This window comes from Vidua macroura, chromosome 5, assembly GCF_024509145.1.
Source record: "Vidua macroura isolate BioBank_ID:100142 chromosome 5, ASM2450914v1, whole genome shotgun sequence".
NCBI classification, from domain to species: domain Eukaryota; kingdom Metazoa; phylum Chordata; class Aves; order Passeriformes; family Viduidae; genus Vidua; species Vidua macroura.
In genome coordinates this window covers 44673119-44817297 of record NC_071575.1, presented here as the reverse complement: position 1 = coordinate 44817297, position 144179 = coordinate 44673119, and the positions used below count along the sequence as shown (strand labels likewise).

The 144179-nt window shown below is 39.8% G+C and overlaps 2 long non-coding RNA genes across 2 annotated transcripts; both read right to left on the bottom strand.

Annotated features, from left to right (window-relative positions):
• Positions 1-1566: 1566 nt before the first annotated feature.
• On the bottom strand, positions 1567-6675 carry LOC128808116 (uncharacterized). Its single transcript, XR_008437376.1, has 3 exons — positions 6540-6675; positions 2304-2405; positions 1567-1779 (listed from the first exon to the last, which is right to left on the bottom strand). It is a non-coding gene; the product is annotated as an uncharacterized LOC128808116 (long non-coding RNA).
• Positions 6676-33247: 26572 nt separating this feature from the next.
• LOC128808200 (uncharacterized) lies at positions 33248-119521 on the bottom strand. Its single transcript, XR_008437397.1, has 4 exons — positions 119369-119521; positions 61550-61685; positions 50256-50321; positions 33248-33469 (listed from the first exon to the last, which is right to left on the bottom strand). It is a non-coding gene; the product is annotated as an uncharacterized LOC128808200 (long non-coding RNA).
• Between the last annotated feature and the right edge of the window lie 24658 nt (positions 119522-144179).

Genomic DNA, 144179 nt, shown 5'->3' with positions numbered 1-144179 from the left:
TTAAGTATACAGGGACCCCTAAGCTTAGAATAAAGACAGAAATGCAGTTATAGCTGACATGACTAATGTTAGAAAATTATTCTTGAGACTTTCCCTCACTAAAAATTATAAAAACCCCTCAGGCCCTTGAGACAAACACTTTGATGTAGCTTGGAAAATAACAGAAAAGCTGCTCTGAGTGCTGGGCAACCCACCAAAAGTTCATAAGTTAATAAGACTCAAGAAAGCATTACTGTAAGCAGCATTTCTGTTTTGGGCCTTAAATTAAGCATATATTTTCCATAATGAAAGAAATGCATGCCTGGGATGTAAAGAAAATGTGAAGAAGGTTGTGGGAATAGGCCACAGTAGGAAAAAATTCCCTAATATGCCTTGTGCTTCCCTGCATACTAACAACACCACAAACATCAACAATACGATACAAGATGCTGAATTTGTCTTTCAGCAACTGTGGAAGATGTTTATTCTGAGGTTGTGATTTATGGTTATTCTGATGAATAATATGGACCATGGCCTGAGTAGTGCCCTTTGCACACTGAGGGCAAACAATGCATACACAGCTCAAGCCATGTATTTTTCCCCTCAAAAACAGAGTGTTTTCCCCTCTGATCCCAATTAACAGCAATCCTTCCTTGAGAATTTTCTCCTTCTCATGGAAGAAAGGAGTTCATAGACTTCATCTTCTTTTTTTGTTATTTATTTTAGGATTTTGGATTACTCCGTTATTGTACTACTGAATCAATCACACTGTTTAGTGTGGACAGCCTCATAACATCCTGTGCAATGAGGGAAATTATTGTATGAATAGGGAATCAGATGCAGGGCAGGAATTTGTAGTTAGAATGTTAGAAAAGAGTATCTAGAGCATCCTATTTTGAAATTAGATCACTTTTCCTTGCATTGGTTCATCCTACTTAGTTATGGAGAAGATAACAATCTATTAACTCTATGGAAATCTTGCCAGAATTTCTAAAGATCTGTAGAGCATACTTCAGTATGTTCCTGATGATTTAATCTCTGCCTCAGCCAGAAAAACTTGTCAACTAATTTACAACAGAACTGCATTTGAAATTAAATATTTTTTATTGAATTGCCACTAAATCTATGTTTTTCAAAATAATAAATTGTGAGCTTTCTTCTCATTGAATCAGTAGGTAATCAAAGTGTGGAGGTTAAATAATTGTTACTGGCACAACAAGAGACCTCTGCCTGAGCAGTGTAGGCACAAGATAACATTTATACTGAAAGTGAGTTTAGGTTCACCATCAAAGTATCATAACATACTCTAGAAATCCATTTGCTTTTTCAAAATCAAGACTTGAGAAAATTTGTCTGTCTGAGAAAATGCTCGTGAATACATAAGTTACTGTGTGTTTTTTTAAAGTTTGTGTCTTAACCCTGAAAAATGGCAATGAATTATCCAGATGTGTGTAAATAAATAGATCTACATAGTTTTGGGATAGAACACTGCTATGATCTTGCAAGCTGCTTTATTACTTTAAAATTAATTTATTTTCTCAGCTGCTTAATCAAATGCTATTTCTAGCCTTGAAACCAGATAGGGGCTGGTGGAAGTTCACATTTATTTGACAGATCTAGTGTTTGTGGCTTTCTAGATGACAAATTAGTCTGACTTCTGCAGTGCTCTGGCGACTGTAGTGATCCAAATATAGTTTCCTGAATTCACAGGACCTTGTTTTTCTTCATGGTCTTCTTTTTTTGAGTCTTTGAAGACATCTGTCTGTAATCTCTCCTACAGGTGTTCAGCTGCAGTCCCATCTATAGAAAGACCACAGAAGGATTTGCCTTGAGCTGGTCTACATCTTACCCATTCACAGTGTGCTAGAGAGCATCTTTCAGAAGTACACTGACTGATATCTACACCTGATATTTGAATTGGTGTAAACAAGCTCTCAAAGGCGTCAGCAATGCTTTAAGATTCCAGCACTCAGGATGTTATTCTGGCTTTTTACACCACCAGGGACAGCTCTAACATGAAAATGCAAAAGTATTCATGTTATGCAGCCATTCAAAAGGAGTGGTGTAAAAAACAAGGGTGTGATACACATTTGCTTTTGTTTGATATTGGCCAATGTTTTGTCTTGCATCCCAGCCTTCTGACACGTGCAGCTATTCACGTGTGCATAGCACTATGGCTATGGCAAAGATGTCTTCTTCATTAAATTAATCCTGATGTTTATATCTGGCAAAGCTGGAAACCTCTTCCAAATTATATTGCATCATGTGTATTTGAGACTTTTTTCCCTTCACATTGTTCCAACGTTATTTTCATAGTTCAATACCTCAGCTGCAGAAGCAAGTAGAAGCTTGGTTTCCACATGTGTCTGTGTCTGCTGTCTGCAGCCCCAACAGGTGAGTAAAACAAAGAGGGTTCTGTAGGAAATCTGTCATGGAAGTTTATGATTATTTTCATATTTTTTAATATATGACAAAATCTTGGTTATTAAACAGATACATTTTATTTTAATATTTCTAAAACTGAGAATCTTGCTAAATTGAAATGCTTCAGAGATGAAACATGTCTGTTACTTTAACTACTATGAACTATTTTAGGTAAAGTTTTTGTTATCAAGCATTTTCCAGTATTTGATTCCAGTAAAGGAATTTTTTGTAAAGAAACCAACATTTTAAAGCTCATCTGAAAAGATATGTGGGTGTGCTCCCTAAAAAAATAAATCTCCTTGGAAGAAGTATTGATATGTGAAATCTGTTGCTTGGATATATTTATTTATGTTGATTCAAGATTTGCTAGGAATGGAAATGAAATATTTAAAAAATGGTAACTAAATCAAAACCAACATTTTGTCAGAAGTGTGAATTTCTTCTTATCACAAAACAATAATAATGCATTTAAAGTTTGCTCTTCAATGGCTTTACCCCTTGGGGCCAAGAAAACATTTGTCCTGTGGTCTACTGTGTGTCAAGGACAAACAGTTGGAAATGGTTGTCTCGGTCTGCTTGAGCCTGTTTCAGAATAAGAGGGTGAAATCTATGGCTCAGCTACTAGTTCTTTGAACAAAAGAGTAGAGAAAATATTCTTAAACTGAAGTGCTCAGCAGTTGTTATGGTGACACATTAAACTAGTCAATTCTGGCTTGGATCCAAAAAGAGTTAAAGATGTAAGGATAGTGAGCTCCCATTTTGGAGCACTTCAAATCAAGCTTTCTGTGATCTGTAGTGGAGAAATAACCTTACAATAAGGATGGGAATTTTCACAGTAAAGCACAATACAAAGTCTACATTGAAGTCACTCATAGGGTAGGAAATGCCAAATTTAAGATGCTTGTGCAAACTTAGTTCCCTTCCTTTGCTGTGCTCTTTGTATGTTTTCCTTTACAGGATCACACTCACCTCATGTAGCAGTTATGCAAAAATTGTTAAATGAGTAATTGAAGTGCTCCAAGGAAAGACCTCTCTTCCAGTACAGCAAGAAAAGTGCAGGATGGGACCAAACAGTGCCTAAACAGTACAGATAGAGCAATCTCCCTTGCACCCTTTGGAGGAAGTTTCTCTATAGCAGAGCTGCTGAGAGCATAGAAGCACCAGGAGCATCTCTGTGACCGTAAGACGTGTATGTATTTTTGCTAGTAATTTTTCAGCGTAAGGTGCATGAAATAGGAAGTAATGTTGCAGACTGGTGTTTTTATGAGAATACTGATACTGAGAATATCAGTTGCAAGCCTATGTGTGAGCACGTACCACAGGGTTTGCTGGGAACCAAGCTTGTCACAGTGAGCAGTAGTTCCTGGAGTAAGCTATCTCTGAAACTGCACCCATCTTTTGCCTTGGGGAGCATAATCTTTTCACTTGAAAGGTAAACTAACATATGAGCACCATGGATAATCATGACTGTAAGTGATTTGAGGAATCCTCTGCAATCCTGTGAGACCAATTCTTAGTTCTCATTTCTGGTGGTCAGTCTGAATGATTGCCCTGGTGAGTTGGATGTATCTCCTTTGACTGGAAAAATCTGTTATCGTAGAAAATGGACTTCTACACAACTGCAGTCACCTCTAAAAATGTGGTTGTTAAGATCAATGGTAAAATAACTGAGGAATAGTCACACCAAAAACTGTAAGCTGCTTGAGAGCAGCAGTAAGTTGCTCCATGTGCTATGCCATAAACCTTGGGACCACGTTAGTGTCTGATCCCATAGTATTACTTCACTAAGCATCATCCTTGTGAAATTGCCATAGAAGTAAGATGGTGGCTCAGGAGGTGGTGGCAGTGGAGTGTCTTCTGCCATTACTTGTACTGTAACTCCTGGATGAGCAGGAGATTTAAACACTCTCATAGGGCATCCTCATGGTAAAAGCATTTCCATGCAGCAATACATGACTTAAAAAGTGAGAAAATATGAAGTGCAATGCAAAGGGAATCCTTGCAGCTCCTGAGCACAGCAAAGTCTACATAGGGAGGAAATGTATTAGGACTTCAGATCCTAAGGGAATCAGTTCTGGTAATGCAAACTACGCATGGCTTTGGTTTTGTAATTCTGGCAGTTATAATTTAGATCCTAGAATATATTGGGCATAATTTCTGTCTAAAATAGAATATTTTGGGGCAAAAAGAGTATGGTTACATGGTATGTCTGAAAGTTGAACTGCTGTCAAAGAAAGAGGGAGGTTGAAAAAGCAGACATCCCTGCAGCTGCATCCTTGACTTTGACGAATCACAGAATGAGCTGAGTTGGAAGGGACCCACAAGAATCATTGAGTCCAATGAGTCCTGGCCCTCCACAGTACCACTCCCAAAAATCACACCATGTGTCTCAGTGTTGTCCCAATGCTTCTTGGACTCTGTCAGGTTTGGTGCTGTGATTGCTTCCCTGGGGACCCAGGGTACTGCTGACTCAAATTCAACTTTTCCTCGACCAGAACCCCCAGGTCCCTTTCCATGGCATTGCTTCTCAGCCCTCATTCCCCAGTCTGTCCATACATCCAGGGCTGCCCTACCCCAGGTGCAGAATCTGGCATTTCCCCTTGTTAAACTTCATACCTTTGATGATTACCCAGCCCTCTCATTTGTTGGGGTCTCTCTAAACCCTTTGTGGCCATCCTGTGAGCCAGTTGCTCACCCATTCATGATGTGTTAATTCAGCCATGTGCTACACATTTTGTCAGAAGGATCTTGTGAGAGACACTATCAAAAATTTTCTTGAAATCCAAAAAGATTACATCAGCTGGTTTGCCTTGATCAATTAGGTGGGGTACCTTGTCATAAAAGGAAATCAGGCTTGATAAGCAGGACTTTTCCCTCATGAAGCCATGGTGGTTCAAAACTGATAACACTCCAGCCCAAAACATGTTATTTCCTCAGTTAGCTTCATCAAATCCTCTCTTCTGAGGTCATATTAAAACACCTGAGAATGTGTGCCCATGGCTGAGCAGGAATCAGTATTCTCCTCTGTTCATACAGGGCAGGAGAGAAAGAGAATGAACAAAGAACTTGACTGTTGCTCTCTGCTGCAGCTCTCTGAGACCAAAGGGAAGGGACAGGACATGGAAAGGGTCGCAGTAAAGCAAAGGACTCAGCCTGAGATCCAGCATCTGGCAGGAAGCCCAAGTTTCAGATTTGTGAGAAACTGTCTGGGGGAGAGAACTATCTTTACATTAGATGTGAAACAGGAGGGCTGGAGGGAGGTTTGGAGAGGAGCCCAAGAATGAGCACAGCCTGCTGCAGTCAACAGCTCCGGTCAGGCCTCCCTTTTTCCACATGAAACTATTTCTATTGTCATTAAGCCTTAAAAAGTCATTGTGTATCTGGATGTGCACATGTGTCTATGCATGTGCTAGCAAAAGTGACATGTTTAGCTTCATATGTGACAACATATGAAGGCAGCTTTGGCAGATTGAATATAAAAATTAACTTGTTCTGTGCTTTTCTTTTTTTTTTTTTTTAAGGAAGGATAAAACAAAACCAGATTGAGCTTTTACACTTAAAGCCCTAAGAAAATCATAAAAGTGAATTATGGGGTGAGAATTACTCTTTAAAGGAAAGCTTTACACTGGAGTAAACTTGGAACATTTATGCATAAAATATTACATATAATGTTTATGTGTATAAAATCTGCTGAACTGGCCATTTTCTGACTATTATATAAACTTCATGCATTTGAGAAAACAGACTTCCTTTCACAAAAAACAATTTGTTCTAGCTTCTATTATAAAGTAATAATCTCTGAGTATCAACACTTGATGCTATTGTCATAAGCTGTCTCCTCTGTGTGCTGTTTGGTTGAGTAATTTTTCTTTTGTAGATTGAGCATAAAGTGCATTGGTCTTGCAAGCTAAAAGCATGACGTAAACGAGGAGAAGGAAAAAGATGAGGCTGGGAAAAGAGCATGTACTCCAAACAAAGGACATAATTTTGGGGTGCAGAACTCTTCAAAACCACTCTGTGTCCAAGTTTAACTTGGTGAGGGAGTCTGGGTGGGGGCAGATATACAGATAGTAAGTTCCAAAACTTAGTCTTGATATAAGGCAAAGCACAGTGTTTAGAGTCAGCCTTCAAGATACCTCAAAAAAGGAAGTGGTTCAGGGTCCCCAGGGAAGGCAGCAAGCAGCAGCACAGAGCTGGTGACCAGAGCAGCACTGGGAAACTTCCCACAGGAGAGACCCCAGGACAGCCACCTGTGCCCCACCCTCCCCTGCACTCTCCATCAGCCATGGGGTGACACCCCCAGGGATGTCCCAGAGGAGTGGTGAGTGGCAGCAACACACCTCAGTATGACCTTGTGGAGCAGAGGGACCTCCTTGGAGACAGTGGATTGACTTTCCAAAGTAACCGGGCTCTTACAAGCACTGGACACAAAACAAGCAAATAGACCTAAACAGATAAATGTCCTCTACTGTCCCTACTAGGAAGAAATGGCAGAGAGTGAAAGAAAATGCAACAATTATTAATGCTTTCACCCAATAATGCTTAGATATGCTCAGATAACATAATGACAAGGTCTTACAAAAGTCAGTGCAATACAGAATAGCCTGTAAATGCATTTATCTGGGAGCAGTAGGCATTTCTTATCCTATCTATAGAAATGTTTGCTGTTTTTGCAAGTTGTCTAGTATTGATCTACTCCACAGCAAACCATGTGAGTTCTCTTCCTGCAAATCCCCCACTTGGAAGTTATGACTAGTTCTTCCAGAAATTATGACAAAATTATCCAAAAAACAGGTGAAGAACAAAGACAGTTCACAGATTTTTAAACTGTAGAACTGTTAATCTTTTCTTGGTCGAAGCTGGGACAGAAACTAAGCATTTCAGTGCCCTCAGAGAAATCCAGCATATATGATCTTCTCTAATTGCCTGCGAGGGAAAAGCTGTGGTTATGAAGCAATCACTGATCTGATCCCATAGTAGCTTTTCCTAAGTTAAAACACTCTGTTTTCTTCTCCTTTGTTAAGTATTGCATTGTTTTAAAGAGTTTCGAAATGTCTTTTCCACAACAAGCATCAACACTGGATTAACAGAATCAAGGTCTATACCCTGAAATGACAGGAATAAAATAGATGAAAGATTTAATTGAATTGCAGATGTTATGTCTAGAAGAGCAAAATATGAAAGTATTTGAGTAGTTTGCCATCTACACTAAGCAAATATTTTAAAAGCAGAATACGTATGGACCATGCAATTATGCAGAATGCAAACATCTGTGTTGAATGTTTCCAGTGGTATCAGGGAATACACATTTTTCTTAGATTGTAGAACTTAGTGGTATCAGTGAAAATAAAATAAAATATCGAATTATATCACTGAAGTCATCAGAAGAATGCAGAAGAAGCTCATTCTTCTTCCTGAGAGACATCTATAATAAATCATTAGTGGTATATTAAAAAATAGATTACAATCATGGCAATAAGTGCTTTTCCTATTCAAGAAAGGAATAAAAAGGGAAGATATTGAATTATGATCTATATGAATCCAGTTATGTGTGCTTATTCAGTCAAAATAGGAAAACATCAAAATAATCTGTATGATGTTCAGTTCCTTGAACTTCACAGAATTTTAAACATTTGTTGGATAGAAAAAGAGAAGAGAATTTTTGAGTATTTGTAATATAGAAACTATAAAATACATTTTCTAGTTTTCTAACACAAGCAATTACTCTGAACAGTGAGAAGTGATGATTGTGTGGAGTTAGAAATATATTATCAAATTTTAACTTCTCAGGTAGGAAGAAATATAGAGTTGTAGATATTATATTAAACCATTCATCTTATCATTCATTTACATTTCAGCTTGCAGCACAGAAGTCTGAATAACTAAGAAGATTTTAATTAAATCAAAGGACAAAGCATGACAATTTAATGACCTTATATAAAGCCTCATATGTTTCCATTAGCCCCAGGAATTTTCTTGAAAGGAAAACAGTGTGAGTTAGATTTTCCAGTCTATGTGGGCTTGGGCAGCCTGTTCCCAAGAGACAAGATTAAGAATCAGGCTTTGTTCCCTATTGCTTAATTCTGGATCAAATAGATACTGCAATTATATTAATTAGGCAAACATCCCAAATCGATTTTTCAAGTTATCTTCTTTGATCGGCAGTGGTAGAGCCTTGCTTAGGCAGTCACATTTTCCTTGAAAATCAATGTGGCAAGTCTTGGTCTTCTCTGGTTTTGAAAACAAAGCAAATGATTATTCATCCCCTCTTTCCTGTTCACAGCAAAACCATCTCTGTGATTTAATTCTAGCTTGGGCTGATAGCACACCAATCTTCTTGACACGCTAAGAGGGAAAGGTATTTGGATCCCTGCTATGGCTTGGCAGGAGCTATTGATGTGATGCCTGCACTTTGTCAGATGGCTCGGGAAATTCCACAGCCGATACTCAAAGCTCCAGTTCAGGCAGGGATTTCCAATCCCTGATAAGTGTGAAGCTCGCGAGAAGTCAGCCACCCTACACGTTCTGCATCTGGTGGCTGTGTCAAGGCTTTCATGGCATATTCTGGGGTCAGAGCTCCTCTTAAATCCACTTAAATCCAGACAGCGTGAGTGGTGAACTGGTGCACAATTTCACTATCTTTCTCTTATTGAAAAGAAGGTTGAGGCCTCTTACTAAATGTGGTGTAGTAGCTGAAGCTGATGTAGAAAATATGACTGAAATACTTGAATACATGGTTATGTATTGAAATTAATAATATGAAGACGATTCAGAAATCATTGCATAAAATTTATTGATTTGCTCTTCTCTTAAAAAAGTTAAAAAATGCAGAAAACGCTGGTACTTGGGAAACTCTTTGAGAAATACTTTATTTACTTAAGAAAAATTAATTACAAATGAGGACCTTGTGAAGTTTTACTATATTTGAAATAGACCTGAAACCGCTACAATTATTGATTATCCTCTAAGTGGATTGATGATCCTCTAAACTTTTGTTTAAACTAATTGTCTGAGGTTTCATCAGGAGAATGTAGGTTGTGTTGTAGAAAAAAATATTCAATTATCAGCATGTCCTAATAGTAAAGGAATAACTATCTGGGTAAGTTTTAGACTCTTCTCTAATAAAAGACTTTAGAAACATGTTTCATAAATTTTTCTCAGATGTGTTCTCTGTCTGTTAGTTCTTCAGCACGGGAGAAAGTTGGATTCAGAACTTGTTTTCCTAGGGCTTCAGGATTCTAAGGGAAAAGATCAATATTATCTAGAAGTCTATATTGGATGGACATAAACATCATTTATACTATTTAAATCTGTTTATATTTTATGAGTTTATCTCAGACATAAAGACAAGGGTTCACATCCAATGATGTTGATTTGAAGAATACTGCTTTATTCTGTTATTTTATTGGCTTATTTAGACTCCACCATGCATTACTCTATTATTTTATTGGGTTATTCAGACTCTCACAATGAATCATTTTCTTAGCTTAAATAATTCAATCCCATCTGGAGCTGGTCAGAATATTTTCAGTGAAGTGAAATATGTCACTTCATCAAAGCCAAAATATTGTATCAACATATCAGTTTTCACAAACATTTCTTGAGAAAGTTTTTGCCTGGGGTTCTCTTGTCACTTACAGCCAGAGGAGAAAGAACTTAAGCCGAAAAGATCAGGTTTTATATCCAGAAACATACATTTCATAACAATTTCCATTTGCAAAAATGTTTGAGGGGTTTATTTTCATTCCTCTGGATAGTGAAAACAAATTCTGAAACCTTGAAATTTAGAGCAAAAATGGAATCCATGTCCTCTGAACAGCTTTAATTACCTCTGAGCATACAAAATGCTTATTCAGTAGCTCATATTTAGGGGATTTAGGTGTACTAAAAGGCAGAAAATCAGGAAACCATAAGAAATGTGGCTGTATATTGATAGCTGGCTTGTTTTTCCTTGGAATGGAATAGTATTTATTTGCCAAGCAACATGTAAACATCACTGAATCTGACTCTTGCCACAAAGATCCCCACAAAGCGTGCATGATAACACACTCTATCTTTCATTCCAAAGTTCAGTAAAGGGCATAGCAAATCCTTCCCAAATTATGTAGGATACAGATTGGATCCTAAGTGTTTAGAGGAACACTCGAAATACGTTTTCTTTAGCTCATTAAAATTTGTGGAACCTTCAGTTATTGTGTCATGGTTAAAACGTTTTGATTGCTCCAAGGGAAGAAGTCCAAAATTGCTTCTACCAGCTGGAACAGGATGCTCCAGTGCACTGATGAAGCTCCATAGCTGCTCCATTGCATGCTGGAAGAAATGGACACTGTATATGACTGCAGGAATGGGGCAGGTACAGCTGTGACATAAACTGCCTTTGTCTTCCCTGACTAATATTTTATAGATATATTTCTGTAATCTCTTCTTGGCCATTAGAAAACGATTGTGCAGTATATATATTTATTTTAATTAGTTATTATGAAACAGGGCAACACCTGTAGCTGGAACACATATGGTGGTATTTTCAAAATGAAGACAAAATATTGTAACACAAAGAAATGCTGAAGTTCTGCCATAAGCTTGTAAAAAAGAGGGAGTTAAAAAAGACTTTCTGAACTGAACCTTGAGAAAGATAATTTTCTTCAAACATGATGGAACCACACGTTAGTGGAGAAGGCTGAAGTCTGTCTTCCATTCCTCACAAAAATGTTCATAGCAGTATTCATGGCCGCACGTGTACAGCAGTGTATGGGTCCTCTCTACATGTACAGACTGGTGTTACCAGGGGTAGGAGCTCCCCCAGGGAAGGCAGTGCTGAGGCTGAGACCCTCCTTGGCAAGGAGGAGCCTTACCAGAATAACACAACCACTGCACCTGCCCTGTCTTCTTCTCCATGGGTGGGTTATACAAGAAACTTCTAAGAGGCAGCAGAACCAACATGTGAGAAGAGGCTGTTAAGGAAAAGATATTCAACAGAGATTGATTTCAGGAAAGGGAGTACTAATGCTGCAGAAAGCCAGATGTGTGACCACATATACACATGTGAGATTGTTCCTCTTATTCTTTAAGAGTGGAGTAATCCTATGTATCAGTAGAGTTCATACTGCAATACAGGCAGTAATTTTTCTCAAGGGAATTGGTTTAATCAGTTTACAGAAATATTAGAACGTAAACTGTGGTTTTTCAGTAACCATTTTTTCATGAAACGTGTTACTGAATGAATTCTCTGAAAAGAAGGAAAAAAATCCACAACTCTGATTTTTGTCCCCTTGCAGTTCACTTTTAACTCTGAAGGTCCATTTTTCTTAAGCTGTTTTTACAGCAGAATTTCAGATTTTAAGGAGTCTGGAAGACCCCATTTTATCTGTACAGCTAATGGCACTATACTGTGATAAGACCTGAAAGTGAGACCTGAAAAACAGAAAGGAGATGAGATTAAGGACTTTATTTCAGTTGGTACATGGATTAGTTTCAATGGATTTATGGCTGTTGTTCGCAATTATGGAGCCAACTGCACTGATGCCTGTGACAGTGATTTAGTGGTTCCTATTGCCAAACCACATCACTGAGAGCTCTGGTAAGGCTTCAGAAGCCTTAGCAGTGAGTGTGCGCACTGTTGGCAGCCTCAGCCTAAAAGCCAAAGATAAACAGAATAAAAACCAATGTACAGCTTTACCTTCTGGCTCTGTAGAAACCAACAACCTTATATTGTGTTTTTGGCCTATCTTCTTAATATGTAGAAATAAGACCACAGCTGTTATTTTGTCTGAGACTTATAGATCTACTGCTGAGTGGGAGGATAATTCTTGTTTCTTACATATGCCACTGCATTTCTTCTGATTGCTTCTTTTTAAACTAAGTTGCTAAAAATACATTTATTTTCTGATTCAAAGCAAAAGTGAACAATGTTCATGAAACACTCCCAAAGAGGAAAAAAGATAAAATCTTGATGCAGCTGGCAGAATATACAAGATAAAGTGTTTTTTAAAATTAATAATTAAGGAAAATATCCTATTTGATAGAATAATTAAATAAAACCCTTTAATACAGCTGATAGTCAATGACTCAGTGAAAAAGGAAACCTGAATTTTAAATATTAAGGAAAACATCTATCTTTGCCTAGATCTGGACATTATTGGTGCTCTCCATAAATCATCCTCTTTTTAATTTAATATGAGCATCTGTAAGGTCCAGAGATAAATTAATTGCTGCCAGATTTAAATAATACGCTTGGTTTCAGGCATTTCCTGGGGATTAATGACAGGTTAGGGGAAGCCAAGGGCCTAAAGTTCAGCCAGAAACCATTAACCTCAGGTTATCATTAACCTCAGGAAACACCCTATGTCTCAGCTGTGTCTGTTCCTACAGAATGGAAGTGAAAAGAGCAATGCCATGTATTTCTTGTAGGGGCTAACGCCATTCCAGTGGGTACATACAGAGAATTTTAACAGCCCATGTTCTACCTGGTCAAATGACATGAAACAAACGAGTGCAACCACTTGGCTTAACACAGCTCCTCCAAAAGGAAGCGTTTCATGCCCTAAATGATATGTTGCATGGATGACACTTTTGGGGGGAGCCGAAACATAAAAACCTGTAAATCCATGGAAACCAAGGTGTGTGTTAGTGTGGGGTTGGTTGACACTTTGAAGTCAACATTTGGCTTGCAAATGCACCTTGGCTGGGTGTGAGGAGCACATCTTCTGGTCTCTTCATTGCTGTCCTCAGCTGTTGTACAGCAGAATTTGGGTACAGGGTAGCAAGCCTCATGTTTCTTAATTTAAGTAGTACAAAATTGTGTCTGGAGGAAAATTCCAGAGTTCCCAATTGAACTTATTAAGAGCCAAGTTTTGACCTACTTTCAGATTGCAGAGACCTCAAGAGACATAGTATCTGGATATAGAAAATAAGAACAATATTTCTAAGTTATTTTACATTTTTCAGCCTGAAGGTTTCCAAGCATTTTATGAGCATTTATTAATTAACACCCACAACATTCCTGCGAGATATGTGTTAGCCTAACACTGTGCTAGTAATGCCATCAGAGATGACACCAGAGGAAATCTGGGGAGGGAGGAAAAAGATAGCACCACACAGGGACTCTGAGAGGGCTCTGAGAATTCCCATTTCTTCCTCATCTCTGCTGTGAACATGGGGCATATTATGGGCTCTGTATACACAGACAGGGGAATTGGGAGCTGGTACTAATGCTGTATGTGAGAGCTTATAAAAGTATCATAGTAACACTATGAGTTACTGTTCTTATTAAAAAGAAGGGAGCAAATTAAATTAATCTGAGCTAATTTCAAAGCACAGCCAGTGTGTGCCAGAGAGAAAGAAGAAACTTTTGGTGAGCCTGTGGTGTTTTTCAGGTGTTGGTCCAATGAGTATTTTGGCTATGGACCAGTTCAGCTAGACTGTAGCAGCTGCTTGCATGTGCAGTGGGCTTTGGATGCATCTTTCTAAGCACCAAATTCACTTACTTAATGTTAACAAGTTAACATTAACATTAAACACTTGTTTAATGAACAAGTGGGTGTCTAGCTTGAGCTAGACATTTAGGCTTCCTCTATAGTTAATATGATGCCTTTCATAGTTTTAAAATATGTCTAAATACTTCCTGACTCTAGACGTGCCCAGCTTTTCACACCAATTTTAGTGTGGGACTCTGAAAGACCATTTTTTTTTTTTTTAGTAGTACAGCATAGTTGGGGTGAATGTGAGAACAGGAGAAAGCCTGGATATTCTCAGTAAGGGGACAGAAAAATGTCCTGCTGGCTAGCAACTATGTGAGCACTGTTGGTTTGGGGACTGGACAAATAATCTATATTTACTCCCAAGCACATATACACCAGGTTGCCTTAGGCAGCAAAAAGGCCACAAGCTCATGTTGGCTTCATGGAAGGAGATGATGGATGAGTGCAGAGAGATACATTGGGAACAACATTTGTAGCACATATTAATCTTACTGCAACTTAGTATGCTGACAGGGCTGCTCTTTGTTTTCTGGTCTGTTCATCTGGGTTTATTTCAATGTTCATTTTTTATGATAGTTTTACATGCACAAATCTGTAGTATTGTACATAGCTAGACAGTCTTGTATCTGCTTTTCATTATTATGCAACTTCTTTAAATGTTACTAAAGTATTTTTAATATATAAATCTTCATCTAGTTTTTGTTTTTGTAGCCTACATGTAACTTTTTATTTTTGCTCTTTGTCTCCTTATCTTCTTATTACCATATTTTATATGCTTCTGTTGCCAGGCTTCTTCAATTCTGCTAGTGTCAAAACCCACTCCTCCTAACCGGTGACAGTTCTGCAGATAACTGCATCACACTTTTTCATGGATTTCAAGTGTTTAAGAGAAATGATGCAGCTGTCTCTGAAAGCACATCAGGTCAAAACTGTGGCCAAACGGCAGCATCATGACAGGAAAAAAGTGTTCCCTGGAAGCTGGTTACTGAGGAATTTTCTAAACTCCAAATATAGAGCACACAACATGTTTCCAAAAGCTGGCAGAAAACAAATGATTAAACTTAACTAAATATCTCTCCTGTTTTTAGTCCACAGTTGGCTGCAAAGAAATGGCATTAGGCCAGCTGGAGGGCTATGGAGGGCTTGAATCTGACTTCCTTGTGGGCTATCAGGATAAGTTATCTCAGGTTTACTAAAGCTTGTAAATCATATTCCCTATGGTTTTGATTTTAGTAAATCTTGCTCTACTTGAGCTTTACTGAATGGAAGGAGAAGAAATTCACACTGCTTTCTGCTTGTATACAAGGAAGGAATGTGAGAACTCCTAGTTATATCAAACACCATCTCCTCCACCTGACCTTTAGTGCTGTTGGAACTGCTCACTTGTGCAGTCCATCCTGTTTTGCACACCACTCATGCAAGTCTTACAGATACAGGTGTTACTAATACAAGACAAATGTCCTCCTGTATTTCCCAGAGTGGATAATACAGTGCTGGTCTTTGAAGGAGAGAGACTTCTTCTCATCTTCTGGAATCCAGACAAAAGCTCTACTGTGTAAGCAAGGTGGGGAGGCTAAGCAAGAAGGCACAAGAGTAGGGACAGTTAACATTTTAATGGTCTTTGGCCACTTTTTTTCCCAAGCCTTGCACTTGGAGGTGGAGTAATAAATGTGCAGTGACACCATCCCTCAGATGAAGTCACCAGCCCAGTCTGGTCCTATACTTCTCCCTCTTTATTCTTTCTCATACAGAAGATTGTTGATATGCCTGACCTTTCAAAAACCCATGCTCTTGTGGATTGGGTCAGATAATTGCCTTTGGGCTGGAGGAGGGTCATGCCTCTGTGGATGGTGTGTCGTGGAAAGAGTTGGATGTCCTTCATTCCCAGAGCCATGGAAAAATAAATCCCTTCTTGAGCAAATGGACAGCAGAGCTACATCTGAAGCAATATTTGTATGAAAATATAAACCTTTCATTGAAGAGAGACACTTCCAAATCCAGCATCTGATTTTTAAATCAAAAAATGGTTAAAACTTTATGGTTATTTTTTTGAGATGATGATTTAGGAATAATTCTATAATTTCTTATTTTAATTCCTTATACCTAAAATGTACGATTTATGTCTACTTTGTATACACACATATATATTATATACATGCAATATGCATTCCCTCTAAAATAACACTCCCAATCATTATGAATTCCTACAACAGCAATAGCATACAGACATACAGCTAAATTAACATATTAGTGAATTTCAGAGATATTGATTCTCAAAAAGGGAAGATACATTGTCATTCATTTTTACCCAGGTCAAACAAGTTATATAAAACACCAAATATAGATTACAAAACTAACCGGATATAAGTAGTCTAGTATTCCAGGTTCATGCATCCTTATTTCAATTGTCTAGAACTAAAAGCAAAAGGATACACTATATCATTAAAAATAAATGGAGGTTATAATTGCTTAAAAGATTATAGCATAAAATTTGCATGACTGATGTGCTGCAAAATACAAGAGGGATTTGCTATACAGAATTTAATGTTGCTTGCTTGAAGGTGCAGCTTGCATTTAGGCATATCAAGAAACAAGATCATTTAATGGTTTATTCATTCTATTTAACAGAATATATCCATGGCCCAGCATCTACACATTCACCTGCTGTCAGCTGCTGTTGAGCACTGTAATGAACAGCTGTGGAAAGGGCAAAAAATGTACAACAACCTCTGGCTATTTGCATTTAAGATATTTAGTTCTGTGTGAAAAGAATGACATGTAATCAACTAGACACATGAGTAAAAATAGAAGACTCCAATTTTGCCTACTATTTTTCTCTTCCCTTAGACATGGTTACAAAATTAATGAATAATTTGCATTTTTACTTTCAGAGCAACGTGCAATTTTTATAGGGCAAAAGGTTAGGTTCCGTCTGTCCTGTTTCCGAGGGGTAATTGGAGAAGGAAAGCTTTTCACAGTGTGCACCATGGGAACAGGGCCTGATCGGTACTGTCAGTACATAAAGTCTCATTAACAGGTTGGTAACAGCGAGCCATGCCCACACGGCAGGGGCAGCACCTCGATAAAGAAGCAGATTGAAATAGCAGTGTAGCAACCACTGGAGCTGTACTGTGTTGGTAATGGCTTCTCTTGAACGAGGTGGGGCACCTATTAAAATCTGCAGGAGGCATTGTGCAGTGACTATCAGAGCATCCCTGTTTGAAATGGGATTGCATTACCTTTCTGGTGAATTCAGATTGTCTAAGCCATCCTTGAAAATGATGGACTCATCCCCCTGAAGGTATTGAGTGACTTCTGAGAGGTTGAAAGTGCTCCAGGCTCCCCTGGATGCCACTGAAACGCGGAAGCCAAACCAGCCCCCCTCAGAAAACAGGAAAACAGGAGACAGAGACGGGCAGGATCCCATCTGCAGTCCTGCTGTAGGAAGCTGAACAAGTAGGTCTGTTCTCAGACAATATTCTCATAGAAGTTGCCAGGCATCCATCAACTGGGAAAATATGAGGTCTCATTTGATACCAATAGCTTTGTTTTCTGCTTTATCCACAAGTCAGAAAATTGCATTTTAAAGCTTATTTACTGGAAACAACAGGAACATTTAGTTCTCCAGTCACAGTCAGTAAAATCTGGCCAAAGGAAATACATCCAAACTTTTCCAAATAATAAACAAAGGTTCTTTAGTTGTATACTTTTAAAATTTCTTCCCAGCTTGAGAGTAGTATATAATAGATGGAAAAAAAGAAAAAGACACTAAGAAAATGGTGTTCCATGAGCTAATTTGCAGGAGACCATATGACTTTGATCGTTGGAAAAATAAAAAGATTACACTGGAAGCTTGCAGATATTAGGTGTAGCTCCTCAAATACATTTGAACCAGTCAAAATGATCACTAAATATTTCTGAGAATCTTCAGTAAAGATATGAGTTATTGCAGAGCATTTATGGCTTTGCTAAGTAGGAAAAGAACCAGTCTGATCTGAGAGTTAAAAGCACCATAAAAAGGTGGAATAGTCATCTTTCTGCAGTCACTTACACCAAAATGGCTTCATTTATAAAAATTAAATTTTTATACAAATCTGGAGTATAGAGAGAAAATCAACTGTTTTGAAAAACAGTTGAAATAATTGTCTCATTAGTTGCTAAAACAGGTTACTCTGAGCATTTTGGTAAAGAGACTCTGCAAGCATGAGCAGAAATGCATGGATTGGAAGGGTGATTGATCTTCAGAATGAGTCGTCACATTTTTCCCAGCCTGTGAACTGTAAAGAGAAAAGTCGGAAAGATTTTTGGCAGACTATCACAAGAACAGGGTCTCTTTCCCTCTGTGGTGTGATGCTGAGTGGAACTGAGTCATAGTGGGTATCAGTCAGTAGCAGTGAGGCTCAGGAAAAAGGGCCAAGAGGGAAGGGGAAAAGAAAGACATCCCATGCAAACACGAGTTCCTTCCTGTGGAGGCTCCATGCACAGCATGAGAGTCCTGCAGCTGGTCCCTGCATTCCCTGCCCATGCACTGACCATTGCACTCTGCTCGTTTCTGAAGCATGGTGACAACCTGAAGTATTTCTTCTGTCAGTGACTGCCTGAGCCAGGTACAGCAGTCACCAGGTCACTGGCATTTTTGTCCTCTGCCTCGTTGCCCCATGCCCAAAGCACATGATCCCAAACTGCGGTTTTAGCATCTGGACATCTTCCTCCTGTCACATGAGCTGACAGACCAGACATATCCCATGTGAGAGAATAAGGTGCTGCCTGGTATGTTAGAAAAAAGATCTATAGGAGGTTGTGTAACATGGGAGGATAATCAGGAGGAAGAATGTAGGAATAGTTGCCTGATACTTTGGCAAATGTGGGCCTGGATCCTGGGGGCTGTGCTGGGGACAGCAGAATGGTGCAAAACCCCCTAAATTCCAGCTCTTTTCTGGGTTGCTTTTGTGTTTGAGAGCAAAGCTAGCCGGCACTTTTTGTTAACTTGGATATCTAACTGTTTATAGAAGCTAACATTTTACCAGTTTTAGCCATTTCTCTAGCTTTTCCATCTTTGTAGCCAGAAATTATCTGAGGCTAATCCTATGGAATATCTGAAGAATATCTGAGCCTGAGAATATATTAATGTGTCAGGATAACAGAAAAAAAGCTAGGCTAGACATTAACTATCTTATATGCAGGAAATTACCACAATTAAATCAAAAGATCTTTTTTAGTGTAAGTAAGGTAATATCAGAAGATATGGATATAGAAGTGACTCACTCAGTAGCCTCATCAGATCAAACAATTTAAACTTCAGATATTCCATAAGATTAGGACAACCCCCAGGATCCAGGCCCACATTCACAACCCTGAGCTCAGAGATGGAAGAAGGCAGAAACTAAATAGTGTTCAGCAATATGAACATTTGCACACAAAACCAGAAACAAACCTGGCCTGTCTTTCAGGCTGAGAAACCTACAAAATCAAAGAAAGAAACTCACATGGAAACTGGAACCATGTTCCAGCCCCAGTGGTTCCTTTGGATGATTTTCCTTTTATGAGCACAAATGCTGGGAAATCGGCCTGGATTTCAGCTGCTGTTCAAGCTATCCATGCTCCTGTTTCTTCAGCTCAGACAATTAATGCTGCTCAAATATCCCTCTTTGAGAGTGCAACTGGTTTCTTGTCTGGGTTACAAATTGGATGTGAGCCGTGTGCCTCATCTCCATTGAAGCCATTCTTCTCTCCATCGCCCTTATGCTCAGGGCCTAGGGAGTTATCAATTGACTGCTAGTGGAGAAACACCCATGTGTGCGGGCCCGCTGCATGCACGGTGCTCCCCTTGTATACCCTGTCACACTCGCCTTTGTTTAAACATTTGTAGACTGAAATGTCCTGTCGAGCCCTGGTCTCTGGGAGAACATATTTGTGAGACAAAGCAATGCTGTGGTCTACCAGGAGGTCTGTGACTCTCTCAGTGAATTATTCACTACTTTGCTGTGGTCTACATGTCAGGTCACCCGTGCTCACAGCGGAGAATGAAGCATTATTCATTATCAACCTTTGGTTTTTCTCTTCTAGGAGGTTGCTCCCCCACCCTTGTTGCCCTTTCAGGTTTTAACAAGACATTGCATTCTTTCAGACTTCCCCTGGGCAGCAGTTTTTTGCACTTGCAGAGGTACGGCAATAATAGAGGGAAAGCCAGAGCAGTTGTAAATTGTAGCAGTTAATGTCAAATTGATGGGGCAGTGATCAAATGAAGTTCATAACCACAGAATGAAACCTGGGGGTGGAATGCTGTTTCAAAGATTGCTAATGACAGGGTTAAAAAAATCATAAAATAGAAAGTTTTTTCCACTGTGAAAGTTTGAAAGAATTTATTTGGCTGACTGTAGGTACTAGCAGTGTTAGGGTCAGGCTTTTATATGACATTTAGCACAATTGCTAATCAATGAGGGGACTGACCAGTCCATTTTGAACTGAGGGAACAACATCTGCACTGTGTTGCTATTCTTGGACACCCTGAGTGCACCTTTAATGATCTTTAGGTCTTCTAATATGGAACTGTTTAATTAGAAACTGCTGATACAAAGGGAGAGCAACTGTTGGCTAAAAAGAGCCATTTTGGGGTTTTCAAATCTGCCTTTTAAGCATCAGCACTCAAGAAACCAAAGCAGTAGGGAATGCCACAACGTTAGCACAAGGGAAAACATTTATAGCTCATCAGAGCTGGACAGTACACAGCTGTATCCCATCTGCACTCTCCAACCACAGTGCTAGAAAAACCTCAGAGAGGAAAAAAGAGGCAAGAACAGGAAAATATCATAAGATAAATGGGCATGGAAAATATTGAAGACATCCCAATGCAATTTACATATGGAAGTGAAAAATTAACAATGCAAAAGAGACATACACTTTTATAGATGGATCCTTCTGTATTTTCAGATTTATTTATTTACTTATTTATTTTTCTGATATCTGCTTCAGTTATTGAGACTAATCTGTCATGTGATTTATTATGCTTTCTTTACCCATTTGTGCATAGCTTAGTCAAGAAAGAGCAAAGCCAGAAAAATTGCTTAGCTTGAAACTGACCTGTTTTCTCCTCATGGCAGAATATGGAAAAGAGAAGAAGCCCATTTGTAAAATTTACTTTTGGTTAGAGAGGCATTAACATTCTCAGATTCACACAGAACTTCCAACCTGGGCTTCCCCGCAAGAGTTGCCAGCCTTGGTCATTAAGGTGTGTTACTCGAGTCTCTGTAAATCCACACCTCACCGAAGTGCGGCTGGTCTCTTTGCACAGTCACCATGTTTGGCAAAGATGCAAGCTCAAAGCAATTTCTGGCATCATTCATTACATTCAGCTGTACAATTTTTGATATGATGGAGGACGTTGCCAAACAGGAATTTTTTTTTTCACTTCCACTTTTCCTGCTATTTCCCTATTTCCCATTCAGAGGCCCAGCTGAGTTTCTGAAGCTGGAAGACACTGGTAGCTAGAAATTCTAGTAACTAGAAAATGGTAAGGTGCTGCTTCACCCTGAAGCTCCCTAATCGCTTTCTTTCCTGATCCCAAAGGCATCAAAAACCTTCATCTTTTGTAGTTTGTGGCCCTTTGAATTGGACAACCATCATACAAATTGCACCCTTCAGTAATGTAGCTTCCAATGTTAAGATTCAGGTCTTTAAAGGTATTCAAGTCTTGAAATATTTTCAAGTCCTTAAAGAATTTGAGGCAAGTTCAGATGCTGCAGACATACCCTTGTGGACTTTGTGTGGACATTGCCTAAGCAGTACTCCTGATAACTTGTCAGCTCCAGAAGGTTCCTGTACAAATTTCATCAAATATTTGTTTTTTAAGCTAGGTCTTAACATAAGGGAAGAAAAAACCACAACCCCACTTTTCTCCATTAGTATGTGGTATTGGACATCTGGCTTTTGTGTTGAGAACATAGTACAGACGTTCTGCTGTGGAGGTCTACTTTGGTTGCTAGCAATCATTTTCAATGCTTATTAAGAAACAGACCATTGTGAGTCAGCAAATAATCCAGGGCCAGGTGAAAGCAGCTGGATGGGAGTGAGCTATATACCATCACTTGAAACAATATAATCAATGCTAAATTAGTTATTGGTCATTTGGCCAGTTTTGTACTGTGGATACACTGTGGAAATGGACTTGGGAGAACCACCGTGTTGAGAGACACAGAGATATGTAACCTGATTGTGATTTTTGGGAATAGAAAATAGCAGATTCCTTTAGTGCATCATCTGGACAATATTCTCTTTCTGGTAAGTAATTTATGCCTTGGCAAAAAATGCTTGAGATCTACAGCATCAATGACAATAGCAAACAGCCTGTTGCACCTTTCCATAACAACTGCTACTGCTGGTGATGTTCTCACAACAGTGACCCCTAAAATAGATTAAAATGTTGATGTAAGAAGTAGCCTTCTGCTTGTAATTAATATTCCATTACTATTATTGCATTGAGATGAATGAGTGTAGGTCACTTAACGAAGCTGTTGTTTTCACAGTATTTGCAACATCAGAGAACTTATATTGGCTACGTGGCATTTTCTTTTAATGTTAATTATGCTAATGATTTTAATCTGCTCAAAATGAAAGCTTATATTTCTAGAGCAAGAATAAGGCTCTGATTTAGAAAGGAGAACAATTATGTTGAAGCATATGAAATAATAGTGTGGCACTATGAGCAACCCTAATAGAAATCCCAAGAAACAAAGCAATTTCAAATGGAACATGCAGCCCCTGGCTTACTGTGAAGTGAGATGCTGGATAAAGAATGTCCGAATTTTTGTATGTTTATTTTTCAAGAAAGATCTTCAATTTAGTGTCATCAGCAGGCCTGTTTTTTCTTAAATGCTGTGTTTTGTGAATAATCTGGTAAGAATTTTATCAAGTCATCAATCTCATGCTTTGCGAGCACAGAAACCTGGAGTCTTGCAGTCTGAGTGAAAACCATTTCCTAGAGAACATCCTACTTCTTGCTGGTTGCCTGGTGATAGGACCAGAGGCAATGGGCACAAACTGAAACATGGGACGTTTCTTCTGAACATCAGAAAACACTTTTTCACTGTGAAGATGACTGAGCACTGGCATGGGTTGCCCAGGGATGTTGTGGAGCCTCCATCCTTGGACGTATTCAAAAGCTATCTAGATTTGATCCTGAGCAACCTGCTTTAGGTGTTCCTGACTGTGCATGGGGGATTGGACCAGATGACCCGCCGAGATCCCTTTCAGCCCCAACCATTCCATGATAATGGGATTCTGTCTTGTCCCTCGGGTTGGTTTTCAAGACCCCTTATTACACAACGTCCATGCCACAGTGCTGGCTCATGGGAGGTGCTTACTGTTTCTCATCTTAAAAGAGTATGTTGTGTGTGTGCCCAAGTTGCAGTAAGCCAAACTGTCCTGTCATGTGACCTTCCTTTTTCCCTGACCTCTGTCCCTTCCAAGGCCTCTTTGCTTGCTCCAGCTTGTCACATTTTATTTTGAGATCCTAAAATATTCTGGAAAGGACCTATTTCTCAGATCATGTTTGTATGGCAGGTAGAACTGGATGCCTCTACTCTGAGCAGCTACTCTTAGAAGAGACAGTGTTGTTACTAAATGCCACCCTGCTGGGCATAGTCCTGAAACCAAACGTCTTTGCTAATTGAGTGTAAATCTTCAACTTTTTCACTTTTCCTCTTTTGCAAAAAAAAACCCAAAACCAATCAACCAACCAATGAAAAACACCACCAAAAAACATGTAACCTAGTCTTTTTGTAAAGGCATGTGACTCAGCTGTGCTAAATTAGGGGTCAGGTTTGTGCCTCCTAGTCATGTTACATCAGGAATCATGGGGACAAACACGGCTTTTTCAGGGCTTAGAGGCTATAGGAGCATTCATGGAGTATAGCATGAGTAATGCAAGTTAAAGCCATGTTAAAAAGCTCCCTCATGTTATTACTTGGCAGTTCATTAAGATATACCTTGTTTACCTGCTGCAGCCTGCACACCAGATTTAGCTCTCTGCAGGAATCTGAAGGCAGTTAGTATGCAGAAGCTGTGAATTGCAATGAAAAACAAAACACTTCTGTTTCATGATTTTGTGAAAAGCAAAGTAATTAAACAGTGACTGAGAGCCTGCTCATCCCTTCCAGATTTTTCCCCAGGCAGATAAAAGTGTGGAACGGAAAAGCAGGGAAACAGATCTGATGATCTTTACTTATTGACAGGCTGAAAAACACTGTACATTTCGTCTTCTGCTCTTTGGGCTTTCTGTGAAAGCTTATAATCTCCTTTGGCTTGGTAACCACTGCTGAGGAAGGCCAGAACTAATTTGCATTCTTGTGTTGCTCAGTGACCCTCCAGTGATGTCAGGTAAGAACAATGATTTTTAATTAAAACCTCAGTTTTCAAGTACATTTCACAGTTAATACATGGTGAGAAGTTCTGACCAACTACATTGCTTTGCTAAGCAGTGTGGGTTCAGATATCTTCTTAATCACCTCTAAAGCCAAAAAGTTACAACTTCATTCCTGAACAATGTGACTTCACAGGACAATGAATATGTGAATGGCTGCTCTGCCATATGCACCAGAAGTTCCTCATTTGAAGGAAGCATCGGGTGTGTGAGAACAGGAAAGCATACTGTGTTTAAAGATTTAAAAGCCCACAATCGCCGTGTGAAATGGTACACAGCAACTTGCTGTATAGCATACAATAAATTGCTGGTTAATGTGTTCCCATGTTATTTGTTTTACTCATTCTGGTTTTCTAGGCCTTTATGAGTCCATCACAATAGGCACACATGAGACCCATTAGTGACTTTATCATTGGTCTCTGGTCTCAAGATCTAGGCAAGCATTATTCACCTTGTTATACCAAGGGCCGTGAGGTGTCAGTGCCAAGATCTCCAGCTGGTATAACCGGTCCACTGGAGCAGAGAAACGTACAGAGCTACAAGAATTTACATTTGCACATCCAGGGAGTAAACAACTCACCTTAGGTCGCGCAGAAATTCTGTGGCCAAGCTGGGAACTGAAATCACGCCTGGATCTCTGGCTCAGGATTGCCTTCCTCACCTGCCAGTGCAGTGCCCGCAAATACTGTTAAATATTTATTTTGCCCATTCACACTCTCAGGAAAGATGGTTGGCTGCACACACCAGCTCCAGCTGGCCCTTCAGGAGCAGGCACAATGAATGAGGATCTTTCCTGCTCAACAACCATTCTTCAATCCTTTTTGACTGTTGTAGTTGACTGCTCCCCCAGACAAGGCTTTTCAACATTTTAACTGAATCAAAAAAAAAAAAAAAAAGCAGTTCTGGACTGCTTGCAACATTTAATTCACCTTGAATCATTTGGTTCCACTTTGGGACTTCGTAAAAATAACCCAGAGGCCAGATTCACAAGAGGAATGAGGTAATCCAGAGAAGCTGGTATTAAAGCTGTTCCTTCCTCCTGTGCCCTAGATCCCAGTCCGGGCTGGGCATTCACATCATATGTGGGAAACCTTGGGTCCAATTCCCTTTTTGTCTGGTCAACAGCAGGAATTTTAACCTCAGGCTGACCCACTCAAAAAATACCACAAGTGCTAAGCTGCAGTGTGTGCTGAGTCAGGGGTCTCATGGCTTTTCTCTTATGTCTGGACCACTTAACAATGTAAACTTAAATACTTACTGTAAAAAAAAAAGTATACATCTCTCTAAGTTGATGATTAGGCCATTTTACAAGGGGAACTTCAGATTTTTGGTTGCTGCTTCAGTGGATGTTTGTTTATGAATATGAGTAGAAGCATTTCAACAAGAGAGAATAAATAACCCACATTACCCACCACCCAATCCCCAGTGCCAAGGAGCTCTCCTGGGAAGCAGTGCACTTAGTTTCTGACCTGGTGTTTGTCCTACCTACTGGGAAATACAGTTTGGAGTGAGAGTGGGGAAAGGGACCACTGGCTCACCTCTGAAATTTATGCTCTAGGAATTCAAATCAGAATACACAGATACATTTTTGGGACAGACTAGCTATTCAGCAACAAAAGCCATCATCTACCTCCACCTATACCACTGCTTGTAAAGTAGAAGGCTGACAGAAATGTCCACCAGAATGTAACACTCTGAGCTATCTCTTGCCCAGTGTCCACCCAGGGGGAAAAAAAACTAAGAAAACATCCCCCAGACTTGCAAGATATGGGTGACCAGGAAGGTAATTGTCAAATGTTGAAGGCTATATTTTCCATTTCACGCCCCTCACCTGCCCTTCCCTGCCAAGGGATTCAGAAAAATGAGGTTTCTAGATCATAATCTGCAGAGAATTCCTTATAAACCCCTTGGATATGTTTCAGTTTTTAACATTTTACTGAACCAACTGTTATTCTTCTGAACAAAGAAGCAAAAAAAAAAGAAAATCAAAAGCTTTCAACTAGGTCATGCTAGTATTATCATGAGTGAGTGTGAGTGGTATCATTTCACACATACTGCATCTCTCAATTAAGGAAAATGCCAGACTTCTGTTAGCAAGACAGCTGGTGGTACTCAGTGACTAAATATAGTACTGTCATCACCTAGGAGCACAGCCAGGACATTTTAATGGTTGGGACAACTGATATTTCAGTTTAACCAAAACAATTTTAAATCATACACTATTATTTTAAATAACCAGTGGACAAAATGAGTGAATAAATGTATTTTTAATATATTTTAACAATTTTATTTATTAGATCAATTATTAACCAATATTCAGCCGATCTTAAAAGAAATTCCACATATTGTGTATATTTGAGATAGAAAAAAATCAGCTAAGTAAATACAGCTGGCATTCAGCTGATTCTTTGATTCTCTATACGTTAGATAGATGAAATTCCTTAGACAGTCTTTTTATTTTGTGTACAGTCCCTTGATCAGTGGGGCTTGGATCCTCTAGAGGGTGGAGGGTGATTATTGGTGATGATTCCATTGCAAAGGAGAGGCAAAGACCAAATAAATATCTGTAGTTCATCTTAAAGAAGCCTGATCCAGTTCACCCCATATTTGATGAAAACAATTTAATCTTAAATTACAGCTGGAATAGGTCCTAAATTATGTCAGTTCTCAGAGAATTTGCTTTCCTGAAAAAAATCTTCCAGGCTGAGGGGGAAAGTCTTCTGGGTTCTCACCTCTCCATCAACATCCCAGGCATTTTGCATTTTTGTGTTAACATTCTTTTTGTGTACTGTGGAACAAGCCAAAAGAAGACACACAATTAGATATTGCTAAGGGTGAATGGAAACAACTTTCTGCACATCATGCTATTGTAACTTTAAGGTCCACAAGCCCGAGCCTGCCAGGTTTACAAACATGGGCTGTGCTCATGTGTAGCTGAGGCACAGAAATGAAGTGTCTGTTTCTTTCTTGTTTCCAAAAAATACTGAGTTTAGGTCTGGTTTAGCTGTGACTGAGTAGATATTTCAAAATGTTTATTAACAGTTTTATTACTTTATTTCTGCTGCCAGCTCTAAACAATAGGGGCCAGGAACACCAGCTTTGTTTGTACTTCTATTAATACATGGTTGCCTGTGGACATAAACTCAGAGGTATACTCTGCAGCCAGTGGATTAGAGACTTGTTAGTCCTGCTACATGTTGAATGTGAGCTGGAAAATGACAATGCTAGAGAACTATCTCAAGATAAACATAGTCAGGAGCAGGTTTTCCTGTGTGAAAACCTCACTGATTACATCTGTGCTACCTGTGGTGTTGCCTGGAACAGATTTTTCAGCGTCTATCCTCTTTTAGTACCCTCCTTAGCCAGAGCAATGAAGAGCATTTTAATATTGAGTTGAATTTCTTTTTTTTTTTTTTTAACTTTTTTTTTTTTTTGGTGATAATGTCCTGGTTTCAGCTGAGATAGAATTAATTTTCTTCTTAGTAGCTGGTACAATGCTTTGTTTTGGACTCAGTATAAGAAAAATGCTGATACCACAGTGATGTTTAGGTTGCTGCTAAGTAGTGCTCGCCCTGAGTCAAGGACTTTCCAGTTTCTCATGCTCTGCTAGGGAGGAACTGCACAAGAAGCTGGGAAGGAGCATGGCCAGGACAGGTGATCTGATCTGGCCAAAGGGGTATTCCATGCCACAGAATGGCATTTCCAGTTTATAAACTGGGGAGAGCTGGCTGGAAGGGGCCAGTAGCTACTTGGTGATATGGCAGGCCTCAGTCAATGGATGGTGAGTAATTGGATTGTGCATCACTTGTTTTTCTTGTGATTTAGCTCTCTCTCCCTTTTATTACAATTATTATTACTATTTCCATTATTGGTATTATATTATTTTACTTTGTTTCAATTATTAATCTGCTCCTATTTCAACACTCGTGTTTTGTTTCTCCTCCTATGATTTTCCTCCCTATTCCACCAGGGGTGTGGGACTGAGCAAGTGGCTGCATTGAATTGAGTTGCCATCTGGGGTCAAACCACGACTGATAAAACACAATGGGATTGAAGCTAGAGAGAGAGAGAAAAAAAAAAAGCTTTAATGCATTTATTTGTATGTGCAAGCTCTTTATCCATGCAGTCAAGCCAATATATGCAGCAGCAGTGCAAATTTCTGTCTTGGTCTCCTGGCCATTTTCCTCTAGTTTCTCTGCAGCCTTGACCCTCACTGGGCTGTTTTGCATTGGACCCACACCTGGGTGAAGACTCTGGCAGGGCCACCAACAGGCATGCCAGAGCTGATGTCTTGTTTCAGTCACTCCTTCCTTGAGATTTTAACTAAGCGCTGGTGCATATCTAGCCACAGACGGCAGCAAACTGAGGTGTGCGCGTGCTTTGCTCTGTCACTGCCTCTCACCATTTTGTTTGCGTCCAGCCAAGAGGGCTCAGCTGAATGGGGAATAAACTCGTGTTTTCCTGAAGGTGCCAAGAACTTCTGCTGGTAGCAATCAGCACAGCTCCCCTTCCTTGGGCCCTGAGGGAAACTGCAGCTGTATCAAGTACTGTAAGGGAAACAGTTCTCCTCATTGCTCTCTACCAAGAGTTTTTTTCTGACAAGGCTGTGCAGTGATAGGGCAGGAGGGAAGAGCTTTAAGCTGAAAGACAGAAGGTTTAGGTTAGATATTAGGAAAAAATTATTTACTCAGAGGGTAGTGAGGCACTGGAATGGGCTGCCCAGAGAAGTTGTGGATGAAATGTTCCAGGCTAGGTTGGATGTGGCTTTGAGCAAGCCAATCTAGTGAAAGGTGTCCCTGCAAGGGGTTAGGAACTAGATGATCTTTAAGGTCTGTTCAAACCCAAACCATTCTATTATTCTGTGATTCTAGGATCACTGGAAAATTAATAATAATCTGGAGGAAACTGTGTTTTTCTGCCATTCCAGGGCTGTTGTGCTGGTATGAGGGGAGTGCTGGAGTGCTGAACATGCAGCTTCTGGTACCTGTGAAGCTCACCAAAGAAAGAGCCAAAGACCTTCCCTTCTTCTTCTTTCCTCTCTTGCCATTACAGCTGAAGAAGGTCCGGAAAATTTAATATTAGTGGCAAGCAAGTTTTGATTTTGGATTATTCTCTTGCTTGAATAGAAGACATCTACCGATAGGCAGACATCTATTACAAGGACAATTAACATATCCTTCTATAGAAAAGCATTTTCCCCCCACTCATTCATTCTTTGTTCATGAACAGTGTTTTTTTATTTATGATTACTTTAATAGCTATCATATTTGTAGCAAAACCAGTACTGTCTGTGAATGATGTAATAACTATGATCATAACCAATAAATCTATCCTTTGAGAGATGTTGCTAGCCTTATTACTTTGTTTTTAACCTCACTTTACCTTTAACCTGATAACTTTACAGCTTTTGTCAGCAAATTATGATAGCCTTTCTCTTTTAATAGAAATGTTTTAATTTCTGCTATGCTAAATTTGTTGTTTTAAAAAACTTTTTTGAGCACCACAGGAAGGCTTAATTAGGAAGCATTAATTTGTGCTTGAAAAGTATATTTAAATTTTTTTTCTTTGAAATGAACACATACTGTGACCTAGTTTTTATAAACAAAGAAAGAAATAAATGCCAGATCTGAAAAAGTAGATTTAGCTAGATAATATTCTACTTTTTAATTATTTTTCAAATGTAAGAGGTGATTTCACCTATTTACATATTGCTAGAGGCTAAGGGGAGAAAAAAGCATTCATCCTGAGTTGAGTTCAGAGAGTCTGCGTTGCCAAAAATGAAGTCAAACATATTAATATACAGGCTTTCTCAAAGTCTCAGAAGCATCAGGAATCCATTTGAAAGAAGAGGAGCTGGTCTGGTTTGTCAGTCTGGCAAGTACCAATGGAAAAATCCATCATCTACCAACAAATACATGCTTGCACAGTCAGTCCTACAGCCGTGAGGGGTCTGCAGAGCAGTTCCACTCCCAGGAGCTGAACCCCTGTTAGTGCCTGAGGCCATGTTGGCTCTGCTAGGGAGGAAGGCAGACACAGGAATGCAGAGGTGAAATATCCTGCAAAGATGATTTTTCTACATAATATTAAATTTGCTTAGTATAAAACTTTACAAGCACATCCTGGACCACCCAAAAGTTGTGGCGATTAATCCAGAGGTCTACCTTGTCCTTTATGTGATTACTTTTAAATGTTCATTCATTGCAATATACTTTAGATTGTTAAACACAGCCACATGGAGTGTGTTTGTAAAGTACATGTGTTGTCTAAAATGTACATGAAATTTAAAGGTTCTCTTGTTACCGTACAGCTCCAGACATAAACTCCTTTTTTTCATGAATTCAACAGTTAAATAACCTCTCCAAAGCTGAAAAAAAAAGAATGATTAATTAAAGAACCTGAGACTTAAATGCAGACTTGTTCTTAGTTTACCAGACTGTAAAACTCTTACCTTAGTGGGTACACAGACAGGCATACGTTTGCAACTGATTTTTTGGCAGATCATTGAATAACTCTTGTAGCAATGGCCTTTTTGGAATACCAGAGAAAGCACTCCATCAAATGGACATAATTTATTTCACAGGGAGGGGGAAAAACTCTGGTGAATTTTCCAAGAAAAATTCCAAGGCTTATGTGAATATGTTCACCTAGCAGCTACACTGACGTGAATCGATCTATAAACCCACATGTGTAAGACAGCTATGAGTAGTAAAAGTAACAACTCTGAGCTATTAAGACGTCTAAGTATGTCTTTACATAAAAGCCTTAAAGGGCTGCACAGGGAGTCATTATAGTGTATTATGTCAGGACCTTACTTACTCAACACGTAGAAGTCGACACTGACACTGTCAGCTGTGATGTAGAATGCTTGGAGGCTCGTTTCACAGGACAAGCGTTTCCAAAGAGTTCCACACCCACCAGTTCCCATGTAGGCAGCTAAAAGAGGTGATGAAACTTTAAATGCTCTCAGCTTTCGTGGGAGCTGAAGTCTTTTGAAAAATCCAGCTTTCCCTGGGGTAGCTGCACCACATGCTTTGAGCTCCTGGAGGGGTGATGAGAGGGACCAAGTCCCTGTGAAGGTGGCTGCTGAGAGACGGTCTTCTGAACCCCCGTGGAATGTCTAAAACCTGCTAAAGGAAGATCTCTTCTTCATCTGTAACATCTGTGCCATAGCTCAGAGTTAAGGAGATTAATTAATTTAAAAAAAAAACAAACTAAGGATTGTCTGCTCTGGAAATGTCCTCTCTTAGATCATAAGACAACACTATATTAACTGTGTGAACATGGTATCTGATACAGCAGACTAGTATTCTGAATTTTCTTATTCAAATATCATATTCCAGTGCACATGAAAGCCAGCATAATTCACAGAATGCCTTTATACCGTAGTAATTTTATTTTAAAAAGATGCAAACAAAACAATGTATTAGATTCCATTCTGAAACTGTTGTTCAGATGTTTTATGCTATTGCTTCAGCAATAAAAGAAACATTAAAGTCCTGAGGCCAGACTGAGTCTAGCTATTTTCGGCACCTCTGTCAGGCTGGAGTGGAGCCGAGGCACCTGGCTGCTGGGAGCCCTTCAGACAGCCTGTCCCACACTGCTGCTGGCTGGCCCCTCGCTCTGGACCCACTGGTCCCTTTAGGGGCACAAATATCCCTGTTGCTGCAGGAGATTGGCTTTGTTCATGATGTTAGAGGGGGAGGCCACAGAAGGAAAAGCCATCAAGGACTATCAGACACAAAGACAGCAGCAATTACATCACAAGGTGGAGCAGGAACAGGGGAAGCATGGCTGTGCAGCTTGCCCTCTTCTCCAAAACCTCCTCAGGCATCAGCTGATGGCCACTGCCTACTGCTGGAGGCAGGACAGCAGGTTGGACAACTGCCTCTCCATGAGTGAACTGTCTGGTTTCTCACACTATGACCCAGATAGGTCAGTGGAGAGGGTCCCTAAATGTCACCTAACTCCCTGGAGAGGCCAGTCTGCCAGGCCTGCCTGAAGTCGCTTCTCACTTCTTGCCATTTTGGTGACATGGTACCTCCATGCTCAGCAGTGCAGTGGGCTTTCCAAACACAATGGTGTGTCTTTGCCCTTCCATCTCCAGCTGACCCTCCCAGAGGTCAGTAGAGTCTCCCAGTCAGCTGTTTCAGAGTTAATTAAGCTTGTATTTTCTCCTGGTCAAGTACTTCACCTATTCACTTGTTTTCTTATCATAAGCCATGATGATGAGACTTCCTCCCCCACTGTGCACAGGTATTGTCTAGAGTACCTAGACACACCTATTGTCTAGAGTAAACTCTGAATTTTAAGTCCCAAGTGCACACACACACAAAAAAAAAAAAAAAAAAAAAAAAAATATATATATATATATATATATATATATATATATATATAGTCTTGACCTGATTGCAAAAGCTACAGAGGAAACATCACTATGTTTTGCTTTCCTGTTGCCTGCATCCAGGTAGTTCTATGCACAGCATGGGAATGTTAAATTGCTCTTTGGATCTGATGTGTAGCAAAGTTCCAGTGATGTCCTTAATTTTAGGTCTGTTTAGCATCTCTATTTTGTACTTTGCAACCTCTTACAAAGTGGTCTTTGCAAAGTGGTCTTTTTCTGCAGTTACAGAGACATTTTTAGTAGAATGATACTCTGTCTGATTGATTTGAGTAATAGATGTGTGATCTGATGCATCTTTCTGCTGTCTAATAGGAGATAAAGATGAGATAGTTTTTCAGTGTGGTACATTAGAATAACAACCCATTCCAAAATTATTCTATATTCCATGCAAAAAGCTGTGGAAAGGTTTAACCCCCTGCAATTTAACTGTAAGTTGCACAGAGAGAAATGGATTTTCTCTAGGCAAAATAAAAAGAAACACAGGAATGATGACTAGGAAAAAGAATAATTAAAAAGATCAAGTATTTTATTCCTTCTCAAGCTCTTTCATCTTAACTGACATTCTAAAAAATGGCCAATCTTAAGACTATGATTTATTACCTTAAAAGTTTTAAGACTTGCCTTTTTTTTAAGCTTTGTCAGTTTTTAAACTTCCATGAGATTCTGCTTTGAGTCCTTTGAGAATTAATAAGCAAAAGGTTGCAGTTGCAGACAGAGGCACATTTTTCACGCTTCCCTCCCTCCCAGTGACTTGTTTTCCATGTTCAGCTTCTGCAGAATGAAAGGAGAAAAAAATTGCAGACAGCAATGTCAGTTCAAGTTATTGTTCTGTATAGAGAAACGCCTTAGCCAACATTTATATGAAGCTTTGTAGAGTGTAATAAAAAACCCAATTGAATCTCTTATGACTTCCTTACTTTACTTGGTTATTTTCCCAAGTTCAGACAAAAGGCTGAGATTCATCTGACTTGTGCTGAAGTACATGTAACTGAAATTTTTCACTCAGCTATTTGCCTAAGTTGCCCCCACAGTCCCATCTCCCCATAGATGGAGATAAATAATCCAGATAGTGTTTTGTCCCTTTCTGGGACTGCTGGGCTGACTTGCACTGTGGAAGGGCCATCTCTGTTTTCTTGCAAACGACCACCCAGCTGACCAGCCTAACTGGTGTTTCATCTTTCCATTTAGGAAAGCTCAGGGTGCAGAGCACCTAAAAAGACTGCAATGTTGGTCATGAAAGCATCCCGTCCCTTACAAATTTCCAAGGACATGACCATTCTGGTATTTCCTATCCCTGACATGATTTATATATATATATATATATATATATATTTAGGTCTCATCAAATAGAAAAAAATAAACAAATAGAAGAAAAAATTTTGACTAAAAAATCATGAAAGAATTGAGCTGGTCACTGGTCTGTGATTCACTAAGTCTGTCTCTATAAAAATGAGTCAAAATTAATTTCCTGGTATGAATAAATCCCCAAAGTCTCATGAATTTTAGAATGGATGTTTCTGAATGCCTTAAAATTCATATGGGAAATGAATGAATCATTCTTCCTTATTTTCTTGTTGACAAAGTCTTCCTTCTCATCCAATCAAAGTGAGGGCTACACACTGGGTTACTAGCAGTGCCTAGTGAATGCTGAGTAGCACCCATCAGCTGAGACGTTGTCACTGAAAATATTTGCTGGAACCTTCAGTATGCAGAATGCATTAGAATGAAATCAGAATTTATTTGCAAGCGATTCAGTGACTGCAGAAGTGTCTGCATTTATGAGTGGTTTAACAGTCTCCACACACATTCATGGTTTATGCTGGGCACAGCTGTCATTTAATTAAAAAAAGGAAATATGAATTAACAATATAGATTTGAACAAGCCACATGGATTTTGGTAAGGTAGTAGCAGACATGACAGCCTCTGCACATTGTTCGAGCATGTAACTTATCTGAGGAATGTGGACGAACTCTGACATTATTGTTACTGCTTCTAATATGACCACATCCTGCAGTCCTTACAAATGCACACTCTGTATTAAAGCTCAAGAAAAGTTCATGCATGTTTTTGTTGGTATAGGACAGGGTTAAGCACAGAAGAAGAGACTCATATGTGTACTTTTTTGTTTGTGCATATTAATGAATATGTATGCATATTTATCTTTGTTGTATTATATATATTATATTCTAGTACAGTATGTGTATTATTTTACAATAATACATTTTCCCTGACTGCACAGGATTTTTCTTCTCTGCTTAAGAGTTTTCTTCAAGAGAAATCAGGTGTTCACGTAGTCTGAATGTATCTTGAGGAGATTGTCCTACCTACGTTGTAGTCTGAAATCAAAAGTCTTTCACAAATAAGCTAGGTAGGAAGGAGTGAAAGAAATGTCTTCATTCTCTTCCTCTCTTTTATAATATTTTCTCACCATTTGGAAATTGTGAATTATTGTGACTACACAGATTTTACATTATACTTTCAATTCTTTTTCTACAGTTACTACAATGATATTATTGATACTGCCATTATTGATAAAATTGTAGAAACCAAAACTTGATTTGATAATGCAGGACTCTCCTATCTGGTGATCCAATTCCTGCTGACTACCCCTTCTTTATGCATGAATGCCAGCATGTGCAAGTGCCTTCCGTATGTGCTCCAACATTTATAGGTCAGGGCTGACCTTTGGATAGTCTGGGAAGGCACCTGGTATCTGACAACACAATCAGGACTCAGAGCACAATTGAACTGCTGTGAGATTAGCATTAGTTCTGCAGTTAGACTGTAATTACATGGCTGGTTTGGGATGGAAATTACTGGTTACACTGCAGGGTTCTGCAGCCACTTGGGACCACATTCACAGGGTTAACATGCAGTTTATATATACATCCTTATACATCCTTTCCTTATACATCCTTTCCTTATGCATCCTTTCTGTGTGTATCCACCCTCCCAAAGTTATTTTTCTGAGGTGGATTATTTGAAGGACATTACATGTCCACAGCATGTGCACGTGCCATATGATCAAATAATGAACATCCTGTGAGCAGTTTTTTGGAGGGCCAGAATCCCTGTTGGCACAGCTGCATGGAGTCATTAGTGTTACACCAGCAGGAGAGCCATCCCCAGCCCTTGTTTAGTCATTTGACTGGCCACCTCAGCATGAGGACATTCTGTTGTTTTCAGGAACATGAATTTGGAACAGACAGTTATTCCAATGGCACGAGGTTGAAAATTGTTTGGTTTTTAAAGAGTTACCACATAATGTTAAACTAGTATCTTGCCTTAATGTGAAATCTTGATGCAGTGTATCTTATGATCTATTAATCTGGGAAAAAATGTAAACCAAAAGATAATAAACATAAACAGTGATTAAATCACAAACATTCCTCAGAGTAAATGATAATATAATTAAACTTTAACTTCACAGTGCAGATTCTTTTAGTGCATAATTGAAATTGTGTAAGATGCTTTGGCAATATGTCTGACATTAACTAAAAGCAAGTAATTTTAGGAACCAGGATCTGATCTTCCTTTTATTGACATAATTTCCTCAGCTTCTGCACCTGTATCTATTACTACAGCTTCTTTGTGGTGTGCTTCACAGACCCACTCCTGGACAGTCTCTCCCTGTGTCCTGGCAGCATGCTGGAAGGATGTGAATGAAACCCAAGCATACAGGGAACACAAGGATCTGCAGGGTGATGGGCTGCAGAGGACAGTGACATGGAGCACCAGGTGGCTGCTCATCAGACCTTCCCACAGCTCCCTCCTGGGAGCATCAGTGGCCACACCGAGTTCAACCAGAGGCCCACGTAGGCTACTTCTCTGCTGAAAGTGTACGCTTGGGAAGAGTATAAAAGAAGGGCAAGCACGTAGTGTTGCTCTCTCAGACATCCTCCTATGTGTCTGCAGCCTGCTCTCAAATTTAATGAGACTGGATGACAGTTTGAAGCTTCCTTCACCTTGCTCCCTGCACAAGGCTTTCTAGACATCTGAGTCAAAGGAAATACTTTTCTAGTCCACACTTCATGTGCTCCTGTTGCCAGCTGTGGGGCATTACCATCGCAGCAGCTGTGGTCCCACACCATTCTCATGACAGCGGAGATCAGGCAGGAGCCTCCTCCCAGGGGCTCTGCTGCACGCCTGAGACCCGCTAGGATGATGTCTCTGATTTCTCTTCCTTGCCCTAGTCCCAGATGATGGCCCTGAGCCCTTATGAAGTACATGGGCAGTCTTAGAACCAACAAAGGCACTCCTGGCAGAACTGTATGTGCTGTGGCTACACTGCAGGTAGGCTTGTGCTTGGCTCTGTATTTAAGAGTAAAATAGAATAAAATACACATTGATGGTAAGTAAAGAAAGACAGAGAAAATAGGAGACAGGCTCTCACTGGAGAACTCTAGGGACTGACTGCCTTGACCACATCAACTAAGAACCATCAGCAGCCATACTCAGCACTAAATAAATATCAGTTCCATAGTACTGCATGACTGCATAAACAAAAATAACAGCAGCCTTTAGAAATACACACAAATATATAAATTAAAAAAGACTATCTCATAGCTCTTTGCTGTGCTCTGAAATGAGGGTCTTTGGGAAAACTGGGAATTTGTGAGTTATTGAGGGTTACAGGGTTGCCAAGCAGTGTTTCCCAGGGTGTTTGACAATAGCCTCTGGAGAGATGGCTGGTCACATGCTAATGGTTCCTCTTCATTCTTTCCAGCCACGAAATTACAGCCACAAGAATCAAGAGTTACATTCAGTACATTCTTAGCATAGTGGCTCTCATATTCTTTCCATAGTGAGGAGAGGCAGTTTCTACAAAGACTTTGTGACTGAGAGTAGCATCCAGAAGATCTCTGCCCATGAGACAACCTGGGTTTAAAGTTATGGACCATAACTTTATGTTATTAAGCATGTTATGGAAACATGCTTAATAATGGTAGAAGTTCACATGACTGGCACTTAGGCAATAGAGGTTTCCCAGAAACAGGAGCTGGTGCTTTTGTGAGGATGGCTCCTTCTGAATCAAACTAAGAAAGATTTGTTTCCGTGATAAGAAACTAATGTACAAATATTTTTATTGAGATTCTTCTACTTTCTATGCAAACTTGATTTGAAGTACTGCTGGACTTCTTATAGCATGGGCATAGGAACAAAGGACACTTAGTCTGCAGTTCAAAATCCAGGATTTGTTCACAAATGGCTTAAAACCTTTGATAGTTGAAAATGTGACTGGTCAGCATACACAGCAAACAGCAAGTGCCAGCAAGCAGAACTTGTTTCACTCCCTTGCTATTGTCACTCATTTGAGAAATACCTTATTTTTGGAAATTATCTTATGTTTAAAAAGAACAATTGACAATCAGCCAGGGTACAAGAAAAATCCAACTTTTTTCTGTTAATGTTTTTCAAACTCAAAGTAAAAGCCAGGTAAAAGTCTCTTTCAAATTTATATGATTCAGTTTAAAAAACCCTCAGATTATATATCTGTATGGCCCACATTTAAATCAAATTACCGATGCCATTGATTACAGAGGTAGAGTTTTGGAGTTCTAATTAAACCCAAAGTAAAAAAATGCAAAAATTCCTGAAGTAATTTATATACTCCTGATTTTCAGCCACAGATAGCTAATGGTCACTGATTCTAGTACTCATACCACATGGCATGGTCCAGTATTCAAACAGCTTAAAATTATGTCGGTACAATTTAGAGAGAGGAGTAGTAGACCCTCAGCAAAAAATTTAATTTTGGAAAATACCCATTTATCAGATGCTTTTCTCAGTGTGAGTGGATACTTCTTCCAGGAATATTCTGTGAGAACTCTGAGTCGCTGTCAGTGCTCTCAGAGCTTGGAAATGGCTATTTCAGAGGCTCAGCCCAGGGTCCCACACACTGCAGAGCATTACCTTTTCACCTCTTCTGGGGAGGAGCTGAATTCCTTCTTTCTGCTGCACTGCTTGACTGTTTACTGGCTAACATATGCCAGGACCAGTTCCTGTTGAGAAAATGGACCTTGAGGAAACTTTAGAGACATCTCTTCTTGAAGAGAAGTTGCAGCAGCACTAGGGGCACCTCAGAACTTTGGTCAGCTGAGAAGCTGCTGCTTGTGCTTCTGGGCAAATGGTGCTGTAAAATGGCTTGTCCTGGATTTAACTCAGGAAGGACACAGCAGGGAATGTGTCTGCTGCCTATGAAAGACTGACTGCACCAGGCAAGGTAATTAGGACACTTCATGAGAAGGTGTCCCAGATTGAGAAGCAAGATGTTTTCCATTTCCCATCTGTGTGGCAGTTGTCTTCTGTTAAGTGGGCAGTTTTCCTTATCTCTTTCACACCAATCCTCTCTCAAGGGGGACATCTGCTGATAATGGGCTACTGAATGTCACTGCGTGACTGATAAGAGCTATAACATGCCTTTGTGAGATGCTCCGCCCAGAGGGAGGAGCCAAGCATTCCTAACTGGATATAATCTGGGTTTTAGGGACATCAGAGGCAGCCTTTCCACTGGTTCCCAAGAGGAATAGCTGGAGTTTTCCACTGGACCTTCAGGGGAAGACCACACCCTTCTACAGGATCACTGCTCCAACGGAACCACATCTGCCATTCCAGGAGGACTGCAGCCACTCCAATTTGGACTGCTACTAACATGCAGGCCAAAAGGGCTGCATGACACTGACTCTGTCAGTGGTTTTCCTTTTGTATTATTGCATGTATTTTGTTTCTTTTCCCTTTTCCTAATAAATTGTATTTCTGACTTGCAGTGTCTCACTGGTTTTGCTTTCAAACCAAACCAGAAGGCAGCAAGAAGTTTAAAGCTGAGAAGAGGCTGTGCTTTTTCACATGACAGAGAATGAATTCGTGGACACAGCTGCACTGTGGGCTTAGCACTCAGCTGCTAAAAGGACAGAAATGAGACTAGAAGGATTTATTAGTGGGGAAATTTGAAGACACACTTAAAACACCAATGTTTCATAGAAAAAGAAAATATCTTGATGCAATAGAAAATGTTCTTGCACTTTTCTCCCTCATTTGTTTGGTATTTTCCCCCTTCAGAGACTGGATCCCAGATTAGCAGGGTTGCTAGTCAGAGCAGGTGCAAGGGTGGCATGTTTTATGTTCCTGTGGCAATGTTTCCTAAAATTCAGAGTAAGTTAATGACACTTACCTAAACCAAATGGTAAAAAAAGGTAAAAATGGTGCATCAGTCTGACTGAATACTTACTGATACTATGAGACTGAAACAGCACATACATTGCTCTAGCCACAGCTTGAGCTGTGAACAGTTTATCTTTCCGTTTATAGGAAAGGTCAAGACAAGTTTGAGTCACCTTTTCAAGAGACAGCTTTTCTTCTACTTCCCAGCCACAACATTTGTCTGGATGCCCAAGTGTAGGGGCTGCTGAAAGGAAGCTCCCCTGTCAGTCCATCACGTCTGGGCTGTGCTGTGTCCCAGAGCCCACATTTGCAACTCAGGCACGCTGCAAAGTATTTCCCTGGGCTTTGGTGTGGGGGAAGAAGGAGGGTGTAGAGGGATGGGATGCTTGTAACCCAGATTTGGGGACAGACAGGTTTCCTTGGGCACTGATGATGGATGGAAGTGTCCTGCATGTGATGCTTTTTTTTTTTTTTCCTTTTTTTTTTTTCTTTTTGGGAGCTCATCAAGCACTATCCAGAGGGTGGGATAAAATTATCTGTTAAACAGCTCTCAAAATCCTACTAAGAAAATAAAGCAATATTTCTATCTTGCACTGTCAGTGCCAGAATACTGCGAAGCAGCCATCATTTCACACTCCTGCTGGACATTTCTAGGCTTTGTAAGTATGTATGCCCCATTAGGAGCAGCATATCTCTATGCTGCTGTTTAAGAAAAGAATAATAAAAATGGGAGACACCCCAGCCCAACTGAGTCCTTGCAACGAGGGAAACTGACAGCGGCTGTTCAAATGAAAAGAACTAAACAGTTCAGCTGATCTCTTCCATTTGTATGAGGTTTAGGTACCAGTTGCTATGGCAGTAAACTATGTCAAATTGCGTCCTTTTTAAATCTGCAGAATTCTTTTGTATTTCAGTGACACAGTGTGTGTTTCTAGTTAATGCCAGACTGAGTTTATTTTGTTTTGTAGCACTGAGCAGTGTCCCATTTAAGCTTTGTTTTAGATTGGCTGAAGATTTTACCAGGTATTTAATTTCTAAGTTATTTCTGCCTTTAAAATGGCCAAATTTAAAAATATAAGTTTTTAACATGTACAGCATTTTAACCAGTTCCATTTTGACTTATTCAAAATATCCATGGAATAAGATCTGACTTTATAAAAGCTTCCAAAATCTGAACTTTTTCAGTAGCCATTTTAACTACTAAAAGTTGAAGAAATTAATTTAGCCATCTGCATTTTTAAGCACAGTTTATTTCTTCAGGCTTTGCTAAAATGCTGTTCCCACTAAGTTCATTCCAAGTGGTTGTAAAGATATTCTTACCTTTGCAGAAATCATTCCAACATGTATAGTTTTAATTTTTTTTTTAATTATCAGTATCTTATAGTCATTCACCCTTTGGTGCCTCCCACTTTACAGAATAGTTATTAGGCTCTCACTGAGAACTTGTCTCTTAGAAACAACACAAAGAAAATAAGGAAGGAGGGACAGCAACAGAATGCTTGAAGATAACAATGCTGAGGATGCTGAAAAAGAAATCAGCAAGATAGGAAACAAGGGGATTTGGAGGTCAGCGGAGCGGGAGTGAGCAGGAAATGGAGGGAGGAACTGAGTGTCAGGGGCAGTTGATAGATTCATTGCCCTGCATTTTCTTAGGATAATACTTCCTCAATTGGTATCAACAGCTGAGGTTGCACTGCCTTGCATCTTAAATCTCCTGTCTGTGTACCTGACAAACCCGTCCTGGTGACTCTCACATACATTCTTTCTGCACATCTTAAACAGTGCAAAATCCTCATTATTCTGTAATAAGGATGTAAAAAACCATCCACGGACTAAAGGAGGAGAAATATTTGCTTCACTAGTGACATCTAGAAAATACAAGTATTTGTTAAAATAAGGCCTATTTTATTGCATAACACTTTTATAAGACTGACCACCTGAATTTTAATTTTCCTTCTTTCACATATAACGATATCATAAAGATTATGAATCTTTCTGAAAGAAGGGAAACTATGAATGTATATCCGTTGCTTACTTCACTGCAAATATGAAAGGCTTTTCACATTTTAGAGAAATAAGGTTTATTTTAAAACCAGACTTAAAAGACTGTATTTTATTAGAAAACTAACAATGAGCAATAGATTGAATAAATACAGCAAATGAATGGTTTAGAACATATTAAGTGAATAATTTGCCAAACCTGGTCATCTGCTAGTGGGTAGAAAATGAAAAGCAAATTTTCAATTTTACAACATAAACACAGTTTATCCACATTTCATGCACACAGGCAGTGTAAAAAACCAAGTATATATAGTTATTTGGCACTGTATTTGCTAAATTAATTTTTCGGAAACTGCTTAGACTGGATCTCATTATATAGTCTTCCTTGCTGTTCACTGTGGGATACACAAACTGTGACATTTTTTCGCAGCTGGTCAAAAGGAGAGTTTATAGGTTTAATCAGTATTTGCTAACCATGTGCAAATATCAGCTGTGTATGCTGAACTTAAAGGAGCAAAAACCTTAGAGCAACTGATACCATATTTGTAAATACAGTGTTAATATTGATTTCCTCAATACCCTTCACAAAGTTGTACTGAAGAGCATGTCCAGCTTGGGATGGACCCATGGGGACCTGGTACTATGCAAGACGGACCTTTCTTCTGCCTCAAGCTTTAATGGTGGCCTTTTGCTTTATTAATGATCTTAAGCAGCTTTTGTATGCCATTCACACATCCCTCTGACAGACAGAACAGGGTTTGAGGACCCTCTTGTCCCTCTGCACGTTTTCCCTAGTCCCTGGTGCCCCAGTGTGCACTGTTTTCCCTAGGAGGGGCCGTGTCCTCAGGCTGTCTATCTCAAGTGCTGATATTAAGCTACCTATGAATGTGTAAAAGGTGACCCAAATGTGTAATCCTGTAAAAATGTTCCCGGGTTAACTTGGTAAAATGTATTTTTCATAAATTCTTGTTGATTGGCATTTTTTAATCACCTTTTAAAGTTTGTTATTAATAGAAACCAAGAGTAACTATTCCACTGCCTTTGCTTGCAGGCTGCTGGGAGCATAATTGCTCAGGATGTCTGCTTACACTTCTAATGTATTGTCACAAACTCAGCTTCCTTTAATCCTCTGCAGTTACTGGGTGTTTCAAAACTTACTGGAAATGATGACGAATACCAAAGAGATCTTTGTCTGGCTCTTTTAAAATCCGTACATGGGAATGGTCTGATTTTGTTGTTATTAAATCTTCATTTGGAATCTGCTGCTTAGCATCCTCTTTAGAAATGGCTATAATGGTATGCAAAATATTTTATCAGATATATAAATCTGTCCTTCTCCCAACCAGAAGGCCAGAAATGTTTCAGTACTCCTGCCCTCTGTACTAAAACCATTGTTAGGAACTCTTGTTTTAGTTATGCTTAAATATTTTTTGTCATTAATTTTTTTCCCTATAGATATTATCATGTCCTGTTTCCTGCTTTATTCACTTCCCACTGCACAATGATATTTGATGCTGTTGACTTTCTTGATTTTCCATTTGTATTAATAATTTTAATTTTACAATTTTTGTTTAATCTTTTTTTAAAATACAGAACATTGTCTCTCTCAACTGAAGATTGCTGGGACCCAAGAGTGTTCTTAAATTCTCAATTAGCATATGTATTTTTATCTCCAAAAGAAAATGTGGGCTTGGTGCCAGTAGTACTGTTTTGAGATTCATAGCCATGTGATCAGACTAGATAATCAGAAAGGCACACTTTGGCCTTGCAAGCAGTAGGAAAATTCAGGAGCACTGTACTTGGGTCATGAATATAGAGTTGCCTATTTGTTTCCTGAGCTTGCATGGGTAACATTCCTTTACAGCTGTTCTAGTAAAGGAGGCTGAGCCTTGTCCAGAAACTTCATGCCTGCACTGCTTTGAAGTGTAGCTTGTCAGTAAAGGATTTCTGTTAAGTGTTTCAGACATAAAACCTCTTCTGTAGGCCTGTGCAAAATGCTTGAGTGCCCTTTGTTTTATTTATTTTCCTTTTGCAAATAACTGTTTATAATGCTTACCCTGAAAACAGCATTTTTTTCTTTTTCAAAATGGAATGCTATTGATCTTTGGAGGCTGGGTGACTACAACATTATTTTTCTCAGCTATGCCCTAGTAATACACAGCTGAAGGGAAAGTCATGATGTGAAAGAAAAATGGCAATTGCCAAATTCAGAACAAATGAAGGACTCATCTTTTGATGACTGTCCTGAAAGGTTATTTCATATGTCTTCATGCCACAGAATGCTGTGAATAATAATATTATAGACCTGTTCAAAAAAAGATTTGATAGATTCATGGAATCCAAGTCTAATGAGGTATATTAGATAGAACGAAAACATCTCTCATTCACAGAGAGGCTAAACACTGGGAATATCCCAGAGAAAGCACCACTTTCTGCTTATCCTGTCTGTGTGGGGTTTCCTGGGTATCTTCTGCTGGACCCTCTGGAGACTCATGCTGGAGTAGATTGACTTTTGGTCTGATCCACATGGCTGCCCTCTGCAATTAATCCTGTTTGAGTCAACAGAAATAGTAGAACAATTTGGACTGGCAGCGAGGCTTGACCAGCATGGGGTTTGGTTGAAGTATTTATAATTCTGATAAACCAAGACTGAAATTAAAGAATAAAGGAAACAATAACTCTTCCTTTGCTTCTTCTTATTGTGGTTTCATTCCTTTATTTCTTGATGTGGATTCCAGAAAATTAATTGAGCATTAAGACCCAAAGAGCAGTGCTTTTGGGGCTGATTGTTGCATGCCTCAGCTGCTGTAATAAAGTATGAGTTAATGACTTTAACCACCTGAAAAGTGCAACAATTTCCCTGTAAATTCAGTGCCTGGAGTTACTTATTGTCTGATCACTTAGTCTGTAGCTCAGAAAAAAGGAAGAATTGAAAAAGCAGAAACTTACTGCTGTTGCATTTAAGGAGTGTTAAATAAAAATAAGTTTAAAAATAAATCCACATTCTTGTACGTCCTGGACATTATTGTCCTGTGCATGACATACCTGGCAGTGAGTCAGCATATTGCATTCATGTATGCAGTTTGGAAGCTGTTTCATAACTAAAAAGAAACCTGTGACCAATCTGTAAAATCAGCCAGACCTGAACCTGGCAGTACCGCACACTGTAATCCTGGTGTTAGGCCAGGCTTGACTGGTATAGGGAATGTTATTGAATTTTGAGCATGCTGTTGGTGTGCTTCTTGTAGGTTAGTCAGTGCAATCAGTAACTTTTCCTCTCAGCCCCATTTGCAGGAAATGACCAAAAATCCTGTCTGCTTTAAATGTTTTTCAATATAAGACAGAAAAAGGGGTAAGCTGAAATTCAGTGCCCCTCATTTTCCTGGAGCCCTGTATCCCTTACATAAGAAGCCTATGTGGTTTTTCTTATACAGACAGCTGCATTTTTAACATGTTGAGTGACTGTCCAGTGAAAGCTTCAAGGCTGTACCTTGAGAGAATCCCAGCAATGTGAGCAACTGAAAGGCTTGCTTTTGGGTTTCAGCCTCTTCAAGACAAAGACCATCCTTTCACCTTCACAATACTTGGGGCAATGGTGTCTGCTCCTCACTGTGGACTGTGCCTGCTGTAACACTGTCTGCAATAAACAGTATATATAATAACAGTAACAACAAAAGGTGGAAGCTCTTGGAGACAAAGGATGGTGACTTGCAGTAATTTATGTTGTTTTCCCAGCTTTGTCATACACTTGATATGTTACCTTGAAGAAGATATTTAATCTCTTTCTGGTTTAATGTTCCTCAAGATATGCTTAGATAACTGTGCTTAGCAAGGGTGTCAGGAGGCTTAATTCAGAAACGATTGTGAAGCCTGCCAGTCTCCACAGAGGGTCCATATTGTCCCAGATGATTGTCCTGGTGGCAAAGGATATGCAGAGAATGCGAACAGGTGATCAAAACAAGAAGTTTTGTGTTGAAAAATGTCAGGCTGACCCTTTCTTCCACCTCCTTATAGCTTGGATACAGATAAGGCCAAGTGAGGGAATTCCTGTCTGAAGCAACACCACAACAGGAAATATTCCCTTTAAGTAAGCAAAACCTTGAAGCTGAATGGAAGAAAGGGCTAGCCCTGAGGAGACTGGCTATTGCAATTGCTAAAACCCAAAATATCCTCTGCTTTACATGAGCGGTCTCTCTGCCGTTGTCACAGATCTCAGCCTTCAGCAAGGGCTGAAATGAGAGCAGCCATTAGCCTTGACCCAGGCATTGCCAGCCATGCCAGGTCCTTCCCCTGCTAATGGCTGCCAATGCATTTCTTTTGGCAGCAGCGAGGCCAGGGAGTTGGCTGGTGAGCTCCTGAAAGACAATGCAGCTGCCAGGTCCCATTATCTCCCAAGGCACGCTGCAAAGGGAGCTGCCTGGGGATGTGATTTACAGTGTGAGGCTGAATCCCCCTTGTTCTGTGTGGGGTGTGGTGGTGGCGAGAAGCACCACCTTGTCCAGGAAGGGATGGCCAGAGCTGGGGTCCTGACAGTGAGGGATTAAAGCAATAACAGACTTGGATGTGATACAATCCAAACCTCCTTCTTCCTGGACAAATCTGCAGCTCAGAGGATCTTATTTTAAAGTACCTCTGGGAGATACTGCCCTTCCTTTCTCTGGCTTTATCCTTGCTGCAAAGCCTGGCTGTGCTGTGCCACATGGACCTGCTTGCACTTTCTGGCATGCAAAGTTACGCCTTTCCCAATGAACTTCTAAATCATGTCCCCACTGTAAATTTTCTTTTATTGCTTTTAAAAATTTTTGTTGCAGAAACCTTATCCTTCTAGTCAGAGGTTCTTGCTCAAAGATACTGCTCTGCAATCTCTCAGGGAATCACAGCTCCTCCTCTGAAGAGCACAGACTGTAAAGTCCATGTTTCATTTATGGACAGCCCCTTCTGTGTACATCTGCCAGAAATGCACATATGAACATGTACCAAGATGAGTATAAAACTGTCACTAGGTTAGGGGAACACTGTGCATCATTCAGGTGGTTCATTGGCTTCCTCAGATCAGTGTTAACAAGGAGATGTCGAACCCCTGGTTTCAACTAGCTCATAACTAAATGCAAACTCTAACACTTGGAGCATTTTGCCATTTTGAAACCTCCTTTGTCAAATTTTAGGTTTGCAAATCAATGTCTGGCGTATATCCATTCAGAGATCTGGGGCAGTGCCAGCGTACTTAGTGTGTTGAACAAGTCAGGAAAGGTACAAAAAAAAACTGAAGTGGCAACAGTCAGCCACTTGTGTTCAGTATAGAACTCTGCATTTTGTTTAGCTTTTTCATAGTGTCCTTTGTCAAAAACCCTGCTGAATGGGGATGGCTTGGTTAATCTGACAAGAGGGTTTCAGCATTTTATAACATTTGGTATGGCTTTCAGAGAAGTGAAATGCGTGCCACAGAAGGCGTTTTCAGCTGTGGCACCACTGGATGCACTGGCCTGTCATTTCACTGACACGCATGCTACATGGTGTTGAAATGCTACAAGTTTCACTGAATTTTTTTTTGGCACCTCATCCGCTAGTGACAGTAAATATGGCATATGAGGGAATCCAGATCAGAAGTTATTTGTGCATTGCTTTACATCAGTACAAGCTTGCAAACTGCAAGAGAAAAAGTCAATATTTTAAAATCTACTTCATATCGGTACACTTTTCAGTCATGACAAGCAAGGATGAAATTTCAGTTTCATAATTTTAGGCAATGAGTGTATTTAATCACTGCAGTTGCAGGAATAAATACCAGAGTAGGAAAGTGGTGAGACAAGACAATCAAAAGAAATGTTCTGATTTACTATCTGTTGGAGTAACATTGCAGCTATTTGAGGTAAAAATGGTCCGAATGAATTAAACAAATATAGCCTGAGACTTTCATATGAACAAGATGACTGTTTCAAGAAAACTGTTCTATCCTAGATCAGCCCCATTAATTTTTTTTTTGCTTTTACATTTTTTACATTATTCTTAATTTTTTTTTTTCATAAAGATGCCTTTAAGGGTTCTATTTATCATTAGTAAAATGTAAATAAATGAAATTAGAAGTTCAAGAGAGAGTGAAAGCTGTGTGTGTATTGAAAGGTGCCTGACTAGATCACAGAGCTAGAAGTTTTCCTGCAAAAGACTACCTGACCCAAAACTGAGCAAAATGGAGAAGTTCCAGCTTTATTGAATATTCTCACAGAAGGCCACTTTAATACTAAAAAATTTCTGCTTCTGAAATGCAACCATCTTTACTTACCCGGAAAATAAAGAGAGTGCAAAAGTGAGAAATGAGTAAAAGCTCTTGGAGCGGTTTTGTGTTTGTTTTTTAATGAAAGAAAAAAGAAGTCCTTACTCAGTCTTACTTATGCAAACCAGAATTTCAAAATTATTGTGTGAACTTTAAAATGAGTGCCCATTCCTTTGTTCCTAAAGCCCTCTTTGGGCTCCTCCACTGATGAACAGTTTTCTCTGTTCAGCAAATAGTCTTCCTATCTCTTTGGTAAAGAATGAAGCTTCTTTGTTTTGGGACAAGATATTTCCAGTCTATTTCAAGGTCTGAAATGTCTTCAGGCCCCTGACTGGTTTGTTGAATCTAAATACATTCTCCTGGATCTTCTTTTGGCAGGTTTAATCATTACTTGGCTGAGTTCCAGGGCTAAGTATGTGGGGTTGTAGAATTCATTTGAGATCTTGAACCTGGGGAGTTTCATTACCTGACTATCACTGTGGTAGAAAACACTGTACAAGTTCTAAAATTTAATTTCATGCTCCATTCGTTTTGTGTCACTGCTTGTTCTGTGACACCCAGACCTGCAGGTCTGTCTGCCCTTCCTTCCACATAAACATGTAGAAAGACAGCAATGTTTGGATAGAAATTTTACTCCCAACTTTCCGGTATCTGCTGAAGAACTCAGCATTAATTGCAGCCTTGCCCATTTCAATTATCAAGAAAGCAGTAGGTAGCAGAGGATGTTAGAGCACTCTCCCAGGGAGTGAAAGATGTCCAAAAGAATAATAAGAAGGCTTTCCCACCTTTAACCATAGCACAGCAGAGGTCAACAAATGTAGCCAAGGTTATACCAATCAATACACATTTAATTATTATTTAATTATTGAACATTCCTGTCTGAAGCTGAACAATCAGATTACAGACTCTTGTCAAAAGCTAGATGGATAAGTTTCCCTCTGGATGGATGCATTGTGCCTAAAAGAAGCAGTAATTCAGACAAAGGAACATACATCATTTTTAATTGACGAAGGCTGGCCCCTCAACACGATTATTCAAAGCCTAGTGCCAACTAATGAATCTGCAGTGCAACAACATTGTAGCACTTTGGCTTGAAGTTAGTGCTTCTAAACTACCATTTAATTGTTTCAGTTCATATAATTTGGATTTATGAATAAACATGCATTTTCCTTGGGGCTTTTCTAACCCTTTCTTGCAGCGGTGAGCAAAGTAGAACTTCAATTTTTGTTTTGACTGAAGTGTTTTGACTGAAGCACTGTTGATTTTCTAAATTGTAATAAGAATTTCTCAGGGTAACATCACTTGTCACTACATGGACTCTGTTTGCTGAAATCTGTGATTAAAAGTGCAAATGCAAAATACAGTTCAATGTGCTGTTTTTCTTGAAGGCCCTTCTGCTTCTACAAATTCTTAATTTAAATACCATTAGCTTTATTTGAAAATAGTTCTGTTCAGGAATATAGTGTAGAACAACATACAATAATCTTTGCCAGCTAAATGTCTTTATCACAATTCTTAATTAACTTTAATTAACTAACATGAATTCAACAGAATTTCAAATTAGCCAGTGGTTGATTTTATATTATTTCTGCTACTTTTCTATTATTTTTGTATTTTTCTTGCCCTCTTTGAAAATTTTGTACCTGAAAAATAACCCATAAATCCAAAATGGTAAGACTAATTTTAAAGACATAAGCTGTCATTGACAATACCCTTGCTTTGCCCTAAATTGCATGTTAACAAGAGAAGGTACACAATAATCAGCTAAGCTTGCAAGTTTCAACTTGAGCATTTTAGAATTTTTTTTCCATATTTTGCAGTTTTTACTATTAAAAGTAAAAAAAGAATGCTTCATTTTGAAAATCTTGTTGTGTAGGAAAAAGCTGCTGATGATTTGGGTCCTGCTACTTACAAGAACATCCAAATCATACACTGGTGTTTCATAAACATCAACAGAGCCATCTGCAATCTTTAGTCCAGGTGAAGAACTTGAAAGCCAAGGGAGCCTCTTTATAAACAGCCAGTGAAAAACTGAATGTCAATGAAATGAGTTTTTAAGTCAACCACTTAATGTTATGAATAGAATGTGGGAAAAAAGAAAGTGTAAATTCTTGTATACATACCACTGATCACACTTAAATTATGTTTGGCACGTCTCTAGTTTGAGAGCTGAAACTTGGCTTGTGTATCTGAAAAGCACAAAAAAATATGGGGGAGTTCATCAATTAATTTTTCATATGGCAGATGTAGGAGATAACCTGTTGAATTACTCATATTCCTTTAATGAAATGGTATGGATTTGTAATAGAAATATTTGGCAATAAGGAGAGCCTATGAATCAAAAGCTTACATATTGTTTGAGATATGAGTAAGGCGGTGGTTTGAAAACCAGTGTTTTCTGCTGGAAAGACGTGGTAACAAGGAAAGTTACTGGCACAGGAAAAGGTGGTCTTTACATAGATTTGAAGATAATTTTGGAGGTCATAAAAGCAGATGTTCAGTCCTGACAGGGTAGGATATCCTAAAAGTAAAATGACTGGTTTCAATTACAAATGCAGACTGTGATTCAGTTAAAATTAGACCACAAGAAATTGCAGCTGTTTGAAGTAGGATAGCCAACTGCATTCTAGCCCATCTACCGAACTCCACTTTTTTTTTTTTTTTTTTTTTTTCAGGGATAAAACAACATATACGTGAGATAAGAGAAGTTATTCAAGATAAGGAATTACACAGTTCCTTTCCTAATCAGTCATGGGCAGCACCACTTTGCTGTGGCTGTCATGGTGTGTAATATATCCCTCTTTCCATCACCTCCCAGAGACATAGATGTGGGGCCTCTATTGCCAGAAGAATTGTGGATTTCTATTGGGGACTAGTACTGCAAGGTATTTATTGTCCTGAATATTGTGTTGTCTGATATAGGTAAGCAAGAACATCATTTGGATGCTTGCCAATCCCAAACGTTTGGGGTGTTTTTTAATTTATCTTTTCTTTGGGGTCTGTTTGGGGCTTTTGTTTAATGCTTGTTTTCATTTCTGTTTGCTTTGTTGATTTTTGTTTGATTGTTGTTTTTTTTTTTTTTAATTTTTAATTTAATTTTTTAAGAGTGTGGTCACTCAAACATTTGTACTACAAAGATTTCTTAGTCTTAATTTGAAGCATGGATGACTATACATTTCAGGAATTACACTGGAAATATATGTACTGTGTGTCAAAGGAAAGCTGGCTTTGTGTTTAACTTTACAAGGAGAGTGTTTGCACAGGAGACATTAGTGTGATTTACCAAGGGTGTTCAATCCCTGAAGTCACAGAGAATGTGTTGCCCAGCTGCTCAGGAATTGCATTGGATCAGCCCTTGCCTTTTCTTCCTTAAGCAGATATTGCTTATGGGCATATGGCTGCAGAAAGGGTCACTGCTTTTGCAATGTATGTTGGGCTTTCCATCTCAGAATGAGAGAAAAGGCAGTTCTTCCACTACTTGGGATGGATCCACCCCAACCAGCTTCAGAGATTTTCATAAGCATTACCAGGGAAGCTCAGAGAGTACTCAGGATTGCTAATGACTATGTAGAGAAAAAACACAAAACCCCCGAACATATCCACAATACAAAGTGCTCTGAAAGTATTTGGGAAGAGGAACATTTGTGTTACAGCTGGATAGCAGAGAACAGTGCTGAAAGAGAAATAGAAAACAGGAGTGACATCAGCATGGGAAGGGCTCAAATTAAAAAGTAGAGAAAAGACTGTGAGAAACATATGTATCTGTGAATGATTTAAGAGTGAAAAGTGGAGGAGTCAGCAATATATGAAAAATTGTGTTTTCCATAAATTAATATGTCTTACTGATACTTATTCCAAAGATTATGCATTAAAATACACTTTCATGTGTACAGAGGTATGAATGTGGAGTGTACAAAAGAATGCAAGACAGTGCTGCTGTAAATGTTGTCTGAACATTTGGAGAAGCTGCTGTTCTGCATCTGTGTTCCTCAGTTAGACTTGTGCAAGAATGCTAGGTGACCCTTCATGTTTCCTGACATTCCTACCAGTGGTAGGGGTGGCATAGCCAGCAACTGTGTGTGGCCCACTGGGTAAGTGTGCCTGCAGGAGTGTGCAGGTAGCATCCTCCCACCCTCCCCAGCAAGGACAGGGTGCTAGCACTCACAGCTCATCGCGGCAGAGTGCCTGACCCCCAAAATGCTGGAGAACAAACAAAATGCTGGAGAAGCTGCACAAATACAGAGCTGAGTACCAGGTTCTGTAATGGTGCTGACCTTGGTCGACCTGACCACACAAGCAGGACCACTGAATTCAATGCTGACAGTAAGGCCAGGATGAGCTGTAGATGTCATCCTGGAAGAAATGGCTGAAAGTGACAACTAGTTCAATTTCTAGATAAAATCCAAATGTGCCTTTTAGATTCCTTATTGATTATTCCCAGATACAAATACAAATAAACATTTTCAACTACCTTTTGATACCTTTTGATAATTTGATATGGAGGATCAAGGGCATGCCCAGTTTTGGAGAAAAGTGATGATGTTTTCAAACACAGCTTTGCCTGAGGTAGGTAGTGCCTTTCAGTGCATTTGAATACAATATTTAAACAGGTAGTTATCAGTAGGGAGAAGCCAGCCACAAAGCTGGTGCAGTCAGAAGGTTCTCAGGACGCTGCTGCCTTCAGCCTTGACACAAGTGCATACATGATTAACAGGCGATACTGTTTACTGTAAACAGTCATGTGGGTGTCTGGGGCAGCTGCTGTCTGCTAAACTGTCTACAAGGGCTAATGTGTTCTTTATAAGTTTGTCTCCAGGTTCTGCAAGACATTTTGTGAAACTCATAAAAATCTCTGGGCCATACCTGGAGAATCATAAAGGTAGCCACTGCTGGTTGGGGAATGACAACTCGGCTGCAGAAAGCAGGTTTGAGCACTCTACATGGCTGCAAGATTTCAAAGGGAAAACAGGCAGGCTTTTCAAACTTCTGGTAGTTCCTGCTGTATCAGGTCCCTCTATTTTTCCTTTATTATATTTTCAGTAACTTTAATGAGACTCTTATGATTAACAGCTTGAAGGAATCAGGATATTAGAGGAAATAAAAAGGGAAAGACAACACCTCTCCCTTGTTTCAGTGCTCTGTCTCAAATAAATCTATGCACTCTGATCTTTTAAATAATTACCTGGTGTTCCATTACCTAGTCCTTCTTTGCAAGCTTGTTTTTTTTGCTCCTGCAAACCCAGATCCCACCCAAATTCTGCCAGACTCATGCTGGGGTGTAACAATACCTGAAATGCTGAAAAAGATTGATGTTAAACTTCCATTGATTACTGTAAGGTAATGTGTTAAGAATTATTGATACTAATACATACAAAAGAGACTAAAGCACAGAAGAAAATCATGAAGACAGACAGGAGGAAGGGAAGGTGCATTTGTGACTCTATGTATCCATGTGCCCAGAGTGGTATGGTAGATAAATCTATAAATTTCCAAGCAACTAAACTGGTATTAGTGCTTGTTCTTCTCTGCTATTTTGAACTAATATGTCATAAACCATCACTAGAATAGTTTTTTTATGCAGTATCTCCATAGATACTAATGACACCCAGGAGATATAGATTTTTCTAGTTAAAGAAAGTGACATTTTTTTCTAAGTTTAATCATAAATCTGCAAATGCATGAGATCCAGTTCATCAAAGGTAGCTTTGTGCTTGCGGCCCACTGAGCTCCTTGTAGCTTCCCTGCCCAAGGCTCCTGCTGAACTATGAAAGCACAGTTCCCAAAAGCAAATATTCCCGTGTTGCAAAGGTGTGTTCTTGGTATGTGCATGGGGATTTAGAAATAGCCACCAATATCTGCAGAAATTTGAGAGAGTGAAAGCTCTGTGCAGAATCTCATAATTGTTTACTCTAGTTCTTCCATTTCCTGGATGTGCATGGCAGCACTAGCAGGGAATAGTTGGTATTATTCCTCTTCTGCTGTACATTTTAGCACTGTTTTCACCCCAGAGTTGTGTTTTCAGTGTGAGCAAGGTACATCTCACTAGCTGATGACTCAGGTGAACCAATCTTCCCACTCCTAACCACACACGGTCCGACTCCCAGCACCGTATTGCTTTGCTCAAGTTTGAAGACAAATGTCAGCTTCAACCATCTATTCAATGACATTTTAAACTGTCTGGAAATGGGATGTATGGTTACCCCAGGGCTCCCCAGGGCACTGTTTCCAGCCTACTAATGGAAGGACAGAGATTCTGCATTGTCTGAAGCCTGCTGGAGGTGGTGATTGCAGGGATGGATGTCCCCTGTGGTCTCCCAGTGTTCAGCCCAGGTGACCCAGAGTTCAGAAAAGAGAGCTGGGGACTGGCTTTATGAGAAGCAAAGCTAGGGTTCTGTGGAAATATTGGCTGGCACCAAGAGAATTTTCAAATTGTTCAATGGATTGGGAGAGACCTTTAGATATCATCTAAAGGTGATCATCTAAAGGTCATCCTTTTGCAGCGAACAGGGAGATCTAGAACAAGATCAGGTTGCTCAGAGCTCCATCACCTGACCTTCAGTGTTTCAAGGGATGGGACAACTACTGCCTGTCTAAGCAATCTGAGCCAGTCTTTCATCACACTAGCCATAAAAAATTTCTTCGTTATGTCTAGTCTGAATCTTTTAGTTTAAAACCATTACCCAATGTCCTATAGCAACAGGCTCTACTAAAACGTGTATCTCCATCTTTTTTACAGACCCCTTTTCAGTACTGAAAAGCTCCTCTGAGATTTCCCCACGGTCTTCTCCAGGTTCAACAATCCCAACTCTCTCAACCTGTCTTCATAGGAGAGGTGTTCCATCCCTCTGATCATCTTTGTGGCCCTCCTCTGCTCTCTCCATGAGGAAGAGCCCTTAGGTCCTGCCTCACATTCCTCCTCCTGATAGGTGGGTGCAGTGGTGCACGTGGCATGAGTGGGACCAACCCTGCCAGCCCTGGCCGAGGTGGGATACTGTGAGTGGGCCACTGGGCACTAGTGCTGAGTGCCTGGGCTCAGCTGTCAGCCAGCCTCCCTGCTTTCCTGAAACCAGGTCCAGCACCATCCAAGGTCACCCCTGGCACTTGCAAACAGGCTGTCACTGATGGCTGCAGGGGAGATATTTTTAGTGTGTTGGAGGCAGTCTCCTAGCTACAGCTTGAAGAGCTCAGCTGGGCAGGGGCTGGCAGTCCTCAGCCTGCACAAAAGAAAACTCTTCTCATGAATCCTGCTGTTCAGGCCAAATCCTGCTCTGGGCTTGCTGCTGTGCTTCCCCGTGCCTCCCCCTTAGCTTGGCTTTCAGGGTTTGGTGGGAACATTGCCCAGGTATTCCTCTGGGTTCCTGGAGTGCAACTAGTGACCGGGGTTGTTTACATCCTCTGCTGAGCTAGAAATGGTCTTTTGTTCAAGTACAGAGATGTACACTGTCAGGATAAAAGACCAAATATTGTTTATGTTGCATGTAGTAATCTATCTCACATCTGCCAGAGTCTGGCTTTATGTAAAGATGTGAAAGAACATTCATTAAGTCCTCTTTAAGGGCAAGGCTATTAAAAAGTTATTTTAATTTTAGGCATGAATTCAGAATTTCCGCTCTTTTTGAAGTCGCTTGTCTTCCTTAAATTGCTATCTGTCTGAGAACTGTTTATGGATAATAAAATGTCTTTAAAGATTCTCTTTTGTTTTGGAAAAACGTTGGAGATAATTTGTCTGGTATCTCCTGGATGTTTCGCAGACACTGCATGGCTGTTGGGCTGTTACTAGGATGACTGGAAGTCAGGCAGGGTTACCTAAGTTTCCAACTTTCTTTGTACAATTAAAGCAGACAATGTAACTGCTGCAAAGTGCAGGGCATCCATGTAACTCAATAAAAGCTGAGCAGCAGAGAAGAATGAGCTTTGAGATTGATAATTTCTTCTTTGGGAGCAAAATATCTAACTGTGTCTTGAATTAATAGAGTAATTTTTTTTTTCCTCCATATTTCCTTCCTTTTGCCCTTTGAAAAGAACTGCATTTGTTCTCTGAGAGCTGAAGGACTTTTTCCTAGTATTAACTCTGATACACACTGCATAGGAACAATGAAACCTCTTGTTCAACTTTCATGAATGTTCTCCAGGGACCTGGACTTCTTTTGCTGCTGACATTATTTTATTTACCATTTACAATTTCATATTATGCATGCACAGAGCTCATCAACATTTGTTAAATAGTGGAATAAATTCTGAATTTGCCCTTCTGCAAAAACATGGAATAGGTTAACCATAATCTTGGAGAGGGAGTGAGGTACACGTGCCTGTAAAATGCCAGGGTTTTATATGGAATGGGTACCAGTGTTGTAGTCCAAGGAATTTTTTAAAAACTATTTTCCTCTGTGGTATCACCATGAGAACTTTCTTTTTCAGTTACAAGTACCTCTGTATCTCTAAAAACCAGAACACTTTTTAGGGTACAGTTGTGATAGAAGAGAACCAAGTATTACTAAAGAAGAATGAACAGAATCCCTGTACAACAAAAACTGAACATTGTTATGCATCTTAGAGAGGAGTTATTCATAAGCTGAGGACCAAATGCATTTTGAGGATTCTATTTTAAATAGCCCAGAAAGAAACAGAAGTTTTTTCATGTCTTTTATAAGTTTAGGGGTTACTATTAACAAAAAAAAAAAAACAAACAAAACAAACAAACAAAACAAAATGAAACAAAAAAAAAAAAAAAAAAGGACAAAAAAGAAGAAAAAAAAAGAAGAAAAATAAATGAAAACTAATTCCAGAAAGCTTGCATATATTATTACAGCAAAGCTCTAGTATAGGATAAATATGTTTATGCCCTCTTCTATGAGACTTTTTGTTTTGTTTTGTTGGAAATTAACTGTTATAACTCTTATGCTCGTAAAAAGGTATTTTTTCTTATGCGGAAGAATTTCCAAATTTGCTGGGAACTGCTTGAAAGAACACAGTAAGGTCACAGTGTTCCAGCCTTTCTAATACCATATCTAATGCTATAATCTCGTACTCCCCCTTTTCTTGAGTAAGCCTATCCCTAAGGTCCATGTCTTCCATGCAGTCAGCTGAAGTAGGCAGTAATTTCCCTCGTGACCGTGGAGAATTTGAAATCAGTTTGAGATATACAGAAGTTTTCTGTGACATTCAAATGCCTCTACCTTTCCCTAGGCAACAGTGAAGGAGCTGTAGCTGCCACAGCCTAATTTTCAGCCTGGCCTGGTCTTCCTGGTCTTCACATGTGCACCAGAGGGAAGTAGCACATCTGGACTGTCCTGTCCAGCTGTGAGCTGCTGCCAGGGCCAGCAGTGACAAGTAGCCAAGACACATTGGGAGCACCTAAAGCAAGCAATGAACCACGGCCTGTCATCTGAAATTATATGTCACTAGGTAATACAGCATCGGCGTTGGAGTGCATGTGGGCTGGTAAACCTTTGCTGGAATGGATGGGCTGTAAGAAGACCATAATGGCCAAGAGACTCTTCTTCCCTTGTTGAAGTTTCCAGATTAAGGCTTCCTAGGGGAGCAGACTGCTTTTGCCAGCACACAAGTCATTACTGAATGGAACGAGGAGCATGAATTTTTATGGCCTGTGTTATTAAGCAAGTATAACTAGACAATCTAACAGCCCTTTTTGGATTTCAAACCCATGAAAACATATGTGGTGTCACAAGATCCTCCCTGCTAACAGCACAGCCCTTTCCCTTTGGTCCAAAAGGCAGCAATCAGTTGCCACTTGCTGGATGTAATGCACTGTTTACTTGTCTCTAGAGGTATGCAATTGATGTCTTATTGTGCTTTGTTAATTTTCTTTCCTTTTCATACTGTCACATACCTTTTTTTCCTGAATTCTTACTTTTATAGCTTCACTAAGTGCTACCTCTTCTGGGAAATAATCCTGTGTTTGAGCTTCAGCTGTTCAAGGTGTTGAGAGCTCTGAACCATCTCCAAGAAAGCTCTTAAGAGAATGGTCAGCTTTAAGTGTATGAGGAGTCTGGGCTGAGAAGCACTGTGGTTTTAAATGGAGCCCTTGGAGCATAGTAGCCACTTTGCCAAAAATCAATTGATTTAAACATATAAAATGTCACTATTTTGACCATTATGTATTCAAGGTTCCCTTAGAGCATCCCTGAAGCATTAGGGCAGCCATTGAGCACTTGCTGTTAACACCCTATTGAATACCTATGACTCTGAAGGGGTCCAGAGAAAACAGAAAATGGGAGAGGAAAAAAATGTCTTGTTAAATAATTCTGTATTCAGATTTTCCCAAGGAAAAAAAAAAAGAAAATCTCAGACTTTGGATGTTTATCTCCTTTTAGAGATCTACAGAAATCAATATTCAAGTTAAAATATAAAGAAATATAACAAAAAGAAGAAGAGGAGAATAAAGAATGTTTGAAAAGAAACAGCAGAGCCTGGCCTGATGCATTTGAGCAAGGCCTGATGTTAGGAATTTCCTTGTAGAATAAGCAAAATAAAATGTCATCTCATGGTTTAAATACTGCCAGATGATTCAATATACTTTTCACAGCATTCTTTCACCATGTGATATTCTCTTATGTTTGTTGAAGTCAGGAAATGAGAAACTGCTTGAAAGGGAAAGGTTAGGCCTCATGTCACTGTATAATATATGCCCACAAGCCTATTGTATTAACAGAGCTGCTTAAGATAGTTCAGAATAGAAGATGGAGTTAATTTCTATCAAAGTATATTCTTACTGTGATCTGCTGACAGAAATCAGTGTATCGTGCACTTGTTAAATTTAGGTTCACAAGGAACAGGAATGGTGAGGAAATTATATCTTTCTTGGAGAAGCTAACATTTGAAAAAAAGTTTTTAGCTTGAAGGAGGATGAAAAATCAAACTCTTACACATGTTCATTCCAGCAGTCTATTAAGGAAGACATGTTGATTTGAGTAAATTAAAACATTTCATGTCAAAATTTGTAGACTTTTCATCAGATTCTGACTCCCATTTAGAGTTTCTACTATAGGTACTTTGAAGTTCTGAAAGATTGTTTGAACCAAAGATGAATTTTTATACTAATAATGTTGAAACTGAAAATTTTGATAGTCTTTTAAGTAGACTTTGGAGTAATTTGAGAAAAAAAACCCAACTTTTTCCAACACATGTTTTTCTTTTCAAAGCACAAATGTTTCCTAAAGGAAAAATACTTTATCTGAAAAACTCTCAGCCACCCATAGCAATGAATTAAGTAATCCATGTTTTAATTACCTTGCTGTTTACATTCTCTGTAGTTTCCCAGACTTGAAGGAAACTATTAAAACAAGGGTAGATGGGATTGTCTGTTCTACTCACACTCATAAAACTCAAATATTGTGGTCTGGTGAGATGTCAGCCTAGTTCAGATGTTCTCCTGCCTGCCATGTTAGAGACTTTGTTCATGACCAGAGGCACATACAAAGCATTAATGTATGAATGTCACACAAAGCCTGCACCATATGTGGAAGGGACTCGGAGTGCAGGAAAGGATTTTTCACTTGTTGCATTTTTTCAATTCATATGGTTGTCTGTCACTGTAGATAGGAAAATACAATGAAATTTTGCCCTTTCTTATCCTGGTTCGTTTAAAAAAATGGTGGTTTTTTCATAAATGTTGTGATGTTTTCAGTTATTTCTGGGTTTAGCAACAATTCTGTTTCCCACCCCTAAATTAGAAAGGGTTGATATAGCCTGCCTCTTTCTTATTCCTTTGGCCTTAAGAGGTAATTCAAGAATTAAATATTTTATATGCATTTTACTGGAAGAGCTTTAAATGCACATGAATGGTCTCTACCATTAGTGAACATGAGGTGGAAAATAGCAATGAATTATGACTTAATAGGATTTAAAAATCAGCTGATTCTGGCATAATACATACAATCAGTTGCAGGCAATTCATTTTTAACAAATCCTGCCAATATGTTCATTCATCCACCTTACTGCTGCATTGGTGTTGCTGTAGCTGCTGGGGCAGAGGCTGCTTGTGGCTGCTTTCCTTGTGCTTGGCAGCCCTTGCTGCCCAGCATGGGCCTGTGCACCCCACTCAGGCAGGCACTCCTGCCCACTGCCATCATCTTGCCTGGAGTCTCCCCCTTGGTGGGATGGCAAGTCCCCCTGTCCTTCTGAAAACCTCCCTGTGCCACCCCCAGACCCTGCAGGAGGGCTACACTGGATTCAACCCCTGGGGCTTCATGGCTCTCAGTGTGCTACAGGATGGTCTGCTGAAACCTGCTGATTGCTGCTAAGTAGGCCCCAGTGAGTGCTTGATCAAGCAAAGCATATCTCCTTTCCCTGAATATAGCCCATAAGCTTTGGTACATGGCAAGGAAGCAAATCAGGGCTAGAAATGGGAATTTGCCAGTCTGGAGTAAGTTTTTTTTTAACCTCTTCTCTATTACATTATTTACATTTATGCAAGTATTCTATTCTGGACATGTAACTGCATTGATCAGGTTTCTTCTGTGATTTGGCAAGGATATGGGCTTACACTTTTTATACAATTATGAAAAATGTATTTTTTATGCTGAAAGAACAAGATAGCTCAGCTGCTTTCAATGTGAAGGCCCACCCATAACTCCATAAGACCAACAAGATGTGTTTCTAAGAGCATTTTAGTTCAACACACTCCATTTCACTTCTCAGAGGGAGCTGGAAATGTGCAGTTGCAGTCCTGGATCTCTCTTTTTTCAGAATAATTTCTGCTGATTAAGACAGGACACATGGCTTACTTGTTAGTCTCCAGCTCTCCTAGAGGACTAGAACTTCTTCAGGCATTATGCAGTCTTCACACATTTAAATCTTTCAAAGGAATGAAAGGAGAGAAGGAACTGTTACAGACTGTGGTCACCTTTGTAACCTTCATTCCAAATACTGGAGAAGATAGCAAAGTCCACATTTTTTCTTTGCCAAGGATTGTAAATAATTCACTAAAAATCTTGTAAATAATCATAACTCATTGCATTTTCCAGACATGACAGAATAAGGAATGAACTTTCAAAGGCATGACATATGAGATTATTTCCATGATCTTTTGACCATAAAAGAAGAATGCATATATGAAATTGTTGAATCCAGTCTGTCCTCTGTCGGCTACCCACTGATTTATGCAGGCATATAAATTACTTAGCATCAGAAGTCTGTATGTTGTATGGCCTCAAGTCAGCAAGACAAACAAGTACATGCCTAATTTTAAGCAGATGAGTTGTTTTAAGGGAAAGGGCTTTTGTGAAAATTTAGAATTAAATTTTTTCTACAAAGAACTGAAAAAGATACATTGCTTCCAGATGAGCCTCCTTCCAGAATCCAAACATCCTGACATCTGAATATGCTGATGTACCATACTCTATCCCAACCAGACCAAATACAATTGATTTTTCAACAGAAATATAGAATACTTAACCATGGCAGAGCCATTGTCTGCGGGTGGAAGAAGCTGGACTTTATTACAGTCTTCTGGAGTTTCTATTCTGGAGAGCAACAAAGCACCTCTGGGAACAGAATTTATTCAGTTTTTCAAAGCAGTTGACTTCTTCATCCTATGCTTCAAAAAAAAAAAAGGAAAAAAAAGCTTTTTGAGTATTTCTGTCAAAGTCTTGTATAAAAATTTTGTTTATTCTGTCAAAACAAATACTTCATATGGTAGCAAGCCATAGACATGCCTTATAGATGCCATTGTGAAAATATGTAGACAACATCCTACTTTCCTCAAATCAGGCATGACCAGGACAACAGCTATTGCCTTTCTAGCTTGGGTAGAAGGTGTCTGACCACCTACAAGCAGGATGTTTTCTCCTTGTATGAAAATCATGCAGGTTTTACTGATTGATGCCAAAGAATCAAGGCAATGCAGTAGTCCAAAAATTGAAATGCTGGCAGTCTTCCTTTTGTTGCATAACTTGGTCCAATGCCATGGAAAATACATCAAATTAATAAAAAACGAGACAAAGAGTTTTGTCCTTGTATGTGCTATTGAGGTTTTATGAAAGCACCTTTCTTGATCTGTTGTTTGTTTGTTTATTTTATGACACTGTGGAAAAGTCTACATGGTGAATAATTAACTTGGAAAATCTTGGGAGCCTAGCATCTCTGAAGAAATGCAAATACCCTTGAGCTTCCTCGTGGTTTAATGGATTCTAAGGAAATTGTTGGAATTGGTCCACTGACTGAATAGTATTGGCTCAAACCCACAATTTTGAGTAGCATAAAGACATTATTTGGGGAAAAAAAGAGAGTTCTTTTAACAAAAGTAGTTAAAAACTTATGACAAGAAAATGGTAAATTAACTCTCCCGCCTCAATAAATGGAAGAATCTGATAGAATAAACTGCAGTACAACAGCAGGAAAGGATAGAGTCAGAGTTCTTCTTGAGCAAGGAAATATTAAGCATTTTATAGGTTAGCCTAAAGTGGGAGCTGAATTTTGTTCCTCCATGCTCAGGTTGACTTCAGCTTAGAAAGAGGAGTGACAGAGCTGCATTCACATGTTTTCTAGCTGGGGAGGAAAAATATTCACAAAAGACCCTTAACTTTTTATTTTGGGAATGGAAAGAAGATCAAAATAGACCAAATGTTTAGTGCAGACAGTACCAGTGTTTGGTGAAATGAATGCAAACCTTTCAGAATTTGCTGGGGAAATTAGCAGGAAATTAGAAAAACCTCCTCCAATTATATTTATACCTTTCATGTGATTACATTGTACTATCCAGATTTAGTACAAAGAAATTGTGGATTAAGTATTGAAAAAGGTAGTTCTTGAAATATCAAGGAAAAAAGCTTTCTCAAGAGCAGTAAATCTCAAAGAACATTTCCTACAGATGCAGGTGTTCAGAGGAACTTTTTTTGCTTCATGTAATTAAATATATAAAGATCTCAGACACTTTGTGTTTAAAATATCTTTTTATCATCCAGCACTGAAAGCCAAAGTTCTGGTTTAATGCAAGGCTGATCCAATGTTCCTTAAAATCAAGAGGATTCTATTATTTATCATTGTTAGAAATCTCTGTCTGGTACATTTTTGTCTGCATTTGCATTAACGCTTCTGAAGTTGTCCCACAGTTGTATCAACAGTGCAACTGAAAATAAGAGAAAGCTGAGAATTTGCATGTACCAACCAAAAAAGTTTAGTTGCTTAAGGTACTCTCCTCACCTCAGCCACAAAGGAGCCCAGTGCACTGGTCTGACATGCAGCATCTGTGACTCAAAACTGGCTGCAATTGAAATAAACACAGTTAGTCTAGAAGATGAGTCAGAGGAAAATGGCAGCTGTGAGGACTTTTCTCAAGGATGAGACTTGCATCTGCTCCGTGTGACATTTTTCTCCTGACTGCTATTTTGAATGGCCATCTGGTGTGAGTTTGTTCCAGCCACGTACACGCTCTGAGCAGTTTCTCCATCTACTTCCAGTACTCAGAGGCCCAGGCTTCACAGACCAGTGCAGATACGATCTGGGAAGCAAGCCTAACCATATTGCAGCTGAACATCACTGCATCTCCAAAGAAGCCAAGAGAACTGGCTGAAGAAGCAGTTTCCAAGACACCAGATGCTGTTTCAAACCAGTCATGCAAAGCTTGTTTTCTTTTTAATAGCTTGTTTTCATGCTGAGGAGATAGGTGGACACAGAGAGAGGGATGGACAAAGTTGCAGCTCTAGTCTATGTGAAATGCACATACTGTATTTTGCTATTCAAAACCAACATGCCTCTTGTTCATGACAAACATGAAAGCCACTTTGTGATATTTGTGTCCCCTCCTCTCCTGGTGTCATTGCAGGAAAGAGGTGCCAAAAGTTCTAATTCTTGTAATGTGACTTTCTAGCCATATGGCAATATGTTTTTAGGTTGAGAGCAGGAGATTCCCAATTTCAAAGCTACCCTTGTATCACGATTCCCTCCAAGTCTCTGCTCTCTTTTTTTACTTCACCATTTCTTTCATCACTCTCTCTTCTGCTTTCAGCCCATAATCCCTGACTGCTGTATTTTCTTTAAAGAGTAACTTGGAGAACTACAACACTATATACTTTATATCCCAGTTCTTGAGGATCTTCCTGAACATGTAATAAGGCTTGTAAATATTTCCAGCTATTTTTTTTTTAAATCCATCCTCATCAAACTAGGGAGTAGCTGCTACTGATGCATAATCTGTTCTTCATCTTGTTCCTTAGTACTGCACCCAAATTCTTTGGCAGCTTGCAGAAACTTAGTGCTTGTTTTGGAATGTCTTTGATCATTGAGTTGGGGCCAGGACATGACATTCATAGCTGAGCTGTGCCTTCTGCATTTGTCTATTCTGCATCCACAGTGATGATTTCCATCAGCCTTTAAGTTTGGTTTGGTTGTGTTGCCCTGAAGCTGTTGATCAGAGAACCTCAGATCTCTCCTATCTGGCAGCACCCATAGATGTCAATCACCACTGATGGGGACAAGAGGAGGAATGGTCCATTTTCTACTAAATGAAAGTACTTCTTAATATTGCACAACAGATTGCAATCTGTGATTTCAGAGTTGATATGTACAACATCTTCTCAGAGCAATAGCTTCAGCTGTGCACTCCTGCTTGGTTGCTTTTTATGGGATCAGAAATGCAGCAGCTTAAGCTACAGGCTGAATGGAGAATAAGCAGTTAAATACCTGGTTTGCCATTACTGATTCCTTTGCCAGCTGCATTGAACAGGTTTAATTCTGTATTACTCAGAAGAATTACATATGCATAAAATGAATACCTGTGGTTTGGAAATCAATTCCCTGGTCTTTCAAAAATCTTCTTAATCAGATACACATTTCACACATTATTCTAAATTTCTTTAACCACCCCATGGAAATGAGATTAAAGCTGACATTTCAAATTTTATTAATATCTAAGAAAAAAAAGTCTTACAGTTTCATAATCAAGAAATGTTTAATACTAATCTAGGTGAAATAGTTAATTAGGCACAAGCTATTTTTAAAAACTGTTATGCTTCAGCTTTCCTTAAATAGTTTTTTCACTGTAAAATTAATGCATAAATTCCGCATGTCTTTACGGTAATAATTTTATTTTCCCATTCAACTATGGGAAAATATATTTTTCTGCTGTGGCATCTATTTTTCCTCTTCTTTTGTAGCATTTTCAAATAAATATAGCAGAGCAATCAGTGGATCTTTAGAAAACACACAAAGGACTAAAACAAACACATCAATGAATTCTGGGCCTGTTGGTCTATTTCCTGCTCCACATGATATATTTAGCACTCATCAAGCTTTCAAAAGTTAATTGGAATTCTTAAGTGTTTCCCTTATTTCACATTTCATTCTCCTGATGCAATGAGAAACTAACAACACTGGGAAACAGAAACTATACTTGTCTTAGCACAGTATGTTGTACAGGTGCACAGATCTAAGTAGGTGAACCCTCAATTTCAATCTATTTAAAATAGGTTTTCTTTTAACGCACATGTCAACTAAAAGCTAAACATGTACAGAAACATTCAGTAGATGATGCAGCAGTTCTGTGAGTGGAATTGAATTATTGACTCCCTTTTAGCTATTGGTGGCATTCAGACCAGGAGCTGATGGTATTGGATCCTTAAGTTATCAAAGGTAACAGATATAAGGCTCTATAAGGGCTGGGCATTGAAGGAGATGTATCAGATCCCATTAGCCAGGTACACAACACTGGAGCCTGCAGCAGCTCAGTGGTCTTGAGCATAACTTGAAGTTTGGAGGTGCTATGCTCCTGCATTCCTATAGAATCCCATTCGCCAGTTCCTGACCTCTCCCTTGTTCCCTCCACCCACTTCCCCTTTCCTTCCAGCACTCCTTGCAAATTCCTCTGACATGAGGCAGCTTCTTCCTTCTCCTGCAGAGAGCTGGAGACCCTCAGGAAAGGAATTTCCTTGTATGTGGTTTTAGTCAATGGGTGACACATCCTTGGGTGCCAGAGGAACAAATTCTTGTGCCTTTTCACCCCATGATGGAGCACACTAAACAGACAGAAGTTGTTGGGGAAAGGCAGAAGTCAGCCTCTAACATGTGATCTGTTGTCAGAGGTAAACTGACGGCTTTCACAGTTTTATACTTTAAACCAAGTTTGGGCAAATTTCACAAGGAATGACTAAGGAAGAATTTTAATAGCAGGATCCCATACACACAGCCCAACATATTTCATAGCCCTGCCCCAAAACAGTAAGACATTGGAACCTCTCTGATAAATAATGTTATTTTTAACTTGAGTAAAATAACATTCTCACTTCAATGTCATTCTGAAAAATGGGTGAATCCTTTCAATCTAAAATTCAACCTGTGGCAGATGCTTCTAGGCTCTGTTCTAACAGTACTCTTGGGCACATTGTGTGACTCTTGGGGATGGTGCTGTGCAGAACCAGGAGATAGACTCAATGTTTTTTGTGGGTCCCTTCCAACTCAGCCTATTTTGTGATTCTGTGAATTAAAGCTGACCAAATTATTAAAGCATCTTAAAATTTTAAGAATTGGACATTTTTAATTACAGCAGTTTCTACCTGAATTCCTTGTAGCCATATCTTCTGGTCTTGGTTTTAGAATAACAACCATCCTGTCAAAAATTCTTGCTATAAAGAAGGAAAAAGGGGGCTCATACAATACACACGATAGTATTTACTCAGTAAGTGGCATAGTTACACCTCTTACAGTGTTTTTATGTCTTCTTCCAGCTGGTCTTCCTCTGTCAGGTTAACTCAAAGTACCTACCTGTCACCCAGGACACTACCTAAAGTACCATTCAGCTATTGGGTTACAGCTGATTGTCATGCTACTTCTTCATACTCTGTGGGTTAACCCACATATAACACCCAGTATATGTGTAAACAGGAATTGCTTGAGGAAGCTTAGAAAATGTTAAACAATAGGTTTTTAGGTTGCTGAGAGTTTAAAATTGCATAATCCTGCAGAAGATTCCCAATTTTATTCTTGGAAGACAGCACACAAAAGAGAGTATTAAAATTAGATGTCATTTGAACATTACAAATTACATTGGTCTTAAATATTTGCCATGTAAGAATGGTGACCTTAGTTGTCAGCTTGCAAGACACCAGCATAGTTGAAAGCTAAAAGCAGGAACAATCTGTAAGCAGCATGTGACTTTTTCAAGAATGGCACCCAGTCCCTCCCAAGTTGATGGGTGAGAGATTTGCTTCTTCATCAGAGAGCACCAGCAGAGAGGGCAATGCGAAAACCAGTTCAGCTTTACTATAAAATCTTTCCAGAGATGCCTGAATGAGACTGAGTTTGTACAAAACTATTTGTGAGTTAGCTGCGTATGTTTCTAGTTACTAAATGTACTTAGCCACATTTAGGGTTTTTTTTCAAATTTTACTTAACAGAGTTCAAGAACAGCAGAGTGGCTTTTTTCCCTATGAATTCCTGCACTGATATTATTTTCACACTTTGTCATTTTGAAAAAGTAGTGCACAGCAGCTACCACTTGCTTTAAATTTTATCAGCTGTCAGACAGTTTTTGACGACATGAACAGAGACACTATGTGACACATACTGGAAATTTATAGATTACTGTTCAAAGGTGTCTGGATTTTGAAGGATTTTTGGGAGGAAAATGTGCATTCCCCTATCCTTCTATTGCCTCTATTTCCTCCCCACTATGCTAATAACTCAATTTCTGTTGCTGCTAGTTAGAACTGATCCTTGCACCTGAAGTGAGTAATAGGACAGTGGTGTTGCTAATGATAGTCATTGCCTGAGAACTGCCAAAGTGCTTTGGAGAGAATCACTGAGAACAAGCATGTTACTCAACCTGTCAGCCCAAAGACCAGTATCTATGGAGGTCAATACTCAAGTCTGCATGGTCTGGATAATCACAGATAACTCTACTGGTGAATTCCTTACAGACAAGTATTCTTCCCAAGTTCTGTAATTTTATCTCTAAGACAATGAATTGACACTGAAATGGTAAGCTATGTTGTTAAAATGTTAAACTGTGCTGTTCAAGTCCAATATCACTGGCATCTGCATGAAATTCAGTATCCTTAGTGCCAATGTACTAAAAAGTGCAATTTTAGCTACAGAAGCTACATATCTATCCAATGGATGACAGGTAAGTTTTTGGCATGAATGTATGCTGCAGATACTAAGACTGAAATGACCCAAAATCTTGAAGTCCGAAAGATGTATCTGCCATTACATGGAATGCACAGAGGCAAAGGGACTTGCCCTATCCAAATGGTGTTTTGGTGACCTTGAAATCTACAGAAAGAAACACCAGTTTGGGAACACCCATCATGTCACAATTTTACTGGAGAAGCAGCTTTGCAGGTCAATAGCTTCAAAGAGCTCTTGGTAATGTGTAGTGCAGGTTACATAACAGTTTTATGGACTGAAATTACAAAACTTTCCTAAATTGTGCTAAGTTTTGTATTACATTTTGTTCACTGCCCAAAATATATATTTCTTCTCATGTCAGAGTCAGGATTACTAATTGTCAACAATATGCTGACCCTCAGCATAATAAATGACAATAAATCTTATCATAAAGACATAATCCTTTTGACATGGAGAAGGAACGTGATTCTTCATGAAACTATCTCATGTGACTAGTAGGGAAGGAAAACAAGAAAGCAGACATACCAGCTCTTCCTAATGAAAACTGAGGACCTAGAAATGTCACTGTGACATTACTCCATCAATAATCCAGGTGTCAAAAAAATTCTTTTTGTGAAAAGAACCATTAAATAATTTTATATATGTGGAGTAGCATTTTCTAAATGAGTATGCATTTTTTTTTTCTGACTTCTATCATTTGGAGGAAGAGGACAATATATTTTTATTTTACTTCATCACATGTTGGAACTTTAACTTCAAAAATGCGATTGAGAGTTGATAACTACAGTGTGATAAACAGCACAAGCAATCAATTTGTTTCGAGAACAGAATGTTCTTTGCATTTTGAAAATACATATTTTACATGTGGTTGTTTCTGAAATACAAAAACTGCAATCGCTGATTTTAGAATATCAAGAAACAGCAATAATGATGCACATTTGTTTCATTTTGCAAGTTTATCTGAATCTCCTCCAGTATAATTGCTGATTGTATTGTCATGCTAAACTATCAGAGTATACTCCATGCCTTGTGGCAAAAGGTTGAACATGCTACATCTTATTCTTCAGTTTTATATGTAAACAAATGTAGCACTTTGATTTGGCAGAAAAATTCCTCATCAACAATTTCTTTTTTTCTCTTTATTGACTAGTGGGGATTACATTTTCCATAAACTTCTACTGTGTTTGAGGATGAAAATTAGTGTTTCACTTATATACTATATTTGTTACACTGTGAGGTCAATGCATTGTGAGAAATAATGTTGCTAGATAATTGTCAATGTATAATTTTATTACTGAATATTAGCTTCTTTGCTCACATATAATATATGTGGTTAGAAGAATGTAAACTTCGTGCCAAGAACAGATATGTGAACTGTGTTAAAAACGAAGCCAAGAGCTTAATAACTAGCATGAAAGTTCAAACTGACTTTTAAGTAGTTTTTCCCATATAATAAAAAATAAATTCTGCAGCTGTTTAGATGAGAATGTCAACAAGTAGCCACAAATCTCAGTCTTTTATATAAAAAATATAAAGTCTCTCTAAAGTATTTAAACGAACGTATAGCACGCAACAACTGCTAAAGTAAGCAACTCGAAACGAAGGACCAGCGAAAAGCAAGAAGCCCTGTGTAACACAGTACATAGATTATTGAACATGAGTGATATGCAAGGGCAAAACATTTTTCTTCTGACCACAAAGAAGGCAAAATAATACAATACATAATTAACAAGAACAAGTGAACCAGATCAAAGTGCCTTTTGTTAACATTTCTGGCAGATTCAGTATTTGGCAGCCATTGCGTCAGTGTTAAAAGTAATCTGTAAGAACAAGGAGGGATCACATTCATTTGGAAAGACCTCCCAACCTGAGAGCTGTTCAGTCTCCACCTTGCACTAACAGGACGCTGCTCTGGTGGGCCTGGCATAGTTCCAGTTTGCTACATGAACCTCAGTCAGTTCAAACTGGGGCTGCCTATAAAGTTAATACAGTTATTTACACTGAATGAGCAAGTATAAGCAGTGCCAAAAAGTAAAGCGCTATCTTCTAAACATACCCTCAGAGAGTGGTGGACAGACATGGTGGGAAGGAAAGCAGTGGGACAGCTCAGGAGACCTCCACCCAGTCCACTCCAGAGGGGAGGCCAAAGCAGATTTCCCTGCACATGGTGTCTCTCAGCTTCTGCAAAAAGCATGACTGAGATCAGAGTTTATCTTTCCCAAATAAAAGAGGCATGTCAGCAGAAGTGTGTCTGCTCCCAGGTCTGTAAAATCAGGACAAAGATGCCTGAGAGCTTTGCAGTGTCCTTGCCTGCTTTCTGGCGCTGTGACTGTGCCCCCTCCCCAGCAGTAGCGTGATGGGAGGTTTGGTTTTATAGAGCTGAGTGATGGATTTAAAAATGTATAAATGCATTTCCTGTCCATCTATTTGCACAGTTCTTGTACTGTGCCTGTCTTGCCCTCTTCTCAGGTCTTTCCATCAGACCCCTCAGGCTCCCAATGCCTCAAGGTCTGCAGGTGTTGCCTTCTTATTGTGTGAATCATGTCTAGACATGCACTTTCACTTGATGGGTCACAGGGCTCAGACCTTTTCTTGGTGGGTCAAATCACCCTGTCTTGAGATCTTACATTCAAGATATGATAAATATCTTGGCCCCCTATGGTGGGCCAAGAGCTCTGAGATGGCCCCACCAAGTGTCCAATAACACCTTGTGATGGTCTTATACCTTGGCCCCAGCTTTCTCTTAATGTTGTCCTGCAGTGCCTTACTGGCTCTGGCTTTTCCATCATCCAGGCCTACTTGGCTTCCTGCTGCTTAGGTAGAGAAGCACCTTTGCTGAGCTGGAATTAAATCATCTCATCCAGCATGAGAAAGCCAGAGCCTCCCTTAACAGGGCAACCAGCCACTGCTCTTCTACAGCACTCATCCCAGGCTCAGCTTGGGCTTTCCACAGAACAGATATCCCTCATTTATATTTGCTCCTATGTTATCCTCATCTTTCATAAACACCCCAGGTGGTACAGACATACCTCTTACCACCATGAGCATACAACCTTCTCCTCCCACATCATGTGTCCTTCTCTTTTGGATGTCAATTAAAACCAAAGGTTTTTTTTCCCTCCTGAATCAGAGAGATCCCTACACTGTGAACAGGAAGGTGGAGTCATGCTAGAAGAGAGGGCTTGAAAGTCAGGAAGAGAAGCTCCTGTCCCTCCACAGATGAAGGGAACAGAGACTGCTTTCATTTCCCTGTTCTCAGAGTTACAACACCTGTGGGTGAATCCAGACTGTCCGTGACATGACTGCCTGCCAGAGCCAAGAGGATGGTGAATATGATCCAGTATAAACAGGGAAGCAGGAAAGGAGGCTGACAGCTTTCAAAGAGGTGCTGCAAACTGCCAGTGTGCAGAAGTAGGAGGAGGAGGGGCGAGGCAGCCAATGTGGCATACAGCCGAGCACTGCCGGGCTCCTGAAGCCAAGCCTGCTCTGTGGCCATGCCAGGAGGGACGAGAGCTGAACACTGTGAGAATTGGCACAGGCTGCTGTGAGCAGCCAGTGGCTATTTGCAGCCTCTTTGCACTATGCTTTACATAGATATATCCATTTTCCATGTGCCAGCCAGGTGCCCTCCAGCCAGCCTCCAAGTGATCCGAGGGCAGGAAACAAGGAGCACTTTAAAGCCAAGCACAGACCTGCTGAGCCTAGAGACTGCACACCAGTCCTGGCTACCTCATCCCTGGATTTCAAACCTCTGTAAATAGCTGTGCACGCTTGTTCCCAAATTGAATTTTCAGCCTTTTTTTTTTTTTTTTTTTTTTTTTCTCCTCTCTTTGCAGGTTTCCCTCACTTACCAGGTTAGGCTTCCACCAATATTTTTGAGAAAAACACTACAATAGCTCCTTTAAACTTAGGATGCCTGGAGCTGCTGAGGAAAGCAGTCCTCAAGCTACAGTGGGGGAATAAAGTCTTTGAGAAGGGCTGTTGAAGACTGCAGACCTGGCTGACAACAGAGACAGTTGCAGAAAGTGAGACTGGAACCAAGAGATTATACATTTGACATTTTGCATCAAATTGTTTGAAAGTATCAATTTCACTACACAGCAAGTCTCAGACAGAGATTTTGAGTCATAGAATCATAGAATATGTTCATAGAATATGATCAATGAAGTCCAACTCCTGGTTGTCCTGCACAGGACAACCCCAAGAGCCCAAGAGAAATTTTGAAATGCTTCTTGGAACTCTTGTCAGGCTTGGTGCTACAGCCACTTCCCTGGGGTCCTGTTCCATTGCCCAACCATCCTTGGGCTGAAGGTATTTTCCTAATACCCAGCCTAAACCTCACTTGACACAACTTCAGACCATTCCCTTGCTTTCTGTCACTGGTCGCCATAGAGAACAGTGTCTGCCCCTCTACTTCCCCTTGAGAAGAAGCTGTAGAGTGCAATGAGGTCTCTGCTTGGGGTCCTCTTCTCCAGGCTAAACAGACCAAGTGACCTCAACTGCTCCTTGTATGACTTCCCTTCAAGACCCTTCACCATCTGTGTAGCCCTTTTTTGGGCTCTAATAGCTCAATACCCTTCTTATATTGTGGCACCCAAAACTGTACCCAGCACTTAAGGCGAGGCTGCCCCAGTTCAGAGCAGAGTGGGACAATCCCCTTCCTTGCCTGGCTGGTGATGCTGTGCCTGATGCCCCCCAGGAGAGGGTTGGGCCTCCTGGCTGCCAGGGCACTGCTGACTCAAATTCAACTTGCCCTCAACTAGAACCCCAGGTCCCTCTTGGCAGCTCTGCTTTCCAGCATCTCATTCCCCAGTCTGTACATGCAGGGTTGCCTCATCCCAGGTGCAGAATCCAGTGCTTTCCCTTATTGAACTTCATGTGCGTGGTAGGAAGGCTGCCCTTGAAGGAGTCCACAACTCTTTGCAGTTTAGTATAATTGGCAAACTTACTTGGTCCTCTGTCTTAACTAGTTTATGAAGATGCTGAAGAAAACTGGTCCTAAAATGTAGCCCTGCAGAATCCCACTAGTAACTACCAGCTGTGTGCCAGACAGTTTGTCTAGAAGAATACTGTGAGAGACTATCGAAAGCTTGACTGAAATCCAAAAAGATTACATCTCTTGGTCAACTAGGTGGGTAACCTTGCTATAAAATGAAACTAAGTTTGTCACACAGGATTTTCCCCTCATGGACTGTGCTGGCCATGACCAGTGGAGAAAACTTTGCCAGCTGTCCATCCAAGTGTGCTCTTTCCAAGTCTCACAGGGAAGTGAGAGAGCCACACAGAGAATGGTGGCTGTTGCAGCTTTAGCAAGGCTCCATTTCCTGTTCTTCCTCCATCTGCTCCCCCTTGCTGTTGAAAATGCTGTGGAGGACATGTACCAAATGAGAAGGTCCTGGTGTGGCAGTCGAACTGTAGCATGTCAGTCCAGGATCTCCCTGAGAATGGATGGGTGCCTGCTCGTCTGGTCACCAGTAAAAGCTCAGGTGATGATGGAGGAGATCCTGTCCATGGCAGAGATATCTGTTAAGGGTTCCTTACCTGCAAAAGGCCAGGGGTACAAATAGCCCTAAACAGCAAAAGAAGAACAATGAATTTGTGATGTCTACACAATTTGCCTGCTGGACTATTGCCATGGCTTTTATCAGGCAAGAATTCTGAAAAAGTTGAGGCAGATCAGCCAGAAATGTCAGCAGTAAAGCATTCATGATGAACCACAGAGGCCTTCAGCACAACAGAAATAGGAAAAATTGCCCTTGTTGACAAAGACTAGGCTAAACTGAGACACTGGTCCATAGATAACTGCAAAAGAAATTGAATGGAAAAGTACTCTGACCCCTTCTCTGTGTGTCAAAAATGAAAATAAAATAGGGCAAGGACCTTACAAGTGTCAAATCTCAACTCTTTCTCCATGTAATGACACTCTCATGTAAGCCTTGGCAACCAAAAAATATACAGTGGGAATATTGCCTTTCATTTCCGGCTGTTAAGACTTCATGGCTGTCACTGCCAAATCTAGGGCATGGTCCTCTGCACCTGTTTCATTCCTTTTATAGTTGCAGCACTGAAAAGAAGCCAGTCCCTTTGGGGGGTATAACTCACAGTTATCACCAGGAAAAAAAAAAAAAAATTGTGAAAATGAGTCCTTGTTGCTAAGCATCATCATACAAACCTTCTGAAATTAACCCTGTGTACATGTAGTTTCAAATGGTCGGCTGAGAAATTCCCAGTGGGCTTAGTTAAGTTACATATGAGAGAATGAATAATTTATTTTTAAAATGTCAGAGTCCCTGGTGATTAACAGATGTGATCTACTGCACTGCTTTGGTACCACAGGAGTTTGGGACAGTTGGAGCTTAAATTCAGTGACTATTTAGAGGCATGAAATGTCATGGAGATGATTCAGTGTTTTCAACAATGTGCTGAACTTGGTGATGGCATTCCCTTTTTCTATTCCACAGAGAAGATAGCACATGATATGCACAGATGACTAAGGGGAAGATCATTAAATTGGTCTTCTTAACACATGGAAGAGTTTGCCTCTTGGTTAGTGTAGGACTGCTACAAAGGTTTGCAAAATTGAACACCTGCTTAGGCCACGGCCAGTTAGAGTCTTTACCATAGAGGACAAAGGTACTGGGTCTTCAAATATAAGAATTATGTCCTTTAGGATTGCTTTCCTGGTGTGTGAACACCCAATTCAGAAGAGACCAGGTCCTCATAAACCAGTCTCCTTTTGGGATTACATAGAATCTGAATTAGGCTGCCAGTATGGCTTACTGCCCATCTGCTGAGTTGTGGCTACAGAGACCTCTCTGGACCTTGCTGAGAACTGTGAGCCCAGCTTATAATCAGGGTTTGTCAAAGAGCTTGACACTGGGGTTTCATTCAGACAAGTACATTTAGCCCTCAAGGAGGGAAGTTGCCCATAATAAAAGATCAGAATATAATTTCACTGCAAGGTAATGCTGGATAAAATCAGACATAAGCCAAGATCTGGCTACATCCCAAATCACACGTTATACATCTGAGCCAAAGCATTCTTGAGCTGAAAAACAAAAGTCTTGAAAGACTTTAAGCAGCATGCAAGATTTTTTTTTTGTGTGCTTCAACCTTTGGATGTACATAGAAGAGCTAAAATATTACATGGAAATTTGATAACCCTGAAAGTGCTTTTCTGACTTGACTGGAAGGGGTGAAGTGCTTGAATTCTGAAGGACCCATTTCTCTAGGATTTTGCAGCTGATTTCAATTAGCCCCATAGACTCTCACAAATGTGATGAAGTTCAGGAAACCTCTCATGCTTCCTCTCCTTTGTCAAATTGACTTCTGGAACCTCTGCTCATGTTTGCATGGTTTCCTACCAAAAACCAATCTTTTGGCATATTTAGTCTTCATCTAGTTCTGCTCGAGAACCCCAGTGTACACTCATCTTAGCTGAAGTATGCTGAGTTTCTCTCATCTTTTTCAGCCAGAGAAATAGTTTCTGGTTGTTTCAGCAAAATGTCCTGTTGCTGAAAATTGCCATTGGAAATTTCTTCTCAATACCTCAACTGAACAAATAGCCTACAGGGTAGATGTTCTGTCTTATTCAATCCCTACATGTGTTTCACTGCTCTTACAAAAAATGTCTTCTGGAATAAGAGAGTAAATGGTTTTTGTCTGCTTAAAATCACTTTTCTCTTTTTCATTGTTTATTGAAGACTAGAATGGTGAGTCATAGGCATCTGCTGCTGATGGGCAACAGGTGATTTCCCAGAGTAAGCTGGAGCAGTGAAAGCTGATGGCTTGCTGGGTGATACAGATGGTCCTGCTGCCAAGTACGAGGTGAAAATTGCTGGCTGAATGATAAGCATCTTGAAAGAAGTATAGAGAAAATAGTTTTGGTCGAGGAAGTTTGAAATATTATACAGGTAAAAGGCTTTAAAATCCTCTTTGTAACTCACATTTACAAGCATCTCATGTAGTCAACAGTGGCGTGACAGGAGAATTGAGCTAAGTAGACAGAAACAGCATTCAGGAGAGAATTATAAATAACAAAATAGTCTGACTTGTGAATTCAAGCAAATACTATTTTATTTATGCACATCAGAACCTGGAATTTTCCTGGAGAGGAAAGAATAAATCTGACAAATCCCATTAGGAGCAGGAAGCATAATTTGAAATGAAAATAAATTTCGGAAGTGATTTAGCTGCTGATAATCAATACCAATTACAGTGCAAATGGAAGAGAAAGAATTCACATAACTTGCATTCACCTCATTTGCACTCCTGCCTTAAAAGAGAATTTACTTGCAGCGCTTCAACTGTCCTAGCAGGCCTTCATACAAGGGTTATGGTGCCCAGTTTATTTACACAGAATAGCTTTAAAGGCATTGTTAACTGTTGTTAAAAATGCTTGTGATGCTCAGTATCTCTGCATATCAATAAAACTGGAGTTGGTAGGTGCTTATGATTTTCAAGCCTGCAGTAAGGCTCCCAGCTCAGGCAAATCAATGCAGCCAACCTCTGTGATTTTAAATGTGACTCGCATGATTGTTTCTGTTGCTGTTCAAGAAACAGCTTGCGGTAATTTTTTTCAAAGAGCAGAGTGCCTCAGATTTGTTTTTATCTTTTGTTGGAGAAAATTCTTGGTGTGGTTGGAAAGAAAAATCTCAAAAATGTGACCCCTCATGTTTCAGAAACCAGACTAGACATAAGAAGACTTCAAATGACTGTTTTTCTAATCTTATTATTTCAAGGTCAGTATCATGATATGGTAATCATGAAACAATTTAGGAAGTCTAGAATTGGTGCTAAGGGAAAAATTTGCCACATTTACATAAAAATTGTTATCTAAACCAGGATAATAAATTATACTACTAAAATATAAGTACTTTCATCTCTCAAGAATATGTAACTTAAATTTGACTCTATTTACAATAAAGAAATAAACACTGAAACCACAGAAAAACCCATTCCTGGCTTGGATTTTTTTCTTTTTATTTTGTTGGTTGATTTCAGTTTTTGTTTGTTTGGGTTTTTTTGTTTTGGTTTTGTTTTCTTGTTTGTTTTTTTTTTTTTTGGGGGGGGGTGTGTGTTTTTTTGTAAAGAGAGGAAATAGAGTAACCAAGAAGATAATACGTTAAGTGAACATTTGTTAATGATCTCTTTTATTTTCAGACTTCCTTACTTGTTAACAGTTTCAAATTCACTGTGGTAAAGTGTCCAGATCAATCAACAAGGTAGATGTGATTTCAAATGAAATTTAAAAATTAGACTAAAGAATAATGTAAATTGATTTTAGTAACTGTGACTGTAAAGGCAGCATGTGGAGGAAGGAGAATTTTCTTACTTTGCATGTGAATTAATTGAATCCCAGGGAAGGAAATGGAAGGATAGAAATCTGCAGCTGGAAGAGGTAGGAAAAAAATTTTGGCTTTGAAATATGTGTGAATTCTAGAAATGTATCCTTACAAATGAGGATAGCATAAGTCGTGGGAAGCAGAAAAATGAGGAGTCCTGTAATTTTAAATATGTTGCTCCAAGCTGGGCTCAAATATCTGGGAATTATCTTTCTAAAAAGAACAACATTTTTGATAAATAAAGTGAAAATTTATTTTAAAATCTCTTTAAAAAGAAACATGCTCTTCCATTTGATTTTGAAGGAGTTGGAATTCTGGAAGAACTCTTGGGTCTTTGCTTAGATGTGGAATTAACACATTAGATGTCACAAATGACATCAGAAATGCTGGTAAATGGAACATTCCCAGCAGTGCTCTCACACACGTGAGCCAGCTGGCCAGGAGCAGCTGTGTCTGAGTCTCCCCAGCCACCAAAATGGGAGGACCATGCACAAGCTTCCTCCCAGGAACCAGCTTTAGGAAATTTTGTTGGCAGGACTGTGTCTTAGAAATGTGTGACAGAATGAGACAGCCAAAAGTGTGATGGGGAGGGGTATCAGCAGTGTGATAGTTGGGCTCCAGCTCGCAGGCACAGCTCAGTTTCCTTGTACAGACACATGGAGGTTGCCCAAAACTTCATTCAGAAGCCCAGTCTAAGCATCAATGGCTTTAGGCAACGGAAAGAATGGCAACTGCTGGGGCAGTATGTCTTCAGGCTCCCCATTCAGTTAAATTAGGCAAACATGTACTGCATGCACTGCCCCATTCCAGTGCTTCCTACACCTCAGGAGCCAGAGAGGCCCTGAGAACAGGCTGCCTAAATCTCTCATCACTCTCTTAACGGGAGATATCCCACTGGGTACCTAACTCCAAGCACAGCAGGCTGCCTGGCGGCAACCCGCGGTCACCGTGGTGCCCCCCAGCCCCCGTGAGGCATGGCAGTCTCATTAGGCAGGAGCAATGTGCTTTGGGTGGAAGTCCCCTTTTAATATTCCTGTAACTTTCTGTATTTCCTTCTGGAAAAGAGGGATTGCCCACTTTCTCTCTCAGACTTTTCACATGTTGACTGTTGAAGCAAAAAAAGAGGGCTGCATGAGGCTATTCTATAGTTAAGTAATTGCCTAGATATGTATCCAATTTATTTCCAACGTACAAAAATGCAGACTGAAGGATGCTATGCTCAGCAGAAGGTTATTTTCCTTGAATGGCTACTTTGGAGGCAAGGGGTCAGACACTTGATTAGATGACTTACAGCTTAAAGTCCCGTAGTATAAACTATGTCATGCCCCAGGCTTCTCAAAACAAGGCACTCTATTTTAACTCATAATGGGTAGCTGGATTCAGTAAATGGCCTAATCACAGCAACATAAATATTTATGGGAAAATTTTTCTAATTAAGGTATGAGCTTGTTTAGATGTTATCAGTTAGAAAGGGCTTTCCCAACAAGAACATGGCTGTTAGGAGACATTAGGAAATGGTTAAACTCCAAGGGATTAAAAGGTCATTGAAGTGGCAACATGCAGAGTCTATTATGGCTGAAATTTAGCTTGCATTCATGTCTTACATGTCTCCTACATATGGAATTAAAAGACCATCCTCAATGCAGAAAAAAAACTCCTGTAATTTTGTTTTTTCTTTGAAAAAACATACATTACTGATGTATGATTTATGATCATTTTAGAAATTAAATGCACTCAAAATAAATTAGTTATTTTAATTCTTGCTTTATGCTTAGCTGTATTGAAATCTATATTTACCTCACTCATGATGTTTGAAAAATAAAGATCCAATAATGTCATCATTTGTTCCCAGTACTTCAGTCACAGTGTCTTTAAATTTAGGAAAGTTATGTTTAACATAGTTTTTATTTAATGCTGTTGTTTTTTGCTGATGTTGTGAGTGCTGATGGTGGCATGGATAACAAATTCAGGATAAATTATATTTTGGTAGCCATGTTTTTCAGGTCTCATATTACAAGCACCAAATAACAATATATTGATCACATCCAGAGCCTTGTTATGCCAGCATAATTTTTAAATAATTTCCATGCCTTTAGGAAAATTGCTCTAGGTTTACTCTAGTATAATTGTCAGAGGAATTCATCCCTTAAAGTAAAATTTGTAAGCTGTCTTAGAGGGAAATAGCTGTATAAAACTGTATAAAACTGGTTATGTGAAGTACAGGCAGAACTATTCCCTGTGGGAAACAGTATGTAATTTCTGTGGGACTTCATTATTCTGCTACAAAGTGTGTGTGTGTCTGCCATATGGTATTTTACTCTTAAGGTATAACTCAAAAGGAAAGCTCAGAAAAAGAAAGAAGAATTTTCTACAAACCTTCTGCCTTTGAGAAAAATTTACATATTTAAAAACATTTCAATAAGAAAGTACGAGGTATAGAAATCTAAATGGCATCAATGGAGCTATTGATTGTATCTGGCTAAATTTTTGAAGTCAACATCTGTAAAAAGTTTCAAGGCCAGGCACAAGGAGATAAACATTGCTGCTTTCCTGACATAATGAAATCTATACTGTTTGTTAGTTGATATCAACTGCAACCAAACTAGACATAAAGCTATAATTTCATGTGAAGACAGCTTGGTTCATTTAGAATGTCTCCCTAGCCCAAACCAGGATATGACAGCTGTGACCTTGCTGAACACATCTACACAGTAAAGACCACAGGAGCTACTGCTGAAAACCATAAAATGGCATGTTCACCGAGTGATGGTATGCAAATGTTGAATAAATCAGGTCTGGGTTTTTTCCTTCTCTTTTAACTAATGTTTTATAGATGAACATTCCCCTGCTTTTATACAAAAGTGCCATGACTTAGAGAACTGGAGCTGCCAGTTCAAATGGCACAGGCCATTGCAAATTCTCCGCAAAAAAGAGGAATATTTGGAGGAAAGCAACATGGGGTGCAATGGTGTTGTGTTCCTGTTTGATTTAGATGAGTCTGTATGTGGCAGAAAACTGAAATATAAGGAAATGAAAAGTAGCTGATTTGAGGGCCTGGGAGTTTGGGGAGCTTGTTGGATGCTGTTCAAGCCCCAGTGGCCTCAGTCACAGGAACCTGTGTGCTGCTCGTGCTCACGCTGTGGCTGCATAGCCATTAGTTGGAGGGCTATGTGCTGACTGATCTCCAAGAAGTACAAATTTGATCTGGCTCAAGAACAGGCACATGATCACATTTCTGTCAAATTAGCCAGAACACACCATACAGAACTGTCATGGAGTTTATGTTGGCTTTACATCAGCTGGGGGAGGATGAATGACTTTCAGTACAGCCTAAGTTAGTGGTGTGGAGCAACAGTACCTGGTGTAAACTGAGGTCTGCTCGATACAGATAATCCATTAGCATTTCTGGATGGATTTGAGTGGGTGGTATTATATCTGAATAATGAGTTTTGTCTTACAGTTACAGTGTTTCCTGTGCAGTAGTAGGAGTTTCAAAGGGTAGAAGTATTTCTCTGCTGAACTGCAGTTTCAGTTTTTACCTGCTCTTCTACAGAGAAGAAATAATTTAGTGATGATTTTCTTTCCTATTTCTGAAGGATAGTGTTTCTGTGGGTGGAGTGGTACCCAATGATATGGACTGAAAAGTAGTATTGAGATGCCAAAAGTGAATTGAGCCTGGGGCTCCTGTTTTCCTGACACTTTCAATGACCTGTGATCATAAATGACTGTATTATTGGGCAGCTATTGCTCACTCTGCTAGATGCCTATAGATAGCCCATTTGAATTTTCAAAAAATGTAGCCGGGAAGGAATCAGTGTATAAATTACTGATGCCTTATTGTCCAAGTGCAGCATGAGAAAAGACAAGAAGAGAAATTGTACTTGAGGGACACTATCACAGCACAGAAATAAAATGTGACATGATGTGTGCACTTCATCACATGGCTGCAAGGTCCATTTGGACACAGTCATGTAACTTCAGCTCTCACCCCCTGAGTGGATGTGCAGTCAAGGAGTGTTCACATCATCTTTCCTCATGTCCAATTTCCATCCTAGCTAAGAGTTTCTCAGTAGAACTCATACAAGAATCACTGTACTTCAGGCATTTCTAAATAAAACCAAACTCCGACTAGAGACCATCTCATTTTGCAAGCCCACTTTATTTTCTAGACATACGGTTCCCCTAAAAGTTTTAGCATTATGCAGCGTTCCTGTAAAGGTGATTGGACACATGGATGGTGGGAGGAGGAGGAGGAGGCTGGGCAGGGAGCCAGTCCAAGAGCAGTGAGATATCTTCTACTGCATTTGCCTACCATACAAAGAGAGATGGTCCAACAATAAACAATTTTCCACAGGAAGATTATCATTGGTATCAGGTACCCTCAAAGCCTCAGATGGCTCCCATTCTCTGGGTACAATGGAACTATCAGTCATTTTTAGATTGCTTTTAAAATTTACTATTGTAATTTTAATGGGAATTAGCAGCCATATTCCATTGCATTAATTTATTGCATGTCTAAAAGCACCCAGAGTAGTGGCCTTCCTTCATCACTGTGTTGTACTGTCATTTCAGGAAGAGAAGGTTCTTCTGTCTACAGCCTTGGCACTAGACAGCTTCCTGGAAGTCTTGCTTGTATAGGTGGGTGAAAGGTGGATGAAACCTGATGTCATGTTTATACTGACATCTTGAGACAAACTGATTCCTGCCTAAGTCTCTTCAGAAGAATATAAAATGCTAGACCTAGCTTTTCAGAAGAAATGCATGATTTTGAATGTTTCGAGTTTTGTCCAACTTTTACTCATTTTGAGACAAAGAGCCTGGCTTTCCAATCTGTATTGCTTCCAAGCAACTAGAGGAACCCTACAGACAGAGTTGCCCAGACTTCTTAGCCACATTAAAATATCTTGTACCCAATAAACAGTGGTTTTGTCCGAGATTTAACTTCAAAAGCACAAAATATTATTACAAAGGGACAGCAGTGGAAACAGCTAGATGGATGCTGATCTCAAATCCTTCCAGGAGTAAAGTGTCTGTACAGTGTTGCTTTCCTTATCTGTTTAAATTTTCAGAAATGGATAACTTGTTTTTCAGTGATGTTGCAAACAGAGGATTAGACTGGGCTCAGAGTAAGAAAGCTGGAAAGCACATTCCTTGGCTAAAATGCATGTAAGATGAAACCTGGAGGAACAAAACAGTAATTGTGTGCAAGACACATTTTCCCATGTTATATAGCAGAACATGAGTGAAAACATGAAAAGCAGACTGATTAAAGAGCAAAAGAGATGTCAAAGTATTTGATTAAATGCAGCACTTCTATTAGGAGGGCAGTGAGCTTTCCAAAAGTTGACTTGTGTACACGACTAGAGCCCCTTGAAAATAGAGTATTTGGGTGTGACAAAATGGTTCACCTTCACAGACACTCCACCAGGAACTAAGCCTTCTCCTGCACAGTCAAGTGTGTTTACAGAAGAAAAGGCGGCAGCTCCACAGAATGGTCCCACCACAGTGTAACTGGAGGATGGACTCCTCCAATACTGGGGTATTAGGGTGCCTAATGCAGAAACCCCAGAAACCTGCAATTTTGGTAGAAGAGGTTTATGTGAATGATGCAGCTGACCTACAGTTATCACATTAGCCAGTTAGGGCAGTAGCTGTTTAAAGGAAGAGCTGCAGCCCTTTTGCAGAGCTTGCCTGTGCTCCTGCATGTTCTAAGCATTACCAAAGAGGTGAAATTTCCATATTTAAAAGCAGTGAATTTTGTCAAATTACTTCTCAAAATGTGACATTTTTTCTCTCCTGTTTAAACTGCAGCTAGTTAATTTTAAATTGTAACGATATGCTTTTTCCTAGGAGCCTTCTCAGAAACTTTATGGGTGCTTAGTCCAAGCCTAAAAAGAGAGGCTACCAGAACCTATTTCTCTTAATTGCAACAGCATGAACTGCTTGCTGTAATTCGTTACATTATATTTGGGGGTAAAAGAATTCACAGTCTAACCTTTCCCCTCAGAATGCAATGTGTATTATACTGATAAAAGCAGTGGAGAGATTTGCATGGCACTGCAATTTCCCAGTGCCTTGCTAAAGTCCTGAAGATAAGTAGGCACCTGTGGGGTCCACTTCCTATGCGGTGAAGTTAAAAGCCCTTCACCAGTTTGTACCCATAGAGACAGCATCTTCACTCTCAGCAGTTTTTCCATTACTTTGTAAAAGTGCTGGGAGTTATCAGTGAGTATGAAGAAATTGGCTGCTCAAGAAATTATTTACTTTTATGCAGCAACTGCACCAGGTTGTCATTTACACCTTTCTAACCTGTGGAGAATAAAGCAAAGGCAGAGATGGTCTAATTCAATGTTTTTAAGGTGTTTTGAGATACTAGTTTTGAAGGAGTTGCTATGCAAATGGAAAAAAACAATATAGTTTGTGTGACATGCAAAATAGGATTTTGTTTTGATGGTAACAGCAACGATGACACAATCCTCTGCCTTGTGTGCTAATTGATCCATCAACAGACTGCACCACACCTCTGCTTTTCCTCCATATGGTGTATTAGTAATTAGGCCATTTGAGTTTATTTTCTGGAGGTGGATGAGTACTTCTAAGTCAATTAAACAATTTTCAATATTCAAAGACTTCTTATGGATTCACTTTTTATTTTCACTCTTTAAAGAAGAATATTGACTATATGGAAAATAATTTTCAGGATGATAATGCAATTGTTTATGCTTGAATTAACCTGTCAGTTGGTAAGAAGCAAAACAGCACAAGAGAATCAAAGAAAGGGTCTAAGTCTTATGCAGATGCTTTTGTTAGAGAAACTCTCAATCTTCTTAACATGTCAGTCAATTCCAAAACTGAAATTAAAAACCTTAGCTTCTTTTTTTCTTTCTATTTCTCTTCCTGTATCTTGAAACTGACTATTCAAGGATTGAAGTATTTCTGAGCTCTAGGAATAAGAGAAAAAAAAAAAAAAAAGAAAAGGAGGATGAGATAAAAGTACTACACATGGTTCTACAATTAATATGTAAATCAGGCTGATAATGCCTGGCTAAGACAACAGCTGCTGTGCATGGACCAAGCACTGCCATAAGCAGCACGCTGCTGCTGCGCCACTGCCATGCTGGCCTTCAGAATCAAAGCTGCAAGGCTAAAGCCTCAGCAGGGCTGAGGACACATGGCTGTGCTTGTCTCTCTTTTGTCTGTGATGGCTTTGCCTTTGGATAAATGTCTCTTTGAGGTCCTGGCTGTGGTCCTGGAGTGAGCCCTGCTGCAGAAGCTGCTGCTTGACACTGATAAGCCTCCAGGAGCCCAGCTGCTGGTGACTTGCAGCCACATCCAGCCTCACTGCAGGTGCAGACTAATTAGACCTAATAAAGCAACTTCATTTGCCCTTCCAGCAGTTAATATCTCAATTCAAACCTTCATTACTAGGGGTTAATAATTCAGGCAAAGAAACACACTTGGGACTTCAATTTGATATAACATGAGGACTGTTTTCCCTTCCCAGTTGAAATAAATATTGTGAATGTAAAATCCTAGGGGAAAAAAAAGCCTCAAGTCATCCAAATCCATTCATGGGCAGTCACATCCCTCATGAGCACTGTGGCAAGGAGGTGCTTGAAAATCATTTGAGTAGTCAGATTCTTGTGAGCGGTACTTATTTTTCTGTCATTTGAAAGTCCATGTTGTAAGCCCCAGAGAAAGCACATTTAAATGAGAAAGCTCGTTTCCCTTATGGGTTACAGGCAATTAGCACCACAACATTTGGATCACATTTCTGACATTTAAAATAATGTAAAGAAGTTGGAAAACTTGATTTCTTTGTACAACTCATTTGGGCTTGGAACATGTTTATAAAAGGAAAACTGTTCACTCTGCTGTGATAACCACGGCAGGCAGGGCCTGGCAGGTCCCTGCTCCCTGCCATTCTGACAGTTGTTTGCAGCAAGGACTGGTTTTCTCAGGAAGATGCTCTAACATCTGGTACACATCTCTCAGGACTGGGGACTCATGGGGCTTTCATAACAAGCTTCAAGCCCTTCACAACAAGGAGTAAATCACTATTAAAACTGTGCATTCACTGACTATTTTCCTTCCATTGGCTGCAGTGCAAGAATAAACTCCAAAACAACAGAAATCAAAGATGAATTTTAATTATTTTTGTTTTCTGGCACAATTATCACCACCAGTTTAGGCAGGGAACATGTTGTGGAAATTGTCGGCTCCCTGGGTCCCGCTTCCCTTTTGTTCACTCCCACCGAGCTGGCACGACTCTCTAGCCAGGGGCTCCAGAGGCTGCAGGGGAACGCCATGCTGCTGACACTCCCCACACTCCCTCTCGGAGCCTCTGGAGACATTCCTGGCCTTTTCAACCCTGCTTGTTTCTGTCAGTCCAGTTAAGTTGAGGGCAGTGCTCTGCTGAGTTTGCTTTCTGCATTGATCTTTACGAATGTTTAGAGCTTGCAATGTACATCACCTTTTCAAAAAAAAATGGGGCGTGTGGCAGGCTATCCACATAATTACCCTCCAAAATATGTTGCAAAATAGCAGCTAATAAATATCATGAATGCTGCAGAAGGATTTCATTAAGACTGCACTTTCAGAAACGATCTCTGGGCTTTGTTTGATGTCTCTTCTTGTAAGTGATATTTTGAAGAAATCCCTTAGCAGTTTTGTGGCTTATTGGCCCCACGCACATGAGGAATATTTGTGACATGGAGTAGCAAAGTATGTCTCCAGCTGAGGTGTCAAGAACATCCAGAACTGAAGAGACAGATCACAGGGTTCTGCTGATTTATTCATCCCATTTTATCTTGACAGCCACAGTAAAAAATGGATCACAAAGGACACCAAAATCACTACAGATGCAGAAGTATAAGGAACCTTTTTCCTTCCCTTACCTCTCCCTAGCTCTCTGTCAACACCTAGCAGGTGACATTTCTAAGCTGGGAAACAGTCTTTCCTTCCATTTCTTCCCACGGAGAGCAAGCAAGCAACACCTCACCTTACTACCGGGTCTGGGTTACACGTCGCAAATGGTCTGCTCCCTTCCACAGGATGTTATCATAGCCTGTAGTTAGCTCTCATCTTCACTTTAAACTGCCACATGCTCTGAAAATCCATTACAAATGGATAATAGGAATACTTTCTTGGCTCTGTGGTTAATATCTAACACAGTATCTTGCTTTTTTTGGTGATCAGACCTTACTTGATCAGACCTTACTACTTCATGTTGCTTACCTGTGGTGCAGAGCCCCTGTGAGCAAGAAGTCCTACGATGAAGATGTGAGCCTTGGCAGCAGCCAGCACTGAGAGACCTGCACCCTTCATGCTTCCAGCAATGCCAATGATCTGACAAAACCAGCCTGCTGTCACCAGGCCTGTCTGGAGCAGGAACTTGCTGATATTACATTGCTGGATGGGATGTAGAATCCTGAGGTGTTTAGCCTAGCTATGCCAATGGACACCTTCTACCATGGATAGGGTGGTTTTCCACCAGTTGCCAATAGATTCCCCAGAGATGTGGTTGGTTTCCCAAGCATCCACAAAAAGAGGGGATGTCAAAAATTTTGCAGTCTGTATAAAGCACTGACGCACTTTTAAAAGAAAGTGAGCCTGCTCCTTGGAGATCCGCAGAGAGAGGCTGGAAATTGTGTGTGTTGACCAAATCTGATATTCTTTGGATGGAGGGCCCATTCCCCTTGGAACTAGTGTGAACTCAGTTAGTGATTTCAATGAAGAAGATGCCTAACCCTATAGGTCTCTAGGTGGTATTTTTCATTCTTCAGGGTTAGTAAAGTGCTACAAAACCTTGAGCATCAAGGCATTCTGCCTGGCAACTATGCATTAGAAAGTGGCCCTAGGTCTCCCACACACCATGACAAGACTGGATTCCTTCCTCCCTTTTGTGTTTTTGTTTTTCCCCAGTCTGCTTTCTTAGTGCAGGTTATAAACAGTTTCGGAGCAAGCTCTTACTATGACTGCTAACTTGCCTGGTACAGAGAGAGGGGTAGCTTTTAAATCCAACTGCATTCAATTATAATGCAGCTAAATACACAATCTGGATGCCAAAAGAGCCACCAGCATAATTACTTTGTCAAGTATTAGAAAGAAATAGGAGAGATAGTCAAATAGTACAAAGAGTCTTTAAAAAAAAGGTGGGAGAAATAAATGCCTTATTCATACTTTGCTTATACCAACTAAAAAAACCCCAACACAACAATATAAAACCACATAGATAAGTACTTTCCAAAGAAAATCTCCTGTGGTTAATGGAGGTGAGAACATATTGCACTGCCTGGTACACATATGATAAACCATTCCATTTTCCTGGAAGATGTGGGTGTTTTTTTTTTTCCTCTTATGGATTCATTTTAAATCAGATACATTAAAGTACAAACTTTTCTAAAAATCTTACTCTCCAAGTATAGAAAAATGATATTATGGTTCAATCTCACTTTACCTTACTTTCTCCTTCATTTATCTTTTAAGATGTAAAGTATTTCTCAAACTCATAAGCTTTCACATGAAGAGAGCACACTGTTCTCTCCAATATCAATAACAAAATCTTCAGCATTCCTTTGAATTTCCAGCCATACAAAGGAATTTTCAGATATGATAAGAAGTTTGAGGGGGATGGTAATGCAAAGTTAAAAGCAGATTTTGATTCAGAATCTTCATAAATTTTACTTGATTTTGGGGAAAATAACACAGCAGTGTCTTATCTCAAAATTTCTAGCTGAATCTTTAAATACCTAGTGCAATTTACAACCTTTCCATTGAGGAATTCAGCCACTGAAATGGTATGTGGGAATGTTCTTACTGGGCAGCAAAGACAGCATGATGGATACATCAAGCATATCATTGCTTCCAGGTGTTGCCTCATTGTTATTAGTTACTCATGACCTTACCTACCTTCTCAGAACTTCTTTCTTCTCAAAATGGCAATTCCAGAAAAAGGAGCTGCCGTGCAAGGCCCAGCTAGATTGGCTAAGGTGCTTAAGATGCATTGCTTCTAGGAATAGAATAGATCTGACTTACAGGAAATTCTTAAGTAAAAGCAACAAAAGATTAGTTTTCTAATTTTATATCTCTTCACAAAAGTAATAATCGTACGCCTTACCTTTCACAATTTTCTTTTCTTGAGTAAATTAAAATATATTTTGGCATTATTTTCCTGTTTTTCATGGTGTGCCACTTTTTCTGAAATAAAACACTGAAAGCCATTGATTCACAAAATCCTTTTCCTGTCTGGAAAAAAAAACTCCAGCAACTTCAGTTAAAATTAGAATCTAAAATTGCCATCAGTGAAAATTGAAAGAACTTTTTTTCCCAAATTGCTCACCATCTACTGTTGATTGACAACAGTTTGTGAACAGCCAGTGTACCAAGTGAACCATCCTCAGTGGTGGATGAATATCAAGGAAATATAACCCCCTTAAGAGCAATTAAAATATTTGTCTTTAAAAATTTGTATTTATAAAGAGCTCGATGTTACAAACAGGAGCTCAAAACAAACTTATGCTGAATAATTCTAAATAATGAGAGGGAAACTAGGAGCAGAGTTTCTGCTTAAGTGTTTCAAACATTTTGGCACTGTTGAATCTATTCTGAAAACAACTCTAAAACATTCTTTAAGTTGAATGGAAGCTGATGAGATTAATGTGCTGTGTATTCTTGACTGAGTTCCTGTTTCCAGAAACACCGAAAATAGTCTGTAGGTGGTGGTTTTTAAGTCAAAGATGAGTACTTGATTCTGTGTAGGAAATCTATAGAAAAATGCCTTTAATTAAAAATATGCATATTAAAGGTTGTAGATAAGTGTTTCAGCACCAAAGAGGGTTTTATAAACTCCCTGATTCCATATTTTTGTATTTTGGTTGAGGGATTGCATTTCAATAATAGCTCCATGCAGAAATATGCTTTGGGCTATGTCAGTTTATAATGTCTGTGAACAGAGGCACAGGAAGTTTTTGCTGTTATATTCAATATACCCTGCTTCTATCCTGGCAGGGTTTTATTAAGATTCTTGGGGTGGGTGGGAGCCCACAGCACCTCAGCCAAATACCTCTGCATTTGCTCTTGGTCATCAACATCACATGATTTTTCTTTACAGCTCTCCTGTCTGTTGAGGGTGCTGGATATGCATACTGTTCCTCATTTTTATCCCCCTCTGACTCAATGGCCAGCTGCCCAGCCAACAACTCCATTTCTCTTGATATAATGATCCTGAACACTGGGTTCTGGGACACTTGTGAGCACTCAAAGACATGGGCATGTTTCTCAGGGCAGGTTTGATGACTGGGACAGCTGTGCAGCAGCTCACGGACAACAACAGCCCGGGGAAGGTCCTATCTTCCAGGGACTGTCCAGCAAACCAGGAATCCTTGGCCTGCAGCAAACTGAGGATGTCCCAAGAGAGAGATGTCCCTCTGAGACAGAGGATGTCCCAGTCCAAAGGGAGCTACACAGCTCCCATTGCTTTGTCTTTCAAGCCAGGTGTGACTACAGCTGAGGACAGAAATTTAATGCAGCTGGGAGGAGTTAGATATCCTTTACTACCAGATAATTAAAGCAATTATTTCTCTTTCCTGGTCTTCCAGAGTCGCAGTCTATACATGTGTGTCATAACTTCCTATCAATCAAGCAGGAATATTCCTGAACAAATGGGACCAGCATGTGGGCATCCTCCTCTCTGCTGTGTACCAGGGTGTACAGCTCCTGCAGCAGCCCTGAGTCTATAGCCCACCCTTTGTTCTTCCTTTCCTCATTGCACCAACTGCCCCCTGCCCTCTAACCAGCATGATGTGGTCAGAATTTAGAGAGACAGCAGGACAGAGGGTTGCTGGGAACTGGATTATTTTCATCCCATGATCAGGGGTAGGTGGGCCAGAGTTGGCCTGGATTTTTTCTGAGGGAGAGGAATAATTCTGAGATGCTAAAGATCATTGACAGCCCATTAAGCAAAGGTAACTCTTGCCAGGTCCAGTGATTTTCTTTAAAAGTTTACCAGAGCTCAAAGCAAATTCCCAGACATGTTCTGGCAGTAAGACACAAACTTTTCTTCAGTCTTGTTTTGAATCTACCAGTTACGCCAGCTCTAAAAGCTGCTCCTGGAGCTGAAGCAAAGTCTTGGCTTTCACATTTTTCACATCCACAACTGCTTGAGAATAGTGTGACATTCTGTCTTTGGCAGCTGAGAAGAATTTCAGCAGAGGGGAGACTGACCGGACAGGCGCCCTCAAAGCCACTTCCCAGGAGCATGCACCACAGCAGGCTGGGAGGCAGAGAGCTGTGCTTCAGCAGAAATGCAGGTGCTTCAGGAGAAATACAGGTGTAGGACACCGAAGGGCTGGTGAAAGATCATGTCTTTCATTGTGGTAGCAGTTGGGAGGCCCAAAAAAGCCAAACCTCATCACCCACAAGCTTGATTATTTATAAACTAGAATTAATTTGACATCAACACTAACTAATGGTTAATGTCAAACAGTTCTTATTCCATTGATTGTGGGGAGAATGTAATCAAATAAAGGATGTAAGGGTCTGACTCTCAATAAATATATTCCCTTTTTAGAATGACCCAAATGGTGTAAACTGCATTCAGAAATTCACTCCTCATGCCTGGATACAAGGCAAGACTAGATCAGTTAATTAAAAAATAAAGCTTCAGTGTATTTCTTGCAGAGATTCTCTGCTATATAAAGAAAAAAACCCATGCATTTTAATACAAATATTCAGCAGCTAAACAGGCAAGCCCCAAAAAAGGCTTAACTGCTAGAATTCAAGAGTATTTCAATCCCTATGAACTCATCAAATGAATCATAGCCCTAGGATAGATTTCGTTGCATGCATATGTTTAGAATGTAAAAAAATTAACCCTTTGGCTGCTGTTGCTTTGGCAGGCAAAGGCATGCTATATGTGAAGTGGGAGTGTGAACATTTTCTACTTGTTTATTATGGTAGTCAGAGTGTTAAAATGAAAACCACGAATTAAGAGGGGAATTGCTGTGTTATTTCATTTTGTAAAGAATGTGTTACTTGACACAGAAAGTTCAGATTACAGTGCATAGGATGTAGAAAGTGAGAGATGAGATCTGTGCAATCAGGATTAGATGAAAGCTTGATGGGTTTCCCAACCCACAATTAACTAGCCTTATTAAAAACTCTTTTCCAAAGCCTCAGGTGAACCACTGCTGTTTCCTTTCCCCTTGGTTCTGTGTTTTTCTACCAATGCACCAGTCTGCTTTGCTGTGCCCTCCTGTTGGGGCTCGTGGCCATCAGCTCAGGGCAGTACAGTTATCCCTTCTGCCTCCTCTACCTAAACTCCCTGTCACTGCTAGGCCATAGTTCACAGGTCTACAGATCTAATCTGACCCCAGATGATGTACAGAGCATAATTCCTAATGGAAAATAATTTTTAAAATCACATCAAATACTATGGAGCAATAATTTTCTCTTTGTCAAAATTATCCTTGACAGAAAGAGAGCACGCTAGGCAGCAGTCAGCATATCAGAGAGGAAGAGCCAAGACACACATAACACACATAACCCCAGACAGGCTTCTTACATTGTCTTAAGCATTTTACTTCATGGTCTGGAATTCTGTCCTTATTTTCCATGAATTGCTTCTTTATGTTTCCAGAATCTCTAACCATATGTGAACATCTTCTAGCTCCTGGATGCTGTCTACACTGTCATGGAAGAACAGTCAGGGTTTTGTGCCACTGTCTTAGTCCCTCTGGTTGAGGACACAAAGATGGTAGAGGCCAGTTCATGAGCACTAAAAGCTTGGCATACCAAAAACAATGTCAGATACGGATGTGAGGAGACCCAGGAGCTCACAGCATGTCCAACCACAGCCATGCACTATGAGAGCAGGTTTCTGGAATACGTGGTAGCTCATATGGAATACGAGCTGGAATATGTTTTGGAATACGTTGGCAGCTCACACGAGCTGCCAAACAACCATCACGGGGAGAGAGAAGACAGTGCCAGGAGGTCTTCAGTATTTGGGGGCCTTGGTCAACCTCCGCAAGGACCATGGCATTGCCACCAATGGATCCTCCAGCAGCAGTATCAGAAAGGAGCTACAGACTTCACATAAGGCCATCTTCATCAGAACTGACAAGTGCTACTGCTTTAGGTTGAAGAAACTGAGACTAGTCTGTCTCCAGAGGAGAAGCAAGAGCTTGCTTTGACCTGCAGCTCCCACAGCTCCCATGGAATGGGTGTTGAAGGGAAGCCTGACGACCTCTGTGGTGTGCACAGCTCAGCAAGAGGGCTTTTGCGCTGAGATTTGTTTTGGCATCTGAGTTCATCAGTGAGAATCAGTTCTGTTACTAATCCTGAAAAAATATCCACCTACATGTTTTGCAGTAGCCCTGGCTGTGTACCCCACTACGAACACCTCAATAAATGCCTTAGGTTTCCTTGGTGGGGACGAGGGAAGCAGGCATGCAGGGCCTTTGGCTTTTAGCCTAGCTATGGGCTCCCATCAGCTTGCTTCCCCTGACAAAAGGGAGAGGAACGGCTTTCCTCCCTCAGACTGGAAGTCCAGTCCCCCTGTCCTGTTAAGAGTACTCTGTCTGTGCATAGACACAGCAGTCACACTTTTCCAAGGCAAGTAGGTCTGATTCTGCCAGAGCCAAAAGCCTGGAAGCTCCAAGGCATCGTGCCCTGGAGACCAGCTCTGGGGAGTGTACCTGCAGACAGGTTTCTGACCAGCAGGGAAGACTGGTCTCACTCTGGTTTGGGAGCTTGTGTTGATCTATTGGAAGGAAGGAGGGCTCTGCAGAGAGACTTAGATCGGTTGGATGGATGGGCAGAGTCCAACAGCATAAAGTTTAATAAGTCTAAATGCTGAGTTCTACATTTTGGCCACAAAAATCCCCTACAACATTACAAGCTGGGGACAGTGTGGCTGGACACTGTTCAGGCGGAAAGGGACCTGGGGGTGCTGGTCGACAGCCGGTTGGATATGAGCCAGCAATGTGCCTTGGTGGCCAAGAAGGCAAATGGCATCCTGGCCTGCATTAGGAATAGTGTGACCAGCAGGAGCAGGGAGGTCATTCTTCCACTTTACTCGGCACTAGTGAGACTGCATCTTGAGTGCTGTGTCCAGTTCTGGGCCCCTCAGTTTAGGAAGGATGTTGAGATGCTTGAGCACGTCCAGAGGAGGGCAACGAGGCTGGTGAGGGGCTTGGAACACAAGCCCTATGAGGAACGTTTGAAGGAGCTGGGGTTGTTTAGCCTGGAGAAGAGGAGGCTTAGAGGTGACCTTATTGCTCTCTACAACTTCCTGAAGGGAGGCTGTGGACTGGTGGGGGTCAGTCTCTTCCACCGGGCAGCAACTGACAGAACCAGAGGACACAGTCTCAAGCTGCGTCAGGGAAGGTACAGGTTGGATATTAGGAAAAAAGGATAATAAAGTACTGGAATTGTCTTCCCAGGGAGGTGGTAGAATCACCATCTCTGGATGTGTTTAAAAAAAGACTGGACATGGCACTTGATGCTATAGTCTAGTTGAGGTGTTAAGGCATTGGTTGGACTTGATGATCTTAGAGGTCTCTTCCAACCTCATTATTCTGTGATTCTGTGGTCTGTGAAAGGGGACTGGCTGGTGGTGATGGGACCAGAACCCAAGCCTGTAGCTGCACCCACAATGCTGCAGCCTCCCAGAAGGCTGACAGTGGAGTAGCATCAGGCAACATTGCTGCGCCCTCCAACCAGAGCACCACTGTCCTCCGTTGCTGCTGTGGTGGGATCCCCAAGGATCACCATCTGCTACTGAAAATGATTTTGGAAATCTTTTGCTATTGCTTCACATAAATTATCTGTCTTCTTCTTCTCTATTTTAGATTACTGTACATCTGCTCAGATCAGTGCCTCCATTGTAAAAACAATGGAAATGTGATATATGGGCAGCTCTAGCCAACTTCTCTTCCTGAGGAGAAATATATACTTATTGCTGGATGTTATCTGGAGATATTTGTGCATTCACAGATAAGGTGTATGCAAATATGTGTATGGATACACACATACACACACACACACACACACACACACGCACACACACAGAGTGTGTCTATATATAATGTATGTAGCCCTATCCACTGAGTGCCTCATTTAACATACCTCAGATAGAGAACTGCAGCACATTAGCAAAACAGTCTGATTTGTGAAGCTGTCAGGTTTCTTGAGTTTTGAAACTGTTGCTCACAGACAGCTGCAGCCGTGTCTCATAGAGCAGGAAGCACTGTTGTCTGACAATAGCTCTGTTTTCAATTTGGTACCTCCTTCTGCGTTTACAGCTCTGAGAAAAAAATGTCCATTATACTGGGAACAACAAGATTTTCACAATGGCTTTTGCCTTGTTCCATCTTGAATTCATAGGTGCCAAATGATAGATGTAGAAAGGGTTTTCTGTCTGTGACTATTGCTTTGAAGAACTGAATTACGTTGAATTCTTCTCTTCAGAGTTTCAGCTTTTTTCCCTGGCTTAATGGTCTCTGAATGTTGCAAGGATGTTAAGATATTTTTTCCTCAGACATTGCTCTTTGAAACATACTGTAAACTAAGAGGTAGGCAAAATAAAATTGAAATTCCTATATTTTCCATCAACCTCCAATTTTCGTACTTTCAGACCTTTCACTCAAATCCTTCTCATTTTCACTATCTGGTTTTTCCTTCTCAGACATAGCTTCAGGGGGGAAAGAAAGAGAGAAAGAGAGAAAGAAAGAGAGAAAGAGAGAAAGGGAGAAAGAAAAGAAAGAGAGAGAAGAAAAGAAAGAGAGAGAAAGAGAGAGAAAGAAAGAGAAAGAGAGAGAAAGAGAGAGAAGAAAGAGAAGAAAGAGAAGAAAGAGAAGAAAGAGAGAAAGAAAGAGGGAAGGAAGGAAGGAAGGAAGGAAGGAAGGAAGGAAGGAAGGAAGGAAGGAAGGAAGGAAGGAAGGAAGGAAGGAAGGAAGGAAGGAAGGAAGGAAGGAAGGAAGGAAGGAAGGAAGGAAGGAAGGAAGGAAGGAAGGAAGGAAGGAAGGAAGGAAGGAAGGAAGGAAGGAAGGAAGGAAGGAAGGAAGGAAGGAAGGAAGGAAGGAAGGAAGGCAGTTCGGAAGGCAGGAAGGCAGGAAGGCAGGAAGGCAGGAAGGCAGGAAGGCAGGAAGGAAGGAAGGAAGGAAGGAAGGAAGGAAGGAAGGAAGGAAGGAAGCTTGATAAAGTTCTGCTTAAACACATGTAGTTGGCTTAGCTGGTGATCTAAATCTGAGATACATTAAATGCTGAAAGCATAAAAGTTCTGTTATATATTGCTATTTTCCTAAATGATATGAGGCAAAATTGAGCTCATATCAATCTACGTTCCACTTAGAAGAGTTAAATATTTTCTATATCATCTTTCTTGGTGACCTCTGCCAGATGGGATCTAACAGAGCCAAAGCACTTTCCAATGACTGCTTTCCAACGTGTCTGTGCCATGGTACATAGGCAGGAGCTCATCTAACTCAGATTCATGTGTCTAAAAATTAGATTTCTAAATCAAAATTAATGACTCTTCACTCCTCTTTTAATCAGTGGATAGAAGAAAACACCTTTGCAGAGAAATGCATGTAACTTAAATGCACATTTTGGAGTGAGATTAATGGCAGGTTTTATTCTTGTGGTCATTTCTGCCTAGCAAGGGCTGACAGACCACAGCAGGGACTGGTATAGGTCCTCTTTGCCTTCCTTTCCTACTTCTGCCTTAAAACTAGATTAGTACTTAAATAAAGGTCCACAAAGCCTTCTATATACAATGGAAGCTGGGTTTCATGAATTTGATCCATCATTACTATAACATTGTCTAACCTTAAATGACCTTTCAATAAACTTTTCAAATAATTTGTTTATCCTTTGGTTTATAACGGTTTTGTTAAACACCACTACTGTAAGGGAAAACGTGGTATTAATATGCAAATTATTGATGTGCAACTATCCAGGGAACAGAAGCCCTTTCCTTAAATGTTCTTTCCCACTATGTTTAAGATATAGCATGAGTATAATAATAATATTTTCTTTTGTTTTGTTGATATGTGTTGTTATTTTAATGGTATTTAAAAGTGTTTGTGAAATATCCTGAGTGAATATGAGTAGGCAGAGGTCCATTGGCTTCAGTGTTGCTTTGGCAGGGCAGCATTTGTCCATTTGCATTTACCTGATTTAGCAAGGAACTGTAAATTTTTAGAAAGAAAACAGCTGTGGTATAAGGATAGGTCAAAACGAAATCTTAGCAGTCTGCTGCAAAGGCAAATGGGGCTATTTTGCTGTTTAACCACATTCCTCATTACAAAACATATCTCTGTAGACTTTGTGCAAGTAATTAAAAACGTCTGTTTTAACATTTGCTGTGTATTAGGCAAAGTTTCGTGTCATCCAGTCTTCAGCAGAAATGAATGTCCCCCACAACAAAAAACAAAACCTCTTTGGATTCTGAGAGAGGAAAAGTGGAGAAGATTTAATTAGACAGGCTTTTGCATTGTCTTGTGAATAAAATAAAAAAACTCCAACCCTAACACAGGAAGATATTGCTTTATAATTTGATATGATTGATGTTGCTCATATACATTTGTGTTAGACAGCTATGTAGAAACTAATAAGCAGTGAATGCCAGGAACAGACCATGACACAGATTTGTCATAACAGTGCATGGATATGCTTCTGAGACAAATGTGTTAGCAGTTTACAGCTGCAAGCCAGTTGGAGTTTGAGTCCTGAGGTGTTTCCTGAGGATGGAATCCCATCTCTGGGAGATGTTTGCTTTATCTCAAGTTGCCTCTTGTCTTCTTATTTATATGGTTTAATTATTTTTTCTTTGATTTTTAACCACCTCTGTTTCACACCAACAGCCACTGACATTTCCATTTTTCAAAGTCTGTTTTAAAAGCATGGTTGGGCCTGTCACTTCTCAGGGTAAGGAGAGTGATGTACTTTTAGCAATCAACAATTATACTCAAGTTGGAAACAAGGCAGCTCTTCCCAAATCATGGCCAGTAGACCACAGAGGGGAAAGGATGCAATGCAGAAAATGATGGGTGTTGATCCCATAAGAGTGTGTGCTTTAAATCTTTTCTGTATAGCTTGAAACAAAGCATGATGAGGATAGAGGTGCCTAATGACTGGGGACAAATCTCAGGACTGACAAAGTTCACAGGAAATGAAAAGACAATTTGTAATGAACTAGACTACTCATTTGCTATGCATTATCAATATCTCCCTCAAGATGTGCTCAGTTCACTCTGTGGTATTTCTTAGGTAAACCAACATTATTTTAAACAGTTGCAGTTTAAAATATGTGCAGCAAAACACTGTTTACAGGAGTTTGTGTCTAAGCTGACTTGTATAAAATGAACACAGCTGCAAAATAATTTGGAAGAAGCACAGTCTATATGCACATTCAACTATGCAATAAAGGCGTTGACACCTTACATATGCATTTTTGATCTTTTATCTTGATTTTTGGGCCTGTTACCACCAGAGTCTTTCTTGAGAGTACTTCAAAGTTAGATGAAACTATGTTCCTCATGTTACCTTGCTGCTTGTTGTTGAACCAGGGACTATTACTCAACTCTTTGCTCGAACAGGAAGTGCATTTCTGCCTAACTGTGCACTTTAAACATATGAATATTCCTTACACGTTCGATCCTGTTTGGGGATAAATAAAAAGTTCAAACTACACTGCTCATGTCCTCTGGGAAAAGTCAAAGCAAGTTCAGCTTATACATAAAAAATGTAATTTTAAGCTTCTGTATTAACATACTTTGACTTAGCTGAAATGGAAATTATAACTGCTCCATTATTGTAGGTCTGGGTCATGAGAGGATTTTTTTTCTAATATTTAATAATGATTCATACCTGAGTTTTATATATCTCTATACACAATATATTTCTTCAGAAAATATTACTGAATATATTTCATAAGATTATCCAATACTGCACTGAAATACTATTTCTCCAGAGTATATTCCTATTAGCCTTCTTACAGCCTAATTTGCACTTCCTAGATCAGATTAGCACCAGTGAAGGGGCATATTTTAGTTTGAAAATATCCATAAGAAGGAACATTGTGCCTCGGACATTCTCCTAAAAGCCATATTGTGTCTGAGAATTCCTCTCCCCTTCAAAAGCTATTTGAGTCAAATAATATTTCAAAACCCATTTTTAAGCCCTTTGGATAATTTTCAGTGGATCCATTCTGTGGATGGAACGAGCTACTCAAGCACTCAATGTAGTTCCAGCAGCTGGCTAGTGGCCAGCAGCACATGATGACATTACATCTTTCTGTTTCATCAGGTGTGAAACTGCAAGTGGTAACTCAGAGAAGCAGGACAGGTTTAAACTCTGGTTTTTTTGAGTTTGCAAGATGTCTTCTCTGATACTGAAGCACAGATCTCAGATAGAAGCTCTGGAGGACTTCAGTGGATGTTTTAGTGGAAATTTTTACCAAGACAACAAACTATCAATAGCCGAAGAAGCTTCTCTTGCCTCCCTACTTCTTCATTTCTTGTTCCCTGCTTGAGATGCCAAGCACTATTAATCCTTCCAACATATTTTGAATTAGACTCAAGTTTAGCATCTGCCTGTGCAGCTTGGTGAGGTGCAGGTAGTCCTGTGGATGTTTTCTGTGGCTGCAAGCCAGCCTCAAATCCTTTAGCAGTTACACTGATCCATAGTGAAGTTGCTACATTAATGCTTGTGTCCCACCATTGTCATGGTGAAGAAATCCTGGAATTTCCCTCGTTAGAACTAAATCCACTAAAATATCTCTATTTGTCTCCTGAAGTAACAAGAGAGTTATAAAAACCAGCACAATACAAGAGTTTTGTAGTAGATAATGAGCATTTTGATAGCAACGTCAGGGAGAATGAAAGAGCCTAATTATAGTATGTGCAGGAAACGCATATTCTGAAGTGCTGTAGAAAGATGTGTGGGCAGGGAGCTATTTCAGCAGAGCCTTTGCATTGTGATGTTTTCCCAGTCAGAGGTCTCATGTTAGCTACTGAGCACATGTAATAAAACAGAGGAAATAATCAATCCAGTAATTCTGGACATTTAACACCAGAAAATCATACCTTGGATACGTGTGATCCCAGACTACAGACCAGCTTCTGAACTGATGTATCTGGGACAAACGTGGCTTGAATACAGTCTAGGTGTTATATTTGCTTGGGATTCATAGGTAAGGTCAAAAAAAGTGTCAGTGTGGGGCTTTTCAGATGAATTTGCTGTTATGTAGCTCATCTACATAGTGCTCAACTATTTCAAAGAAATCTGGCACCCCTTCTTCAAAGAAAATTCAGCAAGCACTTCAGGAGAGACCCAGAGCCATTTTGTGGATGCAGAGAAGTTATGGGGAAGGATAGCAGCAACCTGAGGAAACACAAGAATTATGTCAATGAATAACATGTTCTGGACTTCTGGAAAAATTTGATGTGCAAATAAAATTGTGTCCAGGCAGACCTCCCTAATGTAAACAGCACTTGCTCAGGAGAGCTTTACAGATTACACTACCCTTGACAACTCTTCAGGGATCTGGAGTATGGGATCTGACTTCCACAGTCAAAGTGCTGCTCTTTGGCAAGAACCTTGTAAAGCCGATGCCACCCACCTGGTTCACAAAGAACAGCAATGGAGGGAAAACATAAGCATGGACATTAAAAAAAGTCCGTGAATGGCTTCCCACCCACCATCTTGTGCGTGAGCACATCAGGAAAAGAGATGTGAGAGAGATTTGTCACACTAGCAGGTGACACATTAAACCTCTCTGAGGCCAGAGCATCAGGTCAGATAGAGACCTGACCTCTTGTTTTAAAATGCACATGGGAAAAAGACAAAATATTGGTGCTGTGAAACTGTTTTACAGCTCTTAGATTTCTGACTTTACTGTTATAAAATTTCACAATGTAACTTAATTCCTGAGGAGGTCATAATACAGAACTAAAAGCTCCTTAAGCTGAAATAGACAAGAGCTAAGGCAAGACAGCCATTGAAACAGAATCTTACTTCTTAAAGTATTTGGTATTAAAAAAAAAAACAAACAAAAACCAAACCAAACAAACAAAAAACCCCAAAACAACAACAACAAAAAAACAAAAACAAAAAACAAAAAAAACCCAAAAAACACCCAACCAAAAAAACCCCCAAAACATGGACTCACTTTGATTTATGTTTTACTACTTTATGTATGTATAACTTCTTTGTTTACGTATTCAGTTTTTTTCCCTAGAAGAGTCAGCATCAAAGTCATGCCTAGAGGACATGTATAAAATTTAAAACCGGGGCAGACAAGAATAAACAAAATCCATGTGTATCTGTGTCAGTCACTTGCAGGACACTTAGAAGATGTTGTCTGTAACTATTCTCTCAGAAGTGGAGTGGGATTTAGCCAAAAAGTGCCTAAAGAATATTATCCTTTATAGAACGTTTAGCAAATGGATATGCTCCAGTCCTTCCCAGCGTGAGGCTAGCTGTTCTTGGGAACGTCAGCCCTTGCCTCTGAGGCATTCCTCTGAAAGTGCTCCTGGGAGAGAAGTAACAAGAGCTACTTTGACTCCATTTCTGGCTGAAGCCAGTGTGCTGATCCATTTTGGCACTTCTGGCAGCACAGCAGACTTTGGACTCACTGCACTGAGGCGAGCTCAAGGCCTGGCACCCCTCCAAGCTGAGTTATTCAAAATCAGTGCTGTTCCTTTTCTCCTGGTAGTGCTTTCACATGAGACAGGAAGAGGGGAGACAATTTCATGCCTGTGTTTTTGGATCAAAATATCTCCTTAAGGTAGATCTGCCCAAAACTGTTCCTTACCAAAATTCCTGGAGTGCAATAGCCCAGAAGGAATAAGGGGTTTTGTACAGATTGAAGTCTCTGGATCAGACACATTCAATTTATTTTGGATGGCTGTATGAAAAGTTTACTCACAAAAAGTCTTTTGTATCTGTGCATAATGGCTTTATACCTACATTTATGTTGCTTTTTAGTCTAGAAACATTTAACTGTGTTCAGGGGTAATTATTCTTAAGTAAGTAATAAATAATCTGCAACTCATTGACCAAGAAATGAGTTCTGTTTTTAGGGAAATTCTTAAAGAGCTCCTGCAGTTACAAAGAAGAGGTTGTATTGCACTAAAAGAGGGGTAGCATATAGGTATGGCCTGTAAATTTGCCAGGTAAAACCATGTACAGTCACTCCACAAACTCAGTTCAGAAAGTTACTGTTCTGCCATTGTCAGGCTTAATTCTGCATTTCACTAGGTCAGCTTTATGACACTGTAAATGCCCTGAATTAATAGTGGTACAGTGGTGGTACCTCAGCATGACATCAGAGTAAAGAAGTCACAGGGATTTAAGATCAGTTTTACCAGACAGAGCAAAGGTTCATCCATAACAGTGTCCCATTTGTGATAATTTCCTGCAGATGCTTAGAGAAGGGGTAATCAAACTGAGGAGTCCATGATGATATTTTGTCCTAATATATTGCCATCTTTCAGCAGTCAACTAGTTAGCACTTTCCCAGGAAGACATGGTAGTTTTTTATGAACAGTTCTTGATTTTTTTTTACTTCCATTATTTTATCACTTTTTCCACCAGTATGCCTTCAATTACTCAAAATCCAGACTATGAAGTCTTATACTATCCACTTTGAAGCTTGACTGTCAATGGGAGAATGATCTCATCATTGTATTGTGAAAATAACATTAGGATATAACAAATGGGAAAGTGATAAAATATTTGAAATCTCAACCTTATATTTGAGACATAATCCCAAATTATTTCCTAAAACAACTTTCTTGAACCAGAGGTGCCTTGTCTTTTTTTTTCCTCAATGAAGGAAAGATATTTCTAATGCTTCTGAATTTAAATGAGATGTGACAAAGTATATCTGGGCATTCTGATTACACATATGACATTGAGAGGTGGAGGATTGGAGGTCCTTGGATCCGTTCTTGCAGGCCCTAAAGACTTGGCAATTCCTACATTTGATTGCCAACAAAAAATGCAGGATGCATTCAGTTCTGGGACTTCACATACTTTCTTAATGTCTCTAGTGGGATAGACACAGTTATGTACACTTATTCCTAGAAGTACTAGTCTATTCTTATGGAAAAAGGGGGTGGGGGTGGGAGGCCAAGAGACATTCCCCTCTAAGGTGTTAAATCAGATGCACAAGGTCTAAGAATCTAGATGGTCCCCCAGAATCTCCAATCCCACTGCCACTATCTGTACAGACATGTCTCAGAGGCTGACAGCTACATCAAAGGACAGCAGAAGTTGTACAGCTGTTGGGCTTCATATGTAAACTGTCCCACAAAGCTGGTTCTCACTCCTCTGAAGCAAAAGCAGCATCTGGATCCCCAGCCTACAGTTACCTTCAGCAGAATCATAAACTGAATTTCAGATGACTGAAATATTTGAACATGTGAAACATCACAAGTTTTATACACACTTAGGACCTTTCGGCTTCATGACTTTCATCTGAAAATCTCATCTAGAGAGTATCATTTCTCCCGAAATGGCTATCTGTTGATTACTTGATATCAGCTAGTGAATATCCAAATAAGGATGGACAGGACACTCACGAAAGACTGCGCATCAATGTATTGTAAGTATACTATTGTGATGGGAAGAACAGAAAAAGATACCATCAGAAGAGTGTGAGGAAAGCAGACAATGAGAATATAGTACAGATTTTCACAGCAGATAGGCATAAATCATTCAGTTCAATCAGATGTCTACAAGGACAAACACTTGGGTAGCAGACTTGGATATGAATGCCTACAAAGCTGCTTTGTGCTGTTACTAATAGCAGTGCATATCAAGTACTACTTCTGCTACACAAGTACATGCTTTTTTGCTCTGGAAAGGTGAATAAAACTGCCAAATATTTTTTTCCTTCTGACCCAAGTTGGACAAGGGAACACATTTTAGGATTTGGATTTTTATGCACTTTTTCCCTCCTCCCAATGTAAAGGGAAGACAAACCTCCTCAGAACAAGAAAGCACTGCATATGGATGCAATATAAAGAGAAAAAAAATTGCATCCCACGCAAAGAACAGAAGCAGCTCTGTATTAGTGTTAATTCCAGTGCTAGAATAACTTTGGTTCTACAGAGAAATTAACAACAGTCCAGTGATTGAAGGGCAATGTATTCCACCTTCACCTACAAAACCCAAGACACAATTAAAACTTGGCTGCACAGCAAGCAAGCTGTTGTGAGATGCAGAAAGGAGCAGGAAGAAGATTGCAGTGTTCTTCTTTAAGCTTGCCTTAGATATGCAGCTAAACAGACTTCAGGTTTAATATGTCGGTTTACATCTCTACTGAAATAATATTAAAACAAGCAAATTAAAAAAAAAAAAAAAAAAAAAAAAAAAAAAAAAAAAAAAAGAACACCTGGATAAAAATACCATGACAAAAATGTTGGTGATGGGGGAATGAGAAGTGAAGAATCTGTGCAAAACACTTCCAGCAGAACACCATTACAAAAACAAATTAATTCTTCTATGGCCAACAGAGGTCAGTGGAATAGGTAGAAAGAAGTATGTCTAGGTTTCCTTAAAGTTATCCCATATGCTCAGGAACAGATGACCACAAGACCTCTGTCTGATCATGACTGATAATAGACGAAAAGAGTAACAGCAGTCAAAACCGGCACAGGGTTATTATACATGTTGTTGCCAATACTATAGTGAATTCTTATAGACTTTTTCCCTCAACTGTGAGAAACCAGAAGTCAAAAATATTCTCAATATGTCAGAAGATGAGCCAGTGGGGAAGAAGATTGGTCTAGCTGAACAGAGAGCTTTGGCTGGAACTCAGAGAGAAAAAAAAGAGTTAATAACCTCTGGAAAAAGGGGCAGGAAGATCAGGGATCTACAAGGATTCTGTGAAGTCATGCAGGGGGAAAACTAGAAGGGCCAAACACTGGCTACAACTTACTCTGGCAACTGAGCTTCCGTAATCCAAGAGGGAATGGTCAGGTATCTGCAATGCAATGTAGACCCTCACAAGTCCATGGGGCTGGATTGGATTCACCCAAGGGTACTGAGAGAGCTGACAGAAGAGCTCAACAGGCCACTTTCAATCATTCATCAGCAGTTCTGGTCAATGGGAGAGGTCTCATGTTACTGGAAGTTGGCAAATGCAATGCCCGTTTATAAGAAGGGTCAGAAGGACAATTCAGGGAACTGCAGGCCTGTCAGCCTCAGTGCCAGGGAAGATAGTGGAGCAGACCTTCTTGAGCGCCATCATGTGTCATATACAGGACAACCAGGGGTTCAGGCCCAGCAGGGGTTTGGGAAAAGCACATTCTGCTTGACCAGCCCTGAGATCTCTTTTTGCAAATGTGACCATTGGCAAATACAACTTAACCTGTTAATATTTTTAGTTCCTATCTCTGTAATCTTCACAGAAGCCCAGATTCACAGATTCTAAATCCCACATTATTTTACTGTCTGGTTTTCATCCTTCAAAGTAGGTAGGAAGATAAGTAGGAAGTAGAGCTTATGTGGGATGGTAGGCCATGTGAATTTGGAGCGCATACTTTTTTTAGTTGAAAGACTCAGTGAACAATTTGAGATTTCTTGCCTAATATAGTGTTAAAGTATGAAAGTGATGCTTCAGGCTTTGCCTACCTTTACTTGATTAGTTAGAAATTGAACTGATTAAAAAAATGTACAATAATTATTATTGACACAATATGCACAATACTATCAGTAGAGTACAGTTGTCCTGGTTATGCCAGTTGAAAACCTGTCACACAAACACTAGAACCAGCCACCACACCACATCTTGTTGGCTCAAATTTCTGCCCTTGACACAAAATGTGTTTGGGTGAGGTATCAGTAGAGTTTTTGATGTATTTAATAACCTGTGAGCTCAGGTTGCACTTATGTTTGATGAGTGAACCTGACAGCAAGGACTGGGTCATTCTGAGCCTGAGACTGGTCAGGAGCATTGGCAGAGCTGGATAGAGGGAAGTCTTCAGGCATGACACTGTGGTCTGAACCCACAGCTGTGGTTTCTGCAGCAGAGCACAAGTGGCAGCACTCCTGAAGAGTCAGATACTCCAGAGAAATGCTCTCTGCATGCCAGAAGGAGGTCATACAGTCCATGCAGTTTGCTTTCAGTGTGAATAGTACAAAATAGATTATTTTGGCCTTGACTTCCTCTAACCCTGTTTTGGAAAGTCAGACAAGTCAGGATATTGTGTCTCCTATCTGGGCCACTAGAAGAGTTGGGACTTTAATGGGACAAGTCAACCCCTCTCAGATCTCTGTCTCCTGTACTCACCCAAAGCTTTGGTTTCTATGATGAGAGCTAACAGCCTTTGGGATAGGTTGCATAGCACATTTACAGAATTGGCTTCTCATAACCACACAGTGCATTGGGGCCTTGTTTATTTCTCCAAAGTGCTTCCTTTTCTTATTTCTCCAAATTGTTTCCTTTTTTGGCACTTGGAGATAATTCTGTAACACATAAGATAGGCCATGGTGCTGAATGGGACAGTGGCAAAAAATGTAAATTGAGCGTAGTGCTGAACTGGTAGTGCCAGTGAGGAGGCTGCTGGCAGAGAATGGAATGGTGGTGGGGGCCACCTCAACCAGGAAAGGAGTGAAGCTGAACCCAGCTGAGCAGAGCCAAAAGGAGCAGAGTGGAGTGGTAGGAAAACCCCGTGGGGAGACTCCACAGGACTAGTTCATTAGAAGTGCACCAGAGGCACCAGCAGAGTGGTGGAGTGACCCCTTCTTGGACAACCCAGCTTCTGGGGAGCTGGCTTGTCATGGTTTTTTGTTGTTTTCAGGCTGGGGGGCAGGAAACATTATCTGCAGGAGCTCCCCTGCCTTCCTGCCTTTTTTTCCCAATGACCATGGGAGCAACACATGGGAATGGTCACCATATTGCCTTTGTCTGGGAACACATGGACATGACCTACAGGGAGTGACTGCTCTCCTGGCTTTGTTCCCAGTGGTAAGCATCCTTTTGTGGTTAAAACACCTTCTCTTTTTGTATACTTTTGCTATTAATACTGCTGTTGTTGTGTGTGCCTTACTCCATTGCTTTGTGTTTTTAGTAAATTGTTATCTTAACCCATAATCTCTGCTTTTTGTCCCTCCCTTACCAGAAGGAGTGAAGGAAGGTAAGTGGCTTATTTGGAGTTTAATTTCCTGTGGGTGACAAAACCAGCGCAAAGGCATAAGATGGGTGTACAAATGTCAGTAGGTATACACTTGAGAATAAAATGTAATGGAGAGTAAGAAAACTTATATTTTTACCTCTGTGCCTTTATTTAAAAATTTTACTGATTTTTTTTTTTAGTATTTTTTATTTTAAGTATGCATTGCATGAGGTCTTACCTCACCTAAGTGAACATACTTCCACAGTGTATTTGGCTTATTATGTTTTACTGTCTTCTAGATTGCTTTTATTCTGGATTGTGCCTAGAGAAATGCTTTGAGACCAAAGCTACACATGTTTTTGTCAACATGTGGTTCTGCATGAGTAGTGGGGTAAAATTTTTATTCCTGGTCACTCTCTAAAGGAGGAGCATGTCTGTTAAATTCCTCATCTTCTTTCATCAGGAAGACACTGTGTTGTTTTCCATTGCACTAACAAGCCTGCCTCCCACTGCTAACACTGATTTGTCTGGAAGAAAAGACAGGGCACTCCCTGTGATAACCTGGTGTTAGACCCTCTGTTCAACAGCTGTGCTAAATGAAGCTATACTTGATTACGTATTATAACCCATCAATCTTACACAGGGTTTCCAAACCCTCCACAACCTCCTCAGCAGGCATAATGGCAATCACCGTGTTTAAAGGTCACGGGTAGGAGCTTAATTTAAAGCTCTTCTAATAATGCAATTTAATTCTGGAAAATGCCACAGTATTGCTCTCTAAGGACTCCTGTCAGACAGAAGACACTTACTACTTGTGCACAGCTTCAATTTATTTATTTCTTTCAATATCCTCTATGTTATCTTTTTAATTTACTAATGTTTCCAGTTACTAGTTGGTAGACAGACTTTTCTTGTGGCAGTAAGTTCCAAATTATAAACATCAGTTTCATTTTAATTTCTACTATGAAAAAAAAAAAAAAGATGTTTTTTAAGCTGTGTAGCTAACAAATTAAAGCAGTTTTGTCTTGTTTTTAGAAAGACTTTCCCATCAAAAGAAGCATTAATCCTGTATTAGGTTTGCATGGACAGGTTTTGGTACAGAGGTGGCTTCTGTGAGAAGCTTCTAGAAGTTCCTGAAGAACTGAAGCCCATGGGAAGGACTCATGGTGAAGAAGTTCATGGAGGACTTTCTCCCATGGGAGGGACCCAAGCTGGAGCTGGGAAAGACTGTAAGGATTTCTTGCCTGGGGAGGAAGGGGCAACACAGACAGCATGTGATGAACTGACTACAGACCCCATTCCGCACACCCCTGAGCCACTGGGGAGGAAAAGGGAGAGAATTTGGGAGTGAAGTTGAGCCTGGGAAGAAGGGAAGGGTGAGGGGAAGGTGTTTTAAGGTTTATTAACTTACATATATATAAAGATAATTATTAGGTATTTATTTCTCATTACCCAACTCTGATTTGATTGCTAATAAATTAAACTAATTTTCCCAAGTCAAGCCTGTTTTGCCTGCGACGGTAACCGGCCAGCAATCTCTCCCTATCATTATTTTGACCTATGAGCCTTTTGTTCTATTTTTTCTTCCCTGTCCATCTGAGGAGGGAAATGATAGAGTGACTTTTAGTGGGCACTTGCCTTCCAGCCATGGTCAACCCACCACAAATGCATAATGAATAGATTTGCAACATATGGTTTATTTTGATGGCAGTAGCCACAGCTAAATAAAGCTGAAGAAGTAGTTTAGTCATGTAAGCACCACATTTGATACACCTAGACTCTCTGGAACCACTGGCTTAAATCTCAGCAGGATTGACTCAGACTTTCAGCTCCAGTAGGCAGACATCAAGTTTCATGCATCTACCACGCACAGAGGTGAGACTTTGTGAAACAAAGCCCTGGGTCCTATGCAAAAAATTTGCATTACTTGTTTTGTTCTAAATGCCACTGATAATTATTTTTCTCCTTCTGGGTTTCTCTGTGCTGGTGGCTGCTGGGCTCTGCTCTACTGCTGGCTGACAGGAGGTACCAGCAAGCTTCAATTGTCCTGAGATACCTGCAAGACTGGAAACTCTGGACAACAGAAAACAAATCTGGTCCTTGACCCAAACTTACCCTTTATTAACTGGGGCACAGTGCTGTGAGCTGGTGGGCACTCCCAGAGCCAGGGGAATGTGGGACCAATGCCACAGTGCTGTCTCAGTTCCTTCACATAACCTTGCACTCTAGCCCATTCAGGAAGGTCTTCTCCCACAGCAGTCACAGAGCTGAGCTGACTATGTGCATGTGAACAGAGCTGAAAGTGCTACTGGAAAACGCTGAACGCAGCAAAGACCTTATGGTTAATCAGAGCTACTACACTCGCCTGTGAGATTCTAGTAGATACCTCTGGCCCATGTTACTATTTATCTTCAAACACAACAGCTGTCTGCAAATGATGGAAAGCTCACTGTACAACACTCGGGCACACATTTCTTTGAGTGTTTGGGGAAAACTAGAGGGATTTGGTGCATGCCAGTGGCATGTGGCATTTTATCATATGGAGGGCTTGAATTTTTCCACAAAGAGCTTATCTTCCCTACCTCTCTAATGCACGACATGGAAAAGGGAAGAAAAATACCAATGAATACTTTCACAGCTAATTAATTACAGTAAGGAGCATAGAGTATAAATTCACCAGATTTCTGAAAAGATTGTTTTAAGTCTGATGCCATTATATCTATTTTCATTGCATTAGTATACTCTGGAACAAGAGCCAGGTGCCTTTTCATGGGCCTTCAGAAACCTGCCCTCTGCATCAGAGCAGAGAGTGAGTTCCAGCACAGCATGAAGGAGGAACAAAATAAGCAGCTCTGGTGCAAAACTGCTGGCCACCCCCACAGCTTCAGCAGGCAGTGTTATTTGAAAATACATCATTGCATAAAATTCAGAGTAACTGAGTTGCTCTGGAGGGCCTCAGAGGGCTGTCTTGCACCTGATTCAGTGCCCTACCCTGGCTCTTCATAGTCCTATTGAGTCCTATAGTGTTGTCCTATTAGCTTAAAACCAGTGTAGCTGGCAAAGGGTTGGATCTTGTGCTCATCAAAGAATAAGTACTTTTAAAGATATCCCTATTTTACTGTGATAGAATGGACATTTCAATAATTCCTTTTCTTCATACAGTACTTAGAGATTGACACACACTCCAGAGAAAACTGTGTGTCTTCCCATTGGCTCCATGGACTTTGGATCACACCCTTAAAGTGTAGAGAAGTGCATGAATAATGACAGAGAACCAAGCACATCAAAAACGATCTTTCAAGTAAATATGTATTCCCATTTAAATCCCTGAACTCAAATTACAGGGTTTTCAAAGACCAATTTTCTTAAAAGCCAGGAACAAAGTATTTATATTAGCTGCACAGAAATGAAAAGGGGAACTAACAGAATAAAGCTGCACTATTCATCTGCTATTTCAAATAAAAATTACTGTTATTTTAAAAACTAATATCTGCGTTAAATGCTTTGACTAAAATCAAAGTAAAAATATTATATCTTTCAGCAATAAAAAGTAATCTTTGAATAAAGATGTAATAATCATAACACAAAAAATAAGAAGGAAATGGAGGTCTCTAGTTGTACACTGCTGAGAAGGAGTGGTACAGAGAATAGGAAATCACTTGGTTCTCTCTGATTATAGCTCTTTGTATGAAAATACTCGAGGCTGAAATTAGTGTGATCCACAAGAGCAGGTGTTTTGAATTTCGATCTAAGATATAATTAGAGCCTGTAAAAAACACTATGTGATGCAGTAATTGAAAGAACTAATGATGGGATTCTTTATTTTTAAAAATATTTAAAAATAGATCTAGAAGCCATAAAAACCCCATATTCCTCAAATCTCTGTTTTGACTACATATAAAACTGTAATCCATTATGACTTTGATTTGAAAGACTTAAACAGTTCACTTGTATCTTTAAAAGTGATATGTAATTATCAAGTTCTTTATCTCACATTTCATGTTGTTTATATAAACATTGTTAAAATCTGTAATACTTGCACAATCACTCTGTGGGAATATGTCTCATGGCCAAATATTGGTTTAAACTCCACCTGGATTGAAGAACTATATATAGACTGAGCTCAAAGTTTTGCTTTTAGTGCTGCTTATTGTTTGCAAACAGTATTTCTTTGGACTTTGGGTATCCAGTCTCTCATTCAAGTGTGTTTATAGTGAGATGATGCCAAATTCAGCAGCTCTTCCTGTTCATCAAGAAGACCAATACAGAGTCTTACAGCTTTGACTGCCACTGTTTTTGTAGTCAAAGTTGATAAACAAAGGAACTGGTGCTGGTTAAAAAGTCATTTGATGGCTCCCATCTTAGCTGTTATGTCTGATTTTGAGTTAAAATGGCAATGCAATCAAGCAAGACAGGAACTAATCAATTAGATTGTGATCATGGTCAAGTGAGTATTTAACTTTTTAGCATGCAAACTGACACAGGCTTAAAGAATTTGCATGGAATTGATCTTGCGAGGCCTCCAAATTTCTGCAGGCTGCTGCAGTGCAATTTAGTCAGCTAAAATAAAGCATCAGGAAGGACCAGTTGCTAAAAAGTGCCAGGTGATGTAACTGTGATGCACTGTTCTCTCTTTACTCTGGAAGCCCAATAAAGTTCATGTGGAGCATAGCTTCCTGTGGGCCCAGCATCAACTGGGTCTGCATGCCATAACACTCTTGTATTGATGCTATTTTCACCTATGGAAGATACATAAATAAGATTGAGGCCCCTGATCAACTAATCCATATCTGTTAATATATCTCTATTATTTAAATATTATTAGTATTATGAATATTAACAAACTAAAATACCTCAGAAAGTCTGTCTTTTCTGTAGTCATGTTTGTTAAATTCAGATATTAGCAACAGAGTTTGCAATACATTAAATAGTTATCTCTCAGACAGTCTGAATGCCAGAGAAATGTGTATTTTATTTGTGCAATTAAATGTTTCACTTCACCTGCAGTTTAGGTGAGACCCTGCCTTCAGGTCTTCAGGACTGAGATAATGCCAATATTCCTCAGATCCATTGCCAGTACGTCTTATGGTAGAGTGGGGTGGGAGGGCCCATGGGCCAGCTGATTAATGCAATGTCAATCCTGCCCCCAGTCTCTGCCAGCAACCTTACAATGAAACCAGACAGCTCAATCTCTGTGAGACTTGTCCTCCACTGAAGCACACTGGAAGGGAAGAACCTTTCATTCCAAAAGTGTTTTGAATGCAATCAAAGTGCAGATGTTGTTTATATGTTGTGTTACAGGGAAAATATTTATTTTTTCAACTTTTTCTAAACTTATTATTGAGGATGAAAAAAAAAGCCTGAGCAAGGTTCAAGTTTGCTAAGCGCCAAATTCTTCAAACTTTGTTATTTAAATCATCAACCCATGTAAGTATTGGGAAGCTGGATGCTTTGTATCCTTTTAATCTCCTGTTCTATCGGTCAGGCACAAAGATTTCTGTTTGCCAGAGAAAGAAAGTGCTGCTTCTCAGCATGGCATTTCAGAGAGAGAGAGGCAAAGAGGGGTGTTTTTATTAGGCTCCCATTCTCTTGTTCTCTCAGTATTTTCATTTTTGAGTTTCAAGCAAAACTCATAATAGGGATGCTTTCTATTTTTAGTCTTGAAGGCTTGTTTCTGCTATCACTGCTAGTAGTTATCCATGAGAAATATGTTAAATGAAATCTCGGTTACTGCAGTAGACTTCTTAATCTGATTAATTGCTGAGTGAAGTAGATTTTACTTAGGTACATATGTGTGTCTACACTCCAGAGCATTTCCTTCTGCTTCCATAGTACCCTGTTAATACTAGTCACTGACTCTGACTCAAACTCAAGGTATCTGCTGTACTTGTAAGCATCCAGACCTCCATTTTCATACTTGGAAGTTTAACAGGGCAATTAAAAAAAAAAAAAAAAAAGCTGTTTCAATGTTGATGTAAAATTGTATCTAGTTGATTGGAATGGCCTGCTAAAACTTAATTTTCAAAAGATAAATGCTGTTGGGCACAAAATAAAAAATGAAAGCCTGCTACAGTTTTCAATTCCATAGAGATGTACTACCTGCTGCACAGAAGCCATGCTTCAGAGAAACAACTCTGAACAGACAGGGCTTAACGAATGAGTTTTCAGTCTTGTGTTTAAAAATCATGGTTCCATGAAGAGCTCTGTCTCTTTACATTACCCCAGCCCTGGTCTCAGCAGTAAATTTCTGATTTCCTCAGAGTCTTTTCTAATGTTTGTAAAATAATAGCTGAGAGATTCAAAAGCAATTCTTAATCCTAGTTCATTAATTTTGCTGGTGTTATTTGCTCCATTTTATAGATACAGTGTTTACGTGCAATATTTTCAGAAGTCCCAAATAATTTTGGGTGCTGAGCAGAAAATCTCTGATTTTTTGGAGCCCGTCTGTTCAAGGCAGAGCTCCGAGTGACTGCAGTGGCAGCTGAAGTCTGAGAATAGTTCTGGTTAGAAGGCACCATCTGATCCACCCCCCTGCTTAAAGCAGGGCCAATTTTGAAGTTATACCCGACTTTGAAATCAGATCAGGTCTTTCAGGGTCATATCTAGTCAAATTTGGGATATTCCAGATGGAGATTTCCATATGAATACTTAATACTTCTGCAAATCAGGACCTGGAAACACAAACCCAAAGCACCCAGAAAAAGTAATTCTAAAAGTTGCTGTCATAGGGAAGAATGGATAACACTGAAGGAACAATCTTCCTTGTCTTTCTGAGCACTGAAAATCGCATCTTGTGCTTCTGGTAGGTGTTGTGTGGGGAAGTACACTTTTGGCTCATTTCTTGAGGCATCATCCTTAATATTGCGTCAGCTCAGTTTCTCATAACCAGAAGACTGCACATATCTGCATTTAGTCCTGTGCCCTGAAGGAAATGAGTCTCTGTCAACACTTAAGGGCTTTTAGCAAGTCCTTTGTGTCTTTGAACACTTGTAGACTTTACAGCCTTGTACTTACCCCTTGTAATGGGGAATATGAGATGTCTGTGGGTTACCAAGGACAACTGAACTGCTGCCATCATCCTGAACACTATTGTGAGCCTTCCTTCCTGCAGGAGCAATGGATTCCCACATTTTGAGAGAGATGCTGTTGTAGAATATTTTAAGAGTTACCATGGCCTTTAAAAAACTCATGACCTTGTACACATAGGGTCCCTACATTTCTTCATGTGTTTGTAGGTTCTGGTTGGTCTGGAGGAAGAGATAAGGGAGCTGGGGAAGGAGGTAAATGAAACACAGACTGTGATGAACTAACTCACAAGTGTGTGTGTTTTTTCAAAGACTGCTTAACTGAAATGTATGAATGTATGTGATATTTTAGGTATTTTGCCCCTTTTTATTTTTCTGTGGTAAATACATAGAAAATAAAATGTGCCACCATGGCTGGGGAACTGCATGATAACTGTGAGGACTGGTTTCTCAGGGATTGTTTGCCTTGAGAGCAGACCTGGCTGTATTTCACCACAGACTGCTTGGGCATGAGGCTGCAAGGTGGAACTGTATGCTCCAGTGAAGGGGCTTTTGAGTGTCTCTTGTGGTGACACTTCCCCAGCCACAAGGCAGTGCTGTGGCTTCTCTCTTATGGTGCCCGAAGCTGGGTGATGCAGGTTTTTCCAAGGCAGGAGGAGGCCAGGTGTGGTGCCTGAGGTCCAAGCAGGAGGGTACTCATCAGGACTACTGCGTTCAGGCAGGGAAATTTGGCAGGTCTGACACATTAGTGGAAAGCTGACAGGGCCACCTGTACACCCTCCCATGGCAAAAGACTCCAGCTCTGGGGACCTCCAAAAGTGGTTTGCAAAAAGGAGAGTGTAGGAGCCTTGGCTGTGCTGACCTGTGCTGTGGTGGCTCCTTGAGTGCCAGGCACTTACAGAGCTTTGTGTGAGATGGTGCCAGCCAGGGCAGAACTGCATCAGCAACTGGAGGCACCTCACAGCAGCCTGTGGATACTTCTGCACTACCATGGGGATGGATTTCCACTCTTAAATCCAGTGGGGTTCTGTGGTACACAAGGAATGGAAAATACCACCATTAATTGTCCTAGGGATCATCTAATCGAAGAGTGGCAAAGAATGCAAAGTCAGACGCCATAGAAGATCCAAAAGTGATAAGTGTAAAGTAACTGCTCGGCAAAAATTTGGTTTTCATCTTATTTTTAAGAGATCATAAAAAAAAAATCCCAAATTTTGAGCTTTCTGTTTGGAGAAAAGCAGACCTAATACAGAAGGGTGTGCTACAGGCAGTGGTCCAAGAGCACACAAGAGATTTGTAAAAGTAATGCTTCAGGAAACTTGTTCCAAAAGCATGTTCCAGCAAATGATTGCACTGAAATTAATCACAAAGGAAAGCTACAGGAGCCAGCTAGCACTTTAATATAAACCGGCGTTACTTTTTTGGAATGACTGGAGCTGTACTGATTTATACCAGCTGATGATCTGGTCCACAAACGTGCTCTTATTCCAACTTTAACTATTTCCCAGAGTGTAAGGGTGTCTATGTCTATCTCTGTTCATTTAAGATTTCCAGATGCTAGTCTGGATGTATGCTTACAGCACGCATTAAATTGGTCAGCTTGGATGGAATACAGGCTTCCTGACATGCTCATTGGATACTTTCATTTCAACATACAAAATGAGCTGGTTGATTGTGAGAATCTCTCTTTTATTTTTTTTTTCTTTCTTTTTTTTTCTTTTTTAATTTTTTTTTTTTTTTGGGCATTGAAATTCTCAGCGAGCGTAAATGAAAAGGGCCTGTTCCCACAATCCACAAGGGCAGACTATGTTAATAGTAGTTATATGTGTATGTCAAATGTATTTGTACATGAAGGTAGCTCCTTATATTTAGATTTGCAGTCCTAGAGAAAAAACAGCTCCCTGTTTATGAGCTACCAAAACCTTTAATTTCAAACAATTTAAAGTGGCATTTCTCAAGTCCTGTCTTTATGAATACGCCCTCTGATTCTTTTTCACTGCACCTGTACAAACAGCAACAAAGAGAAAACATGTGAGTGTGAAAAGGGCCTTGAGCTTCTCCCACCTACTTAATGAAACTTCCTTGCTTCTTTTGCAAGCAAATGAAAGACAATAAATTACATGAGATGCTTTTTCAATGGCAGCAGGAGTGATAGGAGTGTCCTTATTTGATGCTGTAGGGGATAAGGCTTATAAATGGTGCCATAAAAAGTCCTTCTGGGTTGTGAAAGCTCGCAGAGAATGAGGCAGCTCTTTAAACCAAAGTGTGCTGTGCTTATCATGTGTTTGATCTGGTTTGCCACGACAAAGAGTGTGCTAAAATTTTTGCAGCTCAACTAGTTTCATCAGAGCAACACAGATTTATACCAACTCAAATTCTGGATAGAAATCTCTGCATTTCCACTCCTGTTGGAAGGACTACCAGAAATATGGCTTCTAACGTTAATATTTGAGATAGCTGACAGTTTTTTAAGCAAGTAAACTTTAAACCAGATACAGATCATTCAATTAGATGTAGTTTGGATTACACCTTTGGACACTGGAAAAGAACTGCTTGTACCATATCTAGACATCTTGACTAATTTAAATGAGGTAAAACTAGGTAGTTCTAGCTGAAAATGAAACGACCATTTTCAGTTTCAAACATGCAGTTCACTGAACTGGGAACTCTATGAACTTGAGTGTAATAGTGAGCTGGAATTTCTGAACGACAAAGGTGCAGCTTTTCTCTGGGGCCTCAACTGAAATCAAGGAAAGGGATCTAGACTTACTTGGATGATTATCCAGCTCAGAAATAACCTATTCAGAACAAGCAGACATCATACACAGAAAGGAAAAAGAGAGTAATGTTCAGCTAACAGGATTAAGTCTTAGAGGTCAGGAGGTGTATGGATTAAATAAGAATTGCCAAAAGACAAACTTGGTCGAATTTTTCAAACACAGCTAAATCAAATAGAGATTTTTTTAGCCACACAAACAAGAAGATGATTTATAAGCACTGTTCAGCGAAGATGGTGAAGTTGAGGATAATACAGACATGGCCCCAAGATGAATATTTTGGCTCAGATTTCAACAGGGATGATGATGTTAAACAAGACTGTGTTGCTAATGGGAATATGTGAATGGAAATGGAATTAACCACATCTGAGGTGGACGCCAAAATCTGAAGAGATTAATGTGACTGAGTCAGCTTGCAGCGGAGACACATCCTGGAAAAAAGAACTGGTTAAAGAAACTGCAAGTCTGCTAACAGAGATTTTGAATGTGTTTGTTGGAGATGAAAGCTCTTCCTTGAAAAAGCAAGCGTTGGATCTAATTTAAGAAAAAAAGGAAGAAAAGTCTCATCAACCACAGGTCTGGCTTCAAGAATATATGAAATTTCAAAATGCATGTTGGATATAAGCAAATAAGGACACAAAGATGCAAATGAAGTGGCAAAAGTAGATCATGTCTGAATAACCTGAAAAATTATTTTCATTTTTAAGAGTATGAGATATAACTCAGTTACCAGGAAAGTGCTCGACTCAGTGCTGCATAGGAAATTGCTCATTAAGCTGGAGAAAATTTGGATTAGCTGAAGAATTGTGAGGTGAAAAAAAATGAAAATCATGTTGAAAGGAAAAATACCAAACTGAAAGGAAGTTACCAGTGGAGTTCTTCCAAGATGTGTCTAGGGACTGATCCTATTTAACATTTTTAACAACTTTGGCAGAAAAAGTAGTACTGTGCTCATGAAATTTTCTGATAATGCAATATGTAGTGTGAATGTGGAGGAGTGTAGTGTACAGGAAGAATTGGATAAGTTTCAGGACTGAAATAATAGAAATAGGATGAATTTAAATAACCCAAAAGGTGAGGTCAGGCACTTTAGGACTCAAAGTTTTTCCCCAAGCAGGAAGCTATGAAAAAAGAATTAGGAATGGACCATTTAATTGCCAGATGACACAATATGTAATGTGCCCATGTAGAACATAGATGTGATCAGATGTATCATGTGGGGAACCTGCAGCAAAGACCAGTATGGGTGCCATTTTGTGACACAGATTACTTCAAATGGAAGCAGGATGGTTTCTAACCAGAAGAGTTCTGTGTTTCTGGAACATACATCTGTAAACCTGAATATGCTCTCAAGACAGAACCTTATTAGTTTGTGGAAGCTGGTACAGCAAGGTGGTTGGAGAAGATAGAGGCATCAGTCTAGGAGTGCTCTTCTGCGTCTGATTTCCTTTACAGCTCATGCACAGCTCAGACACTCAGCTTGGTAGAGTCTCCCACGGACTAGCATGAGCTTGAATCCCACTTTTGATGAAAAGTAAGCCCAGATTTGTAAGAAATATCAGTAGCTGTTAATTGCTTGACTAGCTCAACTTCCAAATACATTCTTGTCTCTGCAGAGGCAAATGATCCCCATGAATACTGTATCTCCTGTAACAAATCCTGTTAGGTAGTGACTCTTGACTTTTAGACAGCTTCAGCAGTGCAGCTGGCAGCATCTACTTGCACTAGCAAATATTATTAATTCACGTTTTTCTCTTTTTATAGGTAATTTTCCCAAGATATACCCCAAAACATGCTGAATATGTTCTATAGAATCTTAATCTCTATGATTTTCATGCAGTATGATCAAAATATGAGACATATTTTCAGTAGCTGGGCTTTCCAACCGCTTACTATCATTTTTCCTCTGTGTAGGGGCCTCTGCAGTTCTGGCCTGTAGATGGGTGAAAGCCAATGGGAAAGGTCTGTGCCCTGTCACGTTCTTCAGCAGCCTGGGAGAGTCTTGTTTGCTACAACTGTGATTTCTGCTAAACTGATTTCTCTGCAGTTCACAATCAAGACAAAAGAGCCCTCTATTTGACAAGTACTCTATTTAGCTGTGAAGAAGTGCTCAGATGAAGGTTTCAGCTGTGCTGCACTTAGTGTAGGGAGGACTGCTCCATGAACCTATTAACTTATTATTTAGACACTGGATGGGCACCCTTCCAGTAGATGACTGGATGTTCACATTTTTTATTTGCTAAAGATTTCTTTGACCTTGGTGAAAACAGAAAGAGAGGAAATAGCATTCGAGAAGGCAGAACTTAAAATGAAAAACACATGAAACAAGAACTCCCTGAGGAACAGAGGAATGGAGCACTGGCCGAACTTGGGGGTGTTTGCTGCTCAGCAGCCTTGCCAGGACATATGCGGAGCAATAGTTGAACTTTAAATTATCCGTGTGCAAAGGAAAAGAAAAAATGCCAAACAAACTAATAAGTTTAACAATGGAGGCTACATCCCTGAGATGCAAATCTTTTGTTATTTTAATAACAATTTAAAAAATGTGGTTTTGGTGAATTCACCAATGGATGTTCCTGGCTTCACATATGTCTTTCATTTTAAAATACCAAATTAACTCACAATTGATTTCTATGGTCATCTTTTTTTTATAAGAATGCGACCCTGCTTAGTGAAAGGCATGTATTTTTGACTAATTTAAGGTATAGAAGTTTTGTTACAGTGGCCCACACCTGTCACAGACAGTGATTTATGCATGTACTGACTTGCCATGTTTGCCTATGGCTAGCTTAAAATTACAGATCTGGTACACACAGACTACACAGTTACAATACCAAAAATATTATCCACAGAAAAAAATTGAATTTTCTACATACCACAGTCCAAAGAACTTTACAGAGCAGGAGCTTCAGCTCATTTCATGTTTTTGTACAGGCATGTACTTGAAATCCATCTTCTCTGGAATATAAGACTTATTTAATAAGAGGGGAAAAAAAGAAATATTTTGCAATAGTGAATATGGTTCTGATTTGCTGCTAACAGAGACTCATCCTTCTCAGGCTTAAACCCACTTCAAATCAGGAAAGAAAAGTGACATAAAAACCTTTTTAAAATCTCTGGCAGAGCACCCAGAACATGGCTCATGAGATTGCGGCATTATAACGGTGACAGGGTACAGCCAATCTGCTGCCTGCTGCTGATTCATGCCCTACAAAAGACTGTCTGCAGAAGACAGTCTGGGAACTGCTAATCATAAATAGTGTCTCTGTATGGTCTTAAACAAAATCTTTACCCCTTCTGTGAAAAATTTTAACCTTAATTACTAATTACCTTAAATAATTATGTGAAATATTCATTAATTACAGCATTTTTCTGTAAATAACTTTAAATTTTACTTTCTCCAGCCTGAATAGTTAAGTTTTGCCTCCAGTGTTCTTAGCAGACTCTAGAGGTGTTCACCCTTGGCTGTTTTCTATCCTATGGGGAGGCTGACCTGTAGATCTCATATTGGTGACAGCATGTCAGGCAGGGCTAGGACTGAAGTGGATACGGGATGTGCAGCCCAACACTGCTGACAACATCCAGACTAACATCAGGCCCTACTAGCTGAAGGGCTGTAGCACCATTTATGCCTATGGTAAATCTTTAAATGATGCAACAAAAAACAATTCCAACGTATTTCTTTGGGTTAGAGGAGAAGAATGCCAAAGATCCATTCCCTTTTCCTGCCCCAGACTCCCTGTTCCCTTCAGACTCTGAATTCTGCAGACACCCTTGAGCAGATTGCCCCATTAAGTGGGCATTTTTTGCCTGCCTGGAGACCCATCACCACCAAGCAAAGACAGAAACACATTGATAGCACCATGTCCCTGGACTGATACTTCTGGAGGGGATAATACTACACAGTGGTCACATTGAAGAAGAAGGGTATAAAATAAAACATTTTCATACAAGTAAATAAACAAAACAGAATAGAAAAAAACCAGTATTTTCCTCTGAAAACCCCAGTAATTACCTGTTGCGTATTTTTTTCTTATGGAGATCAAATAAACAGTTTTTAACCAAGCTTTATAGGACTAAACATACTTACAGAACATCCCTGGTTGACCCAGTGTACAGTTCTGGCTTGTATAACTTCCATGATCTGTCCTGCTTTTTCCATTCCCCTCTCCATTGTTTTCACCCCTGCTACATGAACCTACAATGCTCTGGAGACTTGGTTTTCCTTGCTTTTCCTGCAGTAGCAAACTCTTGTTTTCTTACTCTTCTATGACCTTCCTAGATACAGGGTCACAAGAGATGAATGCTCAAGGTCTGTGGCAGTTTATTTAGTTCACTCTTAATGGGAAAAATGTATATGGGTATAATTTTTCTGAGTTCAGACAATTACCTGTACATCATTTGCGGTTTTCTTGTTGATATGATGTGTATAATATTTAGTTTTTCAGGCAGTTACATCAAGTTATTTGATATAGATATATATATGTATAGCATCTGCAATGTAATTCATAAACCAAGCTGTGGCATCTCATATAGCCCTATATTCATTGAATTTCAATATACAAAGTCTTGTCTTTTAAAGCATTGTTTACTTTTGTCTGCATAAGACTTAAGTAAAACCTCCTATGATTCGAGATACTAGATATTATTACAAAACTTAAATATGAGTAAACATAAAACAACGGTCTCTAAGTCTGTATCCACAGTAAAGTCTCAGCTAAATAAAGGAAAACTAAAATATATTTTACTGTAAAAATTAAGGAATATTGGATATCTTGTTTGACTGAATGAGGCTGGAAGCCAGAGACAACTTTCATTTGGATTTTTTTTCTTTTGTGTGTCTTCGAAATGTTCTTATTATTGAATATCATGTGTCTTGCTGTGTTTCTAAACTCATGCACATTTCCTGCTAAGAACATATGGAAAAGAGTAGATGGTTCAGGGTGAAATCTGGATGACATAATAAACCGTGAGAGAGAAATTCAAAGGATTAATACAGATCCAAAAACTGAAACTATGTCTACTGTTAAGCGCATACCACCATTTTTTTTATAGCACAGATATTTATGAGGCAAAAATAGGAAAACAGAAAAATCAGACCATTACAGATGCTAGGATTTTGTATATGGGTATTCTAGATGTAGTGGCAATTTAGAAATGACAATTTTTTAATGTGTCCTCTTTTTAGTTGATGGTAAGAGTGGACAGAGCCTGTGTAAATTTCAAGTGTGATTGTGTTCCATTATTTTCTTGTTTTCTAGGGTCTGGTTTCCTCTCTGCAAGTGGAAAACTACCAGTGGCTCTCCCTCACTAAGGCAGGTGAAAAATGCAATGTGCACAGATTTGCTGCTGATGGCAATTTGAGGCAGGCTAGTGAACACTGCAGCTATTAACATGGAATACCAATAGATTGATAGGAGGTGGTGTTGCTTCTCTTTACATTCATGCCTAGAAATACATTTCTGGACAGATCCTCAACTAGGACAATTTTTTTTTTTATTTAAATATCTGATTTCATAGAGGTGTAGAGCTTAAAGGAAGGGGCCACAGCTCATGTCTCCAAGTGTCTGTGCAGAGCTGGGCTCTGCCAGGGCCTGACAGGGGCTCACCACTCAGCCTTCCTTGGCTAGCCACATGCTAGGAATGCCATCCTGTCACCTGGCACTACAGCCAGGCTCGCTGCCAGAAATGTGGAGCATTCAACCTATCCAGGTATGGCTGCATTCACATCTACTCTTAATTTGACCACTCCCATGTCTGTGTCCTGTGGTGACACAGGAAAACCAGAGGACTCATCTCAATGAACTAAGAATATTTCCAAAGTATTCTGCAAGATCCTTACCAGTCACCTTTGGTGCCTTAGACCGTGTATGGAGAAAAGGCAGTTTTTGAGACCAGTTTTAGGCTCCTCTCTTCACATGCAGTGGCTTGCCATCGGGACTTGCCTGCTTCTCTCAGTGACTGTCAAAGAAGCACAGGAGCTTTGTCCTAATGCAAACTATTCATCTAACTTTCAAATTCCTTAACTAGAAGACATGAACCTCACTGCAAGGTTTCCTAAAATTGCAATATGTATTGAACTGAATTAAAATCTGCTCCAAACCCAGATTTTGAATAATGTAAGTTTAAATTTCCTTACTAAGATGATTCTCAGAGTAGTGAGGGCAGCTTGCAGCTTTGTGTCCTGGAAGAGAACAATAACACCCACTGAGCAAGCAGTGGCTGTTTTTTCCTGAAAGGCAGCTCAAAGAGTGCAAGCCCTGATAGGAAATGCAATAAGGATTTTCTAAGACAAGCTCCTTCCTCAGCTGAAGACAGAAGAGTGCTTGGAGAAGACATGATGCAAGTTCTTTTCAAGCCGAGCTGAGGAAGCTGCCTGGGAAGTTGCTATGGGAAAGGCCCAAGGGAGATCAGGGAGGCATGGAAGAGGTAAATGTCTATCTGGATGTGGTCTGTCAGGAGTTTGAGGATTAAAGGATTAAAATTTCAATGAACAGAGTAAGCAGGAGAAGAAAAAGGCTTGAGTTATACAAAATAATCTGAGTCGTTATATGCAAGTACTAGGACAGTATGGCAGCATCTGATTGCTTCCTAAGCCCAGCTAAGGGAGAGCTCAGGGGTATATGAGCAAAGGTCTACCTAGTTTGGAGCGGGAAGAGAGGTACTGATATACTCCTGGTGTCCCTGCCCACAGCAGGAGGCTGAAACTAGATGAGTTTTAGAGTCCCTTCCGACCCAAACCATTCTATAATTCTATTTGAAAGAAGGCTTTATCTCTTTGTCAGGAAGGCTTTAACACCTCATGTAACCATTGCAGAGGAAATGGGCACAGAATCTCTTGCACAAGGACAGCACAGCATGGCTGAGGAGGAGAGTTGAGGCTACATGTTGAAAATGAGTTTATGCTCTGTACAAGCAAACTCAAATCTCCTCTGTAACAATAATGAGTGGATGTTCACTCACTTTTCTCCACATTATATGCTTTAATACATCTCATCATGCCACTATGGAAAAAAAGACTGATGTCTGTTTCATACTGCTGGTCATAAAGTAAGTGAGGTTCAATAGCACCTCACTGTAAGAAAGCAGTTCAATCTGTGCTGCAAACTTGGTAGACTGAGACTTGTAAAGTACTTAACTATTCACTTTGTAAAATGAAAATCAACCAGATATCTTCTGTAATAAGTGCCTTTCTTTCTGTGCACATTCCAGTCTAAGGATAATAAGGCTCCTTACAAGGGAAGGCACTAACAGGAAGAACTTGAATCTGTTACAAATAACATAGTGGAAAATTTCCCCAGGCAGCTGATCTAATTTTGATTTTCAAAAAAAATCTGCGTTCAGTAAGAAACTGCTTGTAATTGTAGTCCTAGTAATCTTTTTCACAAGTTATTGAAATGAGTTTTTAGTCACATCATGGTAAAGTTAGAAATAAGGACATTGGAAAGAAGGGAAAAAGATCATTCTTATTTGGCTCCCTACTTAGAGTGTCTCAGATTTTAACACAGCAGCAATAAAAATATTCTATTATTTCCTGCAGGTCCCAAAAGGAAGCTGTCCTGCAGAATCTATTTCCTGGCCATCAGAAAACACTGGTGTAGTAACACATTCAAATTTGCACAAGCAAGGATTGATTGTATTAATCTTTTGCATCTCACTAGTCTTGCCCAAATCCTTGTATTTATGGAGTTGAAGTATAGGAAATAAATATTTAAAGTTTGTATGTCCTAATTTCCAGTCTATTTTCCTGAATACAATTAGCCATTATTTTAACTTCTATTCTTTGCACCAGTATTGTATCAGCATGGACTAAGTCCTCACTTCACCAAAATGTCAGTTTTCTTAAGTGGTCATTTTGCCTGAGGGGTGTCTAAAGGATTGTGTTATTGCAATTGTTTACTTATGCTGATTACAGAAGAGAAACAAAAAATACCCATAAAATCAGAAGTTAATCTTAGCCAGGAAATAAGTAATATTGAGTCACTAAACCTGGCAAAGGTGGCTATTTAACAGAAGCTGTTCAGAGTCAATTCCTGTACATATTCCACTGAAGCATAGCCATGGCATTTATTTTAGGTACAAGTGCCAAATTAAACATTTAATTTACTTTTCTTTTACACTAAGTTGTTGTAAGTTTGGCCATATGTTGCTATAGGTACTGCTACAGATACTACTAGAGCAAGGATGACACTCAGAGAGTGCTATTTTCTGTGGGGAAAGAGTGCCATTTCAAAGCTATTCTTTCTGCTGCAATAAAAACTAATAACACCAAAAAATGTCCACACAGGGAACTTAGAAAATTTTTGTTTATTTTCTACATCCAAGGGTGGGAAGTCATACAGTATTTGGTTAACTGTCATTGTAGTAAAAATACATTCGTGAACATAATTTTCTATCAGGCAATACATTTTTTAATTTCTGGTTTTGATGTTTTGCTCTTACATGTGTAAAGTAATTCTGAGAATCACCCCTACTAAATCTTTCAGTCGTCTCTCATCCTACTAATGCTTCACAGAGAAGTTATTCTCAGCTTTCACTGAAGCCATTGTATTTCTAATCTGCTTCAGTCTGGAGAAATAACACGCTGCTTTAATTAAGAGAGAAACAAATGTAAACTAGAGAGAACTAAACTCTTTCTCCCACTGAAAATTCATATGCTGAGTGGTTTACAGCAGAAATCCCTTACCCCTGTCCTGAATGATATGTAAGCACTGACTTGCTGCAAGAGGATGAGAGTCTGATGTTATGGGTGCAAATCCATTGAGGTTTGCTCTGATTTACATCCACAGCCCCAAGAGAAGAGTCTTGTTCCTGGTTGCCTCAATGCTCCTCAGCTGCTATCAAAGAGAATAAATTTTGCTAATCTGATATCACAGTAGCACAAAAAAGGAGATTTTTTTGAAAATGTTGTCCACAGGATTCATTTTGTTTCTGCAATTTCTACTTGTTTTCCCTAAAGATCTCACAGTTTTACATACAAAACATTGTTCCTGGAATATCTTTGGGGGATAGGAAAGGGTATACACATTTATTAATTCTCTGAATCCCTATTTGAGAAGGAGTAGCTGCACATTTTGTGAGTTAAGAAGACAAAAATTAGGACACCTAGTAATCTTAAGCAGACTTCAGAGAGACAGAACACAAAGAGAGCATAGCTGGGCCTCTGAAAATGCGCTTCCTAATCTTAAAAACAAACATGCAGAAGTGGTCATGATAGCTGTTTCATGTTACTCCTGCAAGATGTTTCCAGGGATTGTGGTTTCTTTTAGCCCCATAAGTTTGGTCCAGAAGCTTTATAGGCAGCGAGGGCTGCAAACTGTAGCTGGCACAGACTATGACAGGTCACTGGTTAGGGATCAGAGTGCAACAAGGGGCACTCTGTGGATGTGGAAATGGGTGTTTCTTGGCATATTTACAGATACCACTCTCAGGTGTGGCCCCTCTCATCAGAGATGGATGCTGTCTGAGGAGGCAATTCAGGAAGGAAGCCTGAAAGCATGTGGGTGTGAGTCCTGCCCCAGGGAAAAAGGGGAATTGTTTATTTCAGCAGCAGGAAAAGAGTTGGCTCTAGGCATTTATTTCCAACAAATAGATTATTCACTAAACACACGATTTTTGTTGGCCTGAAAATATGCTTGAATCAAAACCACATCTGTAGAGCTGTTTAAGCTGGGTTTTTGTGGGTTTTTTTCTGCTGTCCTCAGAGGTAGATATGTATAAATTTATTTCCTCAGGTCTAGATGTGAGTTTGTGGATGGTGATGGCCTCCACAGTCACTCAGCGATCTGAATATTCACCAAATCTGTGCAAAACTCAGCTTCAGCTCTCTCTTCTGTCTGAGAAGATTTCAGCATCAGTCCCTGTAATGGACTCCACCACCATGCTCTAGGGCCGGGATTTCTAGAGTGCATACCACCCATAGTGCACAGGTGGCTTCAGATGGACAGGAGCAGAATCTAGTCCAAAAATACATGCCCAGAGAAAGCGTTTTCAGGATATGTACACTAAAAAAATCCCTGGGAGCATCAAGGAAGAGGCAAATCTCTGTTCCTGCTGTGGGCTGGTCAAGAGAGGATGGCCCCAGAGCCTATGGCTGTTGGGTGTACACCAGAAGAGGCAAGCCAATGTAGTGTAGGCCTTGTGCTGGTGGCTGTTTAAGCTGTTTAAGCTGTACAAAATGAAACGGTGGCAGTGGGACCAGCATGAGTGTTCCACTCTGGTTTGGGAGCCAGGCGCTCTGCTGGGACCGCAGGTCCTGTCCCCTGTACTGGGGAGGATGCAGAGAGATGGAAGATGAGGAAGAAGAAGGTTTCTGGAGGGCTGAAACTCATTTGCTTTAGCGGCCAAACTAAAAAAAAAAATTGCACTCCTAATCACTGTATGAAATTATTTCCACCGAATGAGCCTTACCCAGACTCCACCATTTTTGTGCCCAGTTGTGCTGAGCCAGCAGTCAACTGACTGAGCTTGTGTAACCGTATTTTTCTGTAAGCTTGTAAGATCTGTGTCCCTTGGTTTTTGGCGGCTGGATTTTCTTGGCTGGATGTTAAGGTATTGTTAAGTGCTGCCTTACTGTTTCTTACTTGTTTTTTGCTGACATAACTGGTCCTGGTGTCACCAGAGGGATGCAAGCATAAGTTCCCTCATTTTAAAAGAAGCAAAAAGTTTCAAATGTAGTCTTTCAACCTTTAAAGCAAACTACAAAGACAGTCTATTTCCTAAGGCTTTTTGGGAAAAATTGAGGGAATGAATGGGACAGGATACATTTTACTGCTTTGAATTACTAGCTGGCTAAGTTAATTTAATTTTGTTTTGCGTGAGCTCTGCTGTGTTGGACTTCTATTTTAAATAACTGGTAATGTGCCAAAAGCTATGGATAGCCATTGTCCTTTGTATTTTAATTGTACTAAATAAAATGAGAACAATGGGAGTGAAAAAAACCCTAGAGGTGGGTCATAAATAAGCGTTATTTAGTTTCTAACAGACATGTTTTATTTTCCCAGTTATAATGGAAGACATAAAAAAGGCATTTAAACGTCCTGAACAACTGAGAAACAAATAACCCTTGGGTCCATTACTGTCTGAAACAAAGACTTTTTTATATTTTTCCTGAACAACTAATAAAAATTAATCTTTACTGTTTAAATTATGTTTGTTTTGTTAATAGAATAGACAAAAGAACTAATGAGAAATTAACAGGACCTCCAATGGAAATTATTGATATGTGACATGTGGTCAGCTGAACACAGAGTTAAGCTTTAAGCCAGAGAAAAGCAAGAAAGATCATACTATATTTGACACTATCCAGAAACCAGAGAAAAAGCTCAGTAAGTTGTCAAAGGATAACTTAGTTTTGTTATTTTACATTGAGCTAGAGAGCTTCTCATTATTGATAAAATGCAATGATTTTGGTAAAACAGCACCACCATTAATTTCCTTTATGCTTTGCATCTAAAACCAAATAGGTTGTTGGGGTGGGTTTTAAATGTTTTCTGAAGGAGAAAATACTTCCACTTCCACATGTCGATACTGCCATGTTGCTGACAAATTCATCTGCTCCCCTCTGCCTAACTGCTCTCTCCCAGCAGCCTATGCAGCCTAGATGCAGTACAGGATGCTCCATCTCCCTTGTGTGTACTGCTGCTCACAGGCAGCTTGTCCTGACCTCTGTAAAAACCCTGTCAAGTCTGACAACAGCCTGCAGTACTGGCATCTTATCCTGTGTTTGTTGTACTTCTTTTTGTCAGTAGTTTTTTATTCCAAAATCATCTACTTCACTGAATCCCATCCAAGCTGGTATGATTTCATGGAGGTTGGTTTTGCTGCACTGGCATGTTTATTGGTTAATTGATCATCTATAGCGGAGGGTGTCTAGAAATCTATGTCTAGTACCTCTGAGGGAACACTTTGCACTTCCCTAGTTATTCCTATAGCAAACTCACATTGTTTGTGGGCACAAAATATTTGTGAATAAAATACAAGGACAAACAACCTATTGTGTGGCAGGAAGTATGAAGTCTGCAGAAATGCCCTCAAGTTTTCTGTTGGTTCTTTTCATCAGGAGCACCTGTATACGGCTAAACAGCCATATACATAAATCTTGTACTATTTGCATTTTACCCCCAAAGTCTTCTAATGAGTCTGTGCTTTATTTTTATAAATTTTTTATAAGCTGCCTAGAGGCTTATATCTGCTGGCAGACATATTTTTTGGTAGAAATCATGTCACATTTCATTAAAAAGAAAAAAAAAATCCCTATTGATATCCCAAGAATGAATTTTCATCTTTGTTACATGGCTTATCAAACAAATGGTTCCAATTCTTCAGATTTAATACTAGACAGATGTTTTGTTAGACAGATACTATCACACTTTTTGGAATTCTACATGATAGAAGATATATTTTTGCAGGCTGTGCTGCACATCAGACAAAAACCTTATCCAAAAAGATATAAAATAACATTCGTGAAATCATAGTATTTCAAACCCAGAGATGCTATTGCATGCTTTTGGCCAAAGTCAAATGGGAAGGCAAGCAGCACACTGGAGCAGCTGGGATACAAGTCCCTCATTACAAGCTCAGGACTGCAAGTTGATTAGCACTCTGGCCCCAGTCCAGAAAAGCAGTTAGACTGAAAAAGTCTGTAGGAGTTGGGTGTTTAATCCCTTTAAGCTTATTTTAAAAATCTTAGCCTTAAGCATTTGCTTCCATAGGTATATTCACATGTCTAAATAAAGCAGGTTGCTGGCAGGGAACCTGAAGACTCACCACCATGTAGCTGCAAGTCCTGTTCACCAGACTCCTCTTGGTGTGGCGAGAACCAGTGATGCTGGACACTCCTGATATTTTCCTTGGAAGGAGAGAATCTCTTCAGGTTCAGTAAAATGGCAGAGCCTGATGTCAAACACTGAGCACTCTCTGGCATTGTGAGACAAGCAGAGAAGCTAAGAAACCAGGCCAGTGAAATGAGGGAAAAAGCACTGCCCAGAGCCAGGACTCCCCCTTGGAGCTGCACATAGACCCCTGCCTGTCCTGATGTGGTTTTAAGGAAAGTACCTTAGCTTCTAAAGCTTACACACAGTCTCCAAGACAACAATGTAATTTCTTGATATCTAACTCTATTTTTTGGTCTTCAATCATCCTTATTTATGCTGGTTTTAATTTCTGTTTTCTCACATGGATGAACTGATGAAACCTGATGTCCTTCAAACTACAATCTTTTGCCCCCACATGCCACATGTGACCAGTCCTCAAGGAAATGGGACATTTGCAGCAAACATTGGTTTGTTTGAAGGGTATAGAAAAAATCAGCATTGGTTAAGGTTCTGTCTGGTCACAAGCTATAGTTCTGTACATAGAAGTAAGTCTTCTCCTGTCTGTGAAATGCATCCTGAGGGCACAGGACAAGTTCTTCTTTTTGGTGCACTGCAGTCCATGCAGTGCTGTGGGTCCTTTTAATAGTTTCCTCTTTTTCAGTTGGAAATATATTCCTAGAGGGTACATAGGTAGAGTGGGTCTTAATGGTGTTATGTTGTGCCCCACTGAAGCGAATATATTCCTCTTCTCCCCAGGACTAATTAACTCAGTTATTATTCTGAGCTAGCAGAGATGCATAGCTTCCAACACCTGACTCAGATCTTTCACAGGTAGCTCAGGTGTCTGAGTTATGCCGGCAAGACATATTCTGCAATCCTAGGCAATCCTTTTTAAAGAAATTCAAAGCAAGGAAACTAGAGAATGTAAATTGTATAAAGTATATATATTGTAATAGTAGTATAATAAGTATAATAGTGCTGCATGTAGCTGTTGAATTTTGTCTAGATAATTTGATACATAGCCACTTCAACTTTAATAAACTAACATCTATTTTTGAATTAGTCTCTTTGTGGTTTACAAAATCTGTTCTAAGCTTCAAGATCTGTCTTTGAGAAACTGAAAATTAAATAAGAAATACCCACAGGAAACTTGCACATTTTTTCTAACATCTTAATTAAATCCCTCAGGTTGAGGAAAATTAATTGAAGATTTTTACCGCTTTCCCCACTAACTTTTCCTACTCCAGGGATTCAAATAAATGGAGTTTACAAATTCATCCACTGATCTGCTTTAAAACTTCATGAAACTTTGCTTTTTAGTAGGAAGTTAATTAGGAATAGTTATTATTATACCTTTAATGTGGGTAAAGCTCCTGAGGCACTGTAAACATTAATTAAGCCACACAGTACCCTCTGAAGTAGATAGTATTTACCCACAGTTAAGAGAAAATAAAGTCTCCCCTCCCTGCTTAAACTCTACCCCAATATCAGCAAGCCAACTATAAATATCCTAAAAAAAAGAGGGGAAAGCGCATTACAAAATATTTCCTATGCTTACATTTTGCCTGAAGAAAATTTCTGAAGGCTGCAGAGTTAGGATATTAGGAAGAGTGCTATTTGCAATCTTCTGTTATTTAGGTCCTTACCATTCAAAAATTTGTTACCTGTTACATGAAATTTTGAGTGTTTATATAAAATACAGCCATACTTATGAAAAAAAAGGAGTTTGGATGGTTTTTTTGGATGTTTTTGGATAGTCCAAACATTTTTGGTTAAGTTGAATGTTTCTTGGAATTTAATGTTTTTGGACAATTCAGGGATTCTTTGAAGATCTGAATACAACAGTATCATATCTCTTCTACTTATATGCTTTAGTAGAAACAAGGATGTAAAAGCTTAATACCTTTGCATCACATGAATATTGTACTGGAATACTGGTACAGCTCTTGTAACATGGAACAACAGACAAATCACAGTGGCTCAGACTGTCACACAGGTCTGGCCTATGAAAGCCACTAATGTCAGCTGCACCTTGCAGGGATGTTGCTTGGGAGGTTTAGGGAACAACAAATAGTGCAGTTGGTGTCTTCAGGTGTTGCAAACTACTGCATTACCAGCTGCAGTGCTGCGTTCCCCTGATGAGGAAAACAGATCCAGAAATGAGTAACCATTTTAAACCCCCACTTTTCTCATCCCAAAAATTACTTTCCTTAAATTTAATTGATTTTTTTGGTATCTTTTTGCCACAGTAGCTTGCAAATCACCTGTTAAAATGTGTGGTACACCTATGTGCTTCAGGTAAGTGCCTTTGCTCCTCACAAAACTGATAGATGGCTTTTGTGTTCTATTAGGAGTTCTGGAGCTTCAAACACCAAACTGGCTAGGCACAGCAGGCTTGATCCAAACTCCATCAACATAAAAGGAAGGACCCCTTTTGCCTTCAGTGGGTTCTCAGCCCATCTTCTGTTTTGCAAATAGTTTTGCATCTCAGCTTGCAGCTGAACTGGCAAATCAAACAAGCCTTGTGTCCCCATAGGAAAACTCCCTGACCCCAAAACCTCCCCTCCCAAAAGGGGTGTCCACACACATGCTGCTAGCTGTGCAGACCCTTGACAACTTTACTCATGTTCCAGGAACAGCTTGGGCTAAAGCCAGCTGGGACCCTTCTTCTGGGAATCACTGCACAACTGTGCCTCAGCCTCTGCTGGAGTCTGCTCAGTTTAATGAGATGTGCTTTGCATGGGGAGTGAATATAGACACAGTGAGCACAGCATCGGAGCACAGGTACTGAAATCGAGGTGTGACCTGGTCCCAGGAACAATCCTCACTGTAAAGCGTAAAGGGTTATTTCATATTTTATCTGACAGACTGGGGTTTTGAGAAACTTATACATACACTGCAAATACTTTTACCAGAACCACATCAGCCAATGGAGACACTAGAATTCAGATTAGTTTTTTTATCTTTTTTAAAAGGGAGTAGAACCAAGCTGCAAACTTTGGACCCAAACCTCCTACCCCTGCCTGTATTGCATCAGTTATTTCACAGATCTGCTTCATACTACACTGCAGTAATAAGAAAGATAAGTATGTGGGAAGATTAGTAAAAGTAATACAGTGTAGCCAAGTGATAAGTGGGAAATGGCTTGTATGGAATTATTTACATGAATTTTAACATATCAATAATTTAAAAATTATGAGCTGATTGATATTGCTGATGAGCCTGCCTTCAATTATTTATTTCATTATTTCACAATTTTACAAATTATAAATTATACTCAGATATCATTGGTTTGGCCAAGACTCTCTTAAGATTATTGGAATAAAATAACTATAAATTGATCAGATCAAAGGTCCAGAAGCCTGTATCCAAGCTTGTGAACTAGAAGAAGCTTAAGAGAAAGAATAGAAAACAGGACAAGCATATTATGACAATACCCTGGCCAGTATTGCAACTTCAGTGATTTGTCATGCAGGTGCTTCCTGAGCCAGCAGTAGTGATTCCTTTTTCATAGCCCAGGATGGATTTTTCATCTATAAATTCATCCTATTTCTTTATGAACTTTTGTAAGCTGCTGTGGCAGCTGACCTGCAATGGCCCATGGTTGTAAGGGAATGAGGACCGTCTCTTTTTGTTCAATTTGAATTTACCACCTAGCTTCACCTTATTTTTTTGACACCCTGTAGATCTTGCAATGAAAAACATTGTGATTTTTTTTCTCCTTTTAGCCTCCTGCTTTTTACCACAGTTCTTCCAAAAGAGGGAAAGAGAACTGCTCTGATTGCCAGCAGGGCTTTGAGCAAGTTGCTGCCTCTTTGGAGAGGGCAGACGAGAACTGGCACTGTTTGTCTCACTGGTCCTCTCCCTGACCCACCACCAGGTGTGTGAGGGCAAGGATGCCCATCCCTGATCGCTGTGCTGCAGCTGCAGCTTGTGGGAGCTGCCTCCTAGGTTAGCCATTGCCACGGGCGCCAGTGCCTCGGGTCAGAATTTGCTGTGAAATTTCTGAAGGAGGAAGCTCTTAATCATCATCACTGGACAAAATCTGACATAACTGCTAAGGCTTGGCAGAGGCTTTCATGAAATGCACTTTTAACAAAATCTCTGAGGGTGGTGGGCTTCCATCAGCAAGGGACAAGCACTGCTTGGCACGGTGTCCTTGCTGTGATCTCTTATATAGCTGCAGGAGGTTTTGTGCTCTGACTAGGAAAAGGTAACCACTATACTTTTTTCACCCACATCAGCATTCTTCTCTTTCTGTGTCTGTACTGCTTAGCCACACAAAATGACAAAAAAAAGAAACAAACCCAAAACAATAAACCAAAACAGTGTGAAAGCAACACCACTAACAGTCTTTTATCTATGCTGACTGAAAGTTAATCCATATATGCAAGAATCTGATGCTTCAGCTTACTCGGAGAGACAGACACATAATAGAATCTCACAAGCAATATCACTTCCCAATTACAGGGCTTTGTCATCTTTTGTCTAACTCTGACCTACATCAGCCTTTTGGTGAAGTGAAAATTCCTGGCACAAACTACAGGAATTTACATCAAAGGTGTTGTAGAAAAATGGATTTGACACAGATGAAATAAATATCTAAACTGGTTTTGTGTGCTCATTAATTATTTGAAAGTGATACTATCCACAGGCTGAAAACTCAAAAATCTGTGTGAGTGTAGTTTTTTCTCTAAGTAATGTATATTTATGTAGAATTGTTGGCTTTTTCTTTTTTTTTTCTTTCACTATAAATCTCATATTTAGTTTTTATTTTTCTGTGAAACTGGGCAGTTGTAGCTCATCCCAAATTTAAGATCCCTGCAATTCATTTTGAACCTTGAAGCCTACCAACTCTATATACACAAAGTGAAACCTGGTGAAATTTCAAATAGTCTGCAGTTTTACAAATACACGATGCAAAAGGCAATGAGTCACTGAAGATGCTCTGTAGGTAAAAGGAAAACATCTTGCTGAGTGTGGGGACAGACAGGGACCCAGTGAAAGTCCTTATTCTAGCTATTCCTGCAGCTCCAGAAGATGCAGTGTGAAAGGACATGGACTTTGCTGTCTGAAAACACAGAGCAAGTAAATCCCTGTAATTTTTTGAAATTTTTCTAAAGCGAGGGGACCAGTTAGCTCATCCTGGGAGACAAGAGCTGTGAGGGAGAGCAGTGGCGAGAAGCTTTCCCTTTTCTTGTCCCCAGTTCAGCACTATCTGTAAAATATGACCAGAGCATTCATTGGAGCAGGTCTTTTGATATATATGGATACATGCCAGAGATACATTGCCTTCATGAGAAGGCAGAAACTGAACAGATTAGCAGAAGGAAATATCTGTGGTTCCTAACTCATCAATGCTGGAGATTTCTGTCACAAACTACATTCTACTAGTTTCATTTTTGCCCAAAAAGAAATACAGGAAGCCTTATTTAGAGGAACTTGTGCCAAAGACGAACCCACAGATTTTTAAAATCTAAATTAACATCTCTGGTTAGTTTCAAAGCAGCCCCATGATGGTTTAAAAACTTGTGACATTTTCAATTTACCTGCCCTAAGTTTCAAGCTAGCAGTGAGACCATGTCCCAAAGACCAGTGGTGGAGATGGGTGTTGCCTTTGGCCTTGCAGCAGCCATGGAGGCCTCTGGATATGACAATGAGGCAAAGGAAGAGAATCTGGAGACCAGAAGGTGTGGTGCTGATGAGCTGCTGATGACCTTTTCCATGACACATGACACATGACACCTGCCAAAAAAATGTACTTGGTAATTTCTGCACTGTGCTTAGCACTCCTCTTTGAAGCTCTGTCATTTAGAAAAATGGATGGTCTGTGTCTGCAGGAATTTATTCACCCCTGCACATATTATTCTAGTAGTTAATCACTCTGGCAGCTAAAGTTCAGATCTTATTTCTAGACTGAATTTTGTTAACGTTCAGCTTCTAGGCATTGGATCTTATTGTAGCTTTCCTTCCTGCTAGGTGATGCCATCACACATCAAATTCTCCTGGATATGTTATTAAAATCAAGCCTACTCCAATATTCATACCTAACTTCAGTCTTCAAGCTCTGCTGTGAAGACTGCAGGACTCTGGCAGCATCAGCAGGCTGCTCTCTAACCTGCTTTGTGCAAAGCTTGCCTTTTATACTCAGAAGTACGATCTTGAAGGATGGGTTTTGCTTAAGTACTTTTATAAAAACTTGATTTTTCTGGAAATTTCCTGTAATCCAGTGTTGATGTTGCTGTTACTTCCTTACTGCCGCACACCAACTTTTATCGCTAATGGTTCAAGGCACTCTGACTTCAGGTTAGTGAATGTATCATAAAACAGGAGCTGCATAAGTTGCCTGGATCCAAAAGTCTCCAGTGTGTATTTTATATTAGCTGAGACAAAACCAATTGGCTTTTCTGCATATTTGCACTCTTACATTCTCATCAGCAGTGCACTTCATGGAAAGCAGTTTGTAAAGCTGCAAGTATCAAGCTATCTTTCATGACACACTGGATGTAGGATTGTTTAATGACTCTTACACCATTTATCTCAGTGTCCAAGGAATGGCAATAAAAAAATCAGGTACCCAAAGTGGATGCCAGGAAATAGATGGGGAAAACATGATTTAAAAAGTGATAGGAGACACCTCAGAGCAGAAACACTGACAAGAGAGGGAACAACAATAGTGGGCAGTATAAAACTTCTTCACATACCACTCCTTAAGGCAAATACTCTCTGGGAACCAGACGTCTGTCTGGAATATCTGGCCAATATCCAGCTCCATATGTACAGTAGATATGGCTATCGATTCCCAGTCATATATTATACACCATTCTTTGAGAAGTGGAACAGAACTTAATTCAGTGAGTGAGAGATATTCTAATAATGTGCTATGAAAACCTATAAAGCTTTTTTAATAACACTTTTTAATAGAGACATAAAATAAAAGAAACACAAATGGTAGGCTTAGAGATACAGAATAGGATCAATATTACAAAACTGGATCATCCAGTTTTTCTTTGCTTTCTTTTGAATGTTAACACAGCACATCCTAACTGGGGACAGGTACAGTTGCTGTCCTTACCTACTTCAGATCTCACCTGTATCAGCTTCTTAGCCCCTCTCTCACCTTTTGGCCCTTATCACTGATCTACTTTCCTCACATGAGACCTACAGTAACAGTGGAATACAGTGCTCCAGCCATGCAGGATATGCCAAAAAAATTAATGGAAAGTAAAGGGTTTTTTTTTTGTACACCTAGTATTTGTTGGAGGCCCATCATCTTTCTAAGAAAGGCTTTTCCCCTTAAAAAGAAGTCATGTATTTTTTTAATGTTTTCTTTTTTTCCTTTCTTCTTGAATATTAATGATAGAAAACCAGCCTACTCTTATGTAAATAAATAAAGGCTCATAACTTGATTTTAAAGATCAGCTTGTGTGACTGTGTCATGAATTTGATCTTGGACAGGGTTTGTAATGTTTCAAAATAAAGTGACTGATGATACGTATTTTGATCTTGCATTTTTAAAAGGAATTAATGCATCTGTCTTGAAAGGTTCTTTGGCAAATACAATTAATTTTTCAAATATTAAAAATGAGTGCATCTGACACTTCTCCAACATGAATAAAATTTCTGAACAACCTTTGTTGCCATTCATCTTGAGCTTTCTTTGGAAAAACTTGGCCTTCCTTCCTAACCCCCCCTTTAGATATATATCTGTAAGTGTTAAATGAAGACAAAGGACACATTTCTGGGGATGTAGAAGGGGAGATTAATATTCTGATGGTTTAGTGAAGGACATAAATGGCTTTGTTAGCTCTTATTTCAGTAGCTCTTATTCACAGAACTAAACAGAACTCAAGATATTAGGGCCCACTCAGAATTTTAATTTTACAGATTTGCTATTTTCTCTTTGTGTGCTTCAGTTTTTATACAAAATTTCTCATCTTGTTGAATTTGTTTCTGTCCCTACAAACCTGAATGATGCACTTAATAATGCAGTGCTCAACTTTAGCAGGTATATAATTGCCATTTCCAATTGTTTAAAGTTACCATGGCATCTTAGCATAGATAATACCATGGTAATTCTAATCAGGCAAAAGGCAAAATCATATGCCTTAAGGGTGGCCAGTATAAATGGCATTTTTATAACACTTTTTATTTGTGTTTACAGACATAAACAGAGTAATATCTACAGTGCTTTTCTGAGACTGATAACAGAGTCTCACAATGGCTCAGTCCAATATTATATACTTGGGGACTTCAGAGAGTTGGAAGAGAAATATCATAAAATTAAAGATATTTATAAATGATGATTGATCAGGACATTATTAAGGAGCCTTGCAGGCTGCCAAGCTAAAGATCATCAGCCTGGTTAAAAATTTCTGCAACTGGCATACAAATAATCATATTAATTAAAATAATTGTGCATGTTTTATTTGCCTCTGGGCTCTTCAGCTATTAGGATACACATGGGTCTCGTTTATTACTCCCCTTTCCTACCAAGAAAGTTTTAACCTTACCCTACAAGTAGAAGCCAAAAGTCTCACCCACACATGCCCCAAGGAGTTGAAGCTACAAGAAAAACAGCTAATATTACAGGTCTCACATCGCAAGAGCTGGCAGTGGTGAGCAGAGCAAGGAGGTTCCCTTTTGCATATCAGTTCCATTTCCATTCCAGTGTGACAAAGCTGCAGATGTGCCCTCACATTAGCCAAAAACATTCCACTCCTTTCCTGTGCCTGCCACTTCCTGGAGGTGGGGTGTTGAAGCTAGTTCTTCTTGCTCAACAAAAACACTGCTCTTCCCTTGCTTTCCACATCTTCCTCAGCTCTTACGCTCTCACACCAGTTTGGGTAGGAACATCACCATTGCAGCATACGTATTCCTATAGAAGAAATTACCTTGAGAAATACAAAGGCCAGGCAATGTGCCTCCAGTTGTTTTCCCCACAGACCATGCCTAAACAGACATTATCCTTGCTGATTCAGCCATAAATTTCTTTCTGAAGCAACTGAAAATGCAGAGGCTACATGAAGGGAAAAAAAACTGACGTAGGCAACAGCTGTGATACAAATACAAATGCAGTGAAAGCCATATATTAAGGAAGGGTGGAAACTCATTCAGATGAGACTAATTTATAGAGTGGCTGAAGTGAAATATTCAGCAATATTAAAAAAAAGTTCCTGTAGTAAAAGAGATGAGAAAATAATTTAACTGGATATTGTTGAAGTTCTGTTTCTTTATGGTGGGAATAACAAATAGCATCACTAATTTTTGTTAGCTGCATACCAAGAGAAGTCAGAATGTCTCTTCAATGATTTTAACATTTCTGGGAAAACAAACAGCATAGGGAGAAAAATAATCAAGCTTTTCTTTCTGAATATGGACTTTAAATATGCCTTCTTCAAAGAGGAATTTATTGATGCTGTGAGTGCTATAGAGTGAGACTACTACCAAGAGAAAGTTCTCTGTTCAAATGCTCCGCACAGTTGTAAACTACAGTCTTTGCTTTCTCTTGCTGCGCAGAGCTCCCTGGTGTCACCAGGGCTAGCCTCCTATGGAGAAGGATAAGCAGAATACAGGGGCAAGAGAGCCTGCATTTTAGTCACAGAAGTCACAACACAAGTAGGGATGTTTAATGCTCCATGAAAAGTTCTGGGATACTTCCTTTTTTACGCAGGACTACCACTACATAACACCCTCCCCTGCTAGTTTTGACATCACGTTCTTCAGATCTTCCCAGCTCTTACTGCTGTCCAGAGTGTGTGTGTGAAAGAACCATGGTTCAAAATGGCACCTCTTGGGTGGTGATGAACTCCTGTGGACTTTTCTTCAGGCACAGTGGCTGCCTGATGGTCATCCCTGGGCAGCACGGGGGCTGGGTAGTCCCCCGGGGCAACCTTTGCTCTGGTGTTGGGAGCATTTGCCAAAGAGTGGGCATGTGTGGTTTTCCTCCCCAGGCAGAGCCCAGGGCACATTTCCCAGCTCCACTGCCCAGCCTGCAGCAGGGACTTTGCTGCAGCATCTGACTAGGCACGTTCTTCAAGGTCTTTTGAATAACGTCATGAAGACTGGCTTTTGGAAGCCAGAGACATCTGGAAATTGCTGCTAGTTCCTCGTATCATTAGATGAAGATAAAAACCTGGGAGGACTGGCTTTCCCTTGAAGAGTTCACAGAATCAATTAAGCTGCAAAAGACCACTGAAATCACTGAGTCCAACCTTCGACCAAACATCACCACGTCAACTAGACCACGTCACTAAGTGCCACGTCCAGTCCTTCCTTAAAAGCTTCCAAGGCTGGTGACTCCACTACCTCCCTGGGCAGTCCACTCCAATGTCTAATCACCCTTTCTGTGGAGAAATCCCTCTTAATGTCCTACCTAAACCTCCTCTGGTGCAGCTTGACGCAACTGAGCTCATGAGTTTCTCTGAAGACAGGAGACATGGAAGAACCTGAGCATGGTGGGATATGTTTTCTTAAGTGCTTTCCTTGCAAAAAGCAAATTTGGATGCAATGAATCAGCTCTTTCCTTGACTCTAATAGCCCTGAAAAAACATGCCTAAAGCGTCAGTGAGGTAGACTGGATTCCACCCTCTGCTTTACCCTGTAAACACTTACTGGCTGAGACCTGTTACTCATTGCCACTGATCACATGAGAAAGAAACCAAAGGCTGTAAGGGTTCGCATGATGGAGTCATCAGAGCGGGAGTGAGCAGGAATTACACAAACCTATGTTCTTCCTGAGAAAACAACATGCATAGAGTAAGTGTTGCAATTCACTGTACATCTGCCACCTTAGCTTAGTGTGTATCTCTACAGCATCTGTCAAGATGTTACAATTTTATTGATCCAAATTATTTTTTCTCCCTTACCTTGAGGATTAAAGAGAAAATGTTTGGATTATGTGATGATTAATCACAGGTTAGATATTTACAGTTTGAACGCATAGAAAGTTTAAAGAAATTCTGTCTTACATCCCAGCGCAGAATATCAGGTTGAATAGGGCTTTTTTCCACGTCACTATTTCTGCCTAATCCCAGTTAAAAGTGGAGACCTTAATTTTTACTTATTTTTCCAAGCTGACAATGCTGTGCATTTGGCAATAACATACTTTAGTATATCCTTCCATAGCTAGAAGATAGTAAGTACCTAGAATGTTTTTTGGACTTGGGGAGAAAATATCCTAAATTGTGTAACTAACTGAAAGAAACTGGAGAAGACAGTCAAGTTGTTTACATCCCCCTTTACTGAAATGCTCTCAGTACTGCAATGTTTTTAATTTCAAAAACATAGATATTGCATGACGTTTGATGATCCCTGCTTTGATTTGGGTGGGTTTGTCCTTGGGAAGTGTAATTACATATCTGATATGGATCTACTCAAACAAGGTAATTCATGGTCTACTTAAGATCCTGCAAAGCTGCCAAATAAAGAAGTGTCTAAAATTACCTTTTCCTTTTTCTGATCGAGACATAATAATGCACAGGTTATTTTGTATACAGACCATTGTCTTCTTCCTTCTGAAGAACCAGATGATGATGTAATATAAGAAAATCTTGACAGTTATGGTGGCTTTTGCATCAGGTTTTAGAAAGCTGTAAAGCTTTCTTCCCCAACAGTGAAAACACTGGAGAAATTAAGGCTCATGATAGTTTTGTTTTGGATACAAATAAATGTTAAAAGTACTTTAAAATTGCTTTAAAAATAATCTTTAATCTCTTTTGCTGATAAGAACTTTTCGTTCTCATTTGAGTATTGGCCAAATTGGGATTTCTAACTCACACAGCAACATTTTTTTTTTTCTCATCATTTAGCCACCTAATATCTACAGGATTACACATGGTGTAAAGCTTTATTCAGCATATAGGCATCTCAGTCCCGCCTGTGATGTTCATCTAGTTTCACACCTTGAGGTCTTTCCTTTATCTACTAATTTTTTTCTTTTCTCTCTTTTCCCTCTTTCCCTTCACTATGAGAACATACCCATAGAGCTGGGGACTTTTCAGCCGGTGGATAGCCTGAAGCTTGGGTGATTAGCGTGGCATTTGTCAGAATTTGTCTTTGATCCCTTTGTTATTCAAAACTAGCAAACGCTCTCATATTCTTGGGGGGAGGGAGAGGGAGGGGGGAGGAGAGTGGAAAACATTTCAATTTGCTCTTAAATGGATAAACTCAAATGCAAATTAAAGTATTTGGGGGAAAAAAAAGGTCTATTTTTATCTAGTTGTTGTGACAGGTGGGTGTCTAGCTGTAAAACAAATGAGTGCTCCATGTACTGGATTTACACAGCTGAGTGACACTGCACAGTGTCTGCTCTGAAGTCAGAGCTCGAACTGAGATTTCCCTCCACAGGGACCCCATGGCATCTGCTAGAGAGAAGTCCCTGCTGTTGTGTTGCTCTCATCAGCTTCTGCTTACCCTTGATCTACAACATGGCTTAACATCAGGTCAGTTAGAGAAGCACCCTGATAGGTAACATTTTCTTTTGGCACAGAATTCTGTAACAATAGTTTCAGGCAGATATTTTAGATCTCATGGGCTCAGAGTACCTCCCTCCTCCACTTCCTTCCTGCAGTGGGAGCTCCCTGATTCAGTGTCCAGATCTTGCAGTAACATCTCTGGGTCATGGCAACATCCCAGGGAAAACTATCAGTATCAGATCTTGGGGGCTGTGAGAGACTGGAAGGATTGCTGGCTTGAAATATTTTGGTGCATGTATGGGGGAAGGAGAAGGTCAGGCCTCACCCTGGTGAGGTGATGCCCTGCCCTGCACACCCCACCCCCCTGCACCTCTGCCCCAGCCCTGCAGTGGCCACCAGCCCCTGGCACACTGGAGGCAATGCTCCACACCCTCCTGTGGAGCCCCAGCCCAGCTCCTGAGTGGCCAAATCACCAGAAGCCCCACCTCGGGGAAGGGCCCAGGAAGGACAAAGGGTACTTAAAGTGGGACACAAGGCGAGTTTATGTCTTGGCCCTGCTTCCTCTTGGAATCAGCTACACCACTGGAAACAAGAGTAAAAGTTATGTTTGATCTTTTCTTCCTTTGTCTCTTTCTCTGTCTTCTAATTCCTTCTTGGAATTTTTGAGTAAATTAAAATTGAATGGGCTTGGACTTTGCTAAGTTGAATGGGCTTTGGGAAGTGTTTTATGTTGATTGAATGTTGCTTTGAACATTTTGTTCTCTGATTTTTTTTTTATTCATGTCTATGTTTTTAATTTATCTGTTTATAAAATCAGCATAGGGATAAGGAGGGATGCTGGAAGAGGACAGATAAGACTGACAAAATCATGCCTTGATGTGAAATAATCCCCATTAAAGAAGACTAGGGACTTAGTTGAGTAAGGCTAAGATGGGCAACTATTATCTTAGTTTATCTTGGGAAGTAGGAATACCATCTTATTTTCCCCATTTCACTATGAACAGGAACCTTTCCAGTCTGTTTAGGAACAAAATGGTACATTTAGGGTACCATATGCACTGAGAGCAGTGCCACCTTGGGACCTTTGATTCTTCTGGGTAGTATATAGTGAACCTTCTGGGGAGCTGTATGGGGAACATACTCACCAGAGGGGCATGAGCGCACTGTGTGTGCACTGAGGACCTCAAACCCAGGCATTTTTTGCCTTCTCATAGCCCCTCCATCACCATGGCAGCCACATCATCTAAATGTAGGTAAATATTGACTTGGTCTCAGAAAAGTGATAGTTTCACATGTTTTTCCAACACTGCATTAATAAGCAACTTGCAATACAGTTAGAAAAACTGTCAGTAGTGCCAGCCAAATAATTTATATGGCAACAGCATGTAACAGATTCTAAGATAACAAAATTCTTTGCCCAATATCAATAGTGTAATTTATATACAGATCTTTCTAGAAGCATGTGAGGTGTATCTGACCATCTAGGTTGTTTTATGATTTTCTGATGCTATTGCATTAAAAAAAAAATAGGAAATATAATTCTTTCCATTCAGTTGATATTTTTCCTGTTCTCTCATTAAAAAAGTACTTCCTAATCTAACATGAAGATGCAACACAATATCAGTTCCTGGATGAAATACATAATTATGCAATTATCTGAAAAGATAATGTATAGTGCTTGTAACTATTTTTTATTCTTACTTGTAAATATTATATTAATTTATTATCTTGTTTGCAATATTTAGAGAAATTATCTGTTTTGATATGTCTCCTAGGATATGAATTGTCTAGCTGTTTGAGGGCAGTGTCTGGAAGCCTTCCTTAAGCTAAATTTCAATTGGGTTCAAAAATATCTGTTTGAAATTTGTCTTGTGACATTTGGTTGCATGTTTGTCAGAGGATATATGCAAACCATCTAACAGATTGGAGAGGCTCCTTATCTTCCTAAGTCTTAGCTAGTGGGGAGAGACTTAACTTCTACAGAGTGTGAAAGCCTAACTTAGCAATTCTGAGTAGCCCCAACCTGATCCTCCCTCCCAGTTGGTAAAAGGAGAAGCCTAGGAGACAAATAAATTAAGAGCTTAAAATTCAGTACAGCTAATACTCTGGCAAAGTGTTCACCCATTGTAAAACACCTTGCACAGCCAAAGGCCAAATTCTGCAGCTTCTAGCAACATGGAAGCTGTAGAATTTCAGGTTGTGCTTCAGTGGCTGTGACTGGCAACTCAGGGTGGACTTCAGAGCCGTAACAGCTCCTGGCTGTGCAGAGAAAGAAAAGCCTGCCAAAGAGTATCCCAAGATGTGCATGCTGCACATAACATGGTAATAAGCCTACCAAGCTCCTCTAATAAAACTGTATTTGTTTGAATTAGCACTTATTTCAAATATATCCCTTTGCCCCCTGAAGTCAGTTTTGAGAGTTCAGAGTTCATGATCATAATGTGCTATTCTCTGGT